Source organism: Melospiza georgiana, chromosome 4 (assembly GCF_028018845.1).
Source record: "Melospiza georgiana isolate bMelGeo1 chromosome 4, bMelGeo1.pri, whole genome shotgun sequence".
NCBI classification, from domain to species: Eukaryota; Metazoa; Chordata; class Aves; order Passeriformes; family Passerellidae; genus Melospiza; species Melospiza georgiana.
This window is the reverse complement of record NC_080433.1, coordinates 38,593,518-38,737,696: the sequence shown is the minus strand read 5'-3', so window position 1 is coordinate 38,737,696 and position 144,179 is coordinate 38,593,518. Positions and strand designations below refer to the sequence as shown.

The 144,179-nt window shown below is 38.5% G+C and overlaps 1 long non-coding RNA gene across 1 annotated transcript; it reads left to right on the top strand.

Annotated features, from left to right (window-relative positions):
- The first annotated feature begins 52,580 nt into the window (after positions 1-52,580).
- On the top strand, positions 52,581-125,760 carry LOC131082646 (uncharacterized). Its single transcript, XR_009114373.1, has 5 exons — positions 52,581-52,953; positions 75,674-75,742; positions 76,614-76,658; positions 93,779-93,839; positions 125,684-125,760. It is a non-coding gene; the product is annotated as an uncharacterized LOC131082646 (long non-coding RNA).
- The last annotated feature ends 18,419 nt before the right edge of the window (positions 125,761-144,179 follow it).

Here is a 144,179-nt window from a genome sequence, read left to right as displayed (position 1 = left end):
TTACTCTTTTGTGACAAGTCTGGTTCAAAGCTTGTAAACAGCCAACACATTAGTAAAATTAGGTAACAAGACAGGTAGAATAAAAACCCTGTCTTGAATGGTTCCCACTCGCTTGTGTCATGTCTGCAAGATTTTTCTTTTCTTTCCTGCTGTTGATTGGTGTCTGCTTTAGTTACAGATCTGACAGGACATGCTGTAGATACCTAAGCAGAAGCATGTTACTGCAGACCAATGTTGTGCAATCCTGAATACTGTTGGAGGCAATAGCTTCCAAGAAAATAGTCCTGGTGTACCTCAGCAATGGCTGTGGCACAGCTGCTTCTGTGCTACACAACTTCAGTTTTTGGGATGAAGAAGGTACTTTCTGACCAGAGGCATAATATTTTGGAGACTTGTCCCTTGAAGCACAAAATGAAATTTCCTCACTTCCAAAGTGCTGAAGGCTACATGTCAGGTGGCAACTACAGTACAGGAGAGACTTAGCAAGTTTAGAGTTCACCTCGTCTTTTCTCAGATCAGAAATCTGATACAGGCATGATGAATGAATTTGCCTTTGGCTCTCTATTGACAAACAAGGATGTAAATGGCCACTCTCCTCAGCTCAAGTGTGTATGTGTAACTCTAGATGTTATGGCTTCTGTTCATTGAGGCTTACTCATGATAGTAATTTATTTTGGTTAGTCACGGATTTTAAAATATTTCCAGTGAGGATGACAGCTGCTAATGTGACTGTAAACCCACAGAGGGTCAGGATGACTGTGTCTGATCTGGACTAGATACTTACTCAATCTTCCAGTTTCCTTAATGTGTTTCATAAGATCAGACTTCACACAGCATCTTCTTTCTCTTGGTCCAGAGCTATGCCTATAAAAAATGATATCTTGCTGGTACAGTATAAGTTCCCTTTACTAGTGAGCTGAACACTTACTTTGTTCCTCTTATTATAAAGAGAGATTGCTGGTAAGCCTAAAATAAGATGCATATTTTTGTTTGTGAATGTATATGATGAGCTTGTCATACCACCCCTCTGTTCTGCCTGTCCATTCAGTTCTTCTAAGTAGAGACGCTGACACAAATGTCATAATAAGAGTCATGCTGTTGAGTCTCACATGCTTCATTACCCTGCCTGCACACAGAGGTGAAGCAGAGCAGAGTGGCAGTGCTGTGACCTGCACATATCTGCACAAAGGTCATCCCTTTCCTCTAGGTTTGCTGTGGCCATGATACCATTGGAAAAAATTAATTTTAGCAGTACTGCACATTATCGCTGGGCAGTGGAAAAAATAAAATCATCAAATGCATGTATGGTTAAAAATTGGACCTGTCATTCTTAATAATGTCAGTCTTAACTTGAACCCAGTCCTTCTTCCAAGCATGCAGAGCTATGAATGACATGAAGGATTCACATTTAGCTGGTGGCTGGCAACCACAGTGGACAGAGGCAGAGTGCAGCTATTGTTTTGTAGTCATGTAACTTTATTACAGAGCTGCTTAATGTTATGCAAAGAACCCGGAGGGGAAAAAAAAATCACAATCGGTGGTAAAATCAAATCTGCTGGGAAACTCTAATTATATCTCTTGTACATAATCTTAAAGCCTGTATAAAAGTCAGCTTCTGTGATCTTGTACCTCTTGCCAGCACAAAATGTTAAGAACTTTATCTCTCTTCCTTTCTCCATTTCATAGTGCTCCATAGGAAGGTGGAGGATATTCTTTATAGAAAGACAGGATATCACGAATTTGTTCTGTGCTGGCTATGATTGTAGAAATTGGACCAATAAAGGCCAGTGTTCAGCCTTGTACGTATATGAGGTTACATATTAAAGAAAGTAGAAATCTGTGAATTCCTCAATCTCTGGCGCATTTTCTAAAGCACTCCAAGAAGATCTCTTAAAAAATTGCCAGCACATTCCCAACACTAAAGGCATTCTGAGACATAACATGGAAAAACCCAAAGGTTTAAATTTCAGCTGTCAGGCCTGCTGTGGAGTACTGATGCAGATTCCAACTTATTAATTGAGGATGTGCATGAAGGGACAGAGTACACCTCATCTAGTGTTCTGGAGGAGCTACTGATAGACCATACAGCTTTATTGCCATTCAAAGGGGCTTTGACAGGCCAGAGAATTAAGGAGAAAGGAACCCCATGAAATTCAACAAAGGCAGATGCAGGGTCCTGCACCTGGAGAGGAATAACCCCATGTACCAGCACAGGCTGGGGGGCTGACCTTCTGGAAAGCAGCCTGTGAAAAAGGACCTGGGGGTCCTGGTGGACAGCAGCAGGTCTATCAGCCAGCACGTGTCCTTGTGGGCAAGAAGGCCAGCGAGATCCTGGGGTGCATCAGGAAAACATTGCCAGCAGGTCAAGGCAGGTGATCCTGCACATCTCTTTAGCCCCAGTGAGGCACATCTGGAGTGCTGTGTCCAGTTCTGGGCTCCCCAGGGCAAGAAAGACTAGGAATTCCTGGATAGAATTCAACAGATGTCTGCAAAGATGTTTAGGGGACAGGAGCATCTGTCTTATGAAGATAGGCAGAGGGAGCTGGGCCCGTTTAACCTGGAGAAAGAGAACTGAGAAAGGATAGTATCAATGCATAAGAAAATCTTAAAGAGAGTGAGTTAAGAGGATGGGGCCAGATTCTTTACAATGGTGTAATAGGACAAGGGTCAATGGGCCTAAATTGTAAAACAGGAAGTTCCATCTGACTTTGAGGAAAAACTCCTTTGGCTTGAAAATGAAAAAACACAAGAACAGTCTGCCCAGAGAAGTGGTATCTGTTCTGGAGATATTTAAAGCTGCCTCAACATGATCCTGTGCAACCTGCTTCATGTGAACCTATCACAATGTGTGTGGGGAATAGACTAGATGAACTTTAGACATCCCTTCCATTCTCTGATTAAGATGTAATGTAATTAAAGATAAAATAGTAGAGTAAGTAAAATAAGATATCATGTATGACCTACAGATCAGAAACATTAGGAAATTGTTAAATCATGATTTTTAAAAAAATTGTTTTTCTGTTTTTTTTTAAAGACCTGTTAACCCACACACACACTCCACACTCCACCAGCTGAAAGATCAAAAGAAAATGGTTGGGATGACAGCAAGGCAAGACAGAGGTTTTTTTCTTTGCTTGTTTTCAGCACTGGACAGCAGAGTGAGTGCTTAAAGCTAGATGCATGAAATTAAAGTGGTCCACGGCTTAAAATAAGGTAATCTTTTCCTTAAACAGAAATCTTACAATAAAATGAAAATGATTTGCAATTACTGTAAGAGTAGTTTTCTAGTATCCTGTTGGTGACATTGATAGACAAAGCCAACCTTGTATCATAGACAGACAGTGATCTTAATGAGAGAAGAAGCCTCAGTCTTAGTACATTTACTTGTTTGGGTGCCAGTTAATGCCTTTCTTTCTCTATTAAAATAATCTTTCAAAACCTTGCACAAGCTTTATACTGGCAAATGGAAAGACAAGGCCTTGATGCTAGTCACAGGCTCTTGGGTCATGACACATTTTGTGACAAACTCTCCAGCTACGCTCTTCACTTAACAATGAGGAATACTTTTCTCAATAATAAGTTATCTAGAATCTGGACTAATTCAGATAAAATTAAAACTAGACTGATGTTTTATTCAGAGATTTCTAGTCTTTTCTCTTTTCCTTCAATCTGTAGGAAGGTAAGATAAGGTAAAAGTACAGCAGAACACATTTCCTTCCTGCTGAACTCTGACTCCTACAGGTAGTGTGCAGGTGAGAGAATTCACCTCTCTTCTCTTCCCTACTTTTCAGTTCAGCAAAGGGACACTGAGCATAACAGAATCCTTTTCCCCACTCATCTTAGGTACAATATGCTAGCAACCTTGATGTGGGTTCACTATTAGTTCAATAGTGACTTCAGAAGATGGTACTCCAGCCCTCTAAGAGACAAACGCTTTCTCAAAGGGCCCTGTATGTTCCCCTCTCTCGTTAACTAAAAGTGTTTCCAAAGGATGATTCATTCAATCATAGAATGGTTTGTGTTGGAAGGGACTTTAAAGGCCATCTAGTTCCAATCCCCCACCATGGGCAGGGACACCTTTTGCTAGACCAGATTTCTCAAAGCCCCATCCAATCTGGTTTTGAACATTCCTAGGGATGGGACATCCATAACTTCTCTGGGCAATTCTTTCTCAGGTTAGCACCACCCTCACAGTAAAGAATTTCCTCCTTATATCTAATGTAAATCTGCACTCTTTCAGTTTAAAGCCATTTCACCTGGTCCCATCACTACATGGCACTTAGAAAGTCCTTCTCCAGACCTCTTGCAGGCGTCCTAATGGAACGGGCTATAAGCCTTGATCCCTGGAGTCTTGATCTCTCCATACCAAACAAGTCCAACTCTCTCAGCCTATGTTCATAAGAGAGGTGCTCCAGCCCTTTGCTTATCTTTGTTGTCCTCCTCTGGACTTGGTCCAGCTCAGTCCATGTCCTTCCTGTGTGGAGGACCCAGAGCAGGATGCAGCATTCCAGGCAGGGTCTCACCAGAGCAGAGAGGCATAATAATCTCCTTTGACCTGCTGGCCACGCTGCTTTGGATGCAGCCCAAGACATGGTTGGTCTTCTGGGTTGCTGGTGCACTGTACCAGCTTGTGTTGTGCTTTTCATCAAGCAACACCCCCAAGCTTTTTTCTTCAGGGTTGCTCTCAATCCATGATCAAAAATTAAGTGTGTAGAGTAGAGATGGAACGAACCCTCTAGAGGGACAACATTCTCTGCACTGTCTGTTCAAATAACATGGATGATGACAGTCTCAGACTAGAGGCTTCAATTTTGCAAGCCTGCAGTTAGATGAGGTGAACCCTATCTAAACTTAAAACTCCAACCACACAGTATCCAGAGTAGCACTTTAAATTATAAACATGGCTGAGTTAAACCTGTATTCCTATTGAAATACAATGGAAGAGGTCCATAAAGAAATTTTGGAATTAGCAATCTACCCAGTAGAAGTTGAAAAAAATCATCATCCAGTGATCAGATATTTACAGGCTGGTTTGTTTTCTTTTTTTTTCTCCGCAGATCAGTCATTTACATGAATAGCCCAAAAACTATAATCTTGTTTGTCCCCTTAAAACAAGATCTCTTTAATCCTTTAAATTTGTTTTTAGGAGCAACATTAGTGCTTTCTGATTTTTAATGCAACTGCTGCTTTGACTAATGATTTAATTGTTTAAACAGTTCAAGAATGTAAAGACTGCCTCTAAGCTAGGCCTTATTTAATGAACAGCAGGAACAAAGTTGCTGCAATATAAGCTAGAGAATAAGTTTCATTGGGGTGAGATCAGCAATTCTCCTGTCCACCTCAGCAGTCTAACCATTGTGAAACAAGTCCTGCCATCTATACTCAAAATTTAATTAGGAGAAAAGACACAGTAACAGCACTAAGAGTGTGTTCTGGCAGAGCCCTTCATAACCCGAAGCTGTTTTGCTTTCCTGGCAGTATCGTGCTCCATTTTGCTCAACATGATGATAAAGCTCTGCAAAAGGCAGAGCTGTTGATCCTGAGGAAAGCCGACCCAGATCCCTGCCTGCCCACTCTCAGGAGTGTGATGGGAAGGCTTCACTCATTGCCTTTACTTCTCTTTTGAGGAGGATAGCAGCACAAGAGAATTTTTTGGAACTAAATGTTATGCATTATCTCTGTGCTTTTAAGTCATATCTTCTAAAATGCCCTGCCCATTTCTTTTCAGGTGACATTGGCCTCTTCTTCCACAAAACCTCACCCTGTTTTATTTCCCTTCCTTACCCATATTTCTTCTTCTCTGCATCGATCTCTTGACACAGTGACAGTCTTCTCATTTCTGTTAATTGAACTTTGATGGTGTTTAAATAAAGAAAATATCACTGTGTTGGTGTACTGCTGTGCACTGCTTTGGATAAAAATACACTTTTTTTCTTTCTGCTATTCAATGCTTCTTTTATTTTAGTGCTCAGTGCTGTCATCTCTCTGCTTGCTTCCTCCAACAGGCGTCTCAGCAGAAAGCAGGAAAGGCAGTCAGCTTTCAGCTCAGGATGACCACTCAAATACATAAAAAGAATGAAAGCTTAGTTTCATAATATGGGAGCTATTTTGTTCTTTTTCTCAGAATCAGAAGTACTGAGAATTGAGAATTACAGAGCAGGTGACATTCTTCTCCCTGACTTGCTGCAAGCTGCAGTTTGTTGGGCTTTTAAGTGACTCTGTGATTCCACATGAGTAGTTCATGATAAAGGAAGTGATTCAGTGTCCAAAAGTCCTATTATCAAGAATGTACAACCTGTTAAGTGCCTGCTACTAGATGAAGATAGTGAATTTGTGAAAAAACTCAAACAAAATAATCCTGCCTATGTTGTAATTAAAAGCACAGGAGATAATGTGAGTGGCATGCATTGCTTAGGCTGTCAGCTGTAAAGCAAACACTATCTTCTGCTTTATTGCATGATTTATTTCATTTTTATCTGCTTAAAAAAATACTCATTAGGGACGAGCTGCAGGAGAATGACTTTTGGACAGCTATGGGGCGAAATGAGCACACAATGAAGGGTGACCTTTCAAAGGGGGATTATCTATAAATAGCAATGGTTATCCCTCACAGCCTTCTGACATAAGCCTGCTGGGAGTATGAAAAAGGAGACCCTTTCCACCAGTTCCTTCAACATGATTTTAGATTGGCACATGACATGTTTTGGCCATGAATAGCTGAGGAGAATTTGCAAAGGGATCAAGCAAAAAGCCTTAGCAGCTGTCTGGCTGTCGATATTCCCCTGGGTTTAAAAATTAGCTCAGAGCTTCCTTCCACTTTGCCCATGAACAATGGCACACACCTTACTAGAAAAATATATTAAGATTTTATGTTTAAAATATTTAATTTTGGGAGCCCATTTATTAAAAAAAAATTAACTATATCAGTTTTTAAAATTAGCCAAGCAGTGCCATCAGAGTTTATTGAAATACCAAAGGGCTTTAGGATCAGACTGCAGTTCTTAACTACTGTTTTAACTTCTTCTTTGCACCATGGATCCATCAAATCCTTTATTTGGAATGAGGAAGAATTGGTATTCCTGACAATTTACTATTTTTAAACAGAAAGAGGTGAGTGAATTTATCAGGAAAAAATAATAGACTATTATCTTTGTAATGCATGTCCTTTGCTTATTTGCCATGTGATATTGTCATAAAATAGCATTTCAGAGATTTTAAAGTTTTCATATGAAGGATAATCTACAAAGGGTGAGTGCACAGAAGATCATAGTTTTAAATAGTCAGACACGATCAGTGCCTGAACACTTCTGTGTTTGTTGCATGCTTGTGTTTTAGGATGCATTGTGTGTGCAGCAGCCCTTCTGCCCACAAAAGGCAGAACTGCACTGTGTTTCTAACTCCTGTGGCCTCATGTATTTAGGATAGTTATTCTGATAGAAACAAAGCCTAAGCTGCTTGATTACTGTTAGATGCATATTGAATGATTACTGTGTTTGTCATCACATAATGATGAGTATTAATGACCAGGATCTATACAAAAGATTGAGCCCATGCACTGCTGTTGGTAAACATAGTCAGAGACAGTCTTTGTTCGAAGGCATTTACAACCTAAATAGACATGCAGCAAGAGGTGTTATTATCTCCTCTTCACAGATGGTGACCAAGATAAACTGACGTGATGTGCCAAGGGATATAGGCACATGCGAGGGGGCAGGGAGGGGGTGAGCCAGGGCTGAGGCTGGGTTACCAGCTTGCCCTGACTGTGACCACTCTCCCTCCCTGCGCCCGCTGCAAAGTGAATATGGGCTTCCCTCTGCCTGCAGACAGGCAGTGCGTGACAAGCAGCTTCCTCCCCAGCTCCTCCACACACAGTTTGGCCCTCATAGTTGACTCCTGCCAAGCAGTGCAAGGTTCCTGTATACCCAGGAAGTATTTGTAAATGGTTGGCTTCACAAAGGAGATTTTTCCATTCTGTCTTGCAGATGTTGTTTTAATGCACACTTGACAGTTGATTCTCTGCTTTAACATCATGATCTGGAAGCTGTTCACTTTGGATGTTTACAGCTGTTCTTGGGTTTAACAGCAGTGCTTCATTCAAACCTTTCCACAGTCCAGGATTCCTCCCTGAATTTATCACGAGGAAATGTTGCCTTTAAAAAAAATTAGGATTCTTACAGATGGGTTAGTGAAAGGCATTATATAATACAGTGCTGGCACTAGAAACAGATTCTGTGACCCAGAAGATAACTTCCAGTCCTGTGTTACTTCTGCCTATGATACAATGACTTATTTTCAGTGCAACACCACTGAGCATTGCAAGTTCTCGTTTGACATGAAATCCCCTGAATGGTGACAGGGAGCAGATCACTCTCTTGTCATTGCTATCATGTATTTATACTCAGATGCAGCTCCAGTTTAGGGTGGGTGTTCTATTTTGACCTCTCCTACAAGGACAGCAATGGAAAATGATTCCTGTCCTGAACTGCCAGGACAACAGGAAATGTTAGCAGACACTAAGTGACAATTTACATCTCCTGGTTGTCCTTCCAGCATAAAATTGTGGGTGTGTTTATCATGTAGTTATGTTGCTGCTCCACTCTAACTGGCAGGTTAGTTTTCAAATGTGTCTTATAATGTGAATCTTGTTTCCATGTTGGAGTGCTTCCACATTACTGCATGAAATTTGAATGTGTTGAAATAATGGGAATGCAGTGGTGGCGGTGGCTGGGAGGCAGGGATTATGTGAAAGCTTTCAGGATGCTCCTAGCAGTGTGCTGCATTAGCCAAGGGATTTTTATGGGCACAGAGGCACAAAGTAACCCCTCTAATCCCTTTCTCACTGGCTTACAGACTCTGAAGAAGCTTAATAATTACAGAGGAATGCAGTCAAAGTGTTTTTAAGGACATATGTGCAGAGGCTTATTTTAGTCATTTCCTAACAGCAAATGCACTGGCGGATTCTCAAGGAGAAATCTGGGCACAAATTTTCCCTTTCTCAACCCCCCAACAAAAAGATGATTTACGCTTATATCAAAAAGAGGCTTAACCAGTGTGGAGCTGAAAGAATATTTCCCAGCCCGTAGGATTATGCTTTTCCACAGCCACACCACTTACCCTCTCCTTCTGGTGAAACACAAAGCGTATCCCTGTTCTGCTGAGCCTCCCAGATGGGCTTTTTTTTTTTTTTTTTTTTTTTTTTTTTTCCAATTAAAAGGCCAACAGAAAGCCTGCACGTTCCCTCTAAAATATTATCCTATCCTTGTGGACTATTTCACCTTCTCTGAAGTCACTGGTTCAGCTGATGGTGACTCCGCTGCTTATGTGTCGTTACCCGTAAGTATGTCCCTAACTGCGTACTAAATATATGCATAAGAAGGAGGTGTCCAGGAGCTGTTTCTGTGCTGAGCTTTAGTTTCACAGCTATGTCATTTCTGGAGGAATCTGTGCCTGAAAGAGAAAGATACGATGGATACTCTCTCACTCCAGAGAGTTTTTGTGATTTTTTTTTCCCTCTGAGAATCTTTCTTAATTGAAAAATTATGGCATGGATTACCCCTCAGTCTCCTTCCAAGTATAATCTCCTAGGAAATCTGGGCACAAAAAGCCAACAGTAACTTGAAAAGTTTTTTGAACATTAATGGTAGAAGAAGATAGGAAATGTTTTATGGTGCATGCTAATGCAGTGCTAGGTATCCCACTGTTGCTTGGAACATAAACTGCAATAAAAATGAAACAAGTTATATCTTATTACTGCATTACTAACTAAAATGGCCTGTTTTCTCAGCTTTATAGCAAAGATGAAAGTTAGTCCATGTACTTACCATTTCTGTACTTGCCATAAGACAGTCCCAAGGCCTGTAAATTCATATAAAAATATATGAGATAAGAATTAGCCTCATCTGTCTTGAATTCTTCTTCTAAAATTGCATTATTCTGCCTGCACCTTAACTAAAGTCTTGATCCTTTTCTGCTAGGAATGCTAGGAACAAATTGCTCCTGTTAGGATTGCAAATTAACTGCAGTTTGAACCCTTAGCATTTGCTATGCTTGATCCAGTTTACTGAATGTGAAATTTTGAGATGAAAAAATGTAAACTAATCCTTGATCTGCTTTTGCCGTTTGGATATTAAAAAACCCGTGGCACTTTCTGAAGAGAGGGTGTTTGATGAAGTGACATAAACTTGATTTTTCTTTCCTGTGGCCTCAAGCTTTTTTACCCTAGGGACACTAACTCTCATTTTGCATACTGCTTTCTCACCAAGGGCAAGGCTGCCTGGTTCAAGTGGTCCAATCTGTTTAGATTTGAGCTGACTCAGCAAATCTCTGCTTTCAGGGTTGGACTCTCGATACCAAGGCAAAGCAATGAGCACATGTTTTCCAGCACATGCACAGACCCTTGCTCATGAATGTGGGTGCCACTGACCCACTGGCACCCTCTCATGCTGCTTTCTCTTGCTTTGCACAAGACATGCCAGGGACCTTGTCAGCAGCATGAGAGTGCTTCACCCTGCAAATGGGAAGGTCTGCACATCCATCCTTCAAACAGAGCTTTAAGGCTGTCTGAGTATAGACACACTCACAGCATCTTCAAAAATGTTTTGTGGATGGCACACAGTGACCTCACAGTATTTGAGATGGGCAGGTCAGTGCCAGTCCAATTAACACACTCCAGCTCATGATAATAGTGTGCTACAGACTCTTAGAATGTGCCATCTAAAAATTACTGACTGAACAATATTTCTCTCATAACTAGTTACGCAGACTTCTATGGAATGACTTTGTATGAGCACAAGGGGAATAATCCAGCCTTTAATATTTTTATTTGGAGTGACCAGATAAAAAGCACAGGAAAAAAAAAAAGTGAGGGATTTGGATTTTAGATGCCATTACCCCAAGGTGCTGGATGTAATCTGGTTTTATTCTCTTTGAATGTTTCTAGGAAAAGCTGCTTCCCGAGCAGAAGAAACATGAGAGATCGGGAAAGTGGCTAACAGCATGGGAGCCTTAATGACGCCTATCAAGTGCAATGGCCGAGAACACCAGGGCTTGTGGCAGGGATAACAAAATGGGCTGCTTAGCACAATAACTGCCAGGTATTGCTTTTCAGGCAAATGACTGGGACTTTGGGATGATTAGTCTATAACCAGAGGAGAGCAAAAACGCTAGACAGGATGAGAAAGGGATTGTAAAAACCAGGAAATAAAACCCTCAGACAAACTTCCTATAAACATGAATTTCATCCCCAAACTAGTCAATTATCAAATTTCCTCCTCATGTATGCCAATAGAGTCAGCACATTTGTAGTGAGTTAAATATATTCTTTTATATATATGTAATTGTTTGATCATGAGTTAGCTCTCTTTGGCAGTAAAAATCTATCTTTTGCTCCTTGAATATACTTTCAGCCCTACTCTGTACCCTCGTGCTGTCCCATTGGCTTTATTGGTAGAAGGGACTAGAGGTGTTATTTCATGAATAAATGAAAGCATTTGCAGCAGAAAATCACCACTGATGACAGCTGGTCATACTGAAATAAATGTCATCCATAAACTCATCCATTCCTGTGGTGTCTGTCTGCTGCAGCAGAGACCTCATGTTACAGTAGGAAAACAATCCAAAAGGCAACATGGCATTAAAATATTGATGGAACTATGTTAATAGGAAGGGAAATGCATATTTAATAAGTGCCTAGATTCCTTTCATGTTTACATGTGACACCAGATAACTCAGGCTAATCAGAGTGAGCTTGGGTCAGACCTTGTGAGGGACAGACAGTCCCTGTGAGGTTCCAGACAATGCATGGGGATATCCTGTTGTAGCTGGCTTGAATGTGTTTTTGGTGCCTTGACCAGAGGCAAGGAGCAGGGCACTTCATGGCTTGAATCCAGGTTCCTGCTGGGGACACTGTGCAGGCAGCTCTCCTCATGTGCTGTCTTGAAGGACCCATTTCCTCCATGACTCACTCCACTGTAGGGAGCACAGGCTTTGAGAAGCTGCTGTTGCAGCTTTCTGTGGGCTGATAGGAAGGCTGGAAGATGTTACTCATTGTGGCTGCTCACCTGGAAGCTGGGAGGTGGCAGGACTCCTGATCCACTGCAGCAAAGTCCCTGTCTGCCCAGAGAAAGCATCTCAAGGGATAAGGCAAAAAGCTCACTGTGCCCCGAGCATCCCTCACAGAGACAGGTCAAGAACAACATAACCCAGGCTATTAATGGCAATGAGCTGTAAAAGCCTTGTCCTCTGTGTCATGAAACTGTGCTTGTTACTACAATGCACTTTATAACCTGCAATTCCACCTTGGGCTGCTCTGGGCCTAAACACCAGGGACAGTACAACCGTGTGTAAATGAGCGTGCACAGCCCCAGGCTCCGGCCTCTCAAAGGTGAGAGCTGTGAGCAGCTGCTTGGTTTTACAGACCTGACACACACCTTTCAGATACCTGCCCATAGATTCATAAGCCTTTGAATTGCAAAATTGTTCTTTGTGTCAAAGTACATAAGGAGCCCCATGTGTGCCAGTGTATGTGTGGGTATGTGCGTTTAGGTGCTTGCTCCTTTATTTGTCTAAAACTTATTTATAGCATTTATCAACAGTACCTTGTACGTTTTTGTTAATGCCAGCTCTTTAGCTCTCATACCAAATGCATCTGGGGTAAGTAAGAAAACTTAATTGCCACAGTGAAGGAAATTTTCTGTGCTTGAATTTTGATAAAATAATGGCTTAATAGAAAGGTACTTGGAAACAACGACAAACCTTATTATGAATGTCATCTATTAGTGAATATGGTGAGTTGTAGATCACTTTTTAGTCTTTATCATAGCACTATTATATCCAGTTTTTCCACTGGAAACTGTATGTTTCCTTCTAACAAGTTAGTTAGTGATGAGAAAAAAAATCCCTGGTAATGAGAAAAAAAATCCCTGGTTAATGAGAAAAAATTACCTCAGTTAAAGGAAAGGAGAATTTTCACAGAACCTGCACAAAGCTGAAGCACATTAGGCAATTATTTGTAGTACATTACATCCCAGGCAAGGCAGACTTGCAAAGCATTAATAGTTACACAGACTGAGCCAGAGTGATGCTTTCATTGTAAACGTACTCCATGTTCTGGCACATCATTACACCACAACTCTCTGAGGACAATTGTGTTATCACAGAGTTCCCTTGGGATGTATTTGGTGATTATGCTGGTTATAAAGAACTTTAGAGAAAGATAGAAATATCATGATCAGGCCAGCATTTACATATATTGCCAGTTTACCATTTATAGACTACTAAACTTGGGTTTGATCTGTTACACAGCTGGTTGCTCTTTTATAAAATATTAATAGAAGAACTCTTCATTTGTCATAGAAATACTAGAAAGTAACATGACATCATAAAAATGGAATCTAAATCTGAAGACTGGGAAACTTCTTTAGGTCCACCTTTTAGCAGGATATTCAGGAAGAATTGAGAAAAATCTATGAGAAAGAATTGAAAGTGCAGGACTTTTGAGGAATCAAGTTACTCAGCCAGTAATGCTTGGTTTAGAGCCTTTTCTGAAGTGAAGACAGCACTTTATAGTGATATCTAACATGTGTATGGAAACAGACAAGCAGCTACTAAAAAGGGGCCCACAGCAACATTTCAGCCATCTATTTGGCATATTGAGATGTACAGAAGTAACAAAGCAGCCTATACAAAACACTTCCAAATGAGTTGGAATGGTAAATATATGTACAATTGGGAGTATTCAATGCTAAAGACAAACTGAAGTTGGGAGAACTATAGAGCAACCACACTGTATTACATGAAGAATGCCACTTTGGATCTCTTTCTATCAAGTAAACACCTGCAATGGAAAAAAAAAAAGAAAAGCATCTGCATTCGTCTCTTGGATTTCTCCTGTTTTATATCCTGGGCCAGGCTGCCTCCAGTGGAAGAGGGAGGGGTGACAACACCTCAGGAGGAGGCCTGATGACCCCCCTGGAGAACATTTGGCAGTTTTACACCTGCAGCCTATTGCCACCAGCCTTTTCTTGGGAGGCAAAAGATTGACCAGAGCAGTGGTAGCAAGGACTGTTGACCTGGCGGATGTCCCTACACTGCCCTTATACAGACATTCCCAGAAAGGAGCTGAGATGCCTTTTTTCATGGATTTCCTTTGCAAGGCAAGGCTAAAAGCGAGAAGACATCTTCCTATTCTTCCCTCTTCCTCTAATCTTATCCCAATAAGGACCTGGTCCCTCACAAGGTCACGGGGGCATGAGGAGTCTCCAGCAGGATGGAGTACCAGGTCTGTACACAGAGGGGCCTGTCTATGCGTTGGTCATGAGAAAGACTGGCTCAAATCTTTCTGGGGCTGAGCTGGCTGCATCCAAACAAAGGGCTGCATGCACTAATCTTCCTGAATGGCAAGTGTTGGACAGTATTTTGCTCATTGGAGCTCCAGATCAGAATAATTGGTGAATTAAAATGGATTTTCTGCTAGGCAAGACATTGCCGAGGCTGGTTTTAGAAGTTTGAGGGTTTTTTCCTCCTTAATAAAAAAAACCAACCCAGAAACCAAAAACCAAAAACTCTCTCCAAGACAGCTGTCTTTTGAGGGATCTGTATTCAATATTAGAAAGCTGCACAGCTGGGGAGTCTGGATGCTATCATAAAAATTGAATAGCAGAGACATGGCATTGCTGAAATACAACCCACTTTGTAAGAGTGCTGGGTGCTTGGAATGTGCATATCGCACAATAAATGTGCTGTTCTTGTCTTCAAAGCAGGAGCACCAATAGGCCTGTGGAGCTGATGTAATGAGATTCAGGCTGCCCTCAACAGCTGAAATATTCAGTTCAGCAAATGGATATTTCAAATGTAAATATTTGTATGGGCCAAGGGCTCTTTGTTGCTTGCTATTTTGACATTTTCAAATCCCTCAGCTTTACTTTTGTTACAGAGATGGTCTATTTGCTGATGAGAAGAACAAAGATCAGTGACTAGTTATGCAGAAATGGTGTTATTATCACAGAAAAATACCACTTCTCCCAATCCACAAAGCTTTGATTCCATATTCTTCAACATGATAACCTGTACCTTAATGGAAATAATGCAGGTTGTTATGAGGAAGTAAAATAATAAAATATAGAAACAGCTAATTGGAGGTCAGTATTGGATGGAATTAATGATTCATCAGGATGTTACTTGCATTTGACTTTCACTACAGAAACATTCCCCAGCTGCTCTTATTAGCCACTTGTTGTGTTTTGCTGGACTGGTATTTACCCTTAATACCATCGCTATTGCAATTCTTCACTCATTTAACAGTGGGCTAGCTTTTTGATTTTCTCCCAGTTTAGAGACTTAGGAGATGCTTAGGAAATTGATATTTTAGCTAGAATTATTGCTATTATTTAATCTTTAAAGGCTTAAAAATAATATTACAGTCCTAATGTTACCTGTATGAGCAATTCTTTTCCTTTCTGTAGCTAGGTGCGACTGCCACTGTTTATTTTCCCTTTTCTGTCTCCTCACACCTTGCCTACTCTTTCTACTTGCTATGCTTTCTGCTTTTCTCTCCTTTCCTTTCCAGATTTTGGGTACCCTGCTGCTCCCAAACAATGTGTCTCTGCCTCCTTGCAACCAATTTACTCTCTACTGCCTTTTTTCTGGTCTTTTTCTCAGTCTGGTTCCACCAACTCAGCTCCTCAAGTAAAGTTTCTTAGTTTGGGCTTCTCCCCACTCAGTGCTTAGTCTGTTTATTCTTATTGCAACAGTGGGAACTGTTGAATTATATATAACTGCTTCTTGGAAACTTGAAACAAAGATTGAATGTTTATCAAATCACTCTTTGGCAGATAGCCAAATTTAAATTCATGTCGCTGGACTTCTTCCATAGATTGTTTTCTACAAAAATAGAATACCAATCATTTTTCTGAGGAACATAAACATCTGGAGAATAAATTCTTCCAGGATGATCAAACAACATATAGGGTGTTATGGCCTTGTTGCTACCTGCCCAGATGAGATAGGTCAAATTCTGAGAATATTTATTTTAGTCCACTTAAATATTTAGGTCTTGAGCACTGCTGGCTTCTTACTTCTGCTTTTGATAAGGGACATGTTGAGGCATCATTATTAGTATTTGGTTGCATTCACTATCCAATTCAGAAATTAGGAGTTAAACTTTCAGCAGGAGTCTAATTATGATTCAGATCTGGAGCTGTATTTGACTTTCAAACCAAAGTAGGGTGAAATTCTTCCCTGCAGGATTCCTTCCTCCAGTCTCCAATATCCTGTGTGCACAGACCTCTGCTCATTTCCTTTGCTCATCACCAAATTCTCATTCCTGGCATGAGAGTCTCCAGGCTTTCTTATATTTAAAAAACTTTGGAATATTATTTTCTTAAGGAAAAACTGAGCTACATTAATTGCCGGGGAATGGAAATTTCAAAGATATAGCTGTATTATCAGGCTGCTGTGAAAGTACGTGTGAGGTCAGGAGCACGTAGATGTCCTAGAAACATCTGACATTTTAGGACTGTGAATACATGTACTGTAGGGTAATGAGTGTAATACAGAACTCTGGTGTAATTGCAGTACTCCTGCTAACCTCTTAAAAGAGGAAGCCATAGATAAACAGCCTCAGTTCTCCTCTAGTCCCTCCAATTTTCCTCAGTTTTCAGATATGAAACTTCATTTCTTAGCACTTGGACCATGACTAACAAATGCCTTTTTTTATGGAGGTAATTGATTTTCCACATGGAGCCAATTAGATATTGTGTTAATAGCTTACAATCCTCTCAGGTCACAACTTGTGTGTATCCTCTGATGAGAATGGATTGGGATATGCTGGTGTGTTTGTGGCAGTAGTTCTCTGACCATTAGGTGCATTGGGGTTCAGTTTAATGAAAATTTCACTTGCCCACCCTCCCTTGCCAAAGATTAAGTAAGCTTTGACCAACATTGCTCTCACCAGGCAAAACGTTCCTCAAAAATATTCTTTCCAGGTCACTGAGAAGCTCATGGAGAAACTTCATTTTTTTGTGTGTACTTTCATATATTTTCCCACATGTGCATTCACATGTACATTCTAGCTTGCCAGGTGCCCCGAAAGAAATGTTCAGTGACAATTTTTACCCAATTAGAAGTAGCAAAATCTTGACTTTGTAATGACTTCACTATCCTTTACCACTTTTTTGAGCTAACCACATTCACAAAGTTCAGAAGCTGATAGCTTTTTATCATGTCTTAAAGTATAAGCACAAAGATCTTGAGTTCTTCTCTTGGGCCCATAAATGTATCATTGAAACCCTTTTAGGCACCAGCAAGTTCAAATATCTTTTGGAATATTTGGCTTAAGTAGCACTCTGCCATCAGATATTTTGAAGTTTATCCCCAATATCAAATTATCATATGTTTTACCAGTGATGTTTTCCCTTTGAGTTATTGCACTAATTCTGTCCTGCATCACTCAGCCCTGATGAGACACAGCTGGAGTGTTGGGTCTGCACATCAACAGGCACATTGAAATAGGGGCCTGAATTCAGTGAAGGGTCACAAAGATGGTTGTGGGATTGGAGGATCTTTCTTAAGAGGAAATCCTGAGAGAGTCAGGACAACTCTGCCTGGAGAAGACAAAGCTCAGAGGGACCTTGTGAATGTGTATTATATACCTAGTCCTATATTGGTAGGACAAGAATAAAGAAGATGAAATGAGGCTCTTCTCAGTGGTGTTCAATGAATGGAAAAGAGACAGTGGGCACAAAACATTTAAAATAAGAAAACACTTTTTTACTATAAAGGTGATTGAACAACCGGACCAGTTTGCCCAGACAGGTTGTGGTGGCTCCATCTTTGAGGGTCTTCAAGACCTGAGCAACCTATTGTGGTTCACTTTGCTTTGAGCAGAGGCTGGAATTAGGTGATCCCCAGATGCCCCTGCTAAACTCAACCATTCTGTGGTTCTGAGATTCTCTCTCACACTCCTATAAGATTCTTTTTTCTCCTCATTTTTCAGGCTTTCATGGTCTTCTTTTTCATTGCACACTGGTATGATTTGTTTTGTCATAGGTCACATCCTAAGTACCATTTGCTGAGTGATTTTATTTCTTTCATATCTGTTTATGCTCTTAAATAAAACTTATATTATTTTTGATAAAGCTTTCTGTTTTGTTTTTTTTTTCTTACTGAATTATTATTCTAATTATTCTATTGACTGAACTCATTATTCTACAACTTGTTCAGTGCAATTTTCTGACTTCTCAATGATATTTCCTTTTGCTTGTATGCATTGCCTGGCTTTGTTTTATGGTATGCGGTGCCTGGACATTTGTATACATAGAGATATCAAAGCTTTACTCTGTCTTAGGTCCTGCAGTCCCACAAGGATTTCCAAACAAACTCTTCACATAGCACTTTCTGTACATTTGGATAGGAGAAAATAGCCCTGTATTACTATTACTACCTAAATAAACCACACCCCTGTATCTGTACTAACATTCATTAATATGAGGAAATCAGAGATTTATCTTACTCTGCCTCAGTTTGTCTCCTCAGCAGTTTCATTGTCCTCTAGGCTGTCACCAGTCCCTGCCTTCCAGTACCAGGGAAGCCCTTCTCAAAATACTTTAATTTAATCAATGCTATTGATCACATATGAAGCAATTTTCACAATGCAGTCCTTCTGAAATGGAATTGGAAACTAGATTTGGCTCATCCTTGCAAAAATATGTTTCACAAAGATGACCAGCATAATAACATTTCATCTTCTGATCCCCCTCTCTCCTCCACTCTTTTTTTTTTGGCGGGGGGCATGGATTGGATGGAAGTGGATACATATGCACTGCGTGTCTTTTTTGTGCTACAGATGCTTCTGAAAATGAGGGGTTTTCTTCATTTTCTTCCTTAATATTAGCTGACAACAGAGCAAAATGAAGAGGAAGAGCCCTTCTGAGCCGTGGCAGCTGATAATTACCTTGCTCTGCACAGGCTCTCCATAACCCCAGTGTTGTGAGAAGTGTGCTTGATTAGAGTGTGTAAGCCTGGCTCGGTGTGAGAGTTCTGCTTCATTAGGAAAAAAGAGCTGCAGTGCTTTTGCTGATCTTATTTCCATCTCCATTTTTGCCCTCACATGTAAAGTTAAACTACCTTCATGCTCAGGTAGCTGCCAATCTTTTGTCCTTGGAGAACTTTAGAGGTAAATGCACGGAGCCATGCATTTACCTCTTGTAAATACTTGTAAAAGTAGGTAGGCTGAGGAGAGGATAACCTCCAGGACCAGTAGATTCTCTCCAGAAAAGAAAATATAATGTTGTGATAGGATTTCTCTGGGGAAATAATAGTGTTTATCATTTGAGTGGGTTGGCTTGTTCCATCTCTGGAGAAAAGAATCCCAGCTGGAAAAAAAACCCCCAAATGTCTATCCCAGAGGGAAAGAGGTGTGATCTCCTGGAATAGGCAGTGACGGAGTACAATGATGATGACCAGAGACTATTAATTTAGAAAAATGGATACACTGTGCTCAACAGCCTGGCTCCAGCTGGGCACAGAGAGAACCATGGCACTCCAAAACACTCTATTAAAGTGAGTAGGCATTTTGGACATGAAGGAGACTTAGCTGGAAGGATTGTTTTCACAACAGAGTGGTATTTGCCAGGATACTTGTTTTATTCTGTCAGTGATTAAATATTGCTGATTTGTCAGCATTTCAGAACACATATAATGACATTTGACAGGTATCTCCTCTCAGCCCTGGCATTGTTCTTCAGGACTTCGCAGTGAGCATGCAGCCCTATGAGCAAAGTAGAGAATTCATCTTGGACAGGAAAATTACTCATGCAGTTTTAGACCTAACTGCAGGTTTGGAATTATTTGTTCTTTCATGGACTCAATGTTCAATCCTCCATGAGTTTGTGAGTGTAGCTCCATTTGCAGGGTGCAAATTTAGAGACAATTAGGGTGTATGTACACCTTGTGATACAGCAAGGAGATCCATGGACTAGGACAGTCTGGGACTAGTGCACACTTAGTACAGTGCAGTCAGCTTGGGCTGGAAGACTGATAATATCCTCCTGAGATCATCTCACTTCCATCAAATTCAAGCACAGATGGCAAGTGAGGGTGGGAAGTAGGAGGAGTGAGTATCTCCCTTCAGGTAATGTCGCTCTCACGCTCAGTTATGAGACGTGTTGCTGCCGTTTTTTGATGGCTGTGGAGTCCTCATGGGGTCAGGGCAGGGTACCACCATGGCTGTTGCAGATCCAGCTTGGCTGACACGCTACTACTAGTGTAGAAATCCCTTTAGCTTTTCAGATCTCATGCCTGTGTTACACAGACTATGCAGCAAAATAGTTGTTCTGGTTTCCTCAGCCATGTCTGTCTTCAAGCTGATATTCTAAATGCTGCAGTTCACTTCATAGTGATTTTCTGGATGGTTTTAAAATCTGTAGGTATGAAAACCTGAGCCTAATTATTTCCTCATTTATATCACTAACTTTAAAAAATCTCCTCACAGCCATCCGGGCAAAAGTAAAAAAGACTGATCTGAATTCCAGAACACGTGGACTATTTATATGACCATTTATTCCACTCTTAGGCCTTCCTAATAGTGATGGGGCTGCTGTGAATTTGGTTAGTACTGTGCTCCAGCCTATGAGGCATGATAGAAACAATGAAAGGGGCTAGCAATTGTAATAGAGCAACAGTTGTTACTCTGCCAGCCATGCATGTTCCTTCTGGTTACCTGCACTTTTATGGAGCAATGCTGGTCATTCCCAACCTGGTGTATTTCCCTGGTGCCTGTGTACTCAGTAATTTCCTCTTTTTTAATGACGAAGATTCACCACATCAAACCTATTCATAAAGCTACTCTGAACTGCATAATTCTGTTTAAATGAAGTCACTAGGGAGGAAAGAATGGTTCATGCTATTACAACAGTGAGAAGTGCACAAAGAAAAATGAGTTTTATTTCCACTAGTGGCTAAGGCTTAAAGTAAGATCTTTCCTATTACGCTGCTCATGACCTCCTTAGATCTTGTCTCAGTCATAGTGCAGGGAATGGAGTATTACAGTGTTGGCTCCCAAGGGACTCTTGAGTCTTAGTTACCTTTTAAATTAACTAAACCTTTTGGAAAGATTAAACCATTCCTATGCTATTGTGTTTCATCTGGTCATTTTATTGTTTTAGTTAGCATTTTATGTTTTACTACCTTTGGTCAACATTTTCCCTGGATCAGAGCAGTCATGAGGACAGCTCACCACAAAAAACTCTTCTTGCTTTTATTGCCTTAGTACAGTTACCGGCCAGGTTGTGAGCAGCACACTTGTGGCTCCCAATGTGATGTCTTCTGCCTTATAGTCAAATGTGCTGTTTTCCTAGTACTGAAGATATTTGTAACATAAGGCAGTTAAAGATGTCTCAAATCCTTGAAATATTTTAGTCTCTTTTTATAAAGGAAATGTAGTGCAGCCCTTGATTGCATAATATATTTTATTGACCCCATGCACTGGTTCTTAGGTAAGTCTGACTGCTTTGAATCAAGATCAGGCAGGGAAGGCATATAGGCTCAACTGGTTTTGTAAGGCCATTTTGAGGCTTTTCTGAAGCTGTGTCACAGCCTGCCTCATATATCCCTATAGCATTCTGAGTTTTTCTGTGCTGAAGAACAGTCTGCTTTCACTGTGCCCTTCCAACCTGTTATGCTATGCTTCTATTGCATCTGGGGATCAGCATGTCACCAGCAGAGCAAACTGCTTCTTGTCTGCATCCTCTTTCCCCTTGGACACACCATCCTCTACACAGTAGGCTAAATTTATCTAAGACTCATTTCTATGAAAGCAGTTTCAGCCATCCTAGATTCTATTTGAATCTAGGATGGCCGAAACTGCTTTCATAGAAATCAGATGTTCCTTTTGTTTGCTTTTTTAAAAGTCCCTTTTTGAAGCCAGGGTTCAACAGCAAGACACTTGTGCAACTGCAAATCAGCTTCAGTACATACATTTCTATGTCCTCTTGGGATGGCAGTGCCTTGTGGAAGGAATTATCAAGCTGTGAGAGAAAACTTTCTAAGAGCAGTGTGTCTCTCTGCTTCCAATCGTAAACTTGGCACCTTACAATTATTTTCCTAGTGTAGGAACGAGTTAAAATCTGATGTACAATTAAAGCATCTGATATTTCAGCAGTTACCTTAATTTGATAGGTAAAGCATTAACAATGCTTAGGTAGGCAGCTATGTGAGACCAATGGCCATTGGACAGTATATCTAACAGTGGCTGTGCTCCACACTCAGGTATGTCTCCATTGAGAGCTAAAGAGACCCAGGATATTTGTAGCTGTGCTAGTCTGGGTCTGGGAAATGGTCTGGTTGTGGTTAGAGAGGGCAATTTAGCCTGCCAAGAAACAGGGAAAGATTCACAATAAGATTTAGTGGGCAAAGTTTGTATTATGCAGGTAAAAACCAATGGTACCTCAGTCACGTACAAATGAAATGAGAGAGTGTTGAATCAGACTTTTTTATTTTTAAACATGGGAAACAGACACTGGAATGTGTATGGGAAATGCTGCAGAATGTGCTATGGCCCAGGAATCTGCAGAAAATCTGCTCTCATATTCTGGATAGCCTGTTAAGGTAGGAGAATTAATAGCATCAGCAGTCTCTGACAAGATACACAGCTTTCAGATTTCCTAAGTGGGTGGGTGTTAAAGCAAGGTGGATGATGGCAGGATGATTTTCAGTTCTAAAGAGAGCACCCAGAACTCCAGCAAACAGCTTTAGCAGCTCAAATAGCTTGTTACCAAGATGAACAGCAGTGCTAGGGCTGGGGAGGACGTATGGGGAAGGGAAGGGAAGGGAAGGGAAGGGAAGGGTAGAAATATCCTGAATATTACCATCAGTATCTGCCTGAGATTACTGAAATACAAAAGGATTACTTGGCTGATTCAGCTTCACTTGATGTTGGGAACCTCCTCCCCTGCCCTCCCTCACATCTGATCTCAGCTCTACATTTGAGAGCATGTGTCAAGCACAAGGGAGTAAAGCTGTTGAATATTTTGGTCACAGTCTGTTTCTTTGCAAAAAGTACAAGATATTTTGAAACAGAAGCATGTCTCCTGGAAGCACCTTTTCCGTTCCTTATCCAAACCACGTTTACTTGTTTCCTAACATTCATAATCTCAACTCAGGTCAATCTAATTTTAACCATAAAACTTGCCCTACTTTATCTTCTTTCCTGGTGTTTGGTAAACTCCTTCCTTCACAAACACAATTCACATTGCGGTAACAATTACAGTCTTTTCATCCTCAGCATCAAAACCATGTAGTCAAATATTCTTTTTTTAAAGCTGCCACGTGGTATGATGTGAACTGCAAGAGTATGTCATATTTAGCTACAGTCTTCCCTCTCCAAAAACATCAAATGTTAGTGCCTAAGCATTTAAGGTATCAGAGTAAAGAAAACTCCCTTTCAAGAGCCCCTCTCCCTGCTGAGAGGGAGCCAACTCCCCAGATACCCCAGCCTGTGTTCCTGTCTGGCTTGGAGCACTGCTGTTGGATGCATCCCCATCCCTTCTGCAGATAATAGGCTGAGGAAGGAACACCTAGTAAATGCAATTTGATTTAGGATACTTTTAATTTTTTTATTTCCTTAGCCCGGCAACAGCATGCATGATGAATCTGTGCTGGCACATCTTCCTCTTGCTGCCACCCCCTCTTTGTCTGTTCAATGTCCTTGCCTATTCCTGCCTTAAATGGGGCTGCAGCATCCCATGTATAGCCTCTTCCTTCCTCAGTTTTTGTGTGTCTGAAGTCACCAGGATGATGGGACTTTATTCCTGGCTAGGACTGGGTTCAGTATTTCTGTACGAGCTGGTCTTCTGACTAGTCCAGCTCTGGACCTGTTGCCAGAGAATTTTGTCAGTCACTCTCCACACTTACAGCATTAAAGTAGGAATGTGCCATTTTTCATGCCTTATTACCTGGTTGCATTAGCTCATGTATATTTTAATCCCTGTTAAAATGGCTTCTTCTTCTAGGAGACTTCTTTAGAAGTCCACCCTGTGGTGGCTGGAGCTCCCAGACAGGCTGCACAGAAATGTCATAATGCAATGGGGCTCTGTCCTTTCTGCCACTGGCAGTCTGGTGGAAACAGGCTGTTTGAGGGACCCTTCAGATATGTGAGTCAAGTGTGAAATCTTACTCACTGCAAGCACTACATGTGGGCCAGGTTACAATTCATCAACAAAACAAGTTCTGGACAAAAGCCTCAGATTGAGTGGTGTTCCTCATCCTCACTTATTTGTGTCAAAACCAGCAGAAGACTCGGAGGTGGTGGTTGCAATGCCACGGGCCTGAAGCTGGGTGAAGATGGACAGTGATTGGTGCCAGGTGGGCTCCCTGCACTGCCAGAGATGCCCACATGGCATATGAGGGGATCCAGGACTGTGTTGCAGCAGGATGGGTGGTGTGCCATGCCATTGGGAAGGTCGCTTCACGTCACCATGGTGGTCACCCCAAGCTTGGCAGGGCAGTCTCCCCATGCTCTGCCCTGAGGCCCCTGCAGAACTCCCTGCTGCCCTCACAGCACTCACTGCCCAGGGAAGGCTGCACAGGAAGGAGCCTCCTCTCCTGAGCTGTGCTGGTATAAATAGCTTTGAGGTGAGTGGAAAAGGCTGCTTTCTTGCCAAGAGGCCAGAGCTGGTGGCACAGAGGGGGCTGACAGGGGTGGCAGCACCAGGCTCCCCTCCGGGCTGTGCCTCTCAAAGCCTCCTCTGTCTCAGCTGGCTCTCTTTGAGCAGTTGCTAGGTAAAGGCAGGTGTGTCAGCTGAAGTAGTGGAAATTTCTATTCATCTTATAAATAGTTGAACAGGCCGACTTGGTGAAATGTGAAACGAGCAAACATCCCATCTTCTCCTCCGAGGGCAGATCGGGATTCAGTCTATAGTGCTGTCATGTCAGCTGTGTCAGTGCTGCTTTCATGATGCCAAGGCCCTATAAGTTATTCATGTGAACACAGCAAACAAAGGTTTAGCTTAACCAAGGGATGAACATTCCTCCATCTGCAGCTTTCTCCACAGCTAGATGCAAAAAGTGCAGAGGTCACTAAATCTGTGACAGAAATAGACTGCGCCATCTTTGGGGCAGTACAGTTTGCAAGTATGGAAATATGGCTGCAGGCAGGTCTGAGGGCTTCTGGCAAGGCATCCTTGGTATCAAGAGAAAATGTCATTAAAATCCTCATACAGCTTGGCTGGCCTGCTTGAAATTTGCTGGGCAAAATTATAAATTTCCCTTCTAATCGTGTTTATACCCTAGGCTTTTAGAAGGATTTTTCCTGCTGCTAAGCCCTCACGCTTCTTGTTGAACTACTCTGACCCTTGTTCTCCTGTGTATTAAGACAGATCCTCATCAGTGGTTAATACTCCCTATGAGACTGCAGGAGCTTTTCAGGTCTATCTCAGTGACAGAAGGGTTTCTGCTCTTAAAAAGATGAGACTTCACAGACTGAATTTGAGCTATATGTCAGTTTGGCAATATATTAAATGGAGTATATTGCAGGATTTCAATTGCAGTCAATTTTAAAGTAAGGAGATAGCTCTGTGATATTGCCTGGAAACAGAGGTGTCTGAGCAAGCTTTCATATAACCTCAAAGTATCCAGTCATCGACATCATCTAGTGGTCAAAGCAGAGGGCTGTGAGTAAAGGTAACGTAGATCCTAATTCTGCCGCAGGCCCTTTGGCTGGACTGACTTAGCCAATCCATTCTACATCTTAGATGATCAAATTGCCATGGGGACACTATGAATAACATGCACTGAAAAGCACGGTGTGCTCATTAGATGAAAAGGAGTCTATAAGAACAAGTTTTTGTTTTCTTTTGTTCCCATTTATTCTTGTTAACCAGGTGGTAGGATTATGCTGATCCACAGCTGATCTGGGCTCCCACCTCCACATGGAGGTGAGGACACAGCAATGTCCCTGGGCAGCAGCTACTGCCAGTTACTGCAGCAGGGACAGTGACTGAGAGACACGGTCTGAAACCAGACCAGCACTTTATTTAAGTGTAATACAAAACACATCATTTCAGCTGACAGGCTTATTGGTGAATTATCATTTGCCATTGTTCTGTGTAGCTGCTTCTGGAAAGGGGTGCCTTGTGGCAAGCCAAAAGAGGGTGCTATCGTGAGAAGCCAAAGGGGGTATGCCAATGAAACCCAAGACATTTAAGAGCATCTTATGCCTCTCTTGCATTTCCATTTTGTTATACTGACATCCATATAGAAGGAAAATTCAGCTTTCTTAGGTTAGCTGTTGCCCTTAAACCCATGTTTGCCTGTAATCTGATTAAATTCAGGTGAAAGGAAAGCAATCAAAATTAAGAGAGATGACAATGCTCAGTACAAAGCTGGTGCTTTACCCCTTGGCATGTGATGTAAGCTGTAAGTGAGCCTTGCTGCCTTCCTGGGAGATTGGTAAGTAAGCGGAGCAGTCATATTTAGCAGATGTAGGAACAAGAAAGCCTATAGCTACAGCATGAAGGGGGAGGATAAACAATTTATAAGTACTTGTAAGTGATGATGGCACAGCTCTGAGTCGCTGTTCTAATTTACTGCTCGCTGCTTGTCTCCCCCGCAAGCCTCAGCCAGCAGATTGCAGGGCACTGCCTCCTGAGCTTGGTGCAGCCTCAGACACACGCTGAGGGCTATGCTGCATGAACCACACTTTCATTTTGGAGAGCAGACACGAATAGCCTCACTAAATTCAGTGGGATGCTTTGCATAAATACTCACTCTGTATGGCTTACATTGGGTAGTGCTTGTGAGGTGAGCCATTTAACCACAAAACTTAGCAAAGGCATAAAAATACAACCGCTTTTTATATAGAGCTACTGTAGATCACTGGCCTCAAATGTCCTTGTTTTTAACATGATAAATGGCTGGCTCCCAAGCGTAGTCACTACTGTTGTGGAGTGTAATCTGATACAGAATGGTAAACAAGGTTTTATTTGATGTACAGTATTAAAGTGAATTCATGCTTTTAACACTTCCTCCTCTATCGGTCTAACCAAGCACAGTATTCTACTTTGTGCAAATAATTACTGATGTGAACTTTTCAAATGCAAATGTTAATAAGGTATTGCTTGAAAGTGTTACATGGTCTCAATTAATTAGATGCAGGAAGACATTTCTTGGTAGGATTCCTCATCACCTCCATGGGAAGATAAAGATTTTTTTGAGGAACTGTGTGCAGATCAAAGGCACTCTTTGAACTGCACCTAAGTATTGGTTAGGCCTGGGAAATGAATTGTTATGGGAGATGTATTTAACTGTGTGTGAATATATATATCTTAGAGCAGGAGAAAGGAAATTGTAGTTTCCTTAGAACTTCAAAGGGAGGAAACTATATAATGAAAAACTAATATGTATCTTCACATAACACTTCAGGTTTTGTGTCTCCTGCCATTGTGTAATCTTGCATCAAAGGATACCTAGGTTAATATTTGAGGGAAGCCATCAGCAAGAAGAGCCGCATATGGAGGGAGGAAGGAAGAGAGAGCTATCAAAAGGATTTGAGATTGATGTACAAGGGATTGATTGAATTATGTTTTCCCATAATAAACTTTTATATTTGAAGAACAGCTTTAAGAAGTTGTTTAGACATGTCGTGTGACCTGGTTACTGTAAATAAGTCCATAAATATTCACATATTATCAAAGTGAAAGTTTCTACTGTTTTATTATCCTTGTGTATTGTGTGGGATTTGTTTCCCACCAATATTTACAAAACTTCATAGACTCAGTTGCTTTCAAGGAAATGTTGAGAGATACTTTTGATCATCAAATTCTTAATTAAAAAGATTTTTGATCTGGTAAAATCCCTAAAAATCTGAAAACATCCCAAGAAATACATATATGCACTCAGCAGGTACCACGGAGGTGGTAATGAGATCATTCTCAAGGGAGAAGAATAAGGTGGCCAAGGATGTGTATCATCCACACAGTAAAACTACAATACTGTCTAAGTTTGGAATATCCGATGTCCGCAGTAAACCACTTTATGCCACAGATTATTAAAAAAAGAGAATTAAAATAGTTTTGAATTCTGAGTGAAAACTTCAGTGAGCCAATGAGCAGTTTGAGTACAGAAAAAAGAGGTAATATTTATTTAAGGGATCATTTGCTAGGGATTGTTTGCAAAGTTTAATTGGCTGCCATCTTTATTTTGTATTTGACTCCTGCTCTTTCAATGGGTATTTATTTTGTTGTTCAAAGTCTGTAAAAGCAACTTAAGATGCATATAAGTTCTCAGAAATCACTTAGCTGATAAGTTACTAAAGTGATTTAGGGCTGCTTGAAGTTTTGTTCATGAAAGCCAAAGTCAAGTAGAAGCTACTTAACACAGCAGAGTTTTTATTCTGCTGTTCACTTAATTCAAACAAATGCAAAAACCTTATGCAGAGGTATGTGAGACAATGCTCCTCTTCCTACAGAAGATTTTTGTACATAAAAGTACAGATTTCTCTTATACCATTGAGACCAAGTTGGTAAGCAGCAGTAGTACTCAAAACTGTTTTCCTGTGGATTTTTGTGTTAATGTTGAGGTCATAGTAAGCATCTGTTATGACAAATGAGGTATGAAATCTCATTTTAACCTTCTCCTTAGTGAGGCTGTCTTTGAGTTTCTCAACCTTCAATTTCTTTCTGAGAATTTAATACATTTGGGATATTTTTCCATACACCAGAGTTGGTAGAAAATCAGCAGTGGATTCAGAAATTGTTAAAGGAAGTAACAGATTAGCAGACATCAGCATTATATAATCCTTATTTATTTCAGCAACCAGACAGCAACAGAAAACAAACAAAATAAACTTTGGAATATTCTCCTCCTACAATTCTCCTTGCTGTCTGCAACAAAATCATGCCCTCCAAACTTCAGAGATCACTTGTAAAAATTGACTGAGTAGTTAAGCATGCTTAGTGACAGTGTTACAGGTACTGGAATGCAAATGCTGCTTTAAACAAAGATACAAATGTGCTTGATGGTCTTTACCAGACAGAACAGAAGAAAGGCAGGCCAGCCCACCAAAGGAGACTGCTATGTCGAAGGTACTGACAGTGTGATTGTCAAACTCTACCAGGCCAGTAGTAAGTTGTACTATAAGTAAGCATTTTATTCTTCTTTGTGATCCTGTAGTATGTCTTCAGCACATTCTCTCTACCAGAAGTAAATGGGACATATTTAACTTGGAGGGACTAAAGTTAACACTGTTTTCTTGTTACCAGACGAGGAAGAGAAGCACACACTTGTCATTATCAGTACCTTATCATTCACCACTGGAAATGTGATGTGGCACCCACCAAGTCCTTGTGAAATGCTGTGAATATTTTGGCACCATACATATTCAGGTTCCTGCAAAGGACTTAAGAAAACAGATGGGATGGATTCCTGAAAATGTGTATATGCCATTCAGCTATTTTGCTGTAAAGAGAGCTCAGTGGCTCACGAGGGAAGATTTGCTATTTAAAGCCTTTTTTCTTCTCCCTTCTCCTATCTGTGGTGTTACACAGTAAGGCAATATGGTCCAAAGTCACAGAACAGAAGCAAAGGGACCCCATCTGCAGTAGGCAGCAAACTCTCTCTCCATGAGAAGTGAGTGTTGTAGCAGCCTAACAGGCACTCACTCAGTCATGTGTAGTTAGCTCCCTACCTGCAAATTTCTGTTTTAAAATATCCTAACTGTAGCAAGAGCAAGTCAGTTTGATTCTGCTTTCCTTGATTTCATAGGAATCTGTGGAAAGAATCTATTTAAAAAACTGTTGTCTTGAGGGCTTTTTTTTATGTGTACAAACCCCATCTGCTCAGGGATGAGTCTGTCATGTCCCCTCAACAGGATTTTATGTTTCTGCCTAGCCTGTAAGAAAGTCCTCTTTGAGGATCTCAGCTGAGTCAGAGGTCCACTGAGATTTATGGCTTAGCATGGACACAGGAAAGACAGAGAAAGGGGATATTGTGTCCTGCTGTACTGCTGCTTTCAGACTAGCCAGATAATTTCTGGAAACTGGGACAAGTCAGGCCAGGCATTAATACAGCTCAGAGCTCTATCACATCCTTTGGAGCCCCTAGTTCTATCTGCTAAGCAGCTGCAAGGGGAGCCAGATCAAAGGCAATGAACATTTGTGTGCTACAAGGAGGAAGGCAAGCTGTGCTCCATTGAGACACAGCTGTCCATGCTAAAGAGGATTCTAGTTTTGAGGAAGTTATTTCCTTTGAATGCTGACATTATTGTTCCAAAGGTTTAGAGGATGCCTTGGATGGTTTTAAATATGAGAGACCAGCTCTGTTGTACTCTGAAGGAGAAGGAGGTGAAGCACACAATCCTTTTGCCTGAAAAAAATTTAAGTGCTCACTGATAATAGCAAAGGGCCATGGAAATGGCTATTTGCTTTGGCACCAAACAGAAATGTAATTGATGTAAAGGGAACAGAGCTTTCTCCAAATTTTCTTCTTCCCTGAATGCATAAAAATTATATGGCCAACAGCTATATGCTAAAAGCACTTAATGTTTTTAAGAACACACCCAGGCCTACAGAATTTACTTACATTTGAAGCAAGATATAACTCACCATGAGTCCTACCAAAGGATGGCCAAAGCTATCACTAGGTGAATGGAGTATGTTGCTTTTGGCCAGTATATGTTTAAGTCAGCTAGTCGTAGGTGTCAATCTAGTTTTCAAGATGTCCTTGGAGTGTGGTTGAGATGTACCATGTACTGTATTCTTATTGGTGGCTCAAGCTGATGTGAAAATCTGGATATTCAACTTTCAGAATAGCAGCTGTTCTCTAGCCATTGCAACTCTTACAACATGGGGCTGGGTCAGATGGCTCTCCAGATGATGTAAAGACAGCAGTTTGGGAGCAACATTGAGGATTTTATGCACAGTATTCGAGTGCTTGGTGAAAATAAAATTACCCTCTTTAGTTTTATCTCATCTTCCATATTGAAGCATAAGAAATGAGAAAATAGTGCCACAAGGTCAATTTCTGATATAATTATTTAAAGAATGTGTATCTAATGAGTTGTATCCTTTCCATTGTATTAGATATTTTTTTAAGCAGTTGCACACTGAATACTCTTATTATTTTTAAGCAGTTGCACACTGAATACTCTTATGCCCGGTGAACACTTAAGCCTATCTTTCTTCTGGTGAATATTCAAAGTATTAAAAAATTATCAGTGCTTCTGGTGGGCTAATGAAATTAATACTGAACCTTGACATCTTTTATGATTTTGACTTACCACTTCACAAATCATTTTACAGAAGAGTGTGAACAACAAAAAATATCTCATGCATTTGTTAAAATATCCTGCTTTATACAGTACATATGGAATGTTGCGGGAAAAAATAAACTAAGTTGAGGTTGTAAGTCCACCTACTATTTTCAAGAGTAAAACTCAAGACTAAACTGATGAGTGAAGACCTCTTCACCACATGACAAAACTGGATTGACTAGAAATAGCATTTTCTCCATTCCTGATCCATGCATTTGTCTATGTAACACTAGCAAACTCTAGCTCCTCTGTCGATGATAGTAAAATAATGCTGTAAAGGAATAAAACAAAAATAACAATAATGTATATATCCTGGCATTAGATTTCCTTCCTGTCATTTTCCTAAATGCTTCTCCCCTCTCCTTTATAGGTACACACAATGAACCTTTAAAAATGTGGAGCTGCCTTCAAAATTGCTATCGTCATCCAGATCAATTTGGAACAAAGTCCTGTCTCCCAATCTATTCTAATTTCAATGTACACACTCTGCTGGCTGGCTGCCAGCATGGAGCTCAGGAAATGATAAATACCCACTTAGTCACAGATGCACAGATTTCCCTGGGATGGTGGGCTGGGGCTGCTTTAATATTCCCAAAGGTACTGCATGTTTACACATTGACTAACGTCACTTAGCGTGATGTTTAGAAGCTGGGTGTAGCAATGACACATGGGGGAAAGGACAGAAGTTGCACATGCTCTTTTGAAGAACAAGGGCTGAAGCTCAGAGTCTTGTTTGCCTGCCCTGAGCTGATAGCCTTCCACCTCAAATAACTGTACATAACATGAATAGAAAATTAGCTTGGACAAATCTAATTTGAAACAAGCTGGCCACAGCCAGCCACTGTGAATCTCAAAGGTCTTATGAACTGGTTATGATAAGTATTTGACATTTCTACTGGGTACTAAATGTAGCTCTCAGTTGCTATAAAGTGCAGCACACTGTGCAAGGAAAATGGGCTGTATGCATTGATTTCTATGCTTATTGGTTTGGTGGCTTGTTGGTCTTTTTTCTTGAATTGCTACAGAGATGTGGTTTTCTTTGTGTGCCTGGGATATTTCCAGAAAAGGGATGAATTAATAGCTTTGGATGACTTTTCCATGTAATTAATTTTTATATCCTTCTCCCCAATTATTTGAGGACTGAATCTTTTGCAAAGGCTGAATCCAATGTCAGGGTAAATAGTTTCCAAAGTGGTTTGATTTTTTTTTGGTGCTTCTCTTGCTGGTATGTTAGGTAAACATCACTTTAACAAACCCTGAATAAAAGCTGGAAGGCTGCAATGCAGTAAGCCCTAAAAAATGGAATGAGGTTAAGAGAGAAGCTCAGATTTTTAATTTACATTAGCAAGTCATTGAAAGAGCAAAATACTTGGTTAAAGATCATTATGAATATTTAACTAGTACTGTAGGCAAAAAAAAATCTTTGGAAGAAACTCAGAGCCTTCTAATATATCTGTTGCATAATTATAATGTTAAAAACACATTCCTGTTTTCACCAGCATTAAATACAAACATATGCTTTGACTGTATGGATGATATATGGATGACATATACCATCCATATATGGATGATATATGGACTGGATTATTTGCTGTTCTGAGTTTCTTTGTCATGAGTGGATATTAAAAGGAGCCTGTCATGACCCTTATCTCAGTTTCTGAGTGGGAGTCTAAGTGATGCAGTTCCCTCACAAGAGGGTGGAAACATGAGGAACCATTGTTCCAGAGACACAATTAAAATAAGGGACACAAGTGCACAGCTTGCTGTGTGTCAGGGCTGGATGGATGAAGGGATTTGTGTTGGGTCATTACAGTTAGAGGTCTATAATGCAATGTCTGCAGGTCAGATGGGTTGTCTTAAGATACATTTTAGACAATATGACCTGAGTCACTCCTAAAGTGTCTTTATCTCTTGAGGGGAGCCCAGGAACAGTTGTTCATACATGCACACCTACATGATAGACATGTAAAGACAATTAAATAAATCCTACATCTGTGTCCTGTTATAAAAGGCAACTACCTTAAAAATGCTTGATTTGCTACTTAAATTGTTTAACTAGATATTTTAACAAGTGGATGGAGAAGTTTTAGTCTCAAACTTTCTAACAAGATATTGCTAAAGGAAAAGTTAACATTTAATAAAATCATGACTTTGATCATAATGTGCCAGTAGAACAGTTTGAACTCAAAACAAGTTCCTAATGTTTTAAACAATGGATATAGGCTTCATAAACATTCTGAAATTAACTGACTTGGGAATACAGAAAAAATATGTAGACAGACTAAAGCAAAGAAGAAATTCCTTTTAAGTGTCCTTTTCATGTTTTTATTGAGATAACAAGAGTTTTCAAGTATAGAATTGCTAAAGATGTGACTTTAGCACGTTAGATGTTAACAATCTTTCTTGATAATTAGTACTAGCAAGTTTTAAATTTACCTCTTCATTTGTTCTGTGCAGGCATACAATATCCTTACAGTATCTCAGAGACTAACTACAACAAACTAGTTAGAAGCATTTGTTAAGGTTCTGTATGCTTATCTCCAGCTCCATCCTTTCCCAACAATCTACCAGAGTTACTAGTTTCAATCATCAAAATTAATTTGCCACACATAAAATCTATTTTATATGCACCTTTTCACTTTAGTGTAATTCAAAGCATGTGGATGAACCTGAGCTTGAAGAGTGCTGAGTAGCAGCATGACCACAGCCATTCTGTAGCACATGGGATGGAAAGCTTGTCAAATCTGAGAGTGACACTTGGGAGCTACTGCAGCCTGGACCCTGGCCTAAACCCAGATATGCTGAGTGTAAATAATTGCTCATTAAGTTTTACTAAATATTTATTTGCAATAATAATGACAGAAGCAAATGATAATTTGCTTTGCAGAGTCTCTGTACTCCTTAATGAACTAATCTCCAGAATGTTGTTCTACACTATATTTTCTGGTTCTATAAATTTTTTTCTTCTTGTAATGAGTAATCATAAGGCCACTGAGTGTGGACAAATATTACCATTAGAGAATAACAGAAGGAAGAGAAGTTGTTCTTATCTCAGAGAAAAGGAAATGGATTTTGGGAATTAAATAGCCAAGATACAATGAGTTACCTTTAACCCTCACATGTATCTATACAAGGATGTTTGTCCTTCCCAAGTATTGGTCTGTGCATGCATTGTTGCTTCCATTGTGTAGTAATATGGTTAAATTCCGAGGTTATCTTAATCTTTCTTCCCCTTCAATATAGACATGAAGATTTCCTTGAATGTTATGTTCTCCAAGGTCAGCAAAACATTGTTTTCTTTCCACGATCTTGGAAGGAAAACATTCCTGGCCCTTGAAAATATGTATTGTCTACTTAAAGGATTTGCAAAAGAAGCCTAGTGAAATCTGTGTGGACTAGAAGAGTTGTTTTGGATCAAAGCTATTTAGAACACAATCCAAGTTAATAATAATAACATTTTTTTAGATACACAGAAGTTCATGTGAATAGAAAGAGCTATTCAATACAGGCACTCACAGGAAGATTAATTCAATTTACACATTGATCACTGGTGGAGATAACACATGTGTAGCTGTCCGAGCCTAATGTCTTTTGTGTAGGTCTCCATCCTGTCATGAATTAAACCACACCATGTTTTGCTGTTCATTCTGCTGAGAGGGAGCCCAGGGAATTTCTGACTGAACTGTACAAACACATAAAACTTGGTAGTACTAATTCCAATTTACAGTGGGAGTGGCAGGCTATTTGCTCACTAAATTTCAGGATAAGTTTTCCATAGACTTTTCATTTGCTGAATGTAAATTTCAAATCTGCTTACAGGAGGGGTATTGTAATCCTGCATAGTAAATATGCTTGTAGACATTGACTTAAAAAGTTGCATGCCTCTGGTTTGGAACATGAGCAAAACCCTGAAACTCTATGCACGAATAAGAAATAACTTTCCTGAGGTATCTGGCTGTTTCCTAGATATGCATTAAAGAAACAAAGTCTAACACTTTCCCTCAATTACTTCTGAGTTTGTAATTAAATCCATACGAGAAGAACTGCTTGGTGGATTGGGGTGAATAAAGTGCTAATAAAAACAACTCTAATTTCCGGGCCAGTCCCTGTTTTCCTTCTCTTGTGCACTAGTGGCTATTCCAGGGATCATTGCCAGATCTGCAGCCATGTCCCCTAGGGCTTTGATCTTGACACATCTTTCCAAATAAACAGGACAGAGGATGTGGACAAGCACATCAGTTACACAGAACCAAGTAAAATTTTGGAAGCACCACCACGTCCCTGTGGGCCCTGCTTCCTGGAACCTTGGTATTGCTATGTGCAGGGGAATAAGGACACAGTGAGGTAGAGCTTAATTCTCACCCTTGCTTATTTTGGAAACTTTCTGACTAAACCCCGAGCTTGATTGAAGTGCAAATTCTGCTGTATACTACTTTAAAGTTATCTTAAACATTTCCATTGCCTTAATGAAGTTGAAATCAAGCCTGTAGATTGGCATCTCAAAGGAAAATGTGGGAACTACAATAAAATGATGTGGGTGAATCAGTAGGTGTCAGATTGCTGAGTCCATAATGAATAATTATCTCAGTATAATTATTCTATGTGCTGTTTTTCAGGCAAGATGTAAAATCGAAGTCCTTTTGTTTCTTGGTAATTAAAACCACATCTCTTATGTGATTGCACCTTACAAAAAAATCTCTCTTTTGGAGAATATGGTCTGCTAATAGTACCCGAGGCAGGATAAGGAACTATTATACTGATCATTAGGACTGTCTGTCCTATATCATTTTCTCTTCCAGTATCTCTGATGCTAATTTTTGAATTTTCATTTCCATTTATAGATGTATTTTGTAGAAGAAGCCCATATGTTGTACTTTCTTTGATACAGTTTTTTAAGTTTTGTGTAAATGAACAGAGTTTTGGTATTGCTCCTGGATCAATATTTGATATTTGAAATAATTATGAGTTCAAAAATCAACTGCTGGATTTCAAAAGCAACTGGATGCATTCGTGGGATAAAAATACTTGAAAAGTGTTAAACGCAAAGACACAGCTTATCTTTCAGGAAATCCTTGAGTAGTAAACTGGTAAAAAATGAGAGAATAAGTCCTGAATGCTCCCACTATTCTTAAATTTTTCCCTCAGTATCTGCTCTTGACCACTGTCAGAACAATAACTGAGGCTTACATATTTTTTTTATTTTTGTCTGGCATGCTCATGCTCAGTTTTCTGTGTAATATACTGTAACTACTGAAAAGAAATTTCCCACCATTAAGATTTCTCACCAAGGCAAGGATGAAAACCTGTTTTTCAAAAAAAGTTTAAAATTTAAGTAGATTTTTTTTCTCTTGAAGCAATGTTACAAGAGATATGTTTTTTTAGAAATATTCCTGTTCTACTTTATTACAAAAACGGGCATCTTATCAAAGTGTTTTACACTTTCTGTAGGTTATGGTGTTTTTTTGGACATTATTCCTTGGCCTGCTCTTGGAGCTATTATGGGAAATTGGATGCAGAATAATGGTTTCTCATGTTCCACCCAAATTCTTCAGCATATCTTCTTTTGCATTTGCTAGGTGCCAATGCAATTGTTTTGAGTGGAAGAATCACGAAAATTTTAGATGAGACATAGCAAAAAAATTTTCATGCATCTATCCCAGAGATAACAGTTAAAGGATACTTCTGTGAAGAGCAGTAAGTCTGTCTAATTAAAACTGGATTACTGACCAGCTGCTCAGAATCAGATTAAAGAATTACCTTAGAGCACAGTGACAAATTCAGATTTTTCTAAATTTTTTCCTGTCATTATTTAGTGATTGTAACCAGTGAGGGCTACTTTTGGCTTTAGCTTTGCCCACAGATTACAGGTGTGCTGCCTGTCAAAGTGCTACTTTAGGATGAATATTTCTTTTTCTCTGGTAAAAGTGAAGGAAAAACAGATAGAAAACATGAAGCATCTAACTCTGAAATCAGAGTGAAAACTAAGAAGCTGGAGACGAAATCTATCTAATGTCTTTCTATCTTTGTAACTTGGATGTGATAGAAGAGGAGAGGGTTCCTTTCAAAAAAAAAAAACAGTTGGAGGAAGAGAGCAATGATGAAGTGTGAAGAAGATGACTTGGCCATTTTAATGGCAACCAGGAGATGAGAAGAAAAACACCAATTACTCCATAACTGGTATTTGGAGAAAGAAAATCCTCATTCTTGAGCGATGCAAACATCAGAATCTCAGGTGAAAATATAGTGCTGCATTTTCTTTGTGACAGTACATGGTGAGGTGGCTTTAAACAAAACAACAGTTTTTTATCCTGGCTGAAATTTTACTGTTCAGTGGTGAATACAATTTTGAGCCTATCAAGAAGTCATTGAGATCACTCTGTCTGGTTGCGTTACAACTAAGAAGGAAAGCAGAGGCACTGGAACTAATGTTTCAGACTTTGTGGAAAATAACAGAGCATGTATACCCACGTCTTGAACATGTTTAAACCATGTTTCAGGAAATGAATAATTAAAAACCAAATCTATTATATATAATAAAAACTTCAATATATTTCCATGTGTCTCCTGGGCTGGGTGTGACATTGGGGAATCAACTCCGGCAGTCAGTGGTGGTTTGCAGTCAGCTACCTGTGGGACTCAGGTGCGCCCTGTGCTGCTCAAATTGTGAGGCCTGGGCTTGCCATGAGACATTATCATAATAAAGAGATAAGTCATGTGCTTGGAGAGGTACAAAATAAGGCAGCTCTCAAGCAGGAGGCCAAGGTATTTTTCGTTCTGTATTTACCAAGTGCATTTGCACATGGAGTGCTTGGCTGCCACTTGTGCAGACTTCCTTTGGAAGCATTTTCCATCTGTCATGTACACATGCAAAAAACCCCCCTGGAGATTCCACCCCCATCACTGAAACGGAACATCTCTTTGTCTCTTACAGCTTTCAGCAAGACTTTTATTAAAGAGACAGAGAGGAGAGGAAAAAATGCAGACAAGGTTCTTTCTAGCGTTTCATATCAAGAGCTGCAGCCAACAAGATCACAAATGCCTCAGATGGCAAAGAGAAAGGGATTCAGTTTCACCTGACTCCTTATTTCCACTAACAACCTCCTCTTTATCTGCAGCACTGTAAGATCCATCAGCTGCTTCATCCAGGCCTACTAAGAATTAAGTCTCTTTATATGTGGAGAACAGTGAAATAAAGTGAAGCTAGGAATTCCTGACACTGTTTTCTGCTATACTTAGAACTGCTTGTGAAATACCAGCCACCTTCTTCACAAAAGTAGCAGAAAATGCTCTTCAATATGGTTTGTAACAGCATTCCTTCTTATAATACATCAGTCACATCAACAGCAAAATGGAAAAAAAATCACTGAAAAAATATATGAGAGGATGGGCATCCTAAACCTGATCAGTGATGATGTGGGGGAGATATGTCTCTCTTATGTCTTCTTTTTTCAAAACTGTAATTATTTTGCAAATAGATTATTCTCTTGTATAATTATGATTTTCAGAAGACAATCTTTGGACAGCACTTTGTAATTTTTACATGACATATACTGAATAGATGTTAGGATAACTAGATCATTTGAACAAATAGGATCTTTCTTTAACAGAATTTCCTTTATTTAAATTTCTGCTTCACATATTATGTAAAAGGAAGGTACATATTCAGAAAATTGAATGGCAAGGCCTGCTTAAAAGACTGGCTGTTGTGCCTATCACTGACAGTGAAAGTCTGAAATTTCTGTTGTATTTCAGTTATATTTTGGTGATAGGGACACTTAAAATTACCTTTAAATAGATTGGAAATAAGTCTAGCTCTTATTTTTGAGAAGGATTTTTTGGCTTCTCCTGCCTACTCTCCCCTCCTAGCTCTATACAAGCCATGTCTTTCAAGGCACTGGAAACAACAGATTAGCACATTTTTCATGAAGAAGTATTGAACTTCTGCCCATTAGCTGTGTTTCTTCAGCTCTCCTGCCTGACACCACACAGTGTGCCATGCTGTGGCTGGGCTGACAAGGCTTAGTTGTGTCTCATTCTAATAAAAAGCACAATCAGCTGGTGCAGTGGAAAAAATACAGGTTTATCAGAGATAAAGAAAACAAATTATTTACAGGGAAATGATCCATAATTGCTTGTGATTGAAGTCTTTAAGAATTGCTTGTAGGAGAAGAAAGGAATTGCATAATAAATTTAACTCCCTGGTTTGTTCTCAGAACATGAGTGAATTGGGGCAAAACTTTCCTGTGAGCCAAAACACAGAAATGAGGATCATGCTTTTCAGCAGGCCTCTTAAATGTGCTTTTACTGAATTGAATGCTACCACCAATTCATTTTGTAATGGAAGAAAAAGAAGGTGGCAAGCTTGTCAAAGTATCCTGTTATCAGACAAGACAGATGACAGAAAATGAATTGGGGAAATTCTTTTGAGACCTCTCCCCTCACCAGTCTCCAAAAAATGAATACAAATCTAGTGGTATTGTTTGAAGAATGAAAAAATACAGGCACAAGAAAGTACTCTCAGCATACCAGAACCAGGCCTGTTGCAGAGATCATCATTGTGTCCTTCTCCAGATCCCTTTCCAATTTATTTTGGTAGTTGCTGTACTCTGGTATCCAGCATCCATGCTTCACCACAGGGGACTCCACAGTTCTGTTGTGGCTGAGGAATTCATGGGTTGCAGGGATAAGAGACAAAAGGACAGCAGAAAATGGCAAAAAGGCAAGATAAATCTTGTGGTACCTCTGATCTCCATGGTCTGCTGTCTGCCAGCAGTTACCGCACGCAGAGTGCAGATGCACACACGCGAATACACACTGTCAGTCTCCCTCTTCCCTGCAGTTGGCTTTGCCACGCCACCTGTGCTCATACCACAGGAAGATATTCCTAGGCTTGCTGGAAGGAGGGGAATGAGGGATGGAAAAGGAGGCTGCTGTCTGGATTCAGGGGCAGAGAAGTTCTGCCAGGCAACTTCCCCACAATGACTGCTGGTCACAGACTAATATTGGTAATTGCATGGGATATGTCACTTTGTGTGTTTGATGGACAAACTGCCATGGTAATTGCTTATCCACATAATGTGCACACAGTGACTGATAGATTTCTCATGAGCAATCAAGACTCTGGACAGAGAAGGATCAGAGACAAAAATTCATATATATTTGAACATCCAGTTGTAGATGAAAAGGCTGATGCCTAGTTGTTCTGGTTGCCAGAATAGCTTATTATGGTCACAGGGCTGAGGTTATATCATCATATCCCAGTTTGTATTTTAATATCCCAGTTTTAATGTCTAATAACAGACACTTTTCTCTGATCCAGAAAGGCCTTCTGTCCAAACATAACTTTATTTGTAAACTTTGAAAAAGAATGGCTCTTGGGGTTTTTTTCCCCTATCCCCAAAAATTATTCAGGTCCATACTATGATCATGGGCTGCTGAAAACAGGATTTGAATCAGACTAAATCCACCTGCTTTCTGTCAGGGCATGCCCAAGGAGAGGCATCAGCAACTCTTCGGTTAAAACTGGATCCAGTCTATATATATCAGGACTTCATTTCTGTACAGTAACAGAGTGTAGGATAAAAATTATCTCTGCCAGAGAAAGTGAAAGAAGTGAGCTCAGTGTGAGAAAAAACAAGGAATGTGGGTGAAGTGTGGTGTGCTGTACCTGGGAATTCTGAGAGAGATAGTGAGGGAGGACAAAAGGGTGCTAGGCATATCTCTGATCAAAAAGGCATTACTATGTTTTAGTTGCTCCTCATTTTCTCACCATCCTTTGGCAGTTGCTCTGCCTTCTGGGAAGGCCCATGGCCGTATTTTGTTTCTGTGAATGTTTTCTGTCAGCTGATGGTGAATGTTTCTTGCAGTCATTGACTGAGCTCCTTGCAGTGTATCTCCAAGGGCTGCATAGTGTCACGTAGTCGTTTATTTTCTCTAGGCTGCCAGCATCACCCTCACTGATTCAGGGAACAGGGCTTTTGTTTAACTGTTGTCTCTCTTGAGCAGTGCTGCTTGAAACATAATTGCAAATTTGTATTTTCTCTTTTTTTTTTTGGTTTTCTAACTGAAAAGGGGGCAGATAATGATCCATGATGCTACAAAATCTTCCGTAAGAACAGAGACATTTCAGTGCTTTTCTGCAAGTACTCCCTGTCTGCCATTTCCTGTTAGTGTCCTTGCTCTTAACCAAATGTTGCACTCCCTGTTTTGCAATGTGAATGTTTTAACTCCCACACTGCCCAGGGCATTCCTTCTGCTGCTGGCTCAACTTTGCTTATAGTTTTAATGGCTCAGATTAAATGCTTTCTGAATATTTTCACACTTGTATGAATGGGTTTTTCACTCTTTATGAGTATTGCATCATTGCTGACATGACACAATCTTTTCCTAAAATGTGTTTTTATTCCCTATCATCAGCTTGGTGAGGCCACACAAACAATGTACATTCTGTCCTTATTACCTAACTAATCTCAACATCTCTATCAATTTTCTCTAGTTCAGAGATTATACAAACCCTAGAGCTGACACTTTCAGCCTCATATTTGTAATCGGGACCATGAGAACATCTTTGCTTGGGCTTCTAACCACCACCTGCAGATAACTTTTCCATTTCTCTGGCAACTTAGTTATGCATTGCAATTGATTTGGAGCCTATGAAGAAGTGACATCATTGTGAAACGTGATATTACAGATTATATACTTGTCTAATTTTAAGTCCTACATTACATTATTGTCTTTAATAAAGGAAAAAGAAAGTTCTTTTTAACTTAGGAAGTCACTCCCAAAGTCTTAATAAGTTATTTGATTTTTTTTTTTTTTGTTAGCCATACTGTGAAATATGAGGATATGAAATTACTTCCCCCCTTCCTTCCCCCCACTCCCCTCCAAAAGAGACCAAACAGTGGAAGCTGGGACCTATGGATACTCCAAGCATTTGTAAACGAACACATGAGAAGAAAGAAGGAGCACCACCCAACAAAAGATTGCTCTTCATCAGGGTATTCCTATTAAAGGGAAGCGAAACTCTGAACCAACCTAGCCAGCGTGTGTGTGTGAAAGCAGGTGCCTCTTGACCTATCTGACCTCCTTCTACCCAAGGTGACCCGTTTAGTGGATGAGGGGAAGACTGTGGATCTTGGCTACCTAGATTTTAGAAGTCTTTAACACTGTCTCCCACGTAATTGTCAAGCAGAAATTAGATGCTCATGACATGGATAGGCGTGGTCTTCCCTGGGTGAAAAAGTGGCTGGGTGTATCAGCCCTGAGAATGGTGGTAAATGGAGTTAAATACAGTTGGTGACCAGTCACTAAGGGTGTTCCCAAAGGCTCACAAAGTATTGGAGCCAGTGCTGTATGATATCATTTATTGATAATATGGATGCAGGGATCAAGGGCACGCTCAGTAAGTTTGCAGATGACACCAAGCTGGCAGGATGGAAGGACACGAAAGGCAGAATGCTCTGCAGAGGGATCTGGACAGGCTGGATCAATGGCCTGAGGATGATTGTGTGAGCTTCAGGAAGGCAAAGTGCTGAGTCCTGCACTTGGGTCACGACAACCCCATGCAGCCCCACGGGCTGGGGACAGAGTGGCTGGGAAGCTGCCCAGAGGAAAAAGAAGCTGGGTATGCTGGTGGACAGCCAGCTGAACGTGAGCTAGCAGTGTGCCCAGGTGGCCAAGAAGGCAGATGGCATCCTGGCTTGTATGAAGAATGGTGTGACCAGCAGGATTAGGGAAGGGGCTGTAACCCACCTGGCACCGGTGAGGCTGCAGCTTGAGCGCTGTGTCTGGCTCTGGGCCCCTCATTAAAGAAAAACATTGAGGTGCTGAAATATGTCCAGAGAAGGGCAACAGAACTAGTGAAGGGACTGGAACACAAGTCTGATGTAGAGTGACTGAGGGAGCTGGGCTTTAGCTTGGGGCAATGAAGGCTCAGGGGAGACCTTACCATTCTCTACAATGACCTGATAGGAGGCTGGGGTTGGTCTCTTCTTCTATGTAACAAGTGACAAGACGAGAGGAAATTACTTCAAATGGTTCAGGAGAAGCTTAGATTGGGTAGTAGGGAAAATTCCTTCACCAAAAGGGTTATAAAGCACTGGAACAGGCTGTCCAGGGAAGTGGTTGAGTCACTATCCCTGGAGGCATTTGAAAGACATGTAGATCTGGTGCTATGGTTTATGGTTTAGTGATGGACTTGGCAGTGTTTGGGTAATATTTAGAATCCTTGATGATCTTGGGGGTATTTTAAAACCTAAATGATTCTATGATTGTCTATGCTATTATCTCCTGGAAATGTTAGCTCTAATAAGTAACATTTTAAATAATACCTTCTGGAGTCTGAATGCCTTTAATATTAGTAGCATAACAGGCCTGTACATTTTGTTACAAAACATTAGTAAGAAGCAGAATTGCTGTGAATGGTGAATATTTTCTATGTATTGATCTCACTGTATATTCATCATTATGACATTCAATAAGACTTTATTGACAGGGCCAAAATATGGCTCAAACCCTGCTGTGCTGAATCTGGAAACAAGAAGTTTGGGAGAGTTAACTTCCTCAGGAAAGCAAGAACGAATTTATAAGTGGTTTAACGTATGAGATTCAAAACCTGCAGAAATCAGACTAGGTAACAGTCCCTTTTCTGTATATTTAAAAGGAGAAATAAATAAAAATTTGGTGTCCTTTCAAAGATATCAGGTACTATTGTACAGTACAAGTGACATATAAGATAACAAAAAAGACTTATTAATGACTTATTAATGAAGTGACTGACAGCTTCATGCTACTATTACACAGTTCATGATCAAACACAACAAAATGGTCCTTACAAACACCATACCATTTGCAGACCCACTGGCAAGGAAATGAGAAGTTGTAGATGTGATGAAGACAACTTTCACATCAATTGAAGTGATATGAAGAGCTCCAGAGAGACCCCTCCTCAACATATGAAGACATGGAGGTCTAGAGAGTCACAATGCAGGACCTGGAACAATGCACACTTCAGGACCTGGAGCAAATTTAATGTATACCAAACAGTGCAAATATTTTGTCTCTCAATTACCTCCAATCATCATAAGTCACATGGAAAATTCAACTTACACTGAACTTTTGGTCTGTGCACACTCATTCTCTGGAGTGATTAATGGGATGAATTCATCAGTGCTCTGAAAAACCAAAGACATTGGCCGGAAAAGATCAATGTTTTTGAAGATAATTTTGGAATTTACCTTCAATGTTTTTGAAGGTAAATTTGGGTGAAAGCAAGTATGTGATAGAAGAACTGGAGACCTGACTGCAGAGCCTGTTGCCTGCACTTACATGGTATAAACAAAGGTATATGTACACAACAGTGCCCTGCTATGCCCATTAGCTTGAAGCTATTCCTGTGGAATACAGAAATGAGCTTGTTTTGCATGAAAAACAAGGTGGCTTAGAGATATAGAAAAACCAAGAAAAATCTCTATAGAGATAGAAAATCAGCTGTGGTGTGTGGCTTGTCATAGCACCAGGATCAGGCACCACTACCAGCTATGAGAGCAGCTGTGCCAGCAGATATGTGACTCACACAGTTCAGTGCAGCTCAGGAATGACTGTCAGTGACCTGAGTAACAATTGGTCTTAGGAGAGGGTCAGAATTGTTTGCCAATAAGCTTATGGGCAGCAGTAGTGGGGAATCTTTATTGTTACACCTCCTTTTGTTTCAAGAGAGACTTTCAGTTCAGTGTGGCTACACCACGGAATACCAACTTTTCCTGGTTTTACCTATGCAGAAGTTAAAATGTGACAAAGGAGAATACAACCACATAAGGGAAAATGTCTCTGCCTCAGCATTCACTGAAAATATCTTCAAAAGGCTGCTCTCAGAAACAGCAACAGGAGACCAGCTGGTGCTGACTGCATGTGACAACTTCCCCAAGTTGAAATAGAGCAGTCACACAACATAAAACTCCCTGACAGTTAATCATACATTACCTAGTTCTGGTTGGCCTTCAGCCATGCCTCTTTTTTTCTTCACTGGGTTATTTTAGGACTACAGGAACCTATGTTTCCCTCTAATCAGATCTCTGTAGCCAGGTGCTCTGGAAGTCCTTGGACATCAAAAGATGGAAGAGTGGAGGAAACACAGTTGGGGAGCCTCTGACAGACAGACTACATATTGATGCTGAAAAGACAATAATCATGTGAACATCTAGGACACAGAATAGCGGCCAGAGAATGGCAGAGGAAAAAAAAATCCTCTAATATTAATTTTATTCTGTGTATTCTATCTAGAGTAGTTGTTATGAATCTAAAGCTTAGATTCAGAAAAACAGAGCCCACTGCACACTGGGAACCAGCATACAGATTAACTAGCAGTGAGAAACCTCAGTAAAAAGAAAACAGTGTTTGGAGGGACATGAAAGAGATTTACAAATATTCAGGTAAGTTCTACATGTCTTAGTAAGTTTTGTTGCGTTCCTTGTAATGGAGCAATTTGCAGCAAAGTAGGAATAACTGCTTTACCACCAGAGCCTCAGCTTAGTGCAGTGTCTGTGCCCAGTGGGTGGGTGCAGCTGTAAACAAGAGACCTGTGACCACTGATAACACAGATGTGCTTTTGGCAGTGACTTTGAGGCTGAAGTTGGGACATGAACACGCACAATACTTGAGAACATCACATAAACACATGAACATGTGGATTCCTAGGGCTTAAAGGATAAAGGCTTATTAAAGCTGTCTGGAGTGGTAGGAGTTGTAATGTTCAATGTAGGCAGCAGGAGCAAGTACTAATATTTTAAAGTTCTGTGTGGTTTTATGTTCACTTACTGTCATCTGAGTTAAACTCTGACTGACTGTTCTGGTGCTAGTACTTGTGTTGTCACTTTAAATCAAATTCTGCCTTGAAATTCAAGACTTTATGAGTCTTAAAGTATCTTTACTGACGTTTGTCTTTCCTCTATGGTATAGTGCCATAGTTCATGTGGCTACAAGACTGGATGGAGTAACAGTGCATTTGTTATGTAATACATAACAAGTGGTTATGTATTTCTTCACGTAAACTTATTTTGGTGACTGCTTGATGCTTTTCTTGGAAAATAAAATAAATAATGCAGTGTTTTCAAATGTTGTCTCCAAGTTTTTACATGAGGATTCAGTTTTTAGAACTCCTATCAGCATGTTTGTTATTAAGATAGACTTTACATTCTTTACAAACAAGAGCTCCATTGATTCAGATTAAATAGTGGTGAGTGGTGTGTCCTGCGTATCATTGTGATCTTTGCAGAAATATGAATGAAATGGCATTTGAAAATTCTCACAGAACCACAGCCATGCACCTTTGAATGTTTCCTTAATTAATTGTAAATTAAAAATTCTATTGCTGTGTTTCTCAGAGTGGAATTGTTCCCCAAGACATCTCAGGAGGATCTTCTCAGTGTGCTGTCTAAGCTCACAGAGTAAACAGAAGTTGTTCCTGTCTCCTAGGATTCTTTCTGCCCTTTTTTTTTTCCTCTCGCCAGGACACTGTTGCTTTTTATTCCTTCCGTTGTGTCTTTCAATGATACAGACAAAGAGCAATTCTTGGTAACCGGGACTCTGCAGCATCTGGCTACAGCAGAGGCTTAAAACTTGTCAGAAAATCAAAGAACATTTTTGTGAAAGTGACATTACCTATCGGAAAAACACAAACTCTGGGGAATCAGCAGCGTTCCTGGAATTGCACAGAAACACAGAACCAGGCAAAGCTTTTCTGATGGCACCAGAGCCAGCAACAGCTTGCAGGTCTGTGGAACAAGCTCTGGAGATGGATGCCAGCAACAATTAATTGCCTTCTGGAAATAATAAGGGGCAGCAAAAGGGGAGTAGGATCCTAGAAAACCACTTCAAGTCTTAAAAATTATTTGCTTCAGTTTGAGAATCTGGCTAGTCTATTTCCTTGAATTATTTCTTCTGCTATCACTTTGAGAAATGCAAGCAGAATGACTCAATCCTCCAACATCTTACATGCGTCTTAGTCATTGTCAATCACAAAAAAGTTACAGTCTGCTTCTCATGCTGAATTGAAACACTTCCTGAGAGAATAGGCATACTTGATGCAATGCTGAGTCACTCTCAGCTGCTCACCATTATTAGGTATTCAGCACTGCTAAATTGATACAATTAATTTTCCTGAAGTCCTATAAAAAAGTCTCTTTATCCTCCTGACATCCCAATATTATTTCTATTCTTTTTTATTGTGGTAGTCAGTTTGCTGCTAAGACATTATTTCTTTTCTTTTTTATTACGGTAGTCAGTTTGTTGCGAAAACAAAGACAAGCCAGCTTTTGCTCTTGCTTTTGTATTTGAATCCCAAAGAGCAATTTTTTTATTCTCATTTTTTCCACTTTGTGAATCACTGCATCTTTCAGAATATGAGTCTGTAGAACATGATGCTCTTAGGTATAAAGTGAAAGTATAAAACCTCTTAGCCATCTCCTGAAAAGTCATAGAAAAAGAGACACTGGAGAGGCTGCTCTACATACCAGATAGTGTTCTTCAAGCAAAATAAAACAGTTTGGGTATTTTCTGTGAATTATTGAGGCAGATATTACCATTGAAGATAGCACACAAAAGTATAGTCCAGAATGCTTTCTATTTAACACTTTATTATTTGGTTAATTTTTCCAACATGAAGTGCTCAAAGGTTATTGCACTCACTCCCCTGATTTACACAAAACTAACTTTTGTTTTCTTTTTTAATGCCCATTTCTTATTATTTTTGGGTGTGGGTGATTTAAAGCTATAAAGTAACAGTTTGAAAAAAGCCATATTTAAAAATAGTTTGTAATCTATCCCTCTGGAAAAAAGCATGGTCAGGTAGGTGTTCTCTACAGTGAGAAGAACTGGATGAGGCATGCACCTTGATCCTGGAGCTCAAGATACTGGAATTCTGCCAGGTAAAAGCAGAAAGCAAGTTTAAGAAAGGAATACTTGTGATGACTTGTTGGATCTGTCTTAGCTTATCTCACCTGCTGGTCTGATGGACCAGGAGAGACTGATTTCTTGGAAAGTATATACCAAAAGGTGGCTGGCCTCATTTTCTAAGTCAGCAGGCACTGTGACCCATATGCACACACACTCTAGGGATTCCAGACGTTGAAGTATCCCAGAGAGGGTTTCTTGGGGGAGCAGGTTTTATGTTTTTCACTCCATGAACAAACTTTCCAGACCTCTCTGCAGTATTTCAAGCTGAAGTAAACAACTCCCCTTCTTCTCCATCTGAAAAACAATTCCTTTTAAACCATGCAAAACTATTGCTAAGTCCTTAACAAGATGGACAACTTGCACTCTCTCCTACTGCATTTCACATGAATTAAAAAAACATTCCTGCACTTTGGGAACTGCTAATGGCAAAAAGAGGCTTTCCAGAATTTAAGCTACCTAAGACACAACAGCAATAAACTTTCCAAAAAAAAAAAAAAAAAAGAAAGAAATATTACCTCTGCTACTGCAAAATTATCTCTTCTCCAGGAATAGCACTTTCTTCTCTGAGCCCATTCATTTTCCTCAGTATGCTTCCTTGACCTCCACTTCTGGGACTTGAACATTTCAAATTTCAAGGTCTAGGCTAAAATAAAGACGTAGCTAACAACATGACTAATGAAATAGAGATGGAATTTTTCTTATGAACAATGGAGAATGTAAGAGTCTTTGTTTGTTTAGAAGCTTGACTCTATGCAGGCAGTGAGCATCAGCGATTCCAAGAAAAGGGGTGACGTGTATTGCAAAAAGGGTCTCAGAAAGAATAGTGGATTTATTCCATGTAGATTGTCACGATCTGTTCAGACCAACAAAGAAATAAATGGCGTGACAGCACCAATCTTTTTGAGTAGAGCTTCTCCTTAACACCTTTTGTGGCCTGTTTGCTTTAGGCATGAGGGATTTTTACAACTGAAACCCTCTTACAGCACTACAATTTGTCTATATAAGGCAGTGCATAAAAATTATATAAGTCCTCATAAAAATTATATAAGACCCCCAAGAGTGCCATTGTGACTCCAAGTTTCATGTAAATTGTATTCTCGGTGTAAACGTGCACGCCTTCATTCTATGGGAAAAGGCCATTAATATGTGTTGAGTTTTTAAAAATTAATTAAAGTAATTGAAGTTCACGCTTTCTACAGCCTCATTTTTTCTATTTTAAATAACATTTGGAAGTTCAACCATACCAGTGTTGGATCCCAGACATCACTTTTGTGTCATTGTGTAGAAGGCAAATTTCCCTGTTTCTTGGCTGGAAGTTTTGCATTTTTAGAGACATCCTGAGAAAAGCTCAATAAATTTTCCTCCTTTTGGTAGTTCTGCTTTGGGGAATGACACTGTTGGTGCTTTGCTGTCAAAACTTTACATTAAGAAGATAAAAAAAAAACAACAAACTTCTACAACAAATTAATGGACTGCTGAAGGTCTTTGTTCCATATTTGTGCTGACACCTTGAGGGTAACCAAAGCCATGTGCTCTAAATATATAAACCTAGAGAACTAACATATCTTCATGGACTGCCCATTTATCAAAAGAAACAAAATCATTGTAATAAGTGGGGAAATTAGATGGAGGCTCACATTGCCTTCTGTGCTCAGATACTGACTTTTAGCCATGCCAAGGGCAGGCTTGGAAAGCTAGCTGTGCTCTTCTAAAAACAGACAGTGAAGGGAGAAGGGCCACTGATTATATTCCTCATCTAGTGCAGACAGTCTGCATTCAGTTTCTTGCTCTGCCATGACCCCAAAAGCTTCAGTGATCCTAGAAAGATCTTTTTTCTTGAAAATTAAGAGGCATCCAAAGTATTTGCCTCTGCAACTGCAAGTACCTTCTCTTGATCTTTCCTGTTCTAACATAAATTCACTGTAAAACTGTATTCTGATATGCACTTCAGAAACTCTTTTTTTTTTAAATGTAAGCACAGTAGATAGGCAAAATGAAATTGCTTTGTGGATTGAGTCTTTCTAGCACCTAGACAAGAACATAGAGTCCTGTATGCCTTTATAATTTTGTGAAGTCTGTGTGAAGAATGGGCAGAATTGCAGTCTCTCTACAATGTGGAACATGGATTGTCCTCCAGCTAATGCCTCAAAAGGGGCAGAGAAGAAATGACAGCATCGGGATGAGAGCTTGGCACCAGATTTTCTTGGCTGCCTGCAGGAATTTTATTGTGCTACGACTGTTCTATATGGGACTTGGGCTTCTCCTCTCTTAATTGGAAATTGTAGGTTCTCCTGGGTTGGTAAGGTGCCTGTTTCCTGCATTGAAGGTCCGCGCAATTTAGATGCAATTTGGGCCTCCAGTTTCCATTGAAAGGGAGACTCATGTATGAATATCTAGATAGAATGAGCTTCTTTTTGCATGTATATGAATTCCACTTATATGCAATGCATATTGCGCATACATACCAATATGTATTTATACCTCTGTGGGTTGTAACTGCAGAAGATCGTGATTTTCTCTTTGCTATATCTGGACATGTTGATTTGCAATGAGCAGCTTCTGAAATCCCATTCTGATCATCATTTATTGGTATCCACTGTTTGTCTTGTTTATGAGACAAAATTTCACAGGGATTTTAGACCCTCAGGAACCTGCAGGTGCCAAAGTCTCCTATTGGCTCTGGAGAGTGCACTGCAAAACAAAGGCTAGCCAGTCCAGCTGGGGCATGCAAGGCAGTGTAGGAATTTTATTCAATGAAATTTTATTCAGTGATGATCAGTTAAATGACCATGAAGATGGTCCTCTTCTTCTCCATGGTACCACTCTGAGTGCTGTACCTTCCCAAGATAAACATTGCTGCTCTGTGTTGAGGCTGGACAAGCCTATGTTGGAGTGACCTGTTTAGAGACTGTAACAGGAGAAACAAGGTGACCATAGTCACAAGGGTTTTTAGATGAAGAGAGAGATGAAAATGTTGACTCCATGATCAGAAGGCTTGATTTATTATTTTATGATATATATATTGCATAATAACTATACTAAAAAGAAATAGAAGGAAAAGTTCTCAGAAGGCTAGCTCAGCTAAGAATAGCAAGAAAGAATGATAACAAAGGAGCTCTCTCCGACTCTGTCTGAGAGAGCTCAGTCCTTGATTGGTCATTAATTGTAAACATCCAAGAGGGGCCAATCACCTGTTGCATTCCACAGCAGCAGTTAACAATTGTTTACATTTGTTGCTGAAACTTCTCAGCTCCAGCAGGAAAAATCCTAAGAAAGGATTTTAATGAAAAGATGTCTGCGACAAAAGAAGAATGGAGACCCATGCCACCATCTCCATCTGTTTGAAAGTGCACTATACTCCTGGTTTACAATGCTGTTACAGCCCTGGTCTTTCTTCAGGTCATGTATCCACCAGCCCTGGACTGCAGTGCATTTTTTTGGGTTTGTTCCTACTAAAGAGAATATAATGATCAGAATGAAGGCAGTACATCAAAACTCACTGAGTATTAAATACTGTTCTCCTTTATCACATTCTGAAATTTTAGTAAAACAAACCCTTTATGACACTTTTGTATACTATCAGCTGGAGTCATCATGAGAACAACACATCATTATGTCATTTGCTGTTTTGTCAGACCTGCAAGCTGTTGCAGAAGTTACACTCATTTTTGGTCCTTAGGGAGCGTTAACACATCTGCATTAGGGAAGAAGACACTGTGACACAATTTCAGTTTGCTTGCCCACTGACAGGTTTTCAGGAACTAAACAAAAAGTAACAAGACCATCTAGTGTTGGGGCTGTTTCTTCTGCTTAATGTGTATCACAAATATCACAGTGCCCTTGCAGACTCAATGAAACTCCATCTAGTGTGCCATTCCTCAGCAATCAACATTGATTCCTAACACATCTGCTTGGATTTGGCATTAATCGCTCTCTGCTTCATCTGTATTTATCAATGTTTCAGAAATTTGTGTCACCTAGTCTCATACTCTAGCATGTCTGCACAACTGACTTGATAATCTGTAACTTTTAGGAAAAATCAGCAATGAAATAAAATAACATAGATATATTTAGATCTGACAAATGCACTGTGACTAATTGTGCCTGTCAGCATAGTTCTGTCATTATATATCCTAGATTTCCTAGCACCCATTTAGAAGAAAACCCACATTGTATTGAAGGAAAAGTTCCTAAGAATAATAGTAAAAAATATTAAATTGCAAATTGCAGCAGCATTTAAATCTATGTTTGCAACATTGCAATAGGGATAGGTAGACTAAAGCAGAGCTAATGCAAGTCTGTGAACTTTTTTCTCTCTGGCACATGAAAATTTCCCCAACTCCTCCCCTCACTAAACACTTTTTAAATGTTCCTAAAGTGCAGCTTGTGTTTTATGCTAGGACATGGTAATCCATCCACATGCTGTGCTGGCAAAGCAAATATGCTTTTACCTGTAGAGCATATACCCGGTTATTCTTATTCACTTCTTCCCTCTTCTCCTTCAAGTTCACGCAAGGAAATTTCCTGGGTAATTTAAGAGTCATCTGCTACCCCATTCACTCAAGGTAAAATGATATCTATGAATATTTCTCCAGTGAAGGTCTAAAGTCATGAACTACTGTGTTCTTTCTGCAGATGAACTTGAATGTCACAGAGAGAGCAACAAGAATTATTCCAGAATATGAACAGGTTCGCTTCACCAGGTCTGTGGTTTTCCTCTCCTTTTATTTCTCACTCTCTTCCAAAGACCAGCTGAAGTTCATATGATTTCAAGATTAATGTTTTGGTCCCCTGCAAAATATGGAAGATTGAACATTAGGTAGTAGAGTCCTTAAAAAAGAGAAAAATATTTGTTAGATAGGCTTTTAAGGCTAAAATAAATTTTCTATATACATAGTAATGCTAAAATACCTTAATAAAATAAAGGATTCAGGGGATTTACACAAGTAAGAGATATAGTCGAGATGGACAGGAAACTTCAAGATATCTAATTTTTCCCTTATTTCCACATTTGTATGGATAGTCTGCCTGTTTGTGTTATCACAACAAACCTAACTTCTGTGCTGATTTGTGATAAAAAGGTGAGGAATAAGAATTGGAAAGAAAAAAAAAAAAAAAGAAAAAATAATTAGAATTCTGAGCCTGTCTTTTTGTTATTATTAGGTTTGATTTCTTCTCTATAAAGTTCTCCTTAATGCTTTTGCTTTTATGGAAGCTTCATCCACCACAAATCTAACTTTTAAAAAGGCCTCCTTAAAAGTTTCTTAAGCTTGTCATTCACATGGAGACAACAGATTTGGAAGGGCAGATAGCGAAGCACAGACCCTCTCTCCTGATGCCCTGCCCCAGCTTGGAAAATCTGCCTCTGTGGCTGATTCCCTCCTTTCCATGAATCAAACATGTAGCCATCTGAAATCATGTTGGGTCATCCCTGGAGCTATGGGAAAAATTAATTTCCAAGTAATTTTCTCTACACCGTCTACAATGAGCTGTAACATTTTACAAAAATGGGAAGTAATTAGGACTTCAAATTAATGGATTTCCTACCTCAAGTGGACTTCTGCTTCTAGCTTTTGATAGAACTGCTTTATTATCAAGCTTCTGACTGCTCAATACAGTTAGAGTCCCAGACTGGATGCTGGCAGAGACCTGTGAATTTTATTAATGATTGAATAACAAATGAGAAAATGCTGTAGAACTTGCAGATTTTTAAATAATTCACACTTACCTTAGAAGACTTCTGCCCTCTTTTTCTGATTGCAGCCAGAATACACTTCAGCTGAGACATTTTCCTACTGATTTGATTTATATACAATATTTTTTTTCTGCTGCTCTGGAAATTAAATACTTGGATGACACAATAGGCCCCCTTCAAACTATGTGGAGCACAGCACAATCTGTTTCATTTCAAGTCAAGATGGTCCAACTGATGTAAATCATAGAGTCACTAAATTTATTGCTATTTATAAAATTAGTCACCTGCAGCATCATCCTGGATGAAGCCTGGAGGATGAAACAATGTTGGAACAGTGCTATGAGTGCATGAAATATAGAGAACGTGGTGTCTCCCTTAGGTGCTTGGAAGTGGGACATCTCTTACTTGAGCATGGGGAGTCCTTTTCCATTCATTATGAACTAAATATCAAAAGACAACAAAATCCTTTTTAAAAAGAAGATATTTTGTTTCCCTAACAAAATTTTATATCTTTCCATTCTTTTCAGATATTGAAAATGACAAAATTGCAGTTAGAAATTTGAAAGATTAATACCAAAACTTTTCAGACCCAAAGGACTTGACAAAAGGCAATTATATGTTTTCTTTTGTGCTCCAAAATCTGTCTAGCATAATCAGGTTATACAAATCTAGAAAAATAGATCCACAGAAAATGGTGGGATTAATCTAGTGGATGATTTCTGTTTACCCAGAGTAATCATGACTTCTATCTCTATATTGTTTTGCAAGCAAAAAAAATTATTACTTTCTCCTACCTAATTTTCTGTAGATAATATGAAAGAGAGAAAGATTTTGCGTTTTTCAATTTCCTATGATGACAATTGCATTAGCAGTTTTGTTTTTCTCCTGAGGCTACACACAGTGCTATCACAACATGTTCTCCTGCAGCATTAGTAGTAAAAACTTAATGCAGAGCTCCGGTAATTCTCACTCAGTGGTGTAAAATTTACATTCACATCGGTGAAAACAGAATTTGTCCTGCTGAAATTCTTTTCTCTTAGTAGCTGCTTGACCTTATAAGGCAGAAGATGCTTTGGGCCACTAACAGATGCTGTTTTACTGGATATGAATCAGTTAAGCAGTGCTGTGCTAAAGCTGTTAGCATTAAGGTCTGTCAGCTGATTTAGTTCAAAGCAATGTAGCTTAAATGTCAAATGTCAAGTATATATATATATACATATCCACATATGTATTTGCATCTGCAATTTAGAAAGAGAATTGTTTAGAAACAGCTTACTGTACCTTGCACAACACAGACCTGAAAAGTGAACTGATGATGCAGATGTCACCAACACAGTCTCAATGGACTCATTTAATGCATGGATGACTCTCAGTGTCAGAATGCAAAAGTCTGGCAAAAAAAGCATTGATTTCTGGAAAAAAAAAAAAGCTTGATTTTCATTTCACTTAGTGTTGCAATTCTGTGTGAAAAGGGAACACTTTGTGTCAAGGAAAAAGGTGGTTCTGCTGAAGAAAGTTGTTTTATCATTAATTTTGGTTGATTGACTAATCTTCTAAAAAGTCATGGAACCAATAATGGAATGAAAACAGTCAGTGAGCTCATGGAAGTCTGAAATATCATGAGGACCTGACGCCAATTTGATTGGGATCCTAATTTATACACTTCTCACTGCTGATCTAGGCCAAGATCCTTTTTCTGACTGGCTCATGACAGTAGTTAGAATTGACTAATCAGTGCAGTTTTGGTTCATGCTTGAACCACAAAAGATAAAGGGATTAAAAATTCAGGCCAGAACAAGCAAATCAATATTCTTAGCGGGAAGGAAAAAAAAAAAAAAAAACAAAGGAACAAAGCTGAAACAAATATAACTAAATTTTATTTTGCATTTGCCTGAAATATTTCAGGAACGTCAAATTAAATTTGTGCATTGTTTTCAGCTTATTTATACCTGAAGGAAAGAAAAATCTAAAACAATTAGTTGCATTAAAATTCAGACCATTTAAGCAAAATTCTTTTTGAATAAGCATGCATCCAACTGTTTATCAAATCTGAAAATCATTCTAAAGTAATTTTTGTATTCATATATTGAAAATTACAAAATTGCAGTGGAAAATGACAAAACATATTGTGGATTTTAATTTTTTTTACTAATTTTTATTATTATTCCTAAAATAACAGGTACAGAACTCTCTGACTAGAGAGAAAGCTTTTTTTGGCTCCCATTTTCTATATATTGTCTTATCTCCAGAAATATTAAGACTTTTTCCCGTTCCTTTGTTAAATCTTCAGGGTTTCAACTAATTGCAGACCCCACCTGCTTTGAGCAGGAGATTGGTCTACAAACATACTGGGATCCCTTCTGATCTGAACAAATTCTGTCTGTTTGACCAATATTGGCAAATACCTTTCTAAAGTTCTTTTTTTGTGGAGTACACCATCTTCTTCATTACAGAAAAAATAAGACAAATATTTCACCCATCCCAATAAGCAACCTTCATAATACAATTTCTTTATTATATACTGAAACTAACATATAATAGAGCAACAGAAATGCACTGATTAGTGTGCCTGAACTCTGACATGTCAGGCTACAGAAGTGCAAGAAAACTGCTTATTTTACTGGCCTGTTTACTGAATCCTAGGCTGGTCCATCAGGGATGTCAGTGTAACTTGAAGATTCACATACTTGAGATAACAGCAGCAATTCCACTAAGAAGCCCCAGTTTTTGCTGTGGACCCATCACCTGCTTTCCTCAAGATCTCCCTAAAGAAGCTGGCAAAATCTATTTGCAATCTGCATGTTAGTGCCAATGAGAGAAAGTGGAAAAGAGATCTCATCTGCTTTGTACCACTTTTAGGAAGGAGTTGTCAGCTTGTTTCCATTGCCCAGAAGGAGAGCCTGCATAGTTACTGTAGTCCAGGCAACTAACTCTTCTATTGCCAAACTTAGACTGTGCGGATCTCATCTTCTGTTCCTATTGTAAAGAGAAAGCTGAAATCTTTAATTTAAAATTTTCATTGTGCATCCCCAAAATCTTGGACTCTTTACACCTGTAAAACATTTCTGTACAATATCCCTGATGAAGACATTGAGACACATTGAGACAGTTACCCTAGTCAGAATCAAAATTTCTACTCTATAATGGTCATAAATGAGTGATCTTAAAAGCTTCCAAAATATCATTAAAGATTTTATTGCTATTAGCATTTTCAAGGTGTAAAGAAGATGAAATAATGATATTGTACACCCTCCTTAACCAAAGAAAATCAAATGCTTTTACATTACCACGATTTAAATTCTAGTGTGATAGGTACCTAGTTTTGATGTTAAGTGCATATTTCTCTGCCTGTGAAGACATTAAAGTCCATCTATTGTGACTTTTATTATGTAGAAGAAGATTAGTGTCTATTCATCTGAAGGATACAAATAAAAGGAAAAGATGACTGAATTAGATCAATCAGTTTAACTTCAATTTACAGAATAAGTTTGGAGCAGTTTTCAGAACCCAGAAAACAACATGGAGAGAATCAGAAGCCAACATAGATTTGCCAAGAATAAATCAGAGCAAAATAATTCACTCTTTCACTGACTGGGTTATAGGTTCTGTGGACAGATGCAGAGCAGAGGAACACATGTGCCTTTACTTGAGCAAAGTTTTTGACTCAGTCGCTGTCAATATTCTAATTGTCAGAAGTAATAAAAACAAAGTCTTTATTCTGTGGGCACACAACCACACCATAGAGAAATTAATAAAAATCTAATTATGCTCAGGGCTCTGTGGGGGATCTGCCTTAGATCTGCTTCTGTTCAAGGTTTTCATTAGCAAAACAGATGGTGGAATAGTCAAAATGCTCATTAGTTTTGTATCTGACACCTTGCTAGGAAGGACCCCAAATGTATTGGAGGACAGCAGTAAAAATAAAAGTCTGCAGACATGGACTGGAAACATGGTATGTAACTCAAGGTAGAACAGGAATGGGGCCAAGATTAGGAGAAAGGACAAGGTAGTAAAGAAAACATCTGTTATACAAATTCATTATGATGGTAAATATCAGAAAGTAAGGTCTTCAAAAGATCTCAAGACTTTAATGGATTACATATTGGGTCTGAATCAACAATGTCAGATTCTTTTGGGAAGACAAATATTCGGCTCATATTGTAAAAAGCAGAAATATATCCCACAAGATGCATGCAAGAGCTGAAGTTGGTTTCTATCAGTAGTAGAAGCCACAAAGAAGTAAGATTGGAAGAGTGGGTAATATCAAGCCTAAGACAGCGAAGGACATTTAGGCAAGAAATTTTAACAATATTAAGCCACTCCTCTTGGTACAAAAGGAAACAATACTTTTGTCTGTATCCACAAAGAATGGGAAAAGAAGAAAGAGTTAATTTGACACACACAAGATGAAAGTTATTAGAAATGTTTTCTAATTATAAAATTAACTGAGCACACTGGGAACACTTGCTAGATTGGGAAGACTGGATCTGCTGTCACTGGAAGTCTTTAATGAAAAGTTATAATTTTTTTCAGAAATAACATTGTTATTGTGAATCTCTACAGCATTGTGATGAATCAAATTGGTTTGTGTTTTTGGTTCTGCTGGAAGGACACAGCATAGCAGATAAAACAATGACTATTTTGTCATTTGTACATTACTGTAAATCTGAATTTTACTTATCTAATGAGTCAGTATTGGGCATTAGTGCATCACTTCAGTAAGACTGGACACTTACATGTTATTACGATTGCATTCAGAAACTCTCCTTTGGTATAAATGAGATACACCTGGTAGCAGCCACTGCTGATCACTGCTAATTCTTGATTCTTCTAAGTGTTTTTCCATAAGCATAGCCATTAGCACTGTGTGTGAACTATTGTTTTTTACATTTATTCTAATTATTTGTGTAGTATCCAAATATGGTGGGTAAAGAACCGGAATACACTTGGAGTAAAACAGAAGTAAAAAAAAGTAGGTATGAAGATCAGTTTTTATAGCTATGTGAACTGTAAATCTGTTGGCTAAGAATTGGCAGAGGTTTTACCTCCATTAGATTGGAAAGAGCACAAGTGACTCTGATGGCTTTAGAGACATTTAGGGGAATAATAATCCCACTCTGCTCTCTGTCTGCAGTGTAGCTCTCCCTAAATATCCTAGTCCTATGGGGTCAAGGACTAACAAAATCATGAGCTTCTGTCTTGTACTTGGTCATCTTTCAACCCAAATTTATACTAAGGTTGCAGTGGAACCTTTTTCCACATCTTTCACTTGGGCGAGGAGGCAGGTTCTCAAGAGCCCCAGAGGGCACGCTACCTGATTGAGTCTTCTCCAAAACTGAGATGTCCAGAAAATTTTTCCTCATTTAGGTCCCATGTGTCTAACACAGGGCAAACTCATTCTGCAACATTTCCCTCAGTGGGTTCTTATCTAAACTCTTCCTCAGTCAGGCCTTTTGCATTTTTACTGTTTCAAAACTCACAGGAGAAGGTATGCAAGTCAGGTATATATCAAAATGCATTAAGGACTTCCCAGGATTATTATCAGACTGCAAACTTCCCAGCACTACAATAAACTTAATTACCCTCAAACTGTATATACCACCTTGTCAAAATACACTTAACATCTCACTTCTGTTCCTAAATGAATCCACCTCAGTTCTCACTCTTTTCCTCTATTTCACATAATAATACTCTGTTTCTTTCTGTATTTCCTGCCTGGCATTGGTTTAGCCTGGAGGGTCTCCAGGAGGTGATGTCTGCTCTGGCTAGCCCAAATCCATGTGCTTGTGGAATGGTCTAGCATTCATCTAACTTCCTCTGCTTGGGTAAATACCTGGTACATTTTTGTTGTTGCAGGCCCCCAGACGGGTAATAATTATCATTGTCTCCATGATTCCAGAAGGCTGATCCATCACTATGCTATGCTAGGCTATACATTATATGCTATGCTATGCTATGCTATGCTATGCTATGCTATGCTATACTGTGTTATTCTTATTCTATTAAGAAACTCATCACCCTCACAGACAATCCAATACAGACGGATCCAGTTGGTCAATCAACCAATCAATCCAAACACCATCACAACTGTCCAATTAAGAAATCATCCCTTGGTAAACAAATTTCCATAATGCATTCCACATGCGCACAACAGCAGGTACAGCAAGTGGAGGAGATAAGAATTGTTTCTCATTCTGTTCTCTGATCTTCTCACAGCCTTCCCCAGGAAAATGCCTGGGAAAGTCATGCCTGCTGCTCTCTCTGGAGAGAGCTGTGGCTACACATTTTCATTTTGGATCTATGGCATGGATTTAGCCCTGAGAGCACCCACAGGAGCTGTGTGCACCGGCTGTTCAAAGTCACATTTGTGGGTATACCTTCCTTTCCCAAGTCAGAGCTTGAGAAGCTTTTGGGCGAGACTGCCAGATGAGCATCCCACTCCTTCAATTGCAAAAGATTAATTGCAAAAGAAATCTTTTGTTGGGGAAAGCAGGCCAAGTTTTTCCCCTGCCACCTCTCCACCTTATATAAAACTGTTTAATCTGCTAGCTGAACCTAGATGCCACCCCTCCTATTTCCCATACATATCTGTATTTTCCATGACTGTACTGCTGTACATTGTAATAAACAGGCAGCATGTCTTCTGGGTAGGACAAAGAGAAGTCTCCTTTCACCTACCACAAGCAGTGGAAAATGAAATACAGAAACAAAATCTATGATTAAAGGAGACGACAAAAATCACCTCCAAAATTTGATTAAATGGAAGCATCTGAAAACTCATTTGCAGTTTTACTGAATTTAAGATGGGTAGTTTTCTACCAGTGAAAATAAATTGGAGACTAAATTGCTTTGGTTGAGTTTCAATTAAAAAAAAAAAGAAAATAAAAATGTTCCCTTGATGTAGGTTATTTAGTGAGTCATAAACCTTTCATTTATAAACAGAAATGTTCTTAGAATTTGAAAGGCAGAAAAATATTTTGTGTGCAACTACTTTTGGATGAAAAGCCCTCTTGACTAAGAGTATATGCTGAACATTGTCAGAAAAAAATTACCTAATCCAATGTAGCATAACTTGCTTTAGCATTAGCTAGAGAACACTTTCAGTTTACCTCTTTTGGCACATATACTAGGGAGCATTGTGCTAGAGAATAGGGAAGGGGTTAGAGTGCCTCTTTTACATGCAAATTTCTTCCATTCTATTTGTGAATGTTCCCTGGTCCTTTACCCCTTCTAATTAATAGATGTGCAGGAGGTTGTGGTGCTGTGTGTGTTATATTCGGTTCTTGCAAGGGGTCAGTCAGGAATAGGGAGCTCGCAGTCACAGTGCTCTAGCTCAGCATAAAATTTTTGATGGATTAAAGTGTAATCTGAAGTTAAAAAAAATATTGTAAATCCCTTAATCCCAAAACCACAAATTGCCTCAAAATAATACTCAGGCTTCACATAAAAAGAGGAAAGCAAATTCCCATGATGCGCCATTTTTACATACAGAAAGCAACAATCTCAGTCTCAGCTTTGAAATGAAGTGGTTCCAATGGAAGGTAGATTGAATCAATCATTTTGCAATATGCATGTTAGGTCCAAGAAAGTATCTTTGCCCAGATAATATTATTCATAAATAAAAAGCTGTCTGGTTTTAACTCTTTGTCTTCCCCCAGAAATTTATTGATGGAAAGTCTTCTAGATATCATTAACATTAATGATATATAATTAATAATTTAATACTTGGGCCTGGGATATTTGTATCTGTTGCTCCCAGGAGAAGAAGGATTTTTCTATTTCCTGCCAGGAGCTCTGCATGGGAATTAAGAATCAGCAGTTCATCTCATGACATTTCCTTATGCTCAAACAGACAAGGTGACACATAAAGCCCAGGGGCAAAGGGAAACCTGATAGCTAAATAGCTGAGCTGCAGTCGGAAGTGGTGAATTCCCTCGACCACAGGGAAAGCTTCCTGTTCTTTGTAGATGAGCCTATTATTGGAATACACTTGCCTGCAGTTAATCTTCAAAGTAATTAAATAGAAAGGAAGCAATTAAATCACTGAAAAGGAATTGCATCTGGTTCAGAGGGAAAAACCCAGGCCTAGGAAGTATTTCGGTAATAGTATGTACTCAGCATAAACAGGTATCTTCCTGTTTGCACAGACAATTAATATTTATGTGATAAGAATACCTTGTAGAAATCAAACAATGTTAAATATCAGAAGTTGTCATTACTGTGGCCTAGAAGTACCAAGGAGAGAAAGGTTGATATATGTTTTTCCTATGATGGGATAAAATTGAAACCTGGGCCCTGTACACTCATCTTGCATATTTTAGGCTGATACCTTGAAAGTTAATAAAGCAATGTACATTTACTGCTGCTGAGAATCTAACTCAGCATTTGAGTAAGCACATCCCAGAGAACGAAGACCGTAACAATGGAGAAGCATGAATCATACCAGTCTACAAAGAGAAAGACATTCAAGTTCAGAAAGAGCTTGGAATGATTCCTTAAAATCAGGTGTCAGGGCTATGTGAAACAGGACAGTGCCTCTTAAAGACTGACAGAAATCTTGACCTAAATTCAATTTTAAATGTGTTGAAAGAAGCACTTGTTTTATAATACATCTAAATGCTTGTACATTGAATTTATTAATTGTGGCAAGACAGCGAATGTTGTTGTATTTCTAAGGTGTGTATTTTGCTCAGACTGGAACAAGGGATCCTGTATATTGCTCCGGTCTATTATAATAGTATAATTTCTGGAAAGCCATCAAGAGAATCTTTCAGTGAAATGCTCATCAAAGCTCTTACCGACACTGGAAAGTGCAGGTAGTTTAACAGGTTGTTGGACAATTAAGAGGTAGTTAAAGAACAACTGTATTAATTAAAAATGTATAGTTGAGAACAGGGATTCTGTTGCAAGGGCATAAGGAACCAATCTTCTACTTTTATTTGTCTTTCTTATGTCTTTTATTTTTCCTTTGGAAAAATTTTGCCCTGCAATTATATGGGCTCTAACTAACTGCACCATTGCTGTCATCTAAGAAGCTGAAAGCTGGGCTGGCTGAAGATAAAGGCTGATGAGTGAACAGCTATAGATAAGGTAGGATAAGCTACCTGGGACATTAGCAGTGAACACTGGTAAGTGATGGCTGCTGGGACTGAGCAAAAGGAGGTGAGGCAGAAAAGAGAGCTGACATGGTTAAAACACTAGACTCAAACTATATTTGTGGGAAAAGGGTAGCAAGAAAGAAGTTGGTAGCAGGAACAAAGACCTGAGAGGATGAACATATGGATGGGACATGTAGGTCTTTAGTTCGTCAAAAAAGGCCATGTGTGACAGGGGATCCAGTGGCAAAGGTGCAACCTTTTTCTCAGCTAAAGACAAATATTAGCAGAAAAATATGCTTGGATAGTTGACTTGAGGCACAAACATTTGTTCTGGGGCAGGGACATGGGACTGAGGGTTTGGGGAGAGAACAAAATACTGACTGTTTCCCAGCAAATGTTATATAAAACACTCTTCATTATTTAAAGCAGTTCACTACCTGGCAAGAAAAATTATTATTCATGTTACATACAGAGGACCAAACTTTAGTTTTAAGTACACATAGATGTGCTCCTATTGCATCAGCGCAGTTCCAAACCAGGTCCTTGATGCGTATAGGTCTAGAACCTTTACTTTTATCTTGTATCAATTTTTATATTACTGTCTCTCCTGCTCTCAGAGAACTGAGTGGAAGATGTCAGTCAGCTGGACTACCATTTCCTTCATGATCAGCCCCTCTAGCTGCATATGCATTGCTATAATGCAGATAATTCAGTACCTGGATGCTTAGTTCCCCATACACTATTGTGTATTGTGCCCATTTCAGACCTTAACAAAAAGCAATTTTAATATTCGGGTTGCATAATATGAAATTTATTTAAATGGAACATATTAGTATATCAGACAATGTAGTTTTGTGGCTCTCAATGTAAAATATTAACTTGCATTCTTAGAAACTTGTCTGGTAGCACAATTACAATTGAATTTTGTGCGATACTTCCAGAAAGGTCCAATTTCTGGTACTCACTTAAGAATAGTAATAGCTTGCCATATTTATGTTCAAAAGTGCCATGGGCAGTTTTATTTTTATTTCTATTCAGATACTTCCAAAAAGGGGTATGTCTGGAGGAAGGCAGGTTCTTCAGCCCATGCTGGAAGGATTCTCAGCAGCATTAGGCTTCTTGTATGTGAGGCAAGTACTAGCTAAGGGGTAGCAGGAAGCCTTTGTATCAAGAATCTTCTTTCAGCTATCTTGCCAAGCTGGAAGGTTTTGGAATAAATTTTGTCTGCTCAGTAGAGACTGTGGAGACTTTAATGAACAAGCTCTTATTCCTCCCCCATGCCATCTGCAGCTACATGCTGAAAATCCACTAAACTGCCAGAAAATTATGCTCCCTGTGTAAATGCAGGTACTGCAGATGCCTACCATAGCTCAGTGAGATGCTGGGCATAAGGAAGAAGGAAGAGTGTGGGGAGAGAGGAAACAGCAGGACTCAGCAGTTAGAGATGAATTGGGAGCATGGAGAAGGAAGAGGACTAGAAAAAGTAACATAATTTAGGAGTAGATCTCCATACACACATGGATATACATATAAAAAAAAAAACTGAATTAAAATTGATCAGGCAGCCTTAGTCATGTAATTTCTCAATTTGGTGTCTCTGTCAAAGGGACACCCTGGTGTCCCATAGAAGCTTTATGACCTTTTAGGCTCAGTTCTGCTGCCCACTCCTCATCACTAATTATTATTTGCAATGTCCTGTGTGCAGCAGGCTGACAGACATAAACACAGGGCTGGCAGAGCTGTGCATTGCTAGAGACAGGCAGGATATCCTGATGGGTTACTCATGGTACTGCTGGAAATGATAAAACTTCAAATTTTCTTTGTAATTTTTGTCGGGGTTTTTGTTCGCCTTTGCCCAGGGGGAAAGAGAATTGAAGTTCTTCTTCCTGAGAATCTTCACTCCGCCAGGCCTGATGAGTTTAACATCTACAGAGATTGGGAGTAGCCAGGAGATACACGGGAGATAACAACCATGAACCATGAACGGGCATTATCCCTGAACACCACCCTCTGGAGTGGTTGGAGAGACCTGGTTTGGGAAAAGACTGATAAGAGAACCAAGGAATGAGGACCAAATTAGCATTGAAGGCAAAGGGTTCAATAACCAATAGGAGATCAAATACTAAAAATTGGGTAATTTAAGATCAATCAACAGGAATTTATTTGGGTTTTGTTGGTATAAACACGTGAAAAGTCTGGTAAAGAATTATGTGTGATGGAATGATTTTCACTTCACAGCCTAAGCATACATGGAGGAAATTATTTCTATTGCACATCCTGGCCAGAATAACCTCCTGGCCAAAATAAAGTAATGCCTTGATTCTCTAACACCAAAAAATTGTTAGTGTTGGAGGGTTTCTGCTTTTGCCACAGTTGCAGTGACAATACTAGACACCTTTGTAAGGGTGTAAGGTGAATTGGTGTCAGTGAATTTTTTTTTGTGGAAGCACCTATTCACAGGACACTAAGTGCCACTTGGATTACTTGGAATCAACTTCATGTCTGGCTCTGCTCTTCAGCTCAGCCTTTATCAGCCCCCTGGCATGGCAGGCACCCATTCTGGTTAATTCTTGCTGCTGCAGTGGATTCAAAGGAAGCGCTGTGAAGTAGACACAGATGAATGTTACCTTAAGGTTATTCGAATTCATGGTAGAATTATCGGCTTAGACCCTGGCTGTTTAAGTTTCCTATCTTGTTCACAAATAAGCCTTTGATATCCCACTGAGGAGCTGAACAGAACAAAATTCTACCACAGTGTGACAGACTTGATGAATTTTTATGAAGAGCAAATTTAGTAATTAAAAATTTTTCTGTGTATATTCTTGCAGGTAGAACCCCTATAAAGACCATCAATCAGCAGTTCCTAAATTGTGTCAAACTTAGATGTTGATTATATTCCAGCTGCTTGTTCATGCACTATGCTTCTGCCTTTTCAGCTCTTTTGGACTCCTGCACGATCTTGAGTATGCTCACTCCTACTGCAGCTCAACTGTTGCAAACAAACATCACCAAAATATTTTGAGGGAAGTATGCAGATGTTTTGCAAAGAGCATGATATACTGTCCATGGGGGAAACAACCTCAAGGTTTTATCTGGAACTCTAATGGTTTAGCTAAAACACTTCTTCTGGGAGAGAATCCAGGACTCATGGAAGATTGAGGTAAATTATTTCTCTGTTCCAGAATTGCTAGTTTTACGGCTGAAATTGCAGATAACAGCGGGTGTGTCTCAGTGCTGTTAAACTTCACTTAGTTTGGAATGCTGGCAATAAAAGGACAATTTAATTTGCATTTTTGGCCTTTTCTAACTTACTATAACTGAAGAATGACTTCCCAACGGCGTGTAGAAAGCAGTTATCTCTGCAGGATGCTAGTCTGGCTACTGCGAAGAGGGAACAGGAACACATAAACAGCCAATTGATTTGCTGTGGTTTTGATAACTGCAGCATTTGTCTTACTTTGTGTCAGGAGACACGGTGGCCATCCTGCCACTGTGTTGTGTGGGGATTGGAGGACTTTGGAAATGTTAAAGTTTGATTCTTTAGTCTCTCTAAAAGCAAATAAAAGAAACCCAAAATGTATTAAAAACTGCCTCAAAATTGTAGCAACAAATAAGTAATAGGTGAGTCAATAAATACATCAGTGACACCGTAGAATCCTCAGCTCTTGTCTGCATCATGTAATGAATGAAATCCTTGAAGCCTGAAAGGATGAACAAATCATGATGCTAATATGTCTTTTCCCCACAAGTGTCATGAAACCCTTTGAATAACATGGTGCAGCTGCCAGGCAAGTAGGATAATACTACAGGACTAGTGAGTACAAGACTGAATGCATCCAGCAAGTAGAACTGGGCAAGTGTTTTATGCCCTTATAAATCAGAATGCTGGCTCAGCTCTTGCTTTGTGTTATAGGGGAGGTTAGGATGCATTGCAACAGATTACCTAATGAAGCTACAATTTTTTTTAATTAAGGCTTTTCTCTATTTATCAATCATATTTTATCTCAATTTACAAGATTTTAAAATCAACAAAAATGAGCTCTTCAGTGATGTCATTAGTATAAAAATTCAGCAGTGCTGATGCAGCTAAATCTAGGCAAGAATAAAGAGAGTTGCTGGTAGTTATATGCATGGTAACCCTACGTGGAAAGAATAGCAAGGCACAGCAGGGATACTTTCTGCTTGTTAGAGAAAAAAATCCCAGGGAAAGATATAACTGGGGAAAAAAAAAATCATTTATACACATTTGTGGATTGACAAGTGTGCTGACCAGATCTAGGGAGAATTCTTCTCCCTTCCCAGACTGGCAAAATGAGTTTCCCCTGCGGGGGTCCTTTGAGTCCAGGGCTGGTGCAGTCGCACTGCAGGCAGGCGTGCACAGCGATGACATAACCTGCCAGCTGCAGGGGACTTCCACAAAGGAGCCCATGCCACCGTTTGCTTCTCAAAACACTCCAGAGGCCTCCAAGGACTTCTGGAAACTGGATATAGCTGAGAGCAGCTGTTGTAACAGGTGTGGTGATCAGTGATCCCTCAGGGTTAGATCCCAAGGGAGTAAAAGCACCATGAACTCCAGTTTTTAGGTGCCAGCTTGTGGATCCATGATCTTTGCATCCTTCTGTTTTTCAGCTGTCACCTATCTTTGGATGTGTGTAAAGCCCATCCGAGTTATGAAGGCAGAGGAAGCTGCCAACACAAGGCCTGAACAAGGATTTCCTTCTCCCTGGTGAAGGCTGCCAGCAGCCAGGCGTGGCTCCTGCCTGTCCTTGCCCATGCAGACATTTCACCTCACTACACAGATGGAAACACCCCCAAGGTGGAGATGACCAGGGCATTTTCTCCTCTCCTGTGGCCTGGAGCAAGTTTGACAGTCTTTTTCTGCCATGTGGCAGAGCTTGGTGCTGTCAGATGAGAGGAGAGGTCAATCCCAGGGCAAGCACAGCAGTGACAATGTGACATCATAGATAATGGCCCTACAGACAGAGGCAGGCACAGACACCCCTCACATCCAGGGGACCACACAGGGGAAGTATGATGCACTAGCTGTGAAATATGTTTTTTTGGTGATTCATACTATAAATTAAAGGTTATCCTAATTCTTTTCAGTACAAAATGTACTTTAAAGAGTTATTTTCCTGGTATGAATCACCAAGCTAGTCCTCCCTCTAGGTTAGCAAACTGCAAGTGGTCAGGAAAAGGAATATATTCTCCACTCATTTTGATTTAGGAAATACATTCTGTTTAAGACAATATTTCCAAGGGAACTAAGCCTCCAAAATTTGAATTCAGGCTTTCCTAAATGCAGACTTTTATCCAGCACAGACAGATCATTTCTTGGGTCTGGGTGTTTCTCCAGCCTGTACTGGGGTGGGGTAGGGGCACGACTGGTTGAGAAAGGAGCAACTAGCTAGAGGAACTGTGGGCTTAGCCAACTCTCAGAGACATTTTAGAGGGGGAGTGAGGAGCAGGAAACTTTGGAAGTCTCACTCTTACAGGAAGATATCAGATGGGCAATTTGGGGAAAATATGCCAGGGCATCCATAGAAGTCTGTGGCCTACAGCTGGGGCACTTGGTGGAGCAGGCAGGGAGAAGCAGAGACGTGTGTGAATATGTCAGATCTTCTCCTAGAATACCTTATTTTGGTCAAAACTCTGACAGAACTGCACATCCCGCAGAAAACTGAATTTGCAGCTTTTTGCAGGGGAAATATTTCTACTAGTTTTCTTTAACTGCATGATTTTTACCTCCAAGAGTCTTCGACCTTTAAATACAATGGCAGCAAGCCTTTTTTAGAGGTATCTCCAGCCCATTCAAAGCTCTCCAGCGTGCTGACTCTGAATGCTCAGATTAGGTTTGAGCTTTGGAGCATGGAGACAGAGCAAGACCTCTTGATTTTAATTTGAAAGCTTGAAAGATGAAAAGGATAGTGAGAGAAAGAACCATCCTCACACCAACTGAGCTTGGCTCTGAACTGGAACTGGTTTTAACAACAAGGTCTTCTGAACTGTACCTAACTAGCTGCAGAGTTCAACCCCTGAAGGAGGCTCTGCCTCTCACTGCTGCACTCTGGTAAATACAGAACTATGTATTTACCAGCTATCCAAGCAGTGATGAGCCCTGGAGTCATATTCCTGGGTATAAGAAAGAGACTAGTTTACAAAGATGAGGATATCTGTAGTAGTTTAGTCACCCCATAAGACACTGTAGGCACTAGATAAGATTGGAAAGAGTTAAATGTGATCTGGTGATGGTCTGCATTAATAGAAAAGCCATGGACAAGATCTTTCTAAGTTAATTTAAAAGATCTGATTTTCCCCAGCCTTTGTTAAGGTTCATGAGTTCAGTCAATGAAAAGTGAAATGAATTCTAACAGTTCTCATGAGAAAGGAGAGAAATAGGCAAAAGTTTTGGCCTGGGAAATGTTTTCTAAAAATATATACCTGTCAAAGTAACCAAGTCCTACCTCTGCATGAGCACAAGAGGAGGTACAATGTGGTTTAAGAACATTAATCAGATACTTTTAGCATATAGGAAAAAAAAGGCCTCGATTTACTAAATATTTTCCAAAAGCACCAGATTTCAATTTTTTTTTCTTTCTGCAAAGTCCAAAACATTTAAATTTTTGTCATACCCCCAGAATAATTTGAAAATGTTCAAGATTTATAATCTGAGTTTTAGAATTTTAAATAACAAGGTATTTGGTTGGGGAAGTTTAGAGTTGATGAAAACTAAATGACAGCCACTGAACCATAACATAATGCAAGAAGAAAGGATCTAAACTGTTAAAAATACACCAGAAAAAAATTACCAGTTTTTTCTTCAGTGAGTTTATTCTTTCCTGTACTTGGGATACATAAAAAATACCATTATTACAAACAGTTGCTATTTCTAACTGCCTCACTATTAGCAGGTATTGCTGTCAAAAGTCTTAATTAATTTACATTTCTATCATAATAGAGCACTGTACTTTTCTTTCCCATGTACTCTACACTATATAAGTCTTCACAGCTTTTTAAGTTAAATAAATATGTCATTTTTATTACTCTCTACTGAACTTCTACACAAAAAAGCATTCTAAAAACTTTTTCAAATTCAAAGACAGTCTTCTAGATTAGTCACTATTTTCAGGACACTGAAATCAATCAATATTTTCAGGACAAATGTATAGTCTTCAGAGTACTGTGTAAAGTCAATCTCACCTCAAGATGTGAGAAGGCAAATAGCTCTTACTATAAAAATGTGTCTAGTTGTGAAAATGCTATTTTCAGTTTTATGACTTTAGATTTGAAGAGGCCTTATTACATTTCAAATTAAATGTCTTTCATTAGAGAAGGAAAAAATCTGAAATCATCCGAAAAAAATGAAAAGTAGGAGAAACAAAGGAACTGTACGTGCTGAATTTTATGTGAGTAGAAAAAGATTTTCTGCATAAACAATTTTTCCTGAATTGTTTATATTTTTAAGTAATTCACAATTATTTTTATGGTGAATTTTAATGACTTATATTTGTTAGCCCATATATTTGTTAAGTAATTTTAATGACATATATTTGTTTTTGTATCTGGGCTACACAATACTTGAAATTCCAAATTTTGTTGCTCTCCAAAGCATGGTAAGCCTCTGTTGCATAGTACTGTGACTGTGAGGACATGTAGAGATGCTCATACAAACACACACCATAACACATGGCTATACTGCGTGTAGGAGAAGTCGATGAAGAGTTGATTGAGCCTCAAAGAGAAATTTATGTTTCCTGGTCTGTTTTAATGTGTGAGATTATGAGAATTTTCTCAATCTGTCTTTCCATTCTGAAACGATGTTCACGGAACTGACCAGCAGATGCTTCATTGTTGTTAAACACCTACCAGAACAGTAAGGATACCATATGGCAACTCCTCTCTGTGATTTCTTGCTTTGTTTGATTTCTTCTTCCTTCAGGTTTAAATCTGTTTCAAGCAAAAGAAAATCACAGAAGTTGTTTAGTTCTGTACCTGTAAGATATATATTCTTTTTACAATATTGTTGATTTACTGGGATTTATTCAACATTTATAGAGTGATAACCATTATTTTTCACTGCTGTTTCATTTTTATAGCCTGATCTGTCCTCCATGAACAGCATGAAGGAGAGCCAAGAATTTTCATACATATATTTAATGTAAAAGCATAATTTTCTTGTTCTAGGTGATCTTCAGGTCACATAGATAAATAGATATCTTGGAACAGTGAAAAGACAGAAAAAGATTATTTTCTACCTTTTTTCTTTGCCTAGCTATGGTAAGTCCAAAGGATGATCTACATCTCCTCATTTTGATGAGCATTTTAGTATTTTAATTAGTGGAATAGAACTAGATAATTATTTTAGGAAAATTTTACATGGTTAGTATTTCTCCTAGATATCTCTTGAATGTAAAAGTATGGCCTCTGCATCTTCAGTTTTGTTGTGTTATGGATTTTTACACCTGCTCCTTGTGGAACACAAGCACATTTTCATTGTTTCAGAGAGGACTAGAAATTATATAGAACCATCTGATAACCTAATCATTCTCTTATAAATCATCAGGTTAGGCTTTACTTTACATATTTCATTAGTATCCTTTCAAAGAGCAGGAGATATTTCTTGGCAAGACTCTAGCAGTTTCATCATGGGAGATCTCTTAGAATTTGCTAGACAAACATCTATTTCAAGCATCATAAAACAAATTAATCTTACTTTTGGGCAGAGTGATAAATCAGATAGCCCCTAGCACCACTTTCTGTCCCATGATTAGATCATGTTTCCTGAAAAAGAGCATATAATATAATTTCTGCTTCTGAATCAGGCTGGAGATTGACCCCGTTGACCAGATGGTCACTTTTCAGCCGATTTGCAGGGTGACTGGAAAAGGAAAAAAAAAAAAAAGCAAGGGTGGGTTTATAGGTGGCTGTTGAATAAAACTGTATGGAAAACATAATGAAGAGCAGGAGATTGTAAGACGTTCCATCATCTGAGAATCCAAGAATTAACTCTTTAGCCCAGCATGTAGCCTGAGATAGCTCACAGAGATTAAAAAATAGTAAAAGGACAAATTCTAGCTGCTGTTTTGGGGTAGAGTGAAAGAAATTTTAAGTGTGCAGAAACATAATTTTGGCCATTCTTGTCAGCAGTTGGAAGAGCAAAAAAGACGCATGGTATTTATCATAGTGATAAAGTCTTAGAAATTAAAAATAACAATTATCAGAAAATATCTGGAAAATTTATTAGAATATTTATTTTTCACCCCTTCTCTCTCAGCCTGTGAAAGCTGAGAATTCTAACCATTTAGAAGTTCAAAATCCTTTGTATGCAGTAGAAATTACTGTCTGTGCTACAACAGCATCAGGAGACTCTGAAAGAGTTTTGGCCTTTTGTAGGTAAATACATACCCAGTATGCACAGAAGCTATGCATTTCCCACAGAGTTCAAATCCCCGTCACAAAAGATAGAAATGACATTCCTAGTTTATGTGGGATATGGTTGTGGGTTTTTTGGTTGTTTTCTTTGTCTGATTTTGTTGTTTGTTTTCATTTTAAATTTGTGGAAAAAATACAGGGCAAGATACATTGCTTGCAAATCACCCAGGAAACCTATGGTACATATAAGAACTGAGTCCATCACTGCCAAATATTCTTCTGTAAGTATATAATGATTTTAAGCAGCGTTTTAAGTTTTAAGCAGACCATAATTTTACAATCAGACCTAAAAGCTGCAAGAGATCACTTGAAGGGATCCAATGGCTGGCCCATGACCTCTGCTGATAAACTATGTAGGAGCCCCAGGGAGAGGTTGTACATATATTTGTACATATGTTTGCTTAGCCAGTTGTGTGCATCTGAAATGGAGCTACTGCTTATGCAAGGAGTGCCTTTCAAGTACATGTGTCAGAATAGTATCAGCAATGCAGTTTGCCAGTGAGGAAAACCTGAGTAATTGAATTAGAAGGCTACGAGAGAGAGAAAAAGCCCACTTCTCATGATGCCTTAGTAGATATAGAGGGGAGATTTCTGTATCAAATGTCTTAAGCACAATCTCTAGACACTTCAGAATATTGAAGGAACTGCATTCCCTGCTTGAGAGGCTTGTTGGATGAAAATGGAAATCTGCTACTGCATTTTAGAAGGTGATTATTGAAGTGAAAAACTTCATCAGATTATATTGTGAGCACTTGGCCACTCCACGTGAATCCATAATTTGTTGTTCTACAAGGTCACAGATCACCGTGACATCAACAGGTCCCAGAAGATTTGGCTTGGTTGACAAAACTGGGAACAATATGAAATGACCAAAATAAAAGAAACACCATGTGGAGAACAGGGAAAAGAAACAAAACCTGAGATATTTCCTCTAGTAACACAGTGTACAACAAATACTGCATGTATTTGTTAGACTGTTTGGTGAAGACAGGAAGAGACCCATATGAAGCAGCTGGAATAGGCTGAGGCTTGAGCTAAACAAATAGGTATTAAACATTTTTCACTTCCATCCAGTGTTAGAAATATCAAAACACAAAATCTACAATATATGCTAAGTTTGTGGATTAAAAAAAAAGAGAATATAAAAAAAAATTCTATTTTTTTCATCTGGTGGAGCTTTCAGCTATCTTGAGGGCATATCTCCCTAAATTGTAATAGAAATGTTTTACTATTCATTGTCTAACTTGTAAAATATTTTATTTGGAAATAAATGAGATAAACTTCACATAGGAAGGTTTCTTTTTAAGAAATCTGTCTGATCAGTACTTTTTTATTATGACACTGGTTTATTAGAAAGTGTCCTCAGTTCTTTAGCATTATTTATCTAAGGAAATTAACATAAAGAATAGAATTTCAAAAAATCTTTACCTGAAGGAAAGAAGTTGCTAGAATTAATTAAAGTTACAGGAAAGAGATTATTTGCTAAAATACTTAGCAGTTTTTTAAACACTAATGCATTATAACATTTCCATAGACAGCTTAGATAAATCTTTGGCAAAATACATTTGAGTTTGTTCTACAGGCCCTGCTCCTGAGAGTTGCCAGGCACAGATAGCTGTGGAAACTGAAGTCATGTATTTGCTCACTGTTCAAGGATAGGGTTCCTGAAGCAGATCTGACCTGGACCAAAGCACGAGTCTATTTATATCTTTATGCCTACTGGGTTCCCAGTTGAGCATTCCTGCCTTGCTGCCAATCCATGGGTTACATTTTCCAGCCAGTCCCTTCAGTGACTGAGACCTTCCCTACTGCCCTGTCAGTTATGGTGGGGATCAGATTACGCAAACATGGCAGAAAGATGGAGCGCAGCGGAGAGGAAGGTGGAAACATTGGCTGTGGAAGGGACGCCATCTGTCCAGCTGGAGGAACGCAGGTTTAGCTGGAGGAGTTCTGGCTTTTTTTTTGGTTTTGTTTTTTTTTTTTTTTTTTTTTTTTTGTTTTTGTTTTTTGGCTGGTTGATATGACAGACAAGGTATGTGAAGAACGATAAAACTAATTTTTATAGTCAGAGCACAGTGCCATCACTCTTCTGGCCCATTGGAAAACAACCCCCTTAATGAGCCTACTTGCAACTATTCACTCCACAGAGACATCCCCATCCACTACTCCCTGCCACCAAAGGCTTCTTTTGGATAAAGTCCACACTGGTGTTTAATCAAGGTAAACAGAAAGGAGATTCAGCAGATTCAGAGGTCCCACTCATAGTTGTATCTGAGCAGAAACCCTGAACCAACAGCCAAACATATACAAGCAAAAAAAGTTATTTTATCGCACATTGGAATATTTTTAAGTTACTCTTACCTATGTTGAAGGAGAGGGAATGTGATAGAATAGAAGCAAAATCCCTGTAATTTAGTGGGCATGAGAGGGCCCAGTCTGTAGGCACCTGTCTCCTGAAAGAAGATGGAAGCAGGGGATTTGGTGCCTCACCTTCCTGTGCAGTGTGTGCAGGGGCTTGGAAGCCTTGCCATGAAAACTTTCATTGCAACTGAGGGACACCTTGGGCTATGCAGCAGAGAAGCACCAAGCTGACAAATGAACCTGAGGAGACACTGATTCCCACACAGGCAGAGAAGTAAGGAGTGTTCTGTCTCCTTGATGCCCAGGGCCTGTAGCCTTCCTTCCCTGAGACAAAGCTGAGACTTATCTTCCAGTGAAGGGAGTGCAGTCTGCTCTGAGCAGGGGAGCTGCTTTGCTGTGCAATAACTCTGTGCATTAAGTAAGAAAGGAATATCTGAGAGGAACAGAAAAATAAAAGGAAGAAGAAAAATAGAGAAGTGAATTGGCTTGGCCAGCTCACATGTCCTGGCATGGCCAGTGCTCCAGAGCAGGGAGCACTGGCCATGCCAGGACATCCTCTCAGGGCCGCTGGGATGTTTGAGGAGAAGAAAGAATTTCTCTCTCATGTTTTCATGTCCTAACTGCATTAAACAGTGGAGGGAGCATGAGACTGCACATGTGGGTTTTCTGACTCTGTCCCAAGGGGCTAAAAGTTGGGTACTCATGCACATCCAAAGCCAAGACAATTTCTCAGAATGAAATTTTCATTTAAAAGTCTGACTTTCAGGACATTCTCTGAGGAATGAGAAATTTGTATTGCATCTTCTTTGATTCAAAATCATATTTCCTCTCTCAAAGGTAAGTTTCCTGAACACTGAGGTGTGAATGGGAAGAGACATCTTTCACATCCTTAGCTGAAACATTCAGGTGGGTGAAAATAAATAAAAGTTTACTGGGGGGAATAAAGGAATAAAGGAGACAAAGAGGTAGAGCCCAATTTGAGCACCCAGGTTCAGGGTCCTCAGGAGATGTCCTGAGCCACACTATTCTGTGTCAAAGAGCAGTTGCTGTGTTTTATACTAAAGAAAAACTGTCCCAGAAACACAGACACCAAAACGCTATGTTTTTTCATCTTAAGCTGATATCTTAACATTGGACTAGAATATTTCTTTGTCCTATTGTCTTGTCTTCTTTTGATTCAGCAATCCCCTTCAGAGAGTGACACAGCTTGGATGGAGAGAAAGAGGAGAGAGGATGTGGCGAGAAGGGTCAGTGTCAAAGACTATAACTTGCCCTTTGCACCAGGGTGTGCTCCCATAGTTGGGACATTATTCTCAGATCCATCTTTCCTGGATCTAAAGACTGAATTGAACTACAGGCTCTTCTGCCTGTGTTCTCCTGCGTCCTGTGCAAGAAAGAGTGGTTCCTACTACTTCTTGGAAGGAATTGTTTCCTGTTTTAGAAATACTCCAGCCCAGCCTCCCAGAATAGACCTCACATTAAACAGCGAATATTAAGTAGAAGAAGAATGCTAGGTAGAGGAAGGCCCAGTTTCTGAATCTAAGCAGGGCTTAGGCATGAGTGGCAGAGACCTGGCCTAAAGTCTGGTGATGGTTTAGTCCCATACAAATTTTAATCTCTTCCCCCTTCACTTCTCAAAGTAGAATATACCCAGTAACATCTTTTAACTTCTTAAGCATTTCCAAATGTTTGGATTCTTTGCTCTGTTTTCATGTTCAGATATCTTGTATTGAACTTTTGGACTCACTTCTGCCTCTAGTTTGTTCTTTTTCCCTAGCATACAGCTGAGACTCAATTTCCTGACTGCCTGCTCAGAACAAAGGTGAGTCTTGGACTTTGGCTGCCCTTAACATCACCTTGACCTGATTTTTCCCAAAAGGCCCAGGGTTAGGCCATAGGTAAGTAGGGATTGCTGGAATTGCAATTGTGGGTGCAAGTGCCTAAATCCTTCTTAAAGCCCCTACTCAGCACTGTAAGGTTGAAATCAATAAGCTAAAGCCAGGACATTCTGAGGCAGATACGAAAAGTTTGAGGTAAGGAGTTTAAATAAGTTCCTACTGGTGGTTCCTTTTCATGGTGGGATAGTAATTCATTCATGCTGGAAGCCTTTGTACAGGGACTGTATGAAGTCTTTAATTAAAGTTGATTAAAATGGTAATTTTGAGCCTTGATAGTTTAGAATAATAATTTTTTCTCTCCTTGCTCCACATCTGAAAACCTTTAAACTACTTCAGTGAACTGCAACCTAAGTAATCCTGCTCCTATTTTTAGGGACATAAGCCCTGGCTTCAGCAGGGCCATGGCAGTTGGAATAAGAAGATTTTCCAAGTGTGGAGGATTAGCCTTTGCAGCAGTTGTATGACAAAGCAATATAGTTGCCAGTGATAACAAGGAGGAGGAAAGAATTTATCATTTATTACATATTCATATTTGCCTTTTTTTAACACAGCAATATGTGAAAATGTATCCAAAATTATTCCATGTTTTTTGTTTGTTTTGTTTCTGTTTGTGTGTTTTTTAATTACTCAGAGCTTTCAGTTCCCCAAATGTCTCACCTCACTGCAGAGCAGACTAGATGAATACTGAATGCCAGTTCTGTCCTGGAATTGAGAACACTAAGCATCACAGTTTGGGTCCTGTCTAATCCTCTGGCGTGGAGTTAACCTGCTGAGACCTAAAAGCTCCTCTCTTCCTGGTACTGATCTTTGTAATCATGAGGAAAGAAGCTAATTAAATACACAGATGAAGGGACATTTTATTATTCAGCTTTTAGATATCTACACTAGCTTTACTCTTCCTGTAAATTCTGTGCTCCAGCTGAGCAAGTGAACTGGTGCCCTTAAATTTTATGACATCAATCCTGCACTGGTGAGCTTGCAAGATGACAAGGGAGATAAATTACTGAAACAGCAAACCAGCAGAGGATAGTGCAGAAGGCTAAGAGGTAAATTGTCATTAAAGCAAAAAACTCACAACTTTCTCCCTTACTGCACTCAAAAAGAACACCCAAAACTCAAAGCTATGTTATAGTCCAGCTACTGAAACACACAGGGTTTCAGAACTGGAATGGATAATACCAGGTAAGAAATGTGGAGCTCTGTATTTTCACTGACTTGGGATAGATCTCAATTTTCAGTTGCAGAAATTTTCAATCTAAAGAGATGACAGATATTACATATTCTTCGTTGCCATAATTTAAATGTTCATCTGGTCGTGCATATATTGCCTTGAAGTTCACACTGTAGACTTTTCAGAGATCTCCCTTTAATGACACAAACATCCACAAACAGATCTCTTGATACTCATATATAAGTGTATACGGCTCCTAGGGAATGCATCTCTCTTTCTGCCACCTTATGGCATGAGGAAGCTATCAGCTCCTGAGAGAATACCCCATGGTGCACATACTGCCAGCTGCTGGAATAATTTTGTGCCATTTGCCCTTCTTGTGGTGCCTTAGGTCTCACAGCAAGATGTTGAGCTCGGTGGGAAAATAGGAGAGTCTTAAACCCCTGAAGGCTTCCTTAAATTATGGTAATTGCTGGTGGGCAGGTGGAACAGCCGATCAGAAACTTCTGCAAAGGAAGTCCCAGGCATCCTTGCTTTTCCACACCAGTGCTTGCTTCAGGGTGGTGTAAAAGCACAGCCAAAAGACAATGTTCCAGAAGCTGTGTTTATTTATATGGAGAGTCTCATGCATTTTTCTGGACAAAAAGATACTTTGTGTTTTCAGCCAAATAAAACCAGTTAACGTGTGTGTCTTCTTTAGTGAGTTTAACTGGGACTTACTATGAACAATTCTGATTTTTAATCTATCAAGGTCTGGACATCAGCAAAGTTTTTGTCTTCTAATGCAGACCCATGTTCAAAGTTACAATGGCATCTTTGGTGCTGATAGATGGTGGACCTAGTGGGATTTGCAAAGCACCTAAATGTTGCAGGCACCAAATTTTAATTGGTGTCTTCTGCTTGGGCAGAATCCTAAAAGAGACATATCCACTAGATGGCAAATTATCTCACAATCAATTGTGATATCTCCTAAGTTTCAGGTGTCAGACCTATCATTCCCATAAAAGAGTCCTAAATTTTAGTTGAGGAATCTGAGGTTGCTACAGACTTCATGGGAGACTCCAGCCCTTCTCTTTGCTTTGCAACACGCAACTTGTCAATACCTAGAGTTTGTCAACTCTAGTTGACTAACAAAATCATAGGAGAAATATGCCTTTGAGACACTTGCTGTGATGGCCCAAAAAAACCACTTCCAGTTGTCTTTTTTTACCTATCTACTTACTGCTTGCTCCTAATCAAGTAAAGAGTAGGTTGCTGGCAGCCCAGGTTTATCCTATGAGAGCATAATGAGTCACAAGACTGAGTTCTGTGTGAAGGAATCATCTACATGTGTGACTGTCCATGTTCAGAAAAAAAAAGTTGTGCAGTACAAAACCTAAAACTAGAACTGGTAGCAGCTGATTTAATAGCTGGCTTTTCTTCACATTTCTCTAGAAATTGCTTGAGGTCTTGACAGAAATATCTGAAATACTGTTAATTCTTGTGACCTCAGATTCAGGCCTACAGGATGTTTTGATCAGTTCTCCAGCTACAGATAAGGTAGATTTTTTTTTTTCTTTTTGCTAGGGTCTTTTTGGTTTTTTCTTTTCCTCTGAGATTAGAGAAGTCTTTGGCTTTAGCTTCCTTTTCCCCAGACATTACCTTGAGCATCAGCCTGCAAGGTGGTCAGGCAAGACCAGACTTTGAGCTACATTAAACTCAGACAGCGGGTGTGAATAAATACCAGATACCATAAACCAGACAGGAGTGTATAAGCAAATAGTTTTGGGTGCTAAAATTAGGTGTACAACTTGAAAAGTAGATTTCTGGTCCCAGCTCTTGCTGTGAAAACTTCTTTAGAGTTTTTAACCCATTGGCTAATACGAGGGTGAGAAATTGAGGATTACTGCCTAGGATTATCAAAAACCATTACCCCTAATACTCCTTGCTGCATATTCTTTTCCCTTAATGATGCCACTCAAGTTTCTTGCAATGCGGTGCAGGAAAGGCAGCATGTTGCCCATGGCAGTTGTTCATCCTATCAGGCTCATTCATGCTATTCTCTTGGAATACGTGGGTTGGACTTCCCTCAAGTTAAGGATTCAGTAGTATTTAGTGCAATGTTTCCTACCTGTTCTGCCACAGAAAACATCTACTTCTGCTGCCTCAACTGTAAAGGAATGGTTCCCTTCCTTACTTTGCAAGCGCATTGATACCTCTGCTGGAGTGGGGTCTTCAGCAGGTGAGGAGAGTGTGCTAGGCACCAGCCTACATACAATGGGCATGTGCTGGTGACACAGGAACCTAGAAGAACTCTTAATTGGGAGGCATCTAGCAAAATTGATATGCCTTGAAATAAAATGAGAGAAGGAGATATGCCTCGAAATAAAGTGATAGAAGTGCTGCCTTTGAATTTGATTGGAAGTTTCAGTGCCTAGAGAGGCACTTATCTGATTCTTTGAACAATTAATTACAAGTTTAACTTTGGAATTCTTCTACCCTCTGAACCCTAAGTAGATAAATAAAAGCTTTTTCTTTACTTCTGCCTTTACTAAGAGCACTCTGATGGTTCAGTTTGTCCTCTATGGAGCCTCAAGGCTTCACTTGTGTTGTGGCAGACTGGTTTGACATGTTTGTCATCTTAAACATCAGCATGACACTGCAGCAGAACGCTGGTGATTTAGGTGTAAAATACAATTAAGATAAAAATAGTACAGGGAAATTTCACATAATGTGAGAGACCCTATTCTGGCATAATTCCATGCCCTCCAGAATATCCTTCCATTAAACCGATTGCAAAGCTTATATGCACTAGAAATTGAAAGGCAATGTGGGTTTATCACTTAATCTTCAATATTAGTTTGTCCTTTTTTATTATTATGTGGGACACTTTAGTGGAGTCTCTTCAGAGATGATATAATTTCATTCTTGGTTTTCCATTTTAGAGTTGTCAGTGGAACAAGTATTCTTCATAGATCATTTTGACCTGAGGTCTCCTCATCAAAAATGAGGACCATACTCTGAAATATGTTCAGCTTTCTTTTGAATGTGTCATGAATTTGCTAATCTTCAGGTCACCCTCTATGCCACTCGGATAAATTATAAGCCTAGAGATCCTGCAAATGCTGAGCAGCATCTCTCTTTCTCTCTTTTTTTAGTACTTTTTCCTTACAGTAGAGATTTTTTTCATGCACAATCACTTTAATTTATCAGGATATGTGTTAGGCGATTTGAATAAGATCAACACTGAACTGAACTTTCACCCAGGAAACTAAATTAATCTTGATATTAGGGGAACAGTCTTTAGAAATACTAAATCTCCATTTTGCAGAAATGTAGCAATTTCACAAGAAAGTGAGAGTGAGATATTTACAAAATCATTTATTGACACACTTGGATGGTCTTTGGATTAGAATAAGCTTTTATTTTTTTCAAATTTCCTCATCACTGATTATATTGGTTCAGGCTCTTAATGTGCAGAACAACAAATTCCTGCAAATCTGGTTCATTGAGGTTTTTGCACTCTAGTTCATTATGTTTCTACCTCTTAGCTAGATCCTGTTCTGGTGAGGAAAATCCCATGGGAGCTACACTTAGATCAAACTGTGCATACATAATATGCAGCTGACATTGTTTATGAAGTGCTAATGGAAGTGGCTGATTTTGCATCTAGTGAAGTTGGTAAATGCAGAATAAATCCTGAACTGAGTATGTATACATGAGCATTATTTGTTGTGCACACGTATCTTTATGTGGCAGATATGCCAGGGACAGGTGGCACTGCTAAGAGCTATGAATGTGAAGACAGCACAAACTCAGCAAGACTAACAGTCCTTGAACTGGAGAGGTAATGGTTCCAGATTCCCAGGTTACTTATGCTGCAACAAAACCGGAATGCTCTGGTTAACAGTATATGTGTTTGCTCCTAATGATATCTTCCTGTTGGAAAACATGATTTTAATGAGATCAAAACTGGTTAGATGAATTTGCTTATTTCACTGAAGCTTCAGAAAAGCTATTTCATAACTTAAAAATATTCTCTTTCCAGGTCTGTAATATTTTGGTTTTTTTCAATTTTTAAATAGCTTTTGAATTTTAAAAATGCATAAAATCAAAGAATCACAGAAAAAATCACATTGAAAGGAATTTAATCCAGTCTCCTCCTCATAATGGGCTCAATGTTATACTCAAACCAGTTTATAGAGTATACAACTGTAGAAAAAAATCAGATGTGAGACAAAATATTGTGATTAATGATAAAGCAAAGAAAAAAGATAAATGATGCTTTCAAGAAAATTTGAAATTGTCTGCCTTTTTTCTGGTAAATTATTATCCAATATTGAAAAGATAAGTTTCCCAGGAAGCAGAAGCTCTTTTATAACTCATTTATACCTTCAGTTGACAGCATCACAATGTACTAAAGCTAACACAATAATAACCAGATTCAGCAACTGAAAACCTCAAGTGTGAAAATTAGAGCTGGTCAAATGTCTGTACTGTCGTAAATACTGTGGTTGATTTACTCAGAGTGAGTATTGACTGTTCTTGTACACAAGAATAAGCTTCTACCCTAGAAGAATAGCAATCCAACTTGCACACTGAGCTCAAGCAAAACTAATATATCCTTCCAGCAACAAATGGAAAAGTTTATTCCAAACCGTGAGACTACCTCCTCTTTGGATTACCTCTCCTCTTTGGATTCCTCTGCGACTCTACAGCAGTATCTTAAGAACCAAAATTCTGGAATCCGTGCTTCTGGTACCCCAACCATGCTAAACCCTCTTCATTCACCTGGTTCTCACAGTCATAAAAAACTCTGTGTCTCTCCTATATCAGCCTCTTGAAACAAATAAAAGCGAACCAAAGTAAAACCACTGTCCTGAAACATATAAAATTAAATGAAGCAAGTTTTTCAACATCCCTCTTCCCCACACTGTTGATACCATAACCAGGGAAATGAACATCAGCTTTAAAAAAAATCAGCCTTCTTGTATAAGAGCTGTGGAACTTAGTTAAGCACCTAATACAGCCTGGAGTGCTTACTTTTAATTTTTTGACACTTTGATCAGACAAAATGCTGTTGGCAACTTTGTACAATATTTTGATAGAAGTATGTTATGAACAAACAATTCCTGTTGCAAGTATGACAAGAAGAGACAGTAAAGGCGAGAAAGCAGAAAACAAACACATACATAAAGACTCACAATAAAGAGGAATAAAAATTTTAAAAGTAACAACAATGAAGACAAATAATAAAACCAAAAACAAATGGTAGTGGAAAGAATCTAGAAGACTGAAAGATGAAAAGTGCAGTGAAGCAGCAAAATGAAGAATACAAAAAATAGAAGAGAAAAAGAAGAAAATAAAAATGAATTATATAAATCTATGTACAATCACATTGCAGAGAAATAAGGGAAGCAAAACAACTAGGGAGATAAGGAAATAACCCAAAAATAAAAATATGGATGTTAATTGAAATGTTTGCTTTTGGAAGCTGGGAACAACAAACAAATTCTGTAATGTAAAATAATAATGAAAAGCAAGGGGCAAGCCAAGAATTTTGAAAGAAATTTCTTGTTCACATGCTTAAAAAAGTTTCAGGCTCACTGATTTTAGGATTTTTTTTTTTAGTCTTCTGATTACTCTTTAAAGGTTTGAGTTAGTACATCCACCAAAAGCTTTGTGGAGGAGCCAATGCTAAGAAGATGCTGTTTGGTGGATAACAGTGAAGAGGGTGTTTTCAACTGTACAAGCAGATGCAGGACAGAGGAAAGGGAATCATACCTGGGGGTGTTTCTGTTAGATCATCATTCTTCTTAAATACCCACAGTAATCTCCTAGTTGGGTTCTACCACTGTACTACTTATTTAAACATCTGGAAACTCTTGTAATGTAGTGAATGATTATGATGCCTGGAGAGGATCAGAAATTTCGATATGACTCTGAAACTGTAGCTGAACAAGAAGATAACACAGACATGTCCTAATCCTGTATCACACAACGTGGATTTTTCTTTTGTGATTCCCTATCCTTGCTCCTCTAAATTCTTTCACTGTCAATAAAGATTTCCACTTACCTATTTTAATTGCAGTTTTGGCCGTCTTTCCTCTCCCCCTCCTTTTTCTGTTGTAAAGTGCCATACTGGTGATACCTGTTCATTAGCAAAGGGGACAGCTAGGGAAAGGAGCTTAGGAAAAGCAACTGGGAGCTGCACATAGGTGGTCAGTGAGGAAAAGTGGGCTAATTCAGAGAACTGAATGGCTGGCAGACACAAGTAGGCAACAAAAAGGAGTCAATGTAGATAACAGGTGTTGTTCAAAAATGCTGTGTTGGTAAATAAGAGGAAACTAGGTACCCCAAAGCTGAATCAGCACTGACTTGCTGTTCCAGAGGCGTTTTAAATATTCATCCAGAAAGTACACATTGAAGCCTTGACGTGTTTGAGAATGCCTTGTCCCTGCACTGGGATCACTCAAAGCTGTGTGTCTCCTTGACTCCAGCAGCTGCAGCAGCAACCGTGGATGTGTGGCTTTTGGAAAAAAGCTGGTACCCAGTCAGTCAGCATGAGTGTAGGAAGATTAAGCCTGCAAAAGGCCGTGTAGCTATATCTCCATTCCCTCTATAACAGCCCTGCACTGTTGCTTCTGCTCAAAATGCAGTTTTCAGCTGGGTTCCAGAGATCCAAAGATGCTGAGAGGTAACAGATGGAGGTAGCCTGAACCAACTCCCCAAGGAAGGGTCTGCCACTCCAGCAGAGCAGTGTTAGAGCTTTTTTAACTGCCAGACCATAGATCTAGGTGGCAATTTCCATCTTCAGGGAAGCATCAGTATACTCAGATTTCAAAAATGTAAGTTAACACTAACCTCACTTTTTATTGCATGATTTATAGAGAATTAATCACACACCATATTTTGTGAGACTCCAATTCAGTGTGAATGACAATTTTGGTCAAAACCCAGCAGGGTTTATTGAGTGAATATACACACACATGTATGGATATATTTTTTTAATCTTATATTGACAGTTATTGAAATACTACCTCCAAAGCAATAATAGCCTGCTGACATCTTTTCTTATTCTAACCTGAGAAAAAAGCAGAATAAAATAGTCTATCAATTTCACAGCAGTGAAAGACTTTTCTTTTTTTCAATGACAGTTTTGCCCACTTGATTAGTAGGACAGGAAATTTAACTGCAATATATACTACTTTGTTCTTTAGATACAAATATTTAAAGATAAAAATATTATCTTGTGGGGTTTCCTGACATCCTGGGGCAAAAGAAAAGGAGGAATATGATTATCTTTAACCATATTAAAGGCTAAGGTAAAGATTGTGAATTTGTTTTAATTAAACCAAATCACTCTACCAGCTTTTGCCCTAAACAAAGCCATTTTAGCAAATTCTGTCGAATGAAACCCAAGTGGGACGAAGTGCCAAGTATTTTGCTGCCAAATCTGTAAATGCTGGTGACATTATCTTCTTATTTTGCCAGTTTAATAGCAAATCAATTGTAGGATACTACAGAAGCTCAGCTCCACAATCATCAATTATGGTTTCTGTATTACCTACAAAACAAAACAAAACAAAAAAAAAAAACCACCAAAAAGTAAAACCTTTCTTACTATCAAATATCAAGTTAAGCCTGTACAAGGCAAATAAATATACTGAAACTATACTGAAGATTCATTGCTGTTGGCATCATTGTTGGTTACAAAAAGTACAGCGTTGTTACAGCTGGGAAAAAGTAAGGCAAAAGACTGTGAAATACAGTAGCATGAAGTGTTGTATTAAAATTTACAGTAGTGTTCAAAGACAGAGTTGTTCAGGAAAGTGCTATGCAGTTAATAGGTAAACATCATGACTATAGAAAGTTTTTTTAAAAGTTCCAAACCCAGAGTGATGCTTTGATTCCAGCTTTGATTATTAAACATAACACTCCATGTGATATGAGGGTACATTGATTTGGAGATGTGAACCTATTGCAACCTATCTGTCAGCAGCTGCAGCAGGCTTTACTTTTTCTGTTGATGAAATGTGTTAGTCCCCTTTGCCATGTAAAACATTCCTTTTGTTAAGTTGGAGGAAGCAACTTGTTAAGAAAAATCCTCAGATTTGGGCTCTAAATTTGAGGCAGCACAACCATTGGGAAGAGCTATAATTCAGCAAGGGTCCTTAGCCCTTTTTGCTAGAATAAAGCTTACTTTTGGGCAGAAAGGCAGGCTCAGACAAAGTGTCCGTGGCTTCATGGTTTTTATTGCTATGCTTGGGATGAAAAGACATTTGTGGTCTAGCCTCTGGGGGATATACCATGTACCTTGTAAATGTTAGGTCACCTATTGATTTACAGCTTTACTTCTGAAGTTTCCTGGACAAAGAAAAGTAAACCCAATAACCCTTCTTTTGAAAATGTACTTTGCATGTACCTTTCATTACACAGCATTTCAATAAAAGAAATAGAGCTCGATGACTTGAGGCAATATTCTATTTACAGATAGTTTATTTTTAATTATCTTCTGCCTGTAATGCTTACTGCCAGATTATATCTTCTATGCACTTACACAGATTGGTAGTGGCTGAAACAGAAATAAAATCGTTTGAATTTTTTCTTAAACCCTTGGCTTTTTCAAGGCTTGACACTGCAAATAGAGAATATGGCATTGCAACTAAAATGTTTTGGTATTGAAGACTGTCATGGAATCATAACAAGTTTATAGGTGTTTGGAAACTCATGTTTTCCAGTTACAGCAATGCCTGCTTGTCTGGAGCAGTTGCTGTGGTTATTTTTCCACCATAGCTAGTAGAGGATGATAGCACTGTCAAACCACATGTCTCAGGGAAGGCTGATTGCCTTTTCAGGGCTGTCTAGTTTTGCTTTCTTAACATCTGGAGGGAGTGTTATATGATTTGGACTCCAACACAAATCAGAATCATTGCAGTGTGCAAGTATTAATTTGTATTTATGTACCAAAGTTTATATTTTAGCATATTGCACAAAATCCCTTACTGCATCACTAAATAGTTGCACTCTATTATTTATTAACCAGTTTTCTACTGACAGCAATTTCATCATACATTCTTAAGGAGGAGTTGTTCTTCTGGCATATATTTGTTTTTGTTATAATAATCATAAAATGCCCCAGAAGGACTATAAAGTGTGCCTGTTTCTACAATCTGTTTATGTAATGCTTATTATATGCACAGCATATATCTGCTTTTCAAGGAAATTGCAATAAAATGTGCAAATAACAATTTTTTTAAGGCAAAGACTTTTTATTCCAAGCGCATTGCCAGCAGCCAACAATGAAAAACAGAGTAAGATATGTATAGTGTGTTGTCACAAGATACATCAGATGTGATCACTGTTACAAGTCTCCTTCCCCTAAAGGTATTTTTTCTTAGGCTGTCCTGAAGAAAGCAAGCCTTTTGAACAGGCTTGGCAATTTTCTCTGCAGGGTCAAGAGATGTGCAAATTAGAAGTTGCCAAAAATATTTCACAGGCACATACAAAGACCGTGTACTTGTCTTTAAACAGCCAAAGAATCTCAAGTCTAGCAAGTAGACTAGAGATATGTCAAGTGATGAAATTGAATGTGAATGTAAAAGCTTTTCTCTGCTAAAAAAGAACACAGCCTTTAGATTAATATTAGCAAACCCTGCTATGTCACATTGCTACAACAAGCATCTCTCTCTGGGAAATAAGAATACATTAGTTCAGGTCAATATCTGCACTCCCATCAGACAAAATTACCTAACTGTCTTTGTCTGGTAATGATAATGACATTGCTAGCCTCCAGGGAGTTGACGTCACACAACCGAGCGACTCAGAAGAGCGCAGTGTACAAGTGTATGAGTGAACCGGCAAAGACCTCCACGGGTATGGACTGATTCAGCTGAAGGATGTTGTTTCAATGCCACAAAAAAAATCCAAATATGCCCCAAGCTGCCCTTAAAAAAAACCCAAGCAACTTGCAAAAGAGCATTTTAGGCGTATAAACAGTTGTAAGTGACCCATCAGGAAAGAAACTATTTCAAGAACAGGAGGCGTGACTGAATCAAATCTGTGATGCACAAACCACACTCAGATGTATACATGTGTATTTGCATTTGTCACGGATAATCTTCCTTTCCGCTCTAAAAAACTGAAATCCTTTGACTAATCTCTGTATATATTCACTGTATATATCTACTTACCTATATGCACCTGCCTACCTCCTGGAAGTGCACTCAGGTCTTCCAAAGACAGCCAGGAGAAAGTAACTGAATGTCAAAGCCGGTAAATAAGGTTAACTCTGCTGTATTATCATCATTGAAGTAACAGTGGCACATGAAATCCTTTGCCACTAAAGGAAGAATGACTGTGAAGTGTTTGAAAGCTTTATCTGTTTAATAAGAAAAGAACAGCTAGTTTATCAGAATGATTGTGCGGGCTAAGGTAGGAGGATTTCTTTGGTGTTTGTTCAAGGCTTTACATGAAACTAATTCTCTCTGTATATTGCATTTATTTGATTAAAAGAGAAGTTCAGTCAATACTGCTGTAGAAAAGCCAAGGCATGTCAGAACTCATTAAAGTACTGTTTGTACGCTGACACTGATGAAAGACCTGCTGCTGGTGCTGCTGCGAGTCCATTTCGTTTTTATTCGACATCAAGTTGCTTTGCCTGTACTGTCAGAGCTTGTATATGAAGCTGCAGTACCATGAAAAAAGAGCACATCTGACAAGGAGCCAGGGGTTTCTCAAATGATACCTGGGCACTGCCTCATTTGCCTGGTGTGTGATACAACTGGTCTGGGCAATCTGCTTTTCATTTTCTTTCTTCCCCATCTCAAAATGGTCCCTATGCTCTCTCCACAGTCTGCTCCAAATAGCTGCATGTGGGAGGAGATACCTGCAACACAGCTTCTCCTACCCGCAATCCGCTTCACACATGTTTCAGACGGGGAAGAGAAATGGGGCAGTCACAGGCACCCAAACTCAACACTTGTGAAAGGAAGGAGCTCTGCTAAAGCAAAGTCTTCTGCTGCCAATGGTTTTCAGCCCACTGGGCTGCCAGGAAAATCTGCTGTCAGTGGATGCAGCTTACCTAACATCATAACTGTGCAGGCAGACTTTTTGTAGGGCATTCATGAAGGCTGACTTAGCCTGCTCAGGCTCATGTCACCAGACTGCCTCTACAGCCTGGGCAGGAGCAGTGAAGCATGCAGGACCATTATGTGATCCTGTTTCTCTCTGGTGACTGCAGAGGTGATTATCCTCACTACGCTAAAGTTAGCTTCCATGAAAACGTTTTTAGTTTGGCTTTTATCAAAATGACTGCTTTAGGGTCGAGCAGATTATATTCCCATAGCTCTGTTTTGACATGCTGTTTTGCTTTATTTCTCTCTTCATGGTGCTTCTTAAGCACTGCCCAGAATTTTTAGAAGCTTCAGATCTGATCTGATTCATCTCTTTTGAATAGCCTTGCAATGTTAGCTAGAGAAGATCCTTTTTATTCCCTCTTTTTTATCTGCACGCTAGATTTTTAAAAGGATTTGTCCCATCCTGCTCATCTGAAGTTTTCTTCGTTGCTTCCCTTTAATGATTTCTGAGCACACTGGTCAATTCTGATCATGTTTATAAGGGCACAGATGTCTCAGAAATACTTACTGGAAAAAAAATACAGAGGGGAGGCTGAAGGACTTGGGCTTGATTAGCCTGGAGAAGAGTGTCTCCCCTGTATATCTGTAAGCAGGTAATCAAGAAGGTGGAGCTGGGCCCTTCACAGACTTGCAAGGCAGAGGAAGAAGCATAAATAGAAACAGAAGAGTTTCAGAAGCTATTTCTCCAGGTGGACAGTGTCTGAGGGAAACTCCTCATTCACACTGGAAGTTTCAAGATCCAGCTGATGCAAGGCCTCAGCAACCTGTTGTGATCTCAGAACTGACCCTGCTTTGAGTGAGATCTTGAGCTAGAGTACTCCAGTGGTCCTCTTCAGCCTTGATTATTTTGTGATTTGTTTGATCCATAGAGAATCTTAAGCACTGATGAGCTTAGGTAGGATTGCCTAATCAAACTTAGTGGGTTTTTTCATCATATTTAGAAGGAAATATTTAAATGTTTGTCTATATTTTTAGCAAATAAACTACTTAAAACTCTTTCTCTACACATATATATGCATTAACCTGGGAAAGCTGAGTTTTGTGTCGTATGAATCTCAGAACTACATGTGACAGTGATAGTTTGAAATCCATTCTTGCAAACATGTTCTGGGATTTAGATTCCTTGCCTTCTTCAGCATTGCCTCCATATTATTACTTTCCTCTGACTCTAGAAACAGAAGATTTATATTCCCTCATCAGGAAGCTGCCGAGCCTCACTCACATTAATGACAAAAACCCCTACAAGCTTCACCCTGTATGTCCAGCCTGGAAGAGCCTAAATCCTGCTGCAGGCAATCAGCCTCAACATCATTCAAATGCCCAAACAAAATCTTTACCATGAGAGGCAGCAGCAACATGCTTCAGCATCCAGAATCACACCCTGTTGTGGTCTCAACTATTTCTCACCTCACAGTTCTTTCAACAGAGGAAACACTTGAATGAGAGAGGAAATAATAATTCTTATAAAGACCAGGAAAATTTTCTCTCTCAGCCTCCACTCCTACAAGGCAGAGAGGCATCCAGATGAGCCCAAAGTTCTCACTCTTTTGCCCTTCTATCACAGCTGCTATCATCAAAATGAAGGTTGTCAGGTTGGCTCTGAGGTTGTTTTCTTGGCAGAGCAGTCGAGCATAGTGCTGCTCTGATGGCTACACTGCACACAGGACACAAAACCAACTCCAACACTGTTCCCTTGCTTTGTGCTTGTGAGACCTCTTGGAATGAGAGGAGATGTTGACGCAGAGACACTGTCTCAGCATCTAATGCAAACACCTGCTGTGGATACCCTGTCTTTATTTTTTCCCCAAGAAAGCTTTTTCCTTCAACCCAAGGTCTTGATTTGTCTTGACCAGGGGTCATCCTCAGAGGCCTGTCGCCCTGAAACAAATTGGCAGAATATTCTCATCTTATTCCACCTGGAGAAAATTTGGCAAAGACCTAGATTTGGCAAGCAGAAAGCAAAAGTCCAACTTTTCCCTTTTAAATGACATTTTTAACTTCCATGGAAGAATTCCATCTAGGCAATCTACTCCAGAGTTTCTATTTGCTCCGTGCAAGATAATGCTACTGCAAACATAGTAAGAAACTTGTGTTATTTAGCTGAAAATTACATTTTGGGGACAAGAAAATAAAATAAACTTGTTGAAAGATTGACTCTGCAATGTTCTCTGCAGGAATGAATGGCAGGTGAATAGCCCTGGCACAAAGACACCATGGGCAGACTGCATGGAATGCCGGATAAGGACACTAGACGTGCACACAGATTAAGAATTAATAGGGTTTATAAATATATTCTGCCAGTCAAACAATATTATCTTTAATTTCAACTGCAAAAGGGGTTTGCATGCTACATGTCTTTTTATATTTGTGAGTGCTAAAGCTGTTTTAGTAGAATGGACAGGCGTGCATTTCATATTTTGGTAGTAAATTAAGCAATGACTAATTTTAATTCCCCAGGTACTCATCCAAAAAGATTATTGGGCAATTTAGGTCTCAATATTACTTTCTAGATGCATTCATTTCATAAAGTTACTCTTTCTTGAAATCCTTGCAATCCTTTGTGGTTTTTGAGTGTTAAATGTTTTTGTTTGTTTGTTTTTCTCCACCTCAAGAAACTACAATTTTGGGATAAAGAAAAAGGGAATTTTTATATTAAGAAATCATTATTATTGTGAAATAACTAGGGTGGGTTGTTTTTTTTTTTTTTTTTTTTTTTTTCTTTTTTATTAAGAGATTCTGCTCAGATTTCTTTTTGAAAAGATTTGTTTGAATTCACAATGAAAATACTATTCATACTTGTTTTAAAGGAATATCATTTTTGGAATAATAATTGGAATGGTTTTCCTGTGGAAGAACTACCCCAAGCAGGTATCACAGCTATGCCAAATACATTTATTACAATCCCTCTTGAGAGAAATTCAGCCCCCGTCAGGCAAAAACTCAAGAAAAATAAAGAATGTTTAAACAAGCAATCTGCTTGATGTTTATCTACACATGGGCACACATGCCTAATATTCCTGCTGACAACCATTTATCTTTTCCCTACTGATTCTTTCTGGTGCTTCATGTTAGTTAATTTTTTTTTCATTATATTTTTCCAGTTGTATCCCAAGTTTATTATGTGATTTATGACCAAAACCATGATCTCTGGTCTAAATAATCTGCATCCTGAAAAGAACATTAGACTAATATGCCACAGGATACTGAAACACTTCACTGATTGCTACAATAAAAGTCAAAAGGATTGATTGTGTAAGAATTCCTTCAGGTCATTAGATTGCTGTGGCAGGTGCTGGTTTATTTGCAAATTCCAACAAAAAAAGCTGGTTTCCAGAAATATAAGTTTGTGCGGATAGGAAAATTACAATGCTTGGAATATTTCTGCAATATATGTCAGCTTCTTCATTTTCATGGGTTGGACAAGCGCAGACCCCATAGCAGACAGTAATATATTGTTTTGGGGAACAGAAAGGACAAAGTGCTTGCCAACATTTCTGAAGAGCTTGATATATACATTCAAATCTAGATACAAGATTATCTTGATGAAGTTCTGGAAGTTGATAAGATTATTTTTATTTGAGTTAAATTAATGTGTCTGTTTGTATACATGCATGTACTTATGCACATCTTTATATTCAAGTGGGCAATTCCATCTGGTTTCTATTACCTTTGGTACAAAGACATGGTGGGATAGACCTATGAAGGGAAAATGAATTAGATGATGTTTGTCAACATCATATACCTAAACTCAGAAGACGAAAGAGAAAGAAAAAATATCTTCTCTAAGTTGACCTCCTGTGTTCATCACATCATCTTAACATGTTCATAAAAACATTGATTGCAATGTCTGGTCTCACACATGGTTCTTTCTTCCTCTCCTTCCTTCTATCCCCATGCAAGAATCTGGGGGTTGAAGCAAGTTACTTTCCAATTGTTGTTACTCTGTGATATGCCATACACATTTTCTCAGTGAGACATATCAAAAAAGGCACCTGTTTAATTTGAACGCAGAGTACCTTAGTTCTTGTGAGAACATGTTCTGCAGTCTTTCAGAGACATAAGAGAACATTTAATTGGGAAATAAAATTTAAATAAAAGTTTAATCATTGAAACACTGAGAATGACTCCAATAATCATCTCATCTCCATGTCACACCTTTAAAATCCAAATGAGACTAGTATGTGTACCAAGTGACACAGTAGATGAGGAAATTATAGTAACTTCAGGATCTGAGTGTCATTGCTCAGTGCCATTAGAGTGAAGTTTGAGGGGTGAAATTTGGTAGCATGGACTCATATCCATAAAATCGTGGCAGCACCAGAGTATGCTCAGCTCTAAAAACAAACTGGGAAGACTGGTAATGTCTCCTGAACTCAGAATTAGCCTCACTGGTCTCTCTCTGAAGTTTAGCAAGATGAAGTGCATCTTTTTCCAATATCCCAGATGGTTCTTGTACAATCCCTATAACATCCTTCAGTCTCCTATTCCCTTCCTGCTTTTCCTTCCAAAATGCCACTGACTATGAATAATTTAATTTGCCTGCCAGAGTTCTCCATCACTTTCTCCAGCCTTATGAGAGTAACTTTCTAACACTGTATTTCAATGTCTCCTGGCAGAATATTTTCCATCTGCTTTTTAGATGTGTGAGTGTGGGAGGGGCAGAGGAGGCTGGGATGGCGGGGGTGGTGTCAAGGAACAACGCCAAGACATACTGCTCTTGTTGAAATGATCTACTGCTTCCTTTCTGTTTCCACAGGGCTTGATACACTGCTCTCACTTCTCTTCTGTGTGGCTGCTGTTCTTCACTTCTTCCTGAGGTAAGGATATGAAGGAAAGAGGAAAAAATGTCAACTTCTCAGTGCATAACTTTCAGAGTGTGTTTAGATTGGAAAAGTCTGTGAAATAAAGCTTTTATTCCATTATCCTGGGCTTTTCGTCTCAGTTAGCATTCTTGCTCGCATGAAAAGTATTTGAAGTATGAGCACTGATCTGAATGGACAGAGGGAACCGGGCAAGAACGTGGGCACCCACAAGGAAGGGAGCTGAACTCCATCTCTGGCAGAGATCACTCTGGGCATCGCTCTAGGAGCAGGGAGAACAAGGAGATTCTGGTTATCACAAAGTGTAAATAACATAAAGCCATAGCTGTTCTCCAAGATCCTGTTAATAGGAATAACACAAGGTTATTTGCCATGTGGATTTTAAAGGGTTTGCCTTTACAATGAAGGAATCACAACAACGAATAGTTTTCCTCTATTTGAGCTGGGAGGACCTGATAAATCTTAGGTCATCCCTACACCTAGACATGCCTTTGAAGTGGTTTTCTGTGACAATACATAAATAATGGGAAACTGCAAGAGGCATCCTGAAGCAGTCTTTAGGATTGCATTGAAGTACAGTTATATAATAAGAAGCAGCAACTTGGATTAGCTCATGAAAGTCAAGAAACATGACAGCAGGCATTATGCTTAAAGTGGAACTTATTAATGATAGATTAAATAATGCAGTATCCTGTTCTTCTAAAAGGCTATTCAGGCAGTTTGATGCCTGTAGCTATGCCTGGTGTGCACCCCATCACATTCAATCACAGATGCTCAGTCCGGCTGTGCAGGGACTTTATGTAAATAGAGACCTCTTGGAAATCCCACCCACCTTTGCCACAAGCCAAGGAACTGAACTCATTCTGTGGTGCAGTATTAGATCATGGAAACAGAATGCAGAAACCTTTGTGCAGATCTGCTGCCGACATGCAATGTGGAAAATGGCTGCTGATTGCTCCATTTTCCTAGTGATCTTGTGCATTCCTTTCTCCTGAATTCTGCCAAGTACTATGACAATTAATCTAAATTATATAGCTTCTCAGTGGGTAATTGATTATTACATATAGTAGCATTTTATGCACATTATGTGTTTTCTTTAGTAGGTAGTAGTTTGAGCTGAATGACTGACAGGGAGTTGGATGAGAATTTCCCAGTCTTGAGAGTTGCAATGTAAAATTATCTCACTTAGATGTTCACGGGATAAAGACATGACTTTTTCTTTTGTTTCTAAAATCATTAAAGCTGAATTATGTTCTTCTATTGCAAAGTAGAAAACTTAAGTTACTGATATGTATTTGTCAGTGTTATACTGTGGATATATCACCACTTTTTGTCTCCATAGTCTTAGATGAGTTTCACAGATGAAAATCTATATGCAGCTGCGTAATTAATTTATACTTTGTCAAAGTTAGGAAAAGATTTGAATGGCAATTCAGAAGAATCTCATGCAATGCTTAAGTTAGATCATTGCTCCATGTACCTTACAGTGTGTACAAGACAAAGACTGAAATCTACAGCTTTGTTCTATTTTGCATTAAATTGTAGGGTTCTTTTTTCTTCTTCTTCTTTTTGAGCATATGCCACCAAGCATGCTAATGAACCAGTCAAAGAATCAGCTGTACTAACAGTTAATGAGAATTCAAAGAGATTTATTTAGCCTAGCATCATCATTTCAGTGAAGATTCAAAGAGGATTAATTTGATTTATGTCAAAATGGAGGAATCTTTATATAATCTGCAGTCAAACTTTCATGAATATATTTATTCAGACTTGCAAAGTTCTTAAAATTCATGTGTAAAAGGCTATGGGAGAGAAGACAATATTTATTTATATGTAAATCATTCTTTTTGTGCATAAAATCTATTTTAGGTTTCAAATGTGTCTATATCTCCACTTTACAATGCTTGGGAATTTGCAGGATAAAATGTGGAGCTTTTGAAATCAATGAGTTTTTTATGTGATTATAATGGACTCCAATATTCATTTAAAAAAATCTGATGGGCAGACACAGGTAAGAAAAGATTATACAACATAATTCTTAAGGGCACTCTACCATACCTCAAAGAAATGCTTTTCTGGAATACACATCACACATACAGAATGCACATTAGTGTGTTATCAGCATTTCATTGCTCTCTTTGGAAAAGCTGCATGAGTCACATACCCAAGTAAAAAACTCGTGCTAATAACGTCATTTCCATGCATCAGAATTTCACATATAACTATATTGAGCATGGAAAAGACAGCTAATTTTAAAACCAGCAAGATTTGTAAGTGCATCACTGTTCCTCAAACCCTAAATTACCATTTCCAGGAACTGTGTATGGCATTAAGTGGCTTTTCATACACCATTTCCATGGCTGTTCATGCACTACTGCTTTCACACAATGACCCCATATCATGTGTGATGATGTTGAATCACAGATGGCTTTAATACAAAAAGCTTTGTGTTGAGCCATTTTCTTCACGTACACATTGAAATCCAAATTATTCATGAGTAACTGTGCTGTTGTTAGACAACTTGGGCTGTCTAAACTCCAAATTCACAAGATTATTTATGCTTGGTCAGAAAAGGGAGCAATGATAGCATGTAGTATCAAATGACCTGACTGGTGTTTACAATGTCCTTCTGTTGTTTCTGGTTTGTTTTTTGGTTTTTTTTGTTTTGTTTGATTTTTTGTTTGTTTGCTTGCTTGCTTTCTTTTTCTTTTGGTCCCTTTTATTGTTTTGTTTTGGTGTTTTTGTTTGTTTTGTTTTTTGTTGTTTTTAATGTGTTGTCTTGTAGGGCTTTTTAAACAATAGGGAGAAGCAGCACGTGAATGCAATCTCTTGGTCTGACTTGTTCTTTCAAGACTTTAGGTGGCTATTTCCAAGTCAGTGGATGTTAATCCAAAACCAACTATGAAAAACAAAAGCAGTTTACTTGATCAGAGTGGCTATTGGCAATTTATATTAATGTATAGATTAAGCAAACCTTCAAACTGATACTTGTTTAGGCATATAACATGAGAAAAACAGTAGATTTAATCTTCTTTGCACCAAAATGTCAGTTTCCCACTAACTTCGCAGCACAACACAACACAGACTCTATTTCACTTCAATATTCTTTCATGCTTAGTAAGGATATTTGCTAAAACATTTTGTCTCTGAAATGACTTTCATGCTCTCTGGCTGTGGCCAGTGTTCTCTGTCAGCCATCATGTTCAGCACATATTAATAATGTTATGCTTCAGTGATAAGAAATTAACATCTTGTACTGTCCAACTCACTGTATGGATCCTGCACAGAACTGTTTAGACATTCAGAATGAAATATTAGCCTTGGCATTGCCTCAAAAAAGTGAGGTAGGAAAAATCCATTTTATTCCTAATTTTAAATAGCCACATATATTTACTTTCTATACTAACAGAACTAATATGTGCAGAATAATACAGAGTAATTCTTCTTGGCCAGAGAAACCTAAAATCCTTTAAGCATGTGGAAAAGATACCAGCCTGGTCCAGTTCAGCTCCCACGGGCATCACAAGATATTCTGCCACTGCCATCTATCAGTTGGAGCAGAGTCTGGGGGGCTCTGAACAATTCAAAATCTAAAATAAACTTCTGAAAAAAAATTGAAAAAATGAGACAAAAGCTTCTTTGACAAAAGTAGTAAAATCTGTTATCTGTTCCTCCCTAAATGAAACCTTAAAATGAAAGAACATGTTAGGAGATTCAGTTAGAGCAGCAGGATGGAAGAAATCAGGCTTCTCATAAATCACATTAGGCCAGAGCACAACTAGCAATGGCAGGTTTAGACCCACCATAAACAGACTGACTTGTCTTGTGATGGAAAGCTGACAAGGCTTTAGCAGGGCAAATCTCACTGGCTGCTTCAGGTCCTTCTCTCCTTTCTAGTCAGAGTCTTAACAAAATGTGCAGGAACATGATATACCCAAGACCTCTACGTTTGTCCTATCTTGTTGTAGCTGGCTAACTCATTAGGCAGTTATTAGGTGGTACTGACAGATGAATTCAAAGACCTTATTTACTAAAAACCCAGTTGAAAGCAGGATTGTAACAGTGCTCTTTAGGTGACAGTCTCAACATGATTTTAATTAAAGGGTAATTTTGGTACATAGCTATACAAATAAGCAATCAGGTTATTTTAATGTGATTTAAAAGGAAAGAAGACTCCATTGCACTGAAGCAGGAAAAACATTCTGCACAGAACAGTTAATAATGATGGTCTAAATATCATCTGCTACTGCAAAATGCAGGTTCTGTGTTCAGTCAGTTGTGTTATGATCACTCTGTTATGTAAAGTCAGGTCATGTGAATGTAATGCCATTTAATGGGATAGGTTATAAAATCAGCTCTCATCTGAACAAAAATCCATTACAATTTCCCATTCTTGCCTTGACAAGGGATAAAATCTTTGGAGTGGCCTACATATCTTGGCTCTGAACATATGGTATTTCATTTTAAAAGAATGAATTTACTTTTCCTTGGCCCAGAATGTAATTCTAAAAAGCACTCACCTATACCCTTATACTGCAATGTGAATATGTTTCAAATACAGGAAAGTTAGCTGTAAGTGACAGAGCTTGAGATCATTGGAATGGCAGCAGTATGGGGCTCAGAACTACTAGTATCTCATTTATTTACTTTGCTTTTTTGGCTTTTACTATCTCATTGAGCCTAATATTTCCTCTGTCACCTGCACCTGCATCAGGTGATACAATTCTAACTCAGGGTAGTTCCTGTTCCATGCAATGCAACAGCATTGTAATCAGTAAAATAAAGGAGTGAAAAATCCCAAAAGGTTGTGTCTTACCCTGCTAAACATGGAACAGCTAAATATGGGAAATATCTTCACAATCCACATCATTTAACAGAGGTAATTCCCTTTTATTCCTGTTAGCCCTGTATTCAAGAAGTGGCATGTTCCCCTCATCCATGCCTCTATGCTTCCAAAGCTTATATCCTTGTCCTGCAAGAAAAAGGAGTAAACATTACATAACTGACATCATACCCTTCATAGAGTGACCTAGAAGGACCACTTCAATGTTTTCTTCACAGGATAAAGAGAAAAGAATAATCTTGCACAGAAAAAGAAACATCGGTCTCAATTTGAGACCTTGGATTTTTTTGAGTCAATCTATTCAGAAACTTAGTTTTCCACACATGAGATGTAGAATGTCTCTTCAGGCCTTTTGAAAAACAGATTACTCAAAAAAACCTTAGGTAATCATAATAAAAGCAATGCTCTTAGACCAACCATGAGCTTGAACTGTCTCAGTGGTTATTCATAACAGAAATTTGAATATTTTTTTCACTGATGTATAATGAAAGGAGTTAAGTCATACTCTAAAAATGTACTGTTTTTTATAAAATATTTAATATGATCCTATGCTATGTAAATAAATTGTAGAAAGAATAATACATTAATTACTACAAGAGATCATCTTCCACCTAATTAACATATCTCTTGAACTTCCTCTTAACATATACTGTGGATGCTATCATGTTCTAATGTGTTATTTTTATAATCTGTCCTTTTTCTAGAAGTAAAAATGGGATGAGTACCATTTTGGATATGGAGATTTGTTAGACAAACTCTCTGTAAGGCTTCCCACATAATAATCTTCTTTTGACTTTCAGACTGTGGCCTCACTTTTAAAATACATATGCTGCACATGGAAATATTTCATATCTATTTGGAAGTGAAATGAAAGTATATTTTAACATTTAAAAATGTCAGGATATTCTCTCCTGGTTTTTCTATTTCCTAAATAAATGCAAAGGGAAAGATTCACAGCTGCACTTGTCATAGGGCCAGGAGAGTGACTTTTTCCTTTTTTCCTTTCCTAAGTTTAATGGAAAGCACTATATGATTAAATAGTTTATGAGAATAGGAAATAAAATTTGTGATGTCAACCTTTAGATACTGTCCAGTTTCTCTAAGGGGCCTAGAAAGAACTGAAATCACAGTTTAAGACTATTGCATTTACAATGGGTACATTACACAGAATACCAGGATTTCTGGTGTTGGCTGTGGGGTTTGGGAAACCACACTCTACTTATACTCCACTCCCACTTCACTTCACTTGTGTTTGGAAAAATTCATCTGAAGAAAAAGTGTAGTTCTGTAATTCACCTGTTACAAGTGTTGTCCCAGTCACTCATGTCAGCTTTGCATGACTTGTGCAAATGCACAGTGATATCCCTATTAATTTAAAATTACAAAATATTGTCCTCATCATTGTTTTCACAGCTAGACAAAAACAGGAAGGCTGACATTTGTATATTTTGCTTTAATCTGAGATTTGCTTTCTAGAATCATTTGGAGCCCTATTCAACAAAAATTTTAGGGCCTTAGGCTGGTGTTGGTTTCACTTCCTTCAGGATATCAGCTGTACTAGTGAGCTCCAAGATGGTTAGATCTGCTCTGAGTTGAGCAAAAAAAGAAAACATTTTTTGCCAGAGGCATCAATAGTGGATAAATATTCATTCATGAAAATAGACCTTCAGTTTTCACTAAGTCAAGTTAGCTATTGTTTTTGTTGTCTATGCTGTAAGCAGATGCATTTACAAACATGGAAACGAGTCATCCACGTCCTCTCTTTCCATGTTTTGTTTATTATTTTGAACAGTTTATAAAAATTTCTAGGAGCAGTACAACCCTTCTTGGTCTCAGCCTTCAGTAAAATAACAAATTTTGTGAAGAGGAATTGTGTGGTGATTATTCTTCCTAATAGTAAGTACATTATGAACGTTCAATATATAGAGAGGTGTTAATATTCACATTTGATTATCTGCTTCTTTAACACTCTTTGCTTCTGGGATGCTTTAAAAAAATATTTTCTTAATTCTTTGTTTTTCGGTGAATATTTTACGTGGCCTCCTGGTTGTGCTTTTTCTCCCTGAAATAAAAAATTAGTCACATTTCAGAGTCTGTATTTACATTGTTTAGTCAGTCCTCCTCCTTGTAGCCTGTTGTTTTTGTTGTTTTCTAAATGGTATCCCAAAGAAGGTTTTTGAGGACTGTAATTTTTGACCCATTTTAGTGGGATTAAACACTTTTATGAGTTTATCTTAGATGGCCAAAATATTTTTATTCACTTATAAATATGGTTGTGTGCTTTCACTTAGTACAAACAGAATCCATTACTCAAGAATTACTCAAGAATAGCGAGTAAACAAAAGTCACAAAAACTTTCTCTGATAAACAGAGCATGAAAGGAATGAGAATGAATGATTGGTGTCTATGTTTGCAAATATGGTTTGAAAGATTCAACAATAGTAGTTATGGTTACCATAAGGGAACTCCATGGAGAAAAAACACGGCATTAGCGATGTTGTTAGGCATTTTGAATATATTTCTAGCAAAATAGGGCATGTTTTAAATATTGGAGTCTTAAAAAGTTTTATTAAAGCAAATTTCTCTGAGGCCTAACCTTGAAGGTTGTCATGTTATATTATTACACTGTATAAAACCATGTAAGTTTTACTTAAATTCAGAAAAAGTAGGATGTCACATAATACACAAGAATATATTTTGCCTAAAAATTTTTCCAAACAATCTTTGCTCGTTTTGGTGTGCACTACTCCCTTCTATAAATACAACTATTGATGTCAACCATGCTATTACAGGCTTGTCATTATACCCAAGTTGTTGTTCCTGGTGTAGCTTCTGTAGCTGAAATCTACATTTAAAACATTGACCTAGAAAGATAAAATAAATTTTATTTTTGGAAACCACAAAATTTCAGATGTGTTTACAAAATGGGAATACCTATCAGATTGTGCTGATAAGTAGAGACAATGCACATACAGACTACAGGTACTGTATGGGAAGTGCTGCTTGACCACATTGTGACAGTGGAAATTTGGAGAGCTAGTGTGCCTCATTTGGAAAGGCCACTTTAATCACTAATACACAGGACTCTAATGAGCGATAAAAGTGCTTCAGATAGACACTAAAAATTTTATGACTACCCTCTACTAGTGTGCTGTCTCACAGATGTTCCTCTCTACATGGAGAGAAGCAGAGATAAGTCCTTATAGTGACAAACTTCTTTAATGTCTGTCTATATATAAGTTTATCCAGTTATTTATAAAACTATATAAGGTTTCTAAACTATATTTGTATCTCTTTCTCTCAGCAACCATGCCTTCTGCTATTTTGAGGTGATAGTTGATACCCAAATAAATCCTATTTGCTATATTCAGCCCATCTTTATTTTTGGTTTCTTATAACTAATGGCTGTGGGTCTCATCAGTTTGACCTTGAAAAGGCCTTCTATTTGCCTCAAAGGACAATGCAGATATGATGCACTTATAAAAGGGTAACAAGTTAGCAATCAGGGACCAGAGATGAATTAGAATTCAAGATTTCGTATTATAAATGAGGTGGAGTTGTGGTCAATATGTTACTTCTCATTGGACAAAAAGTCAGGAAAGACATATTCTAACTCACCATCTCTCTGCAACTAAAAGTGTGCTACAGATTCTGCTTGTTCAGTGCTAAATTTGGACAGAAAATGAAATGAATCTCATCTAACTTTAGACCACTCCAGTGAAGATGCCAGAACCAAGCTGGTCACCCCAGGCCCCATTTACAGGCACGTAGACACAGTCGGGTGAGACTCACAGGCTTTGTATGAGATGGATGTTCACTGATTGTCCAACTTGCAGTTATCTGCATGGGTTTGGAGGAAGTCTAGTCTTAAAACGTGATGTTCAGGCAGAATCATCCTCACTGTCAGCTGGAGCTAATGGAAGCTGCAGACATTCAGCACTACTGAAAACCAGAGTCCATTTCTGACATACATAATTTGCAATGATTCTTCTGTGGCCAGGCTGGAAAAGCACTCTCATCTGTTACCAGAAATATGGTACAGAGGAAGTGACAAAAATGAAGATTTAGATCTTAACTCAGCCACAAAACTATTTTAATAGTTGATAAACTCTGTAACCCTTTCATAACCTCAAGTGTATTTATGACTTCTGAGAGATGATCAGAGTTTATATGGTGGTGGGATCTATAGAAGAGTCTACAAATGAACAAAGCTGATAATCAGCTAATTCTTTGATTGCAAATTTCAGCAATTTTGAACATTTAAAATACATCCAAAAGTATAGGACTGCATTCAAGTTTACCTTAAATACTGTCCATCTGTGGTTGCTGAAGTCTATTCAGGAAAGGATTCTATCTGAAAAACAAATGCAGTAAAAATGCAGAGCACTGGGAGATTTTAGAGATCTACCTATTTTTAAATTTCATCTTCCTCTAGTAGATCTCATTTTTAGGACATAAAATTATATACCAGATATATCTTTTAAAAAATGAAACATTTCTTTTCGTCAAAGCAGTAGACGTCAAAGTAGAAAGTACTGTGAGTGTGCAGGGAGGATAGAAAAAAGGGATGGAAATATTTTTGACTTCATGTTCTAGAGAGTCCTGTTTAATATCTGATAAAGGCTTTATAAGAGGCTTAAGAAAGGGTTAAGAGAGATCTTAGACTGACTTGAAGGAAAGGAAGAAGTGGAGCCAAGGCAGTGTCTCATCTGTGGCATGACATGATGGAGCATGGCACAAATTGAAGCAAAGGAAAACTTCCTCTCTCATGATTTTGGAAAGTAATAGCTTTCCTCACTTATGAGATGTCTTGAGTGTAACTAGGGCTTCCCAATGTCAGCAAAAAAAAGAGACCACAATCTCCTTTTGAAAATTTGTTTACAGTGGTGATCTCAGGTTAAATTCCACTTCCATTGAAAGGAAAATACTGAGGATATTGGAACACAGCTTGGGATTTGAGGTGCTAAGATGACTAGAGAGTAAGAAACCTAATTACCTCAGATCTGGGTGGACTGTCTGCATGATACTTATCTGCAGGATACTTATCCTCAGCGTAAACCATGAAAATAGCAAATAAAAAACTTGTTCTCTTTTGCCCTGCAAAGCTATATGTATATTCAGATTATTCTTTTACTTTTACAGGTGTATGGTCTGAACAGGATATCCTGGACTAATTTCAACAGACTGCATTGTGATGCTAGAATCCATGTGAATGCACGGATTCTTGAATATTAAAAAATCCAGTTCTTTCCATCATGACAAAAAGTAGCTAGTAGCTATTTCACAAGACAGAAATACTTCTGAAGGCAGTTGCAGTATCTCATTATATTGGATTGGGAAAAGCCCACACATGAATTGAAATGCTTCAATGGAGTGGATGCTAGTGAGCTATAAGATCTTTTCCTTTGAGATTTTTTTCCAAGCAAACAGTGTAGCCAAGGAGGAAACTAAAATATAAGTGAAAATCAGTATTCTATGTTCAGCTGCTGCAGCTTACATATATTTGACCATGAATTAAAAGCAAGGAAAAACTTTCTTACCATGTGAGCATGGTAAAATATTTAAAGAAGTAGGGCAGAGAATTTCCAACCATGGAAATATTAAAAACTCAGTAAATCTTTTACCAGCCTGGTGTAAATGGCCTACTTCAAGCAGAGTTTGGACTAGATGCCCAGTAGACATCCCTTCCAGCCTCATTTTTTCTATGATTAGAAAGGTTGGGCATTGATTGTACACCTAAGGCAAAAAAACATCAACTTCAGGGTAAAAATCAGAGTGAAAAGCAAGACAGATTTCTGCAGGCAGAATATGTCACAGAACGAAGAAGTTTATTTTTGAAATTATTTCTCCCAACAGCTGTAAGCACTTACCTTCAGGTCAAAGGTAGATTTCCACTTTAAGTTTGAGACATTCACTACTTACTTAAAGTGATGCTAATAAATAAAAGACACCAAAATAGACTCAATGCTTTACCTTTAGCTTAAAGGTAGATGAGAAAACAGCAGTAGTTGCAGTTGCAGGTTTTCCATGCAGAAGAAAGATGAAAGTGAAAAATATTAAGAGCTGCATTGTTTCTGGGATGCCATAAGGTTTGAATGCTGATTAAGGCAGAGGTACAATAAGGACTTGACTTCAGTAATACAATTTGACATTTTCCTGGTGCCTTCTCTGGGACAAACTGGCAAGATACAAATTGGATGGGTAGGAAATTTTCTCCCAGGACGCACACATAAGAAGATGATCAAAGGTTTTTACCAGCCTATCACAAGTAGGATTCCCCAGGGGTCGATATGAGGCCGCACACTGTTCAACATCTTCCAAAATGGTCTGGACAATGAGACAGAAAGCACCCTCACCTAGTTTGCTGATCACACTAAACTGCATGGTAAGGTAGACGGAAGGAAGAAACATCTTACAGAGTGTCCTGGGCTGGTTGGAAGAGTGGACTGGCAAGAATTTAACAAAGACAAGTGGGAAGTCCTGCAGCTGGAAAGAAAAATTGAAAGAGTCCAGTATGGGTCAATATTTGCGTGGTGCACAGCCAACCTTGCTGAAGGGGACCTGGTGCAGGATGAACAGGAGTCAGCAGTGCACTGCTGCAGCAACAAGGGTAAATCAGATCCTGGGCTGCATCTGCAGGGGCATTGCTGGAAGGAGCAGAGATTGAATCGTCCCACTCTGCTCAGAACTTGTGAGGCCACACCTGGAATGCAGAGTGCAGCCTGGTGCCTACAGTTTGAGAAAGATGTGTACAGACTAGATAGAGTCCGAATGAGGCTCTCACAGTTAAAAGTCATAGTCAAAAGGCTGAAGAACATGCACTGTGAGGAAAGACTGAAGGATTTGCTTTGCTGGGAGAAGAAAAGGCCTAGGGGGGACTTCATCACAGTACTATGGTAGTTAAAGGGCAACTACAAAGAGGAGACATGAGGAGAAGACAGGGAGAAACTATTACAAGTTGCAGTTTCATGTCCCTATCAGAAGGAATTTTTTTTCAGTGAGAACAACTGATCATTGGAACAATCTCCCCTTGGATGTGGTAGAGCCCTCATTGTTGAAGGTTTTCAATACACAGTTGGATAGGGTGCTATAAAACCTTGTCTTGGCTCTTTTTCCCATGCAAGATTGGACCACATGACCTTTCAAGGCCTATCCAACCTGGGATATTATGTGATTCTATGAAAGGGGAAGAGATAAAGTATATTTAACACTACTTGGAATGCACCTGTGTGTTAAGGCATTACTTCATCAGGGAGCACACGGTCAACAGTTGATTTAAGCAGACTTGACCACCTGTGACCCATGGTTAATGCCCATACTGACTGTTCTCCACCAGCTCCCAGACTCGCTGAACTATTCTCACACAGCAACAAGCACACACTCACCCTTGAAATAACTTTCCTTTCAGTTGCTTCCCTGGCACTAAAACTGCAAACAAAAAGACTGTCTTTCCAACACTTCTCTCACTGCCAATCCTCCTACATAGGTTACAGGAGGAAAGTTTCCCTGGGTCAAGTGTGGAGAGGAAGAGATTTAATAAAAAATTGTGGAGCTGTACTGGAAGAACTGACAATCGGGAAGGAAAGGAGAGGAGAGTTGGCAAATATTGATTCATGTTCCTCTCTGTCTCTTGGTACTGAACACAGTAATCTCAAATCTCTGTTTCTTTATTGCCTGGAAACTGTACTGCCCATATGTCCCCAGCTCATGGCAGAAGCAGAGCTATACAGGAGATAATTTATCTTTGCTGTTCCACTCTCAGCTCATGCTGCCATGACAGTATAAAAATATTTAAAGGTCTATGGTATTCCTTGCTCTGACATGTGTGCCATTACAATTGGAATACTTTATGACATTTCAGCTGTTCCCTAGTAGGAAAATCTTACTTGAATTGAATGTTATACATCACTCAAGTGGAGACCACCTTCCTATATATGACTAATAGAGTTGCATTTTGCTATGAAATTTTTTCAGCTATCTTTATTTTTCTGTAGGAGAAAGATATTCTTCAATGTCTAAGAATCTCAACAAATTCAAAATTATTGTTAAGGAATCACAATGTGATATATTGCAGTTTGCTAACCAGGGAAGGAAGCTCTTTGTTCTATGGTGGCAACTTTCTGATAACCTTCTCATGTTGCTTATAGTTAAAAAACCAAACAGAAACAACAAAAAGCTTTTGGGTTTATTTATTTATCATTCTATTAGAGGACTGTACCATCCTGAAGGGATCCTGCCACTTTCTGAGTGAATTACTTCTGTCATCTCACTTGTAATCTGAAACATGGAACCAAGTCTCATTTCAGGCAAGTTTTACTAATTGTTTCAATGGACTAAATATAAATTGCATGAAAAAAAAAAGGTTGGGCAGTGAAAACCAAACCTTTCTACCGATATGAAGGCTTAGCCTTCTGCTGGTCTTGTTCTCATAGATTGCACTCAGGAGTCTAGATAGTTTTGTGGGTGACTTCTTTCCATTTCAGACATTTAAACTCGCATTTGAATGAGGTTTGGTGTAGTGAGCTAAAGCAGGTCAGACTTAGTGCATTTGAACATTTGAACAGTGTAACAGAGTCCCACCTTCCTGTGCCTCTGTGCAAGAGCTGAGGAACATGTCCCAAGACCTGGAGGTACTCAATGTCCCCAGACCTGACAAAGGGAAGGTTGGGTCTCTGGTACAGAAATCACCAAACCTCCTGTTTAAATCATGCTAAGCCTCCTCAGTTACCTTGAGACATTTCAGAGTTAAACTTTAAATTCATCTTTTATATCTTATTAAACTTTTTTTTTTTTCATAGAAGAAGACTGGATATTTGAGGTTTAGTTCAACTACTGTAAGCCAGGGACAATCAAAACCATATATTGTGATGCTTCTCAAGTTGTCTTCCTAATTTATGAAGACTGTGTGGGAGAAGACAACAATCTGTACTCAGGAGAAATGCAGTGAATCAGCCTGTTCCTTATGGTGAAATGTTCTTTTAAGCAGCTGCTGTACCTTGTAGAAATAAAAAATAACAACAACAACAAACAAATAAACTCCAGATTCCACTTTAATAAACATCAAAAAAAATTAAGCTGTTGTTCTTTAAAATACGGCACTACTGTCTACAGTCTTAGTGCGATATTTGGTATTGTTTGGAAACATAGCATAATGCTATTTCCCTTTCTATTTGGCTGTAGAAGCAAGGGTTATTAATCACACTAGACTGTTATGGAAATTAGGGAAAGCACAGAGGGGGAATGGTGCAGAGACCTATTGTCTCAGGGAAGAATCAGGGAGGGGCTCTTCCCTAAGGATCCCCATATGCAAAAAATGATGGTTGAGATGCTTTTTTGGGAAACTGAGAGTATTTTCTGCATAGCCAGCTGGCCAGCTAGGGTCAGAGAGAGCCAAGCACAGCCCTCACTGTCTTCTATCAGTGCTGAGCAGAATGCCTGTCAGCAATAACCACGACTTGCCTTGCTCATTGACTGTGCAGGGACAGAAGAGGTGACAGAACAGGTGCTTATGCACACAGAGTCACCTGGAGAAATGGTGATCGGTTTAATTTGATCTGAGTTGTTTATCACTCTTGGTCCCTACTCTGGGAAGTAATGGACAGTATGGAAAGGAGCTGGTAAACTCAGTGACAGCATAGAGTGATGTCTGTTCTTCTATACCTTTTCTGGAACAGAAACCAGCTGAGGATTTGCAGAGATATCCTCAATGTAGAGGATGGTCAGTTCTGATTTTTGGCCTGTATTAACTATCTTACTGTCATTGTGCTAAGAGCATAACAACATGATTTTATAGGTCTGGGAACTTGATGTAAAACCTGAGGAACATTGGGATTATGTTACACAGGAGACTACTTGAAGGGTCATGTACTCTGACATCTCTTCTACTCATTGTGAGAAATGCTGGAAATATTAAAGCCATCACCACTGATGCCTCTGATGGGCACAGTCCTCTGTGATTTATACTCTTTGAAGGCACAGTAGGATAATGTTCCTTTGTGCATTCCCATTTCACTTTCTGGTCTGATCAGATACAACAATGGCCCAGAAAATCTGACAGCCTCAATAACAACTGTTCCTGTTCACTGTGCACATCTGCTACAAGTCTCAAGGGACTTCTAAGGGTTTTGGCCGTCAGTGACTCCATTCCAGATTGTTGTTATGACTACACATAATTGCATTTTAATTTATATGAGGAGAAAGCATTTCAAGCTTTTGTTTTAGTGACAAATCTAGTCTTGGTCACCCTGCCTTACATGATCATTGCAGCCACAGGGGGATTCATCAGCCAAAGAAAGCCAGGTCCTACCATCCACGTGCCAGAGACCACCAAGAACTGCATGTTCATACTCAGAACTATTTCTTGGCTCCCTGGCAACTGTTTCATGAGGTACAAATGACTGATTGAACTAAATAGAAAATGGCCATTCAACATTTCACAGAATCATACAATCATTTAAATTGGAAACTTTATGATCAGGATGTCATTGGCCTTTTTCGCCACTTAGACACCTTCCTGGCTCATGTTCAGCCGGCTGTTGATCAGGACTGATAGGTCCTTTTCTACTGACTAGCTTCCCAGCCACCCCAGCTTGTTGTGCTGCATGCAGGTGTTGTGGCAGAAGGGCAGGACCTGGCACTTTGCCTTTTTGAACCTCATACAATTGTCCTTGACCCACTGATCCAGCCTATCCAGATTTCCCTGCAGGACCTTCCTCACCATGAACATTCCTGCCCAGCTTAGTGTCATCTGCAAACTTACCAAGGGTGCCCTCAATCCTCTTATCCAGACCACTGATAAAAGTATTGAACAGCGATGACCCCAAAACTGTGTTCCTGGGAACACAATTTGTGACTGGCCACAAAGTGGATGTAGCTCAATTCACCACCATCTTCTGGGTCCAGCCACCCAGACAGTTTGCAATCCTGCTAGGAGTGCATGTGGCCAAGCCATGAAGCTTTTCCAGAAGCATGTTGAGGGAGGCAGTGTCAAAGGTTTTACTAACATCTGGGTAGAATAGTCATCCACTAAGGAGGTCACCTTGCTGTAAAATGAGATTGCGTTAGTTGTTTTTGCCCTTATTCTTCCCCAGTCAGAATTAATTTTACCTAAAAGAAGGACCTACACATTTGCAACACTTCTGACCCACTCACAGCCTCCTTCAAATACACTTTTGAGGAAACCTAGCATCAAGCAGCATGAGCTAAAACACACTTTCCACAGAGCAGGTTCTATCTTGCCGCAAAATACAAAATGCTATCTCACAGAACACATTTGCAAAGACATATAGGACTTGTCTAATTCAGTAGGAAATAGAGACTAAGGCATACCTACAAATCCCATTTGGTGAGAATTTGGCACTGGGCTCCTGAAATATTTTAAGGTCCAGAACTTCATTCAGTGGATTTATTCTGTTTCCTTTCCATCTGCAGGATGTGGAAGAAAGGCAACAGCTTTCTTTTGTCCCATTTCACAGACTCCAGTTCACTTCAGTTACATACCCCCTTATCCCATCAGAGCAAAATAGTTTATGAATTCAGATTCGTGCAATTGTCTCTACTGTCTGAGTTAAAATGCTCCAGAAAGTTGATTTGAAGAGCAAGAGGAATAAAGTGATGATTTACAATGTTCATGGCATTGCCATGGTTTGATTTCTCCCAGCAACACCCAGATATGTTCAAATGCAGCTGCTGCTATGTCATTGTAAGCTTTTGTTATTGTGATCAAATTCTTACGGGGGTGGGGGTGTTGTCCAGATTGTAATTGAAGATCCAGGAAATCCTTCATACTGAGGTTAGAGACATTTACATCCCTGGGTCCAGTCTGAGAAACTAAAAACTTGGAATGGAATTTTTTCCAACCTTTTTTTTCCCTGACATTCAGGGTGGCAGCAGCTGTTAGTGCTGATGTTAATGACTTTGTGCCCAGAAAGACACAGCGAGTGACAGATTGTTAATGATTATATAGGGTGATCATCTTTCTTTCTAAAGTATCTTTTTATTATTGTTGATATCTTTCATTGTTACTGACCAGATTTCAATATCATCATTCACAAACAGCCCTTCATCTCAGAAGAAATCAGACTGCTTAGTTTAGGTGGAGCAGCAAATTCCTCACTGGGGGAAAAGAGTTGGTTCTGCTATTTATGTTAGAGATAGGAAGATTTTCTTTCAATTGTGGAGCACAAGAAGTAGCACACCATTACAAACTCTAATTTCTACATATCTTCTAGTATTCCAGCATTAAAAAGACATAACCATGAATGTCGCAACCATGGCCAGAATGTTGCAAATACTTATGGGGATGCTGAATTTTAGATATGCAAGTCCAGTGAAATTCAACAAGGACAGTAATACTCAAGCAAAAATGATGTTGATATTTAGAGATAAAAAAGGCAAATAAACACAACTCTCTGAGTTACTACCCAGGGATGTGGGCTAGTGATGACATTGTTGTTGTAAGAACATAAATCCTAGGCATATGTCCGAAGCTGGCCATCTTTCAGTTATCTGGAAAAAATCCAAGAGCAGAGGTAAAATTCATGTTTCTGTGGGATGTATGGCTCCCTTTTCTGTACATTTTCCATTCCATTTTTATTTGTGTGTTGTGTGTGTGTTGGGAGTGAACTGGGGCCATGCTAGTGGCAGCGAGTGCTCAAACAAACAAGCTCTGCTGAACCCTCTGGCAGAGGGAGGCTGGGGGCGAGCCCAGGAGCTGAGTCAGTGTGCTCAAACTGAGAGATTTAGTGGGAATACATCAGCATCAGAAAAGTGATGGCTGGAAATGCATCTGAGCTCTAGGGTGGGCTATTTTAAGTATGAAGAATTAATTGTAGCTGACCTCAGAATAAGTCTGCAGGTTGGACACTCTTTTATAATGTGTGACAGGCTTGTCAAGTACTCAGAACAGGCACATGAATGCATCAGTTCAGCAAAGCTGGGCTTCAGATCCAGTTTCTTTTTCTTGTATGCTGGCACCCTATTTGCCTGGCTTTTTTAGAGGACATGAAGGTGAGCAGCAGGAGTAGGGAAAGCAAAGCTTTCACTTGCTCTTTATATTTTTCCAAGAAAAGTAGAAAGGTCTGCAAGGTCTCCATTTCATCCCAATATGGAATGGAAAACCGTTTCTCAAATTGAACATATTCCTGGAATGGGAATAAACAGTTTCCTGCTTATTTCTATTAATGGTTCTTCATTCTTTCCACGGATTTCAGATTATGAAGTCCAAACACCTTTGAATACTGGTCCTTGCAGGAGATGCTTAGAATGGTTGCTCATGTGTGAGTGAAGATAGAGGGCAGTGGCCATACAAAAACATCCCACACTTTCCTTCCTTTATTTTCAAAGTATTCCTTTGGCCTTCAACTAACACCAATCATTTAGGGGAAGAAAGATATGATGAAAGCCTGTCATAAATAATTATATAGTCCTGCATTTCTCTCAGCAATGTTCAGCACTTATTTTTGAAGCATGCCACCACTAATACACAATTGTTAAAATGCTTCAAGTTATTTGCTTTTTGTGTAATGATGATTTTTTTCCACTGATGTTTTTTATTTGATGAAAACAATGCAGCCTACTGGGAGCTAAGAAGATCCTGTATTCTAACCCATGTGAGACAAGGATTTGACTAAGACCTTATCATCCTAAGCGTGATTGACCGGGTCAAAAAGAAAAAAAAATAGAAAAAAGAAACAAAGTTAGGAGGTAGCAGGAAAAAATGAACAAATGTCCACTGATTGAATACTTGACACCTCTGGTGAATGAACTTGGGCAAGATGATTCATAATATGATGATTTTATTAGATTAGGGATATTGCTAATTAAGTAAGCAGCTGTTGCAGCCAAGTGCTTCATCTTCTAACCATTTTTCTCTTTGCTGTTCTCTGGAATCCTGTGTCTCTTATTATATTGTTGTACTCAGAACTTGTAATAATTTTCCATGCCTTTTATGCCTTAAATTAATCTAGCATAATGTTGCATGGGAACCTTCTGCCAAGATGTTCTGGTGAATGTTCTAGTGCAGCATATATCTGGCCACTTATAGAGCAGCAGAAAGCTTTAACTTAGTGCTCAGAGATCAACACCATCCCTTCTTCATTTCCATGTCATGTTTAAAGTGTTGCCTTTAACTAGTCTATCTTTTTTGTGCAATATTGGCTCTAGAAAAGATAGAAGATAAAACACTCTTTTATAATTACCATCAAAATGTGATATCTGCTCACATTTTGACTTGATCGATCTTAGCGACTTTTAATGTCAAGATGTAGGAATTGCAAGAAATAGTAAACTGGAAATAGAGAAGAAAAGGAAGATAATATCTTTACAATAGTGCATTAGCTTTACAGAGATAAAATTTTTAACACTATGGTAGTCCAGCATTCTAGTGCAGCATATAGCTGGCCTCTTATAGAGCAGCAGATAGCTTTACCTCAGTGCTCGGAGATTGATACCATCACTGTTGAAGAAATCTGCCAGTTTATCTGTCCAAAAAGTACTAAGAGGTACTTATCAGCCTTCTACTACTGTTCCTTGCAAGACTGAGCAAAACTGCATAGAATTTTCTTTCCCATCACCTGGCTGGGAATCACTTGCATTGGTGATATGTTACTTCTGCAAGAAAATGAAATGCTGCAATTACACTAGGAGATTGCTCAGCTCAAGCCTTAAAAGCCTTGAACTTCCTCACAAAAGAAGCTTTCACTTCAGATGATTTCAGCACTGGTATAATGAGTCAGAGCACAGGAAAAACATTCCTGTGAATCTTGAGAAGTACTCTGGGTAGGCAAATATCATATACCTTCTGCATAAACTGCAGTTCAGTTCTGATTTTGGCCATGCAAATAATGTGATCATGTGAATGGGTCCAGATAGTTGCACCCTCACTCCATTCCCAGAGCCTAGAATGCAAGGAACACTTTAATCTTAGCAGGACAAAATGGTTTGCACTACACTGTATTCAGCCAGATTGGGGTTCAGGCAGAATGGGTATGTAACAGTCTGAACCTGTCTGTCCTACATTTGTTTACTTGCAAACTCTGAAGCAAGTGAAATCCAGGTAGCGTGCATTTCATAGATTAGGTAGGTACAGGAAATGCCATTTTGAGAGAAAGAAGGTTCAGATACGAAGGACACATAACTATTAAGCAATCTGCCCTGTCTGACCATTCATACTCCCAGTGCCAGAGACTTTCACCGCTGGGACCAAAGTCCCTTCACAGGGGGCAGCTCCATTGAACCCACAGCTGTCCTGCTTGGCTCCCCACACACCCCATTCCACAGCAGGACCAGGTTTCCTGGCCAGTTCACCTCCTGGTTTCCCATAGAAGGGTCAGAGTTCTGGTTCCTTGAAGCCATTTACTCACAGTGCAGTGAAATAGAAAGAACTTGAGCTGCTGCCTCCAAGGAGGGACCCCCAACAAAGGAACCCCTGGGCTGTTACACCCCCAGTCCAAGGGCACAAAAGTCTCATTCCTCCTCTTCAGTCCTCAGCTCCTGAGTGCCTTTGAGTGTCTGGTCCCTGGCTCACAGGTCCCCGGGCCCTTTCTTATGCAAGGGGTCAGCGGTTCACAGCCCCTTGCCTCCTGCTACTCACACTGAACCTGCACACTGAGCTGCCTGCTCTGAATGTACCCCTTAACACAAGAATTTATAGAACAATTCAAATATTTAAAGGCAACTTGCCAAAAATCTTGCTATAAATCATGGGCATATTTAAACAGAACAAAGTAATATTACCTATCATAGAGTTTGTACTCAGAATTAGGAATAAACAGGAAGCTAAATTTTATGGGTGAAGTTCCAGTTAAAGATATTGTAAATGGAAAGAACAGATTGTTGAGAATGATGTGTTGTAATTAGGGCTATAGGGGGACAGATTATAAGAAAATAAAGATAGTGTTTTATTTTTTTATTTATTGTATTTTTATTTTATTTTTTTAATTTTAATTTTTCAATTTTTAAATTTTTTAAATTTTAGTTTTTTACTTTTAAAATTTTATTTTATTTTTATTTTTATTATTTATATTTTATTTTAATATTTTTAATTTATTTAAAAATTTATTTTATTTTGTTTTTATTTTATTTTATTTTGTGTTTTAATTTTATTCTTATTTCATTTTATTTTAGATAGTGGTAGAATTTTTGCTGGAGTTTATCTTCTTTTGGTCCCAAATGATTTCTGATCGTTATATATGAGCAATAAAAAATGTGACTGTGTGGGCTGGCTATAATGAAGCTGGGATTTTGTATTCATTCATCACAAGATGTAACTCCTAAGTGCATCTGTTATCTATTTCAAGATCGTATTTCTTTTGGGTAGTTTTATGGATAATTGAGTTAGTGAGGATCTTGGTAGAAAATCATCTGGAAAGAAGGTACATAGAGATTTCAATGTGGTTTCTCTTTTGTGTACTCAGTAGTGACAGAAGAATTTAAAAAAATGTTTACTTTATACAGATTTAGCCACATAAGCTTTAGCTTAGCATTTCATGCAGTTGTGATGATCCTCTCTATCTGTTACATGGAAATTCATCTGTTGTCTTATACACCTGTCCTGTGATGTGGAGAACTCTTATCCCTCGGCAATTACTCTACAGATCCTAAATAGTATCTTAGGTGAGACACTTCCAGTGGCTGATAACATAAAACTTGCTTTTGGGATACAACAAAAACCTCTCTGCTCAGGTTAAACTCTCTGAGAAGCCCTCCAAGGAGAGAGAAACATTCCGGTCTTGCAAAGTCCTAGTGGAAGCTGGGTATAGACTTCAGCAGGTACAGATAAAACTCCAGTCTCAGGCATTAGGCTGCCCCTCTTCCCTAGAAGAGGAAGCATGTGGCAACAAAAGCCTACATGCAAAAATTCTGATCTCATTTAAAGCTCTTTAGTCATGTGTTGCTTGCATATATAATTACAGTGAACTTCAGAAGCAACAGAAGCAGTGAGTTGCTGACACAAGGGAAGGAAATGGAGGTAGGCATAAGCTCGAACACGGTCACATGCATGAGTCAGTGGAGAGTGTAGACACTCTCTGTGCAAACAGCAGAAGCTGTTTAAAGAAATACCTTCTCAGCTGTTTGCTTACTGGAGGCTACTGTTCCTGCAACTCTGCTGGTAGGAAGGAATATGTATGAATCAGAGGCTCCCACTCACAGACCCACATCTTCATGCAAGACCACTTTTATTACTTGTGTTAGTGAAGACTCTGAACCTTATGGTCCCATCAGGGAGATACAGGCACAAACTAAATTATTCTGATTCTGTGATGAGGAGGGAGAAGAAAATGGTGAGCAATGGAAAGCTGTAAATTAATAGCCAGACATCCACCAGAAATGGTTTCTCAAAAACCTAAATTGGTGAAGAAGTTTATTTTCCACTACCTCCAAAAACCTCTATCATTCCTTCGTGTGTGCTGCAATCAGAAATTTGTTTATGGTGGAAAATATGCTTAGTGCTAGAGGAGGTATAAAAGTATAAGCAAGGATTAAATACCTGACTCCTCCCGATTTTCAGCATGACCTATGTTATAAATGAAGACGCTTACTGTAACAAAGTGTTGCCCTCTCTACCTTTCAAGTATTTCGCAGCGGACCTCAATGCACTGTTTTTCAATGCATTTCTGAGAAGCATTGAGTTTTTGCCTAGAAATTGCTGTGCTATTTTTGCATATTCAGATCTCTGTATCATTCCAGTTTGGAGAGGCCAACTGTTCCCTCTGTTTCCATATGAAGATAGAATGAATCAGTGTTGCTTCCATCCGTACTGCCATTCCCCCAAATGCTTTCACAGATGTACTGGGAACATGGAGTTCTGTGGTCTGTAACTGTAATACCCCAGACTGGGCTGCTCTCAAAGGCCACCCTTCAGAAACCATATGATTATAAGTAACTCAAGGCTGGTAGGAGTTACCACACATTACATGAGGAAGGATCCCATAGGGCTGCTCAGGTGATAGCAAAGCTTTAGCAGGAAAAAGATTTCACAGAAGCAAAATTTCACTGAAGGTTTCCAGCAATCTGATTTGCATGATTAGGAGAAGAAAATTCCCATGTGTCTAAAAGTGGCCAGCCCACTAGATGGCCCAGTACTTACTAGATGACTTATGACTTATAAGGAAGCTCTACTGGTTGTCATATCACTTCTTTCCAATTTGTTGTGTACATTTTGGCTTGCTGTGAAAAAGCTTGGTGCTTGGTACTGGCACTTAATATACTTTATTCTCCTCAGAAATCCAGCATATACTCCTGAGTATAAGAAGACAGGTGATTTTATGCACAGCCTGCTGTGAGAATGAGTTCACAGCATCATGGCACATCAGTTGTAATAGCTCAGCACAGGTATCAGTGTGAGTTCAGAAGGGAACAACTAATTAAATCCAGATTCCTGATGAAGGAATCAGGGAAGGTAACAAAGTACGGCGGCAAGACAATGACAACAGGAGGGAGAGGAAGGTCTTCAGCTTCTAGGACTTCCAACTCAGCAACCCTGAGCATTTTTTTCCTGACACTCCAATAGCAATAACATCAATAACAGTTAGGAATAAAGTGTTACACTAACAGTTGAGAGAAAAATGAAGGCCACATAATCTTTCCCTATCTGTGAGACACTTAGGCTCCACCAGCTGTGCTGGCTGGCTTCCTACATCTGGGTTCCAAAATGGGTAACAAGAAAACTCTGAGAGTACTATTTTAAGAACTCTGGCACCAAGCAGAGAGGAGAAAGGGAAAAAAAATCCCAACTCTCCACTTCTTTACTGAAATCATTCTGTTGAAAGCATTTCTGTTTGGCTGCCACATCTCACCAAGCAGCCTAATGTGCCAGCTATTAGTACCCAGCAGAGAGCATGTTTGCAGCTATTCAGCAAAATTATCACATGTCCTTACCGAAGGAAAGAGGGATCAGCTGCCGAATACTGGAGCTGATGAAGAGCAGAGCTATTAAAGCAAGCAATAAAAAAACCCACAACCCAGAATGCAGACTGATTTTTATTATTATTTTTTTAACCTAATGGATGACATTTATAAGTGGAAAGTATGAGTCAGTATGCTGTGCCAGCATGGGGTCTTTATGATGTTTTCATCTTGCTTGTTCTTCCTTCTTGGCTAGGACCATTCTGTCTTGTTGATTTGTAAATTTTAAGTTCCTTGCAGTACTTCGGAGATGGGCATTTACGTGTGTTTTTGTGTGCATGTAAGTGACCATAGGTCAGTGAACTGGAAGTAAAGGGCTAAACTACTCAAGAAAATTTTTAGGGAGTAGTGGGACTACTTTACAGTGCTGGGACCGCTTAGATGAATTATTGCTGCCAAAGTGTCACCACTGCCAAATGTGGCAGTGACGTGAGTGTGGGAGGCAAACACCCACTTGCTAGCGAGGACAAAATGGACACAGCTCCTTCTCTGCAACACTAATCTAAGCCAAAATACTTTAAAAACAGAGTACTGTTTGTCCTTTGGTAGCACATGAGCAAATAGAGCACATTTGACACAGAGCTTCTCTGCAATGTCACATCTCTAGCATGTAACCAAGAAACAAAATTATACTACTTATTGAGATGATATCAGAGTCTGGTTACCTCAGAAACAACACACTCGATTCTAGATTCTGACTCCAGAAAGTTCTCTCTACATTGCAAAATCAGGCCTGAAGCACTTCCCAGGGTGAATTAATCAAGGAATGCCAGGTATGGGAAAGTCCCCTTCTGACCCAGCATTATTTCATGGCGGCTTCTCCTACTCTGCAAGTCCCTGACACCGAATTCACGTTTTGACAGGCAAACTCCAGCTAGGAGAGTAATTTCCAGGGCCCAGGCAAGGCAATGTCACCTAGCCATGGTGGTCTGGGCTGGTGCAGCAGCGGGGTCACCCCACAGCTTCCTGAGAGTGCCGGGAGGTGTGAGGGGCCCGCAGAGCCCTTGCCTTCCTTTTCCCACAGCTGATATGGGTCACGCTCAGCGCAGCTGAAAATTGAGCCCTCGGGCAGGCAGCTATAATGAATTCACTAGATTAGGCAATGAAAGCCAGTGTGAACAAAACAACCAGCTGGCTCAAGAATATTTCGCACTAGCATAAAAATGCTATGGTAGGGGAGGAAACAAGCTTCAGAACCGTCCCCTTTCATTCCTCTGAAAATCATGCCCATCTTTAATGCATATTCTTATAGCCTCCATATATCTGTGAAAGTGAAAAGAAGTAAAGGTATTTTCATCCTCTGTGTACTGTTACAGTCATTGAAAATAGTAAACTCATGTAAGAATGTGAGGCAGCTTGAAAAGAACTTGTTTGTGGGGGAATTTTACTTGAAGCTCTATAATTTTTTTCTTTTCTTTCATAATGATTATCAGAATCTAACTACATCATTCAGGTCTTTGTAGTTATTTTTTAATTCTGGAAAACTAAAAGTTTTATAAATATTTATAAGCATTATTTCTAAAAAATCTAAAGTAATAAAATTATACATATAGGGTAGTGTAGTTCCAGAATCAGAAACTGAAAAGCTGCCCTACCCTTATTACTGGAAGTGGAAAAATTGTTTCAGCATAGACTAGAGTGACAGAGAGGACTTGACTCCAGTTTCTTTGCTTTTGTCCTTTGTCTAGGGTTGTGTTGAAACCCTGTGTTTCCAAACGTTGTTTTTCCTTTATCTGAGAGGTGACTTTTCATATGTGAGCCAATCCACCCACACTCTTCCTGTGATTATTCTCAAGAAATAAGAAGAAAATTCCACACAATGTCCATACCCAATAGGATTGCAAGCCTAGTTTCACTGGATTAATAGTTTGCTTTCCTTTCTAGTTCACAAGAAATGTGTGTTCCCATGAGGTGATTTTGGAAAATGTGTTATTCGACTGGAGGAATCTCGCCTATGGATGCCACCAGAAAAAAAAGATGTCAGTAAAAAACAGCCTCACATTTGCATTTGAAGGAGTGAAAGGCAACACTTAGGAATTCCCACATGGCATTGCCCTTACAATCTCCTGAGGAAATCCACCATAAAATACAGTATGTGCTGAGAAAAGGCTGGGGCACCTAAATTTGGACTGCTTTTGGCTTCAGCTATCCAGAAATCCCCACAACAGGTGCCAAATTAAGTCACCCTACTAGCTGCTTTCCATGGCTGAAGGTCAGTAATAGTTAACATGGAAAGGAATTTGGATAGCATGTCTCACAATCCGAGAGTGCTGTGCCTGCTCGAACATACCAAGGCATTCTTACCTCAGAAAACCTCAAGTGCAGAGCAGTTTCACTTTCCTTTGACATGGCAGCAGCTTACAATTTGTAAAGAAAACACATTAGTCTTTGGTATCAATGTTAATTTATGCCACATCTCCTATCTATTTATAACTCCAGCATTCTAAATTAGACTATTAGATGCAAATATATTGTAATCTGACAGAAGGCAAAATATTCCATAAATCTGATTTGGAAAAGGGAAATATTCATTCATATATAGCTGACTAATGGCTCTACATTTGCAATTTCAGAAACATGATTTCTTCAAAGAACTGCTGACAATCCATGTTAAACTTTGAAGATTAGTGTGTTTAGCCATAATTTTGCTCCCATTTGAATTTTATTTTGTTGTCAGCTTGTTTCTTATTGCATTCTTTGTTTCTTAGAACTTGTATAAATAGAGGATTTTTGTTTCTTGAAAGCCTTTTGATCTCCTTTTCATTTCCCACCTGCAATTATAACTCTTTCTGGGTGACATCACCCATTAGATGCAGTGGAAAGAATTCTGATAAATAACTGAATAAAGAATTATTGACATCAAGTGGAAAATAGCCCTCTGGAACTGATGAGCTCTCAAAAAGTCTGTCTGCCTGCAAGAATCACGGATGAGAATCATTACAATCAGGCAAATACAGAAAATACTCTGTGCAAGGTGTTCAGTGCAAACTCAATGTCCAGAACTGGAAAATTCATGAAGGTGGTTGTTAGTGCAAAGTTAAATATTTAACCTCGCCAGCTAGAGAGTACTCACAAGTGTGGATACACCAGTAGTGATATATTATGATGTTTTATTTCAGTAAACAGGGAATTAGAACAGCCCCTGCAATTTCTCTTTTTTCCCCCCACATCTTATTAAATTCAGACAGGGTGCACTTTTAAGAATATCCTTCGTATAGAGGAATTTCATTCTCCAGTGAAACACTCAGTAAGTGCATGGTAAGTCCACATTCCTGTTGGTTTTCTATTTTACCATTTTCCTTAGTCCTCAGACTATTAGTTGTTACATCTATGTCCAAACTCTGAGCAAGCATTAAACAGTATAATTCTTTGAATGTGGCTGGAGTTACCCTTAAACTGGTCCAGTCATGAATCTAGTATTCTTCTAAAGAACTGAAGCAAGCACTGGTATATACAACTGTTGTAGTTTTGGTCTGGATTTTTTTTTTTTGGTCTCTGTGTGTGTGTAAACTAGAGTTACACTGATGTTAAGCACAGACCATATCCATATTTACTACATGGATATAGAGTTATGGACTGCAACCCACTTTCTTCTTTTAGGAATGAAATTATCTTTGAGGAGACATAACAAGCAGATGTTGTTTTTGGGCTCTGTCTGGTCTGTTGCAGTGCTTACTAACATTCACAGCATAAAATTGAAGACAGGCAGTGTGTAGCATGTACCAATAATCCCAAGTCTTGGTTCTTCTTTTGTAGGAACAGAAGAAGTGTAGAGAGGAGTTTCTGTCACTTTACATTTTTTTTCAAAGAAGACAGAAGCATTATCTATCTCAGTTTTGATACTCTTGGTTTGCTGTCTAGAAGGAATGTGATAGATAATTCCAGAAAATTTTGAGGCTTACTAGACTAGAGTTTAACCCATGGTTATAGATTATCATCATTATAGTGACTTTTTATAAAAATCTGCTAGATCTTTCTTCACTGAATAATAAGACATAAAAAGTTACTGGTACAAGAGCAGCACTGCTTACTAATAGGCATGGATAATGATGGATAATGTCAGGGCTTTCCATTGTACTTTGAATTTACACAGCTTATCACTTCATAGTAGAGATGATCCAAATGCATTCTCTGGTTCAAAAGTAGTTCCCCTCTGGAACAACTTAATAGGTGCTCCTACTTCAAACTAAATTATTTCCAGTTACCTCTAAACCTAGTTATATCTAGAATTTTTTTCATGCATGGGTTATATCTGCTCTAAATCCATAAAAGCTACTCTAGGTTTCTACTATTGCAAAAGCAAAAATAAAACAGGCACTGCCTATCCTCTCATTCCCAGGAGCAGCTGACTCTCCCTCTTTGGAATGGCACTTATGGGATATCCATGATCTCTGCAGAAATGACCAAACTAGATTTGATTTAAAGCAGATATTTTGAGAATTCAGTTAGAGTATGTAAGTGAGGTGATGAAAGCTTCTGCTAAGTCATCCATGGTCTTGTGATAGATCCCTGGTCTCAAACACAAAAAGAGATGGAAATCAGAAAATGGTTTTAGAAACTCTCATTCTGGGAGAGATGTGTTTTGCATATGACCCGTTCAAAAATGTCAGCAACAGTGTATTTGCCTTTCTTGATCTTTGAATCAATACCTTCTGGCTACATAAGACACTAGCAAACACATTTTGACTCCAAACAAATTATTTCAAAACTGTCACAAGTGACTTTTTACATTAATCATCATTTATATGACATTTACAGTTCCTGGCAAAAGCCAGTACAGACACACCCAAAGAGCCACTATTTTCCTTTGAGAAAGGAGAACCTCCGAATGATTCTTTTACCAAAGAAGATAAGCAGTTTGTTGGATGGCAGACTTCTACTTCATACATCTTATTTAAAATCATATAGGTGATAGGTAGTCATTAAAGGGAAAATTGTGACCCCTGTGAGTGCAGTTGGTGATGTCACATAGCTGCACTGTGCTTCATACTGTCCAGATGACACAGTTCCTCATTTTTCTTCATGCTGGGTTGAGATCATTGCTTAGGTGAGAGGCAATTACCTGAAGCACATCTGAGAGATGCTGGCAGACTGTCTGAGAGAGGTACTGTCTGAGTCTGAAGGAGCAATTTCCTTCCTTTTAGCCAAGCTTGGGGAATGAGAGAACCTTTTAGGATCTTTAGGTGCATCTTGATGCATTGGCAACAGCAGTAGCCAGGGATTGTTCTGTTTTATTTTCTTGTTTACAAGCACATGTCCAAATGAAGATTTTCCAATGTTTTGTCTATCCAGGGTAAGCAATCATGTGCTCTAGGTTTTAAAAGCATTGCAAACCTCATCAGGAGTAAAATACACTTTGTTTTCTACTCCAGGTCTTTTGTGCATTGCTGCTTAATTGCTATCCTCACTTCCATTACCATTTCCATTCTGGACATGCACTAATTACTGTCATTTTAGTTCATTGTATCTGAAGGACAGTCACTTACAAAGCAACAGATAAGATCACAAGTGGAATATGTGCTCATGGTCCTCACATCTGGAGTTCTGGATGGATGAACTTCTACTCCAGTGTCATCTTTATTTTCTGGTCTAGTATGCTGATTCTCATTGAATACTACTGATATAATAACTTATTGTAATAACTATATGTTATATCATATTACAATATAACTATTATAATGAAGTTATAATAACTTGGGATTTTATTAAGAGGAAACTTGTCTAGGTTTTGAAGGTTGGAAGGCATTTATTTTAAATTGTGCCATCTTAATTTAATCAATTAAGTGAGGTTTTGTATATATATGTGAATATATATATTTATCCAGAGTATTTGGGACAGGTGCATCATATAAATTGATCAGATGATTGCATTAATTACATAGCTGTTGAAGATATTAAAAGCAAGAATTTGCTAGAAAATGCCATAAAATTGCTAGTACAGAAACTGAGGCACGATTGTGGTTTGTCAGACCTACTTATCTGAAGGCTTCTCTTTAATAATTTTTGCTATTAGAGAAGATAAGATGACTTCATTGCCCAGCACAGAGGAATGAAGCTATTTCACAGGTTGATGCAAACAGAAGCAGGTAGCTGAAATAGTTTATTGGGTTCAGTCCCTCACTATTACTGCACTGCACACGGCTGTTACCAGGTCAGAGAGTTTTTATTTTTAGTTCACCATTAAGGGGGCATTATAATCTCTTTATTAGTTTTTCTGAACATAGCACATAGCATCATAAATGCTTTATTAATGCATTCAGAAAACAGGTAGCAGAGCTTGTCTCTTTTTACAGCCTATTACCACCTGGTGCTGCTAGGGCAGCATGAGGACTGAGACTTCCACTGAGAAACTGTCCAAGATCTTATTTCTTGTAACAATTTCAGTTAAAGTACATCTCAAGAGATTAACAAAGTGGATGGCAGTATGAATGAATACAGATTTTACAGAAGTCTGTTCCAAAGATGAGCCAATTCAATAGTGGTCTTTTCTGTAGTTTCACAGTGTTTTCTGGGATTTTACAAGAGATCTTCAGAGTAAAATATTTTCTCACTGTAATTTAAGAGAGTAAGCAGGCAACACAGACTTTTCAAATGTATGAATTTTGTTGGGAAATCCTTGTATCTAGTGACTGTATTTTAGCCATCTGTTAGTTAGGCATTGTCTTTCATTATTGTATTAACCTGTAGGACTTTCATTATACTTTCATTGCTTTGGTTTCTTTGGAAAGAGAAAAGTTTTCTGTTAAAACATCAAAGGTGAGCTTCATTATAAATAATTAAAACTGTTCTGCTAACTCTTTCAGTCTGCAAAGACAGCCAGATAACCAAAATTTTACCGTTAGGGTCATGTTTGGACAAACATCTATGAAAACAAGATTTCTTATCAGCTTCTAGCACTTCCACTTGGCATCTCAGCTGGAAATACCAGAAGAAAAGCCTTTCTGTTAGGCCATGGTCATTTCCAGCTCTAGTCCCTGGTGGAAATCAGAGGTGCCAAATTAATTCTGCTCATGAAGGGTTCAACATAAGTTCATTTCCAAACATGCATTAAGGTTTCTTTTGTATTTCTTCCTTAAAGCCTGTGTGGAGGCTTGTTTTGTAAATGCCAGGCATTTTTGTGGTTTTGTTTGTTTGTGGTTTTCTTTTTTTTTTTTTTTTTTTGTTTGTTTGGCTTAGGCTTGATTTCTGTTTTATTCTGTTGTTTGCTTTTTTAAAAAAAATGGCTATTTGTAAACCAGGAGTGCCTTCACTTCTAATTGCTGTCACAGGATGTGACTCCAGCCAATAGTTCTAAAAAGGACTGTTGTTTTCACATATGTTAATTGTCTCTTTTTCTGTAAAAGAGAAAGGAAATGGTTAAGGGATTGGAGGGAACTTTCCTTAGGTTAATTATGTGATAGATGAGTAATGTGATGATTGACTCTCACAATTAATAGACACATATCATGTATATAGGTTAAGAAAAGTTTCATGGATTTATAGTTATGTTGTACCCCCTCGCGTGGTTATCAAGGGACAGCTGGAGATGGGACATCTGAGAGGGCTGGCCAGTCACTATGGTGACACTGACCTCCAATCAGGATTTGAGGAAGAGATCTCCACCACTGGACCGTGCAGAAGGGGTTGATGGACAGAACTTTGGGAGGGGTTAAAGAGTTAAAAGGAGAAACCTCCATGGTGAGGGAGAGCACATGGTGGGCAAAATCTTTTGGTCCAGGTGACATAACCTTTTGTTTCTGTTCAGTCTTCTGGTGTACTTTTGATAAGGTTTAATAAACCTTCCTAAACTATGAAAAGTGAGTGGCTGTTTCTCACAGTTATTAAGTCTTGCCCTTTTCCACAGAGTATTTTTTTCCTGCCCAAGGAGACTTGAGCAGCAATCCTTTAGATTCCCTAAGACTACCCTAATGACTGTATTTCAGCATAGTTTGGGAGTGGGAAGAAAGAGAGTCTTGGCCAATTTAGCTGAAGCTATTCACCTTTTAATAAAAAAAAAATACAAATTAGATGAAGATGTTTAATACACATAATATTCTGACAAGTGATTAAGCTAAAAGATGGTTTTATTCTCTGTGTTTACCCCAACATTTAGATGACTGCATATGAATAGATCTGTTTCTGCTGGAGAGGTAGACCAGATTCTCTGTTACAAAATGTGTTAAAACCAAGACCACGCTTGCAGAAGGTGAGTTCAAGACCTCTGAGGGTGATGAAGAATGTGAGTTGAAGACTTTCAAAACCTTTTCTGAGTGCTCTAATGGCAACAGTGAACATGGCATAAGCACCTCTTTCAGCAAGTTTTCTTTGTGTATGATGACAGATCCAGTAGAAGTGTTGTGAGAGCTCCCAGACCTTGAGGGAATGTTTAGTTGGATTTTTAGTTCAGTGGATATTTAGTTCACACAGGTATGGTTTGAGTGGTTTTTCACATGCACGTAAGTAGATATTTGAGGTCAAACTGGGACTGATCTTGATGAATTCCCCTCTTTAGTCAATAAAGGCACTGTCAGAGGGTCATTCATCCTATGTACCTTAGGCTCACATCTTGATGGACTAAGTTCTTCTTGAAGGTTTCTATTTCTCTTTACAGTAGGAACCTGGATATACAGCTTTGCTTATATTAACTTTTAAGGGTAACTGGTAGCAATTCTGCTGTTGAAAACTGGAAGTATATCTTGGAGAAGAGGATGCATTGGCAAAATTCAGACATCCATACTGTTTGATTACAGTTTGTGGAGTCTGTGCAAATTAAAATTTTGAATGTCAGCAATAAGAAAAAAGAAGCAGAAGTGTAACCTACCAGATAGGATAGCTCTCCCTTATGGCTGATCTGTGGAAAGTGTGCACCTGTTGCCAGATTCCTAATCAGAATGCTGTGTTATCAATATACTGTTGTATATAATCTTAGGAAATCATGTGCCAGCACAAGGTAGGGACAGAAATATCCATTTGACAGCTAGAAACTCGAGCTATACAACAGGCCCTGTTTAATCCATTCTGGTTTAATTCTGATGTTTGTGCTAGAAAAAAAGGGTTATCCCATTGTATGGAGAAGTACTACAGTCTTGGAGAAAGTGAACCAAGTTTTCCTGCTGCTTGAAACAGGAGAGGTGATGATGAGAGCTATTGGAAGTTCACCTAAGTTAACACAGCTACTTTAGCTCAATGTACTGTCTTTGCCTAGAAAGCAGGAATCCAGGCTCACCTCCTGCCTGAAATTAACTATTTTGCTGTGTGTATTTTCTTGAATTCAGAAAACTGCATGGATTGTACCTGTGAGTTGTCTCTGTTGTGGAACAGAGTGGAAATCCAGCAACCAAAGTTACTAATCCAGTTATTGGGCCATTTCTCATTTCTTCTTGCAGATTTCACCTTCTTGGCTAAGGAAGACAACAGTTTTTGAATATCAACATCACCAGGAACTGCCTTCAATGTAGGCTGTGCACTGTTGTGCTTATAATCCTTGACCCAGACTGTGAGCTGGGAAGGGACAGACTCTTTCCAATTCCTAATAATTCATTTGGCCCACTCAAGGGCCAATTATTTTTAACAGCAGTTCCTTACCTCTTTGGAATAAATGAACTTCAGAGAGGGAAGCAGAGCTGTGACACACACCTGTTCAGATCACAGTGCCAATGGAGTTTGTGAAATGATGTGTTTTTCATGTAGAAAATACTGGTTCCTTCTTTCTGCATAAAGTGCATTTTTTTTTCCTCCAGAAGTTAATTAATTTATGCTTCATAATGTTTCTTCTATTGCTAACATTGCAGCCTGCTGCACAATTTGCACATCAGGTGTTTCTTCTTTTTTTAGGCTTTCAAACAACTGTAGGGTGACACTAGCTGTTCAGCAAGACAGAGCACATACTACCCCTTGCTAATTCTTCTTCAAAGCAGCAGTTGAATTAACATAAGCTTTAAGTGGGCGTTATGTATTCATTTGCACATTTTCTGCTGCTGCTTATGACTAGTTTAGCTGCAATCTGCTGCACATAAAGGATTACTGCACAGATACAGAGCTTTATAGAAGTAACACATCCTTCAGGTATCTCTGCATAAACTCATGCATCAAACTATGGGTCATTAATTTTAAATGTCTGGAGGCAGAGAGATACAAATCTCTTTCTCTCTCTTTCTCTACCCTGTCTCACCCACTACCAGCTCTAGACAGACACAGTAAATTGGCACTCCCTAAAACCTACCTCATCATCATGAGTCATGTGTCAGTTTATTGTCCTTTTTCTCTGCTGTCTATTATTTAGGTGAGTTATTTGTTAAAAATACACCCACAATACTCTGGTTGTAAATGAGTCCCGTTTTTTTTGTTTGGGTTCTTTTGGTTTTTTGTTTTTGGGTTCTTTTTCTTTTATAATTTTTATTTTATTTAGATCAGAATACTGAACCTGATAAAAAGGAAGTGATTACTGTGCTTCCTTTTTTATACACCATTGCTGCAGTATCCTCAGCCTGAAAGACTGCATGCATGGCCCTTTTGCTGGGTGTATTGAAATAACTTTGTTAAACTATTTCCTTTGAAAGAATGAGATAAATATGACTATATAATTCTATACAAGATCTCAAGTCATATCTTTTTTGCAGAAGTTGCAGCAGCTCCCAAGTACCACTTTTTTTTTTTTTTTTTTTTTTTTTTCTGGATAAGCACCATTTGCAGAAAAAAAATCAGTACTGTTGCTCTCTGAATTGGTATAAATCAGGCCATATGCTATTTCTGGTTCTGGAAAATATGATCTTTTTCTTCTCCCTTCTGCTCAGAAATTACTTTGCATGGCTTTTTTTTTTTTTTTTTTTCTCCCAGAGCATATTAGTATACTGTGTTTTGTTGATGCTTACAGTGGTAATTTCCAAGACCACGTAGAAAAAAAAGTACAGTGTGTGGTGTTTGTTTGGATGGCTTACCCAGTCATTGCACAGTGAAGGCAGAACTCAGTCATGAATTGTTCATTTAGTATCAGTTACCACTGTGACCACTCTGTGCAAGTTGCTTTGCAAACAGAACTATAGAGATCTGTTTATTCTCTTACCTCACTGAGAGCATTTAATAAAGAATGCATGTAGGGGATTACATGAAAAAATGTATGGCCTTTTTTGTGGTTTGCTTCATTTTTGTTTTTTTCCTGACCTACATTTTATGTGGCATATGTCAGGAGAGCTTAAGCATTTTATAGTACTACTTCTGTATGCACTTTCAAACACCTTTTCCTGCTGCCTCTGGTTGCTATGTATGAGAACCTGTGCACGGTATCACTGAAGATATGCCAGATTTTGAATGCCATGCAAGGTAGCAGAGCTATTCCAAGGGCAGATGGCTAAAAGTTAGACTGTGACTGAAGTATATTAGGCCCTAGTGTAAGGTCATGTATTTTTCTGATATCTCCAAGCAATGTGGCACAAGCTGCCTTACTTCCTCCACTCTCTTTGGTATCACTGATTTACTGAGTCAGGCTGTATTTGTGAGAGGTGAAAGGAAGGGTGGCTGACAAATTGCAGAAACCACCGTAAGAACTGAGATGAGAGGACTGATGTCCATGTTTCATACAGAATGTTCTGTATGAAATCCATATCTTGACATTCATTTCAAATAATTCCTGATAAATTGTTCCTTTTGCTTCTGGGGTAGTGTAGTATGCAGTATAGTTTCCAACCACTGATAGTTTGCTAATTGGGAGCCCTACTTGATAAAGGAGACACTTAACATTTGAACTCACTTTGAAATGCTAAACATACATTCTTTAAGCAACATTTTTTTATGCTATTGGCTACTTAGTTTAATAATATATTCGTGCCTGAATATTTTTTAAAAAAACCCAGTGGAAATAGCTTGGATGCAGTAACTGAGTGATAAGTTGACAAGTTTCTTTTCAGCTGTAGGTAAAATGTCCCTGTTGTCATGTATGCTGTTTGACATTTTAAAAACTGCCTTTTGAAACAGAAGTTTTCCAACAGGGAAAGACAAAAAATATCATAATATCCTAAACCTTTTATTTGAACAAGAACAAATGAGTGCCACACTAAAATCATAATTAAGAGGTTTTTTCTTGCTTGCTTTTATAATTTTTTTTTTAACATTCAATTGTACAGTTTTTGAGTTCTTAATATATAACACACTGCATCCATTCTCATGAAGGAAAAACTCAAGCCTTTGGCATGAGGTCGTATTCATCTCCCCAGATTTTACCCATGAAATATGCATGCATTTAATCTAAACTAATCGAGCAGGCTTCATTTGAGACACCTCCATCCCACCTTAATGCAAGTGTCTTGGACCAGCAGGATGAATGACCCTCTCGAGATGCCTGCCTCTCCATTAAAGACAGCTGGTGCCTAGATGACCATCCTAGATTTGATGTCACATCTAACTTTTAGATGATTAAAGCTTGATGAGGTAAATTGCATGTAAAATCACGTAAAAATTTATATGACACAATATGGACTGAAGAACTTATATAGCACAATATGAACTTAAGAACTTTTATGGACTCAAGAACTTACAAGAAATTCCAAGATTAATTATAATATAGAAGAAATGCAAAATAAATTAGCTACCAAAACCTTTTGCTAATATAATACTTTGCAATATGACTTCATGTGAAACAAGTCAACAATGCAGGAAAGAAGGCTGAATAATCAGGGAAATTATCATTCTCCTCAAGGGAAGATAACAGCTCTCATTCTTTGCTCTGTTCCCTAGGCAGACTAGTGATCCACATTACCCTCCATCCTCGCCTCAAAGGCTATAGGCAATAGAAGAAATAAAAGAAAAAATTTGTCTGTAAGGAACAAAAGATAGTCCAGGACAACAGGGCAAATTAGGGGGACAATAAAGGTGATAAATTATGGGAAACTGAATTCAGTTAAGAAAAAAACAAGTACACTTACTATTCTTTAAAAATGTCTCAACTCGTTCATCCTTATCTGCCTAATTTTGTAAAAATGGTGCTTCCTAATGAAAATTATTTCAGCATTAATTTACTGTGTGTTTTTTTATAGTGTATTTGGTAAACTCATTTACAAAAACATTCTTGTTAGTTAGGACCACCACCACACGTAAAATGCAAACTCTCATTTTATAAAGTAAGAAGAAAACATAAAAATAAAACACCATGGTATTATAACCCCCCATATTTAAATAGATTCATTCCATACACTTTCACAATAGTTTCAGCCATGTGATTCCTGTGTAAACAGCTGTAATGACTTGAGAGAATGGCTTTTTACTAGTGCATAGTGATTATTCATTTGCGTATAGGAAAGAGGATTTGGTAATAATTTTTCTTCAGAGAAAAGTATTACACTTTGGGAACTTGGTATAACTTATTTTCACCAGAAAGCTAAGAAAATGCCTTTGAAAAACTATCAGCTACCTGTGGGATGCATCAGATATGCATGCTTCAGATTCTGCTGATGGAAGCTACTGGGCAAACACCGTCATTGTAAGGAGTTGTCTGCATTCACTAATGATCAGAAGAATATTTTATCAGAAATCGCTTTCTGATGTTGGAACCTTAGACCTTAAGTCTTAGATCAAACAATAGAACTTAAACATATGAAACCTCATTTTGTTACTTTTATGTCAGATCTTTGCTGGTATTGTTTACTCAGAACATCCAATGGCTTCCGAAAGAGCCATTTTATGCCTCAGCACCTCCAAAAATGAGATTGTGGAAAACTGGCTTGAAAATCTCATGTAAGTAATACTGACTGAAGAGCAATCGCATTTCAAGACCTAATGTTTTGTTTATGGTATCAGTCATTGTAAATGATGCAAGCTTCTGTATTTAGTTTTTGGAGAAATTATTTGTACTTTACACAAAACAAGTGCCATTACTAAATTAGCTAGTTTGAGCAATCGCCCTTTTAAAAATAATTAACTCTGTGAACACTTGTTGGAAGGCCAGCCTGGAGCTTTCCCATTGCATTGCTTCTGCTTAATGATGAACTATGGCTACACAGGGCCTTGCTGTCATTTGGGTATGTGGTCCCATCATAACCAGTGAGCAACTCAGAGAATCACTACTCATCAATATGGATGTGGTTGTACTGTTTGTTTCTAAAGGAAGATGGTTCATAAATTCCAGGGGAGAAAAGGACTCTGAAAATGTGAAAACAAATACTACATTCATTAAAACCAGAAGTTTTCTAAATAAGAATCAGAGTCATAATTTGTTTCCGTGGTCACTGGTCGTTTCTGGAGGACAGCTGATGCCTTCTGCCTTCATTTCTCTCCAAGATGAGAAGAATCTCTCAGGAGCTGCCCAAACACTTCTATATAAAATATAGAGGCAAGTACAAGACTGACTTTGACTGGACTCACATTTTAGATGACTAAAATTAGTGACGTGAATCCTGCCCATCTAGGTTCATTATCTGTATGTAGACACTTGGTGTTGTGTAGTAAATGCAGATTACAACAGATAATATCCTTGTAAGTTCCCAGAACTTCAAAACAAGGCATTGTGAAGTTGTTTTCCTGAATTATTTGTCTAAACTGGGAATGAATTTTAAATATTTGACTGACATTTGAATGTCTTCAGCATTTGACTGGCATCTTTAATAAACATGAACAAGTAAAGCTTTAAAAACTTCAGAAGCTCATCTCTTCTGCTAAAAATATTGATTCTGTCTTCAGCACCTTCTTGTGAAGCAAAGGAAGCTATTGTAAAAAATACATCCATCTGAGAGCAAAGATAATGAGAATAAATGCAATTGTCTTGACTCAGAGTTTGAACCCTTGATTTTAAATTGGTAATTAGCTTTTATTTGATCTCAAGAATGTTGTATTTCTGAAACAAATGATTATGACACAGTATAAGTTTCTTTATTTGAAAGTTTCAGTCTATGTTTGTTGTGATTATAGTGAAGCATAGTCTATACCAAAATTGCCACCTGTGCAGAAAACACTTATTATGAAAAGGATGTGAAAAGAAGACCTATATATTGCTATTAATTTCATATTGTCTTCACCGTTGCTTCTTGGATATTAGGGTGTAAATAAGTTAGGTATGGTCATTCACTTCATATATTCAGGCTTTTGGGAATAGGTGAGATATTTAGAGGCTCAGTATGGCTCTTCAGCAACTGATGTCAAGACCTTTTTAAATTAAAAACTTCTCTTGATGTACTATCTTTTTACCTCATTTTATTTCTTACAAAAGAAAGAACCTTACAGTGATTGATTTTTTGCACATGACTAAAAAAATCTTATCTTGAAAACTTGGGGATATAATGAGTGACATTTATGTAAAATCTGCCTCTATTCCAAAACGGTTAAAAGCTTTTCTGGCTTTTCACCTCCAATCTTGATCAAAGGCAAAGTAGAGACAAATTTGAATAAATGGCATCTCTGATGCTTTTTCTTCCCTAGAACAAGCTGACCATCTCCACCTGAAAACTCTTAGGAACAGTCCTGGTGGGGCAAATATATGGGAGATGGTCCTGCAGTAAGGCTTTTGAACATGAAAACTTGCACTTCTTAAAAAAGATTAGTACCTATCTTTTCCATAGCAAATCATGGCAGCAGAGATGTGTGATATTCATTCACTTTCCCTTTAGCAAATTTCTCTGTGCTTCTTTTTGTTTCTATGTCTATTTTATTTATGTTCTTCTGGATAAGATGTCACGATTCCCACTCAAATATTGTGTATAAGAATTATGTAAAATAACCTTCTCTTGAGGTCCAGAAGGCTTTTTCTCCTGCTGTACCACACCTGACAAGCAACTGCTCTCCAGCTTCTAAATTTGAGCACTTATTAGAAATGCTTTTACCTCAACTGGCAAAGTGACAATAGAAAAGTCTTATCTACAATAGAAGGAAATGTTCTCTTCAGAAGCATTATGCAAAAACAGAAGGGAAATAAGCATTAAAATAAAGCACTTAAAAATAGGCTACAAAGTCCTTGATGTGTCTTTCCATCATCTCAAGATGATATGAGATAATTATCAAAAGCCAAAAAATAATTATTCCTAGGCCAATCACTACAACTTTTTGGGACTTGTCTGGTGTATCTACATATACATAATAATTTTCCTGTCTGTTGCATGAGTTCATCTGCACTGGTTTTCACACTGATTCTGAAAATAACTGCCTTGGTTATTCCCATTACACTTCCCTGCCTAAACTGGTGGACACAAATGCATAAACCAAATACACAAGCAGAGGATAATTCTCTTTCTTGAATCTTATATTGCTTTTTATAAAAAGATAAAATTGCTTTTCAGAGACAACATGCTATTACAGTAAAGCATTATTTCACAGTACAGTCTAAGGGGCAACCACAGTCATTCTTTGACAGGGAGATCCCTTCTGATAGGGGGTGATATTATGGTTTCGCCAACTCCAGACAGTCAGAAATCACGGGTTAAATCCATTGTCAACACATATAAGATAATAACTAAGAAATGCCAACAGCACATTTTTTTGTTTTTGCTCTTGGATTTTGAGGCTGTAGGTGTGCTTATAGCATACTTTCCAAGTATTTTTTCAGGCAGGAATATTTTTATTTAGGTTTTTATAAAACTGGAATTATGTTTTTGCTCTTCACCTCCAAGAGCTGATGTCTTAGAAAATGCCTCAAAGAAATGAAGGCCTCAGAAATATTACAGGAGCTGGGAGCACATATATTAAAAAATCATGAAAGATGTAATGAGTTATTTCTATACTACAAAATAAAACTATGTCACCAAGAACACTGTGCAAAATTTAAATAATGAAAATTAGATATCGCTAGCTGATCTTTAAAAGGAATTGTACAAACATTCATTGTGCCAATGTTTGACTTTTCAATTTAATAAAAGCAGTAAGAAATATGTTTTTCATTTCACTGCCTCTCGCTATTCATGCAGGCTAATTCTCACTCTACCAGTGGCTCATTTCTTCAATTACAGGATGTACCTTCATTACACTTGATATATTATATTAAACAGTAAGTGTCTTATGCTAATATACAGAAACTTGTGGTTGCCAGGCATCGTCTTTAAAGGAAAAAAATACTTTTAATTAAACAGTTGTCTTCAGTATGAATAGTTGTCATAAGTTACTGCCATTACCCAAGGGGTAATGTTTCCAAAGCTCATTATGGAATTATTCAAAAAGAAATCCCACACCAGCATTTACTGAGTAGTACATGGAATACATAAATACAGTCAAATTGCCAAGTAGACAGTTCTCTAGTGTAGCCACAAAGGAATGAATTGTATAACAGAACCAAAGAAACTTTGGGCATTTTCTACAGTTTCCCATTGTATTTTGTGCAGGTATGAGACAACAATATTTATAATTTCTATAATTTGATCTTATCACTCTAATATTCATATTTTACCCTCTAACACTTACCCCAGTATTAGATTTTCCTCAAAATTCCAACTACTTTCAGTTATGACTAATGTTATAATTTTTATCCATATTACAGTAACAAGAAGGATAATTATTTGATATTGACAAGGAATATTTACTTATTCATGAATCATAAAAAAAAAATCAAACTTTGCCCAGGAATTTTGATAAATGCATACATGTTCTTTATTCTCTTTTAAGTTTGTGTTTCTTTAAGAAGGCTTTCCTATGTGTACTTAAGAAGACTTTCCTATTCGTGTCATCATAGCAGGTTTGTCAGCCATGTGTGTTCCTGAACTTCTAATAACTTTTGAGTCTGTCAGCTGATTTCAGACTAATTCGATGCAGAGGTGGAACTTTCATGAAGAATTCCTGGGTACATCTTTCAAAAAATCTGGTTGGGTAGAGGATTATGTGTCCTAATGAAAGTAAAATTGCCATATGAATTTATATCTGGTTATGAACCAAAGAATTAAACCAGGAAAGTGCCCTAAGAAGTCATCTGCTGCATGGAAGATTCAGTCAAATTTGTCTCCTTCTTGATATCAGATTCAATTAAGGATGATAATAATGAGCACTTTTGGCAGCCTTTAACTGGCAGTGGTGAGCTATCTTACCACATAACATAGTTCACTCCTTGATGATCTAACACAGTTAGGAAAATGCTGTTTCCTTCTCAGACTACACCATTTCTGCAGGGAAATGGTGTTGCTCATTTTGTATTAACCTTTGGTGGAGCCAAGCACACAGAGCAAGCTCTGAAGTCTCCCTTTGGGTTGGTTAGTTGAAACAGTTTGTAACAGTTTGTAAGCAACTTGCAGAAAAAAGGTTGGATGGAAACTTCCTCCAGGTGCTCAGAAATCCACTAGCAGTAGTTAGAACATCCTTGTAAACAAGGAATAGAAAGTCTGTTTTTCTTAAAAGCACACAGGCCTTTTGTGTCACTAGCCAGCATGTATGAACCATGGTGACAAGGAGGAAAGTTGGTGAAAATGACAACAAGGCAAACGAGTGCATTTAGCAGCAAAACAAATCTGCACTTCAGAGTCTAAGTAGGTGAGTCATATGATAGGAAATGAGATAATTAACAGAAATAGAACCCAAACCAGAGACAGTGGAAAAACTGCTTCAATTCTGTCGCCTCAAACTGAAAGGGTGTTTGTTGTGATTGTTTTTCAGAAAGCAAAGAGCAATATATGTGATAGTGTTGAGAAACTTTTTATTATATGCAATTCTGCAAGCCTTAAAAACTTCCTAATTTTTGGCCAGACTATGTCAAGGAATTTGTGCCTCCAGGCTTTGGGGGATCTTGGTCAGCGAAACAAATTAAAAGCTTGCTTGTTATCTAAAAATAATTATTGTGAATAAAGCGTTCAGAGAAGAAGACAAAGAAAAATAAAAGTGGATGCTTGCATTTCTCCACTGAGGAAAAAGATGAAAAGAGCGAAAAAGTTTTAAATAATTATTTGATGAAGAATGCATTGAAAGAATAAGGGATGAGAGGTAAAAAAGTGGATCTGAATGAACGGCAGTTTTGAAAGAACCAGTCATGCTATAGCAAACATTAAAAAAAATTCAATAAGCACAGATATAGTTGTAGTTCTGTAAGATAGGTTTGGGAATTACTTACCTGGAAAAATAACTTATGGTAGTTTGATAAAATTTAAGTACAAAAGGAATTATAAGGGGAACAAGAAGTAGGATGAGATGTCAGGTAATTCACAAATATCAGTAGACTAAAAATTCATTAGCAGTGGTGCTTATGTCTCACCAAGCATGGTCTTTTGTGCTTCAGAGTTTGCAACCATAGTAATACAGTAGGTTTTAAAAGGGGTTTTGCTTTCAATGGAATTTTTTCATGACCAGAACAACTGAAATGATGGTTTAACCATTAGACTTGTTGGTTTGCTTTTTTCTCTAGATACAGAGAAATGCCACTTGCTAAATAGCAGAACTGAATCTTGAACTAAAAAGTAACATAGCAACAGAGATGAAAACAAGTTCCCGGCTTGGAATCACACCTCTTGTTAAACATATTATTTTGTATGTATCATGAATAGATAGATAAATATTTTAAGACTTTAACTATCTTTATGTCTTCAAACACTAACTGAAAAAATTACTTGACATTCCTATTTTTGGAGGATGAGGCTGTAAGGTAGCTCTTGTGTTTGAGATTTTTTTGCAAAGTAGAGGATCTTTCACAGTTCTGCAATTGATGGGTTTGTAAAATGGTAGTTGCCAGTGGCCTTTTTCATCCCACTTTATTCACTCAGTAATACATCTTTTTTGTTTCTCCACAAATTAAATTAGAATTCATAATTTTATATCTGAATTAGCTTCCCACAGAGAGCCTTATTATAACAAATGAAGTTGTAATAACTCATTTTAACAATTTAATCTATAAATTGGTAGAAAGTATTTTATGTGTTTCTGTAAGGGAACAGAACTTACTTTTAAAGCAAATTTAAGAGAATTATATGTACACTATGGTGAGTGACTGATACATTTTATCATATCTGTCATTACAGTATGTTAAGCATGAAATAAAATATGAAATAGGAATGTTAGCAGAAGACCTGAATATGAATTTCAGAGAAATACGACTGAAGAGAAGGAAGTAACTCTTTTGTGAAAAGAACAGGATTCTGCTGATGTGTTAGTGAACATGGAAATGTATTCTAATGAATACCAAGATTTCAAATAAAAACTGCTGCAAGAAGTGTTGATAGACTTTCTTATTGTGGCGTACTGTGCTTACCCTGCAGGCAATTCTGAGTGATGTGGCTGATATTAGGCTTTATTTATAGAAAGACAGGCAGACTAGTACATCTGCATTTTAAGCCATTCTTTACGAATAGCAATCATGAAAATGGTTACTGTTTTTTTTCATTTCTCTTAGCATATTCCTGACGGTCAGGGAGCAGTTGGGCAGAGGAGGGCTAGAGGGCTGTGCTAGGGCTGGGGCTGGCAGGGCAGGCAGTGCCACGCTGCCACCAGGAAGGGTGAACCTGCAGCACCTGCACAGGGTGAGCAGGGCAGGAATGGGGGCAGTGGCTGGGCACAGGCTGGGATCCTTGTGGCTCTCTTTCCCAGGAGATGGTGCAGGGCTGCCTGGAGGCACCAGCTCAGGGCACAGGCAGCCAGCTTCCTGGACACTGGGGGAGACTTCAGAGGCTGTTGAGGTGTTCAAAATCCTGACACAGGCAATCTCTTGACCTTGTCTTTTCTCATTTCTCACTCTTTGAATTTTCACAATGCAGTTTTCTTTCTCTTAGGTATAACTTCATCTTGATGAATCTCTGTTTCTGACTTGGGGAAAAATGTGTATTATATGAATGGTCTTTTTATTTATCAATACTGTTTTCCTCAGGGATTTCCATCTTCTATACTGGCAACCTTGGTATCCTTTTTTAGAATATTCCAAAGCAAACATTTATAATAAACAAGAGTATCCGGTACTTTTATTTCACTACACTAATGTGAACAAACAAAGCTTGTAACTGTGCCTGAGACCTAAGTTATTCAAAGTCAGAGGAATTTCCAGTCCTAATAATTCCTTTTTTATATTCTCTGATTTTTTGTGCATGTAATTGCTTGAAATAGGATTGATAAAGATGGAACAAATTTATGGCTTTTAGATATTCATATGTCCATATGTATTGCTCTGTTAAAAACAAAAAGCTAGATATTACTTGGTAGATATTAACCTTAGATATTACAGTTCACAAATCTGTCAGTGTTAAGTGGTTATATTTAAAGCAGGGATTGCACAATGCCACTTTGATCATATAAAGTTTTTGTTTTTCTGAACAAAATTGTCGTCAGTCTTTATCATTAGAAAGCCTGTATATTTAAGTGTCTTTGCCTAAAATTTTTCATGCCATTTGGACAGGAGTATTCCAAGCAACTAAAAATTCATTGAGTGATATCCTTCATCATTCTTGCAAAATATGTATTTTTGTAACATCTGTAATTTCGGTCTTATACCACCACAGGTCATTGAAGGTGCATTTATTAATCTTGATGTAATTTTATCAAATGTTTGTTTAACAGAACACAAGCTGTTTAGATTAATGTCTCTGGTTTCTGATGGTAACAAACTTCTCAATACTTTATAAACATAATATGTAACAGAGTCCAAGGAGAGCAGCATAAAAATCTGTTGATCAAAACACATACAAATGCCATAAGTATATAATTCTTTTCAGGTTAATAAGTCACTGAGTTCACCCAGCTTGAATTTTTCTTTCTTATTTAAATTGTAGCAATAAAAACTAGGAAATGGTAAGTTTTCAGGAACTTGAAGTCATCATTCAAATCCTGACAGTCCACTGGAGGGGAGGTTGGGTGTGGAACATTTAATGGCAACTGTATCACTACTTGTGATATTAAAAGTTCTTTTAAAGTCATCAAAGTCCTTTCCTGATGGCAGTCTAATATGCTTCCCCTCTGCTCTCTAGGAATAGTTGGTTTTCATTTCAGACCATTATGTTCAATTATGCTGGGTAAAAACTAGGACAGCAGACAACAGAAACATTTTTCTTTTAGGACTGTTCTCTCAGTACATTTCGAAGACATCAGTGCCTGAGGGACCTGAAGTTACTTCTGTTACACAGTCTGAACCCCAATTTCCTAATTCCTGCATTCAGTGTTTTTTGTTTGCTCTTTATTTAATGCAGTAGTATGAATGTCAGGTGTCTGTGTAAAAGATTTATACTCTTAGTTAAATAGGCTTCTTAAAGTGCAATAATTGTGAAATCACATCACTCTACCTCAAAATATTTAAAAGAGCTGCAAGCTAAGCAGAGAAAGAAATGTCATCTTAGACTAGATATAAATGTTAATTTACATGCTGAAGTTGAGAGGAAGTATCTTCATGTCATATACCTCTGAATAGGAACAAATTATTACCCGGAAGATTTTTGAAAACTTTGCCCAGAAACAGCATTGCACTAGCTAGAAAAATGCTAATATCTGTCTCCATTTTCTGCCCAGGTATTAAGATTTATTATACAGAGACTTCAATGGCATATTGCCAAGAAGTACTGAAAATCCAATCTCAATATGTACAAAATTACAAGCAGTGGATGCCAAATTAGTTATGCAAGTAGTTGTCTGGCTAAATTTCTTGTAACCTAAACTGATTCTGTTCCAAGTTGCTTTCCAAATGGATATGATCTAGAGTGCAAACTTGATCTTCTGCTCTTGATAGATGGCAGTCATTTACCTATTACTTTTATTACTATTAATTAAGTCTTTTGAAGTTTATGGCTTTAAATGTCCTTGTTCTTGCTTTTAGATCTATATTACTTTAACTCAAGGTTAAAAGGAAAAAGTGAATCTTCTGTTCCACTGTAAATTTAACAATAATTTTCCTGATTGACGGAGACATTGATTCTTCCATAGCCATTTGAAGGTAGCATTAATATATAAATATATATCTATATATATTCACACACATATTCACACATACATGTGTATATCCACACACTGGAATACATGCATCTGCATATAGACATACACCTACAGAGATGGGAAGATTTTTCAAAGTGAAGAGTTTGTCTTTGTACTCATTTTCTACTAAAATCAATAAAACTTCTGAAATCCAATTTGTACCTTTGAAAAATCTTCTCCATACAGATTATTTTCAGAGTTAATATCCAACAGATTAACCCTGTAGTCTCATTAATAGAAAGAAAAAAGGCTTACCTTCTACTTTGGCACTTATGTTAGAAAACTCCTTCTCCTTATTGGAAAAGAAACATATTGTATTTCATTTGCTGTATTTTATCTTTTCTACAGGTTATAATAATGTCTGTATCACTGAGGTTCATGTTATTTAGCTTCTCATAAGTTTTCCCTAATTGCAGTAGCACATTTTAAAACATGTAATAAAAGACAATTGAGGGCAAAAATATGACTGTTGTGTCAGTTGTCATACCATTTTTTAGCAGAAGAGATGAGGGGAAGGGAAATACTGTTAATTAATTAATACTGTACTATAAGGATAATGAATAAAATTATAGGAGCAGATAAGAGTGTTTGTTTTGACAACCATCTCTTTATTACTGTTTTTCAATAACAAATCACTCTGGATTACATTTTATAATCAAAACACGATATCATTTGCAGTTATTTTGTGAGGACTGTGGAAGTCTTGAACAACAAAATCTCTTTGCTAAAACACTGTAGATTTCAACTGAAAAATAAGCAATTTTATTTTTCTGAAAAGGGTGGCACGTCTTTTCTGATGGCTTTAGCTACTAGTATCCTCTTGATACTGAAACATGGACATCTTTTTTTCCCTATGACGATGTTTCTCAGTTACCCAAGGTCTAAATGGGTCCTGTCTGTCCCACAGACTGTTCTCATAGTATTTTCCAGTCTCTCTGTATGTACATAGGATTGTCCATCTATACAAAACCTCTAATCACTTCATGCCATTGATCGTTCCTGCTATTAGTCCTTCCTTAGCTTTCATTTTTTCAAACTTTTAAAATTCTTCCATAGTTCCTCACTACTGCTTCCTTATCCCTCCTCCTTACTTCTTCTACCATCTCTTCTGTCCCTTCTCTAAAACTGAACCATGCCATGGTTCCCTTGCAGACAGACTGCTGTCCCTATCCTGCTTCTCCCTTCTGCACAGAAGCCTCCAACCCACCACTGATTTAGCCAATGCTGATTCCTCAGCTTTTCTTGCCATGTCCTTCATTTCACACGTGCACAAAGTGCCTTGCTCTCGCTGCCTCTTGGCTCTTGATTTCTGACCTGATCTTGATATTTTTTCCCCATCTGGCACTGAATCTGCGCTTGTTTTCTCTTATGGAAAGTAGTATTTTTATTATGCTGCTTTGTTTATCAATTTTTCTTCGTATAGCCTCCAATTTCTATCCCTATTATTTATTACTTCTCCCATTGAAGAACACCAGAGTCTTTTAGTTTCCTTTGCTCTAAGTTGCTATTAATTAGGCCAGACTAATCTTACCTAATTTTAGCTGTCTAAAAGCTAGGATGCAGCCTGAGCTGCTCATCCTACATTTTTACTTCGGAAGTTAAGAAAGAAAAGCAATTTGAGAGACTAAATCATGATGCTTTCATGTCTCAGAATGCAAAGACATAGTTTGTAGAGGTGATTATTTTTCTATATTGATTATCAGAGGGGTTTACACAAATAGATTTTATTACAAAAGTATTTTTTAATGGTTAAAATTAATCCTTCCAATACATATTCTATTGTAATTTCAACCCCTAACATTTCCCCTTGTAATCTCTCAGACATATTCCACAGAGGCCTGTATAAACTAATATTTTCAATTTCTAAATTACTAAATTAATATCTAATTTAAATAAATTAATGTTTCATTTCTCAAGATTAAAACTCTCTGACAATATAGTTGACTATCTATTTTTTAAATTTGTACATTATTGAAAATGCTTTCTTGTTGTATTATCTTTGACTTTTCACTTTTATTATTGGACTGATGGCTAGGATGGTTGAAAGGTGTGTCTGTCTCATAATAAGGATGGTTTTACTTCAGGTTTGAATACACAGTTGCTGACTGGGAATGAAATATGTTCGTTATTAATGTAAGAGGCTTATAAGAACTTACAGATTTTTAAACTTGAGAAAAAAATAATAAATGGCATCTAGTTGTTCTAGACATGACAAAAACTAAATAAATGAAACCCCCAAACAGTAGAAGAATCAGTTTTCAGATTATGTTAGCTTTCTAAAGACAAGAAATGTGGAGTATAAATAGACCTGGAAGCCTTATTATTTGATCAACAGTATGACTTACATGTTATAATAAACATTTAATGATATAATGGAAAGATAAAGTTCATGATACACAAGTCATATGATATTTATATGAAATTTAATAAAATACAATAATAAATGCTAAATATGTGTTATTTTACATCATCTTTACATCATCTTTAATAGGTAATATGAATATAAATTATTAAACCATACCAACTTAAAACAATAGCATCAATAGTTATATTAATGTGAGAGGTCAGAAGCTGAAAAGGGAAGGAGTGCTGATCTCACTCAAAGATATATCTACTCTGAAGTCCAGAATGCTGCTGAACCCAAAGATATCTGAGGCATGACAGCAAAAGCTGAAAAGTATATCAGACTAAGGGTTATAGTGAGCCATTGAGTCACCCCAGACAGCCAAGTGAGGCAAGGTGGATGCAACTTTGGATAAAGAAGAAACAAAATTCTCTGAATCAGGGAACTGAGTGGTTTTACCAGGGCATTAAATGAACTTTTGCTGGGAGAGGAATTTTGAAGCTATTCAGTAGATTCATGGAATGAGCTGAGGATTTGATAGAGAAAGTAAAGGATGCAACAGAAGAGATTTATTCTCTACACTACAGAGTTACTAATAACTGAATGCAACTTGGGCAATGGTGATCCAAAGTCACAATGGTAGGAAGAAAAATAAGGAGAAAGGTGTAACAGACCCAGAAGATTTGAGATAGTTTTCAATAAACTCTAGGGAATTGTGAACTAACATTCTCCTCAGAGAATGTCCAAGGGGAAAAAAAAACATGTAGAGGAATGCTGACAATCTCTTAAGGACATAATATTAAGCATAATTCCACGTTATGTTTTAGGAACTGGATTGAGCACTTCCAGAGTTGAAGATGGGTATATTTCAGATCTTGGGAGGGCATGACTGAGAGTTCAAAAGATAGAGAAAACAGATCCACATTTTTCTTTTTGAGGATGAGCTGGAAAAAATTATACAGTCAGCTAAACTGTAATTCATGAAAAATGCTGCAGCAAATAATTAAGTAAACTGTAAATAAACTAATAGAATGTGTAAGCAGATATAATCTCAAAGGAAGATGAGTAACTTCCAATATGCATTCATCAAAAAATGTTACTCTCAGTGTTTTAATAAGGAGAGGTACTAGTTTTGACTTACTGCAATCTGCTAGTGCACAGATATTACATACAGTGTCCAGAAATGCACTATATACATCTGCCATTGGACAATGTGGCATATTAACACAAAACACACTAATAGTGACAGTGTATTTATACATGTGAATTAAGGGTTTCCTAATTTCCTAATATTTACTGATCTACTTCTCTATACTATCAGCAAACCTGACACTGTGGAGCATCTTTTTGATTATCTTAATCAACTGCCCATCAGTAGATGACAGGAAATAGGACTTTTTCCCCCACCATAATATATGCTTCCAAATACATTGACAAA